General features: G+C 38.8%; 2 protein-coding genes and 2 long non-coding RNA genes across 4 annotated transcripts; 1 reads left to right on the top strand and 3 right to left on the bottom strand.

Annotated features, from left to right (window-relative positions):
- Positions 1–29,911: 29,911 nt before the first annotated feature.
- On the bottom strand, positions 29,912–30,968 carry LOC101088142 (centromere protein V-like protein 3). Its single transcript, XM_023249273.2, has one exon. The coding sequence runs from the start codon at positions 30,835–30,837 to the stop codon at positions 30,049–30,051; it is 789 nt and encodes a 262-aa protein (XP_023105041.1). The 5' UTR covers positions 30,838–30,968; the 3' UTR covers positions 29,912–30,048.
- A 41,083-nt stretch (positions 30,969–72,051) lies between these two features.
- LOC123383462 lies at positions 72,052–118,537 on the bottom strand. The gene is made up of 3 exons (XR_006593210.1): positions 117,905–118,537; positions 74,669–74,794; positions 72,052–73,335 (listed from the first exon to the last, which is right to left on the bottom strand). It is a non-coding gene; the product is annotated as an uncharacterized LOC123383462 (long non-coding RNA).
- LOC123383463 lies at positions 91,460–111,831 on the bottom strand. Its single transcript, XR_006593211.1, has 3 exons — positions 111,719–111,831; positions 95,088–95,232; positions 91,460–91,997 (listed from the first exon to the last, which is right to left on the bottom strand). It is a non-coding gene; the product is annotated as an uncharacterized LOC123383463 (long non-coding RNA).
- Positions 118,538–141,810: 23,273 nt separating the features above from the next.
- LOC123383472 (centromere protein V-like protein 3) lies at positions 141,811–142,874 on the top strand. The gene has a single exon (XM_045051074.1). The coding sequence runs from the start codon at positions 141,936–141,938 to the stop codon at positions 142,722–142,724; it is 789 nt and encodes a 262-aa protein (XP_044907009.1). The 5' UTR covers positions 141,811–141,935; the 3' UTR covers positions 142,725–142,874.
- Positions 142,875–144,179: the final 1,305 nt, after the last annotated feature.

Below are 144,179 nucleotides of genomic sequence, written 5' to 3'. Positions count from 1 at the left end.
ATATTAGGTGACATGTTTCTGTAGGCTAAAAACCAACAAATGGAATAACCAAGTTACATTATAAAAATGTTTTAAATTTTGATATGTGTTGCTCAGTCACACTCCAGAACAGTTTTCCCAGTAAGTAAGAATGCACATTTTTCCATAACTTCACCCAAATGATATATTATCAATCTTTTATAGTATTTTCTACTCTTGTGGACATTAGAAAATGATATTTCATTATTGGGTTAATTTGGATTTCCCTTCTAATTAGTGAGGTTAATTCTTTACTCAGATATTTGTTGGATTTTCTCTTCATATTGTTTACCTACATGTCTATAGGATTGTTTCTTTTTTTATTGTACAAGTATTTTATTTAATTTTTATGTTAATCCTGAGTCATATATGTTGCAGATATTTTCTTCTGGTCTGTCAGTTATCTTTTTTAAATTTTATTTCAACTTTTTTTTAATTTATTTTTGGGACAGAGAGAGACAGAGCATGAACAGGGGAGGGGCAGAGAGAGAGGGAGACACAGAATCAGAAACAGGCTCCAGGCTCCGAGCCATCAGCCCAGAGCCTGACGCGGGGCTCGAACTCACGGACCGCGAGATCGTGACCTGGGCTGAAGTCGGACGCTTAACCGACTGTGCCACCCAGGCGCCCTTGTTATATTTTTTAAAAAGCACTATTGAAATATAGTTTGCATACCTTACAATTCATCAATTTAAAGTATAAAGTTCAGTGGCTTTTAGTATATTCACAGAGTTGTACGGAAATCACTACAATCTATTTTAGAATATTTTTATTACTCAACAGAAAACCCTTCATCAATTAGACATCACTGCCCAACACCCAATCCTCGCTAGAATTCAGTAATTCTACTTTCAGATAGTAATCTACCCTCTGTTTCCATAGATTTGTCAATTTTAGACATTTAATAAAATGGAACTATACAATAAATGTCCTTTGTGATTGACTTATTTCACTTAGAATGTTTATGTTCATTCATGTTATAGCATCTCTGACTACTTCAATTTTTATTGCCAAAAATATCCGTTTGTATTGATATATCACATTTTATTCATCCCCTCATTAGTTGATTGATGTCTGTGATGTTTCCACTTTTTGGCTTTTGTGAATAGTGCTGTTCTGAACATTCCTCACATATGAATATTTATGTACAAGTTTTTTGCATACATATACTTTCATTAGTTTTGAGTATATACATAGGGGTGAAATTGTTAGATCATATGCTAACTTTATATTTAACACTCTGAGGGACTAAGATACCACTTTTCAAAGCAACTGCATCATTTTATATTTTCACCATTATTTTATGATGGTTTACATTTTTCCACATTTCCAACATTGTTATTATTTTTCTTATTATAGTCATCCTCATGGGTGTGAAATGGTATCTCATTGTGGTTGTGATTCACATTTTCCTGATGGCTAATGATGTTGAGCATTTTTTCATGTGGTTAGTGTCAATATTTTCTTTGAAGAACAACTTATCCAGATTCTTGCCTATTTTTATATTGGATTATTTGACTTTTTTTGTTTAATTGTAATAGTTCTTTATGTATTTTTTTATTAAAAATTTTTTAACATTTATTCATTTTTGAAAGACAGAGAGAGACAGAGTGTGAATGGGGGAGTGGCAGAGAGAGAGGAAGACACAGAAACAGAAGGAGGCTCCAGACTCTGAGCTATCAGCACAGAGCCCGACACAGGGCTCGAACTCATGGACCACGAGATCATGACCTGAGATGAAGTCGGCCACTTAACTGACTGAGCCACCCAGGCGCCCCTAGTTCTTTATATTTTTTGATACAAGTCTTTATCAGAAATGTGATTTTCAAGTATTTTTTCTATTCTGTGCATTATCTTTGTACATCCTTTCTTGATGCTATCTTTTGATGCACAAAACTTGTTAATTTTAATGATATCAAATTTATTTTTTCTTCAGTTGTGCTTTTGATGTCATGTCCAAGAAACCATTGCCTAATCTAAGATCAAGGAAATTTGTACCATTGTTTTCTTCTGAGAGTTTTATAGTTTAGCTCTTACATTTAGGTCTTTAATCCTTTTGCGGGTCAAATTTTTGTATGTGATGTGAAGTAGGAGTCCAGCACATTATTGTGCATGCATGTGAATGTCCAGTTATCCCAGAACCATTTGTTGACAAGACTCTTCTTTCTCTATTTGTGTTGTCACCCTTATCAAAAGTCAATTGACTGTAAATATCAGGGTTTATTTCTGAACTCTCAATTCTATTTCCCTGATATGTATATCTATACTATTGTCAGTATCACATTGCCCTGATAACTGTAGTTTTGTAGTAAGTTTTGGCATTGGGAAATATATGTCCATCAACTTTGTTATATTTTTTCAAGATTTTATTCTTTTCTAGGGTCCACTGGATTTCCATATGAGTTTTAAGATCATATTATAAATTTCTGCATAGAATCAGCTGATAGATATTGCATTGAATATATAGATCAATTTGGGAAGTATTATAATCTTAATAATATTGTTTTCTTATCTTTGACCATGAGTTGTCTTTCCTTTATGGCGGACTTCTTTAATTTATTATTATTTTTAAAATGTTTATTTATTTTTGAGAGAGAGAGAAAGAGCGGGGAAGGGGCAGAGAGAGAGGGAGACACAGAATCTGAAGCAGGATCCAGGCTCCACCCTGTTGGCACAGAGCCCGACACCCGGCTGGAAACCATGAACCCTGAAATCATGACCTGAGCTGAAGTTGAATGCTTAACCAACTGAGCCACCCAGGCGCCCCTGGAGGACTTATTTAATTTCATTCAACAATGTTTTGTAGCTTTCATAGTATAACTTTTGTACTTTTTTGCTTAAATTTGCTTCTAAGTTTGTTTGAATTTTTTAAGATACTATTTTAAATGGAGTTGTCTTTTAAATTTCATTTTTGGTTTCCTTTTGCTAGAGTATAGAAATAAAATTGATCTGATTTTGTATTTTATAACTTTAATGTACTCTTATATTAGTACTAATAGTTTTTTATTGACCACAATATTATGTCACCTATGAATAGAGATATTTTTGCTTCTTCCTTTCCTGTGTGGATAGCTTTTCTTTCTTTTTTGTTTTTTTACATTTTGTTTTGTTTTGTTTTGTTTTAAGTTTTTATTTAAATTATAGTTAGTTGGGGCACCTGGGTGGCTCAGTTGGTTAAGCGTCCGACTGGGCTCAGGTCATGATCTCACCACTTGTGAGTTTGAGCCCTGCGTCAGGCTCAGTGCTGACATCCCAGAGCCTGTAGCCTGCTTCGGATTCTGTCTCCATCTCTCTCTGCCCTTCCCCTGCTTGCACTTTGTCTCTCTCTTTCTCAAAAATAAACAAACATTAAAAAAATAAGAAATAATATTTAAAAAATAAATACTAGTTAGTTAACATATAGTGTAATATTGCTTTCAGGAGAATTTAGTGATTCATCACTTACATGTAACACTCAAAGCTTATCACAAGTGCCTTCCTTAATACCCATCACCTATTTAGCCCATATCCCACCCACCTCCCTTCCATCAACCCTCAGTTTGTTCTCTATTGTTAAAACTTTTATGGATTGCTTCCCTCTCTTTTTTCCCCTCTTCCCTGATGTTCATGTGTTTTGTTTCTTAAATTCCACATATGAGTGAAATCTGATTGTATTTGTCTTTCTCTGGCTGACTTGTATCACTTACCAAAATACAAACTAGCTCCATCCACGTTGTTGCAAATGGCAAGATTTTATTCTTTTTGATGGCTGAGTAATATTCCATTATATATATATATATATATATATATATATATATATATATACCACCTCTTCTTTATCCGTTCATCAGTCCATGGACATTTGGGCTCTTTTCATAAGTTGGCTATTGTTGATAATGCTGCTATAAACATCATGGTGCGTGTGTCCCTTCAAATCAGTGTTTTTTGTATCCTCTGGGTAAATACCTAACTATAATTCCTGGGTCATAGAGTCATTCTACTTTTAACTTTTTGAGGAAAAAAGTTGTTAATTTTAGCCATTCTAAAATTAGGTGATATCTCATTGTGGTTTGACTTGTATTTTCCTGATGTTTAGTGATGTTGAGTATCTTATCATGTGTCTGTTAGCCATCTGTATGTCCTCTTTGGTAAAATGTTCATTTATGTCTTTCTGTCTTTTTTTTTGCTTAATTTAACTGACTAGAACTGTTAGTACAATTTTAAACAGAATTGGTGACAAGAGATATATTTTCCTTAATCATGACCTTACAGAGATACGTTTCAGTCTTTCTCCATTAAGTGTAATGTTAGCTCTGGGTCTTTCTTAGATATCCTTTTTCAGTTTCAAGAAGTCATTTTCCATTCCTAGTTTGTTGACTGCTTTTATTATAAAGCAGTGTTGAATTTTGTCATATACACTCTCCATCTATTGAGGTGATAATGTGGTTTTTGTCCATAACCTACTGATGTGGTTATACATTGATTTTTGGATGTTTAACCGACTTTGCAAACTTGGGATTGTCAACATAAAATGAACAAACCACTTAGAAATTCTTTTTTTAAAAAGGAAGAGTTTTATTCTAGTTCAAGTGAGGACAGCTGCCCAAGATACACAACCTTCACAAAGAACACAGTGCTCCAGAGAAGGAATGTTTTGCTTTTGCTTTTGTTTTTTGAGGAAGAATGTTTAATACAAGGTTTTACTTGTTTTTGTTACATCAAGAGTTACAAATCATCATGATGAAGGACATTTCAGAAAATTGCAGACTATCTTATGCTTAGGATGCACAATGTTGCAGGCTTTGAAGTTATGGGAATGGAAATTAGGGAGATTTTTACTCTTTAGTGTGAAATGTTTCTTTTAGGTTATTTGCTAATGAAGCAGATGTACAATGTGTGGTCAGGGCAGAAATAGAGCCCATGCTTTGAAGTCATTCTCACCTTGGTAAAAGTTAAAGTGTAACTTTCCTGGGGGCCCAGGAGCAGGGTCTGCAAATATTAAAGTTGAAAATTGCCTTATTGTTTCCCCATTTTGATCAATAATCTTTCCCCAGAAAGCACTGATGATCAGTCTTATTCTATGTCCCTCAGTGCCAGCATGACTGGCTTGTGTGACCTGGGTATGTCATGTCCCTCATTGCTAGGTATGAATATATATACATTTTTTAACCTAGGGTTCCTTGTTGGGGGGAATTTATCGTAACATAAATGGTAGGAAGCTTAAAAGTGATATATGTTCTCTACTGAGTCCAATTGATGAGAAAATATAGTATGTGTGTTTGGCTTAGATTGTATAGTTTTACATTTGATATAATATTTATAATAAAGATATATGGACAGTAAAAGAAGTCCAATAAATACAATTTGAAGGAACCAATGTGATGTTGGAATAGACTCAGAAGGAAAAAATCCAAATAATCTTTTACATACATCTTGATAAAAGGGTAGGGAAATTCATGATTATTTATGAGGAAAGGTGGAGCATGTGCATTGGGCAAACATAATGTATATTCCCATGTTTCTTTAGGGTGGAAACTTACATCGGAAGGGGGCAAAATTCAGTCTCTGACATTAGGAGGTTTTCTTAGGATAAGGAGAAGAAGGAGTTATGAGTATGCTCCGATAACTAGTATAACCTGGATTAGGCTTGTCGTGTCTGGCAAGGATTGCGGGGCCTTGCTTGTTCATAGGTTGGAACCTTTGAGTTCAGGCATCTGCGAAGATAGCTAGTGAGTTTGTTAGTGGGGTCTGAAAAGACACAATAGCTGATTAGGGGGAAACAATTGCCCGAAATAAACGTTTTTAACTTTTTCTTAGTTTTAATTTCATTAACTCTAAGGGGCATGGTTTCAATTTGCCCCTGAGTTATGATCATTTCTCAATATTTAAGAATTGAAATGATGTTGGGTTCTGCACTGACAGCGTTGAGCCTGCTTGGGATTGTCTCTCTCCTCTCTCTCTGCTCCTAACCCACTTGAACTCTCTATCTCAAAATAAATAAATAAATAAATAAACTTAAAAAATTTAAGAAAGAGGTGCTTAAGTGGCTCAGTAGGCCGAGCATCTGACTCTTGATTTCAGCTTAGGTCATGATCTCACAGTTTGCGAGATCAAGCCCCACATTGGGCTCTGTGCTGACAACATGGAGCCTGCTTGGGGTTCTCTCTTCTCTGTCTCTGCTCCTAACCCATTTTAACTTTCTCTCTCAATCTCTCTCTCTCTCTGTCAGAATAAATGAATAAACGTAAAAAATTAAAAAAAAAAGAATTGTAATGATGACCATTCTGGTTACTTCTTTATCTTGTCAGGGAAGGTAGGTTTTGTATAAAGAGCATTTTTGCAAATATTAGCTGTGACATGCCTACATGCAGGGCTAAAAAGAAGTTTTTAATTTATAGGTCACAGCAGCAAGGGAAATAGAAACAACATGGATTAAGACACGCTAAGTTTTTTTCTGTTATAATTTCTCATTGTCATTTCCTCATTCCATTTCTATGGAACATGGGTGGAGGTCCGTCTTTTGTAACTGCTTCAAATTGAATTAGGGTACAGTAGTGGCTTTGGAATGGAAGGATTTGACATGGTGCAGGACACAACATTTAGTTTATTCTGCTAATGGAGGGGAACTATCAGGGATAGTTCCTTATCTGAGAACTTTGATATATTCCTACATAGTTGGGTAGTACATGAAATTATGAATTTCACCCCCAAGTATATTTTAAGGAAAAGTGACAGTAGAGTTAAATCCACCATTCCCTCTAAAATTGATCTGATATTGATGCATATCCAAGAGAATACATCAGTAAACCAGTCCCAGCCACCTTGGAAAGGGGGTTACGGTGGTCAAGGCCTTCTTGTAGCCAAGTGGCTTGCTGCCTGATTTTATCTATATAGATTCTTATTCTCCAGGAGGAATTAATATAAGTGCAGCAAGTGGCATTAGCCATCATATAGACTCTGTCTTAGTTGGAAAGCAATCAGGTAATCAATAAGAGGCATTTTTATGGAAACAAAAGAAAAACACAGGTTGGAGCAAATTATTAACCCAGTGCCTGAGTCCCTAGTGCTCAAGATTTTAGATGTCAGGGTTGAAGCATCTTCAGATAGAGTGGGTGCAGGTAGCAGCATCTATCTGATGGATTTTTCTGGTTTGTAGTTCAAATATCGCTGGTGATCCTTTTGAGTGGCCTATAGAGCAATAGACACAGACATTGTTTGTATATGAGCTATTGTGACAATTTCTCTGAAGTTTACCTCAGGTTGTCTAGCTTCAGTCTGCAGGGATGGTAAGGCTTCTGGGAACTGTGTAAGCAGGGTATCAGGCTTACATTTCCAAGGGACTCTATTGGTTCCATAAAGTCAACCTTAGTTCCTGAAGGCTGTCTGGTCATATCTGAGTCTATGCATGTCTTTCTCAAATATGAAATTCCAGTCAAAGCCTGGGTCATATAACCAATGTTTCCAAGAGTGTCCTGTTATAAGAAGAACAGATTTTTATTGAACTTATGTAAATAATTACAATCACCATGAAAGAAAGAATACTCACTGACAGTTTCTAATTTCTGGAGGGTTTGGGTAGGGAGAAAAGATAAATGCTTCAATTTCTTCATAAAGAAATATTTTATCACATTTCTATAAGTTATAGATACCTAAGGAGAAAAAGTTTCCTTCAATCTGGAAGAACAAACATCAGAGAAACAGCAATATTTTCAAACAAGTGTCATAAAATCTACAATCATCTTCCTTAATTCATTTAGTCCCATGTTATTAATTTTTGTTCTGTTTGAACCTAGTTTTCAGTTCACTTGAGAAATCCTTACTCAGTTTAGTTTTATGACCTTAAGGGTATCAGAAATCTGTATTTGTCAAAAGTCTGTTTCTTGAATCTCCTTGAAGCTGAAACATATTTTTCGAGAGTATCAGAACAATAACTATAAATGACAAAAGGTTAAAAAACAGACATGATTTGATAAGATTCTGATGAGAGTTAATTACAATACAGTTGATAAGGAAATTAGGTTATTTTTGTGACACACATTTTAATAATTAGAATTTTAAGTGATGACATTATAATACGACATATTAAAACCTTAAGAATTTTATATGGCTTTAGAGTAGTTATAGCATTTACCCACAATGATAACCTAGGAAACTTTGTTACTTAACATGTTAAATATTAACATATTAAATAAACAAGACTAGTAAAAAATACTTCATTTAGGATTTGAATTTCTGGAAAGTTTGTTTAAAAAAAACCACTCCAATTCCACAGTAAGATGATGAAAGAGTAGGGGGACCCTAAACTTGCCTCCTCCCTCAAACACAGCTAGATAAATACTAAATCATTCTAAACACCCAAGAAATTGATCTGAGGACTTAAAGAACAAACTGCACAACTAGAAGTAGAAGAACAGTCACGTAGTGGAAGGTTGGAGCTATGGAGAATCGATTTGGGGGAGAAAAGAACTGGGGTTGCTGCAGAGGGGAGGGAGCTCTGATTATGGAGAGTGGAGAGAGAAGATAGGAGAGAGAGAGAGAGAGAGAGAGAGAGAGAGAGAGAGAGAGAGAGAAGGCATGTGCAGGGAATTGCACAAGAAAAACTCTCCCCCAAAACCACTGACTGGGAAAAGGAGAGGGGCTGACTGCCACAAGTTATTATAATCAGTGCAAAGTCTGAAGTGCAAAGTCTGAAGTTTTACAAGTTCTTCACATCACCAGGGTTGTGCCTGGCAGGCTTGGCGATGCTCCTGAAGGGAAGGAGGGCAGAGACCTGGGAGAGGGCAGCCTGGCCTGAGATCCCCTGGGTTACATAAACATGCCCCTTCTTGGAATGCATTTGGGGGTGGTGACAGGGCCTCTCTGGGGACAAAAGGACTGGTGGTACCTGTGTACTGCCCTGTTCCCTAGCAGAGGAACAAAGACACCAGCTGAGGGCAGCAAACCTTGGCACTGGCATTTTGTTGCACTTTACCATAAACTCCGAACTGATGCACAGTCATATGCCCATTTTCTGGGACAAACCAGTACCAGCCAGTATGGCAAGACCCACCCCCAGAGGATCAGCTTGGGTCTGTGTGACACAGGTCCCTAAAATTTGGAGTTTTGAAACCTAGCCCCATGCCTGAGATAAAACACAGTAGTATTTTGACACCTAACACCCAGGCAGCTCAGAGATAAGACAGGATGAAGTCAGGGCTCTGAAAGAAACTGGAGACACAAAAGGGGTGAATGTTTGCTTCTCTGTGAGGGCTTCCTGAAAAGTGACAAGCACTAACTTTCCACTCTGGGGACCAGAGAGAAGGGCAACACCATTATCCCCCTGCCCATCAGTACTGATGGACTTCAGTGTGCCCAACAGCTCCATCCAGTGGAGACCACACCAGGCTCAGCCCTTCTGCACCCTGCAGGTGCATTTCCACTGGAGGGAGTCTCCTGAGAATAAGTGCAGTAGGCCCCATGCCCAGAAGACCAGCACAAATCCCTACACACAAAATCTGATAATGGCCAAAACCAGACAAAAAGGACAAAACCCACTAAAAAGGGGAATTACAGGGCAATATCCCTGATGAACGTGGACGCAAAAATTCTCTACAAGATACTAGCAAATCAAATCCAACAGTACGTTAAAAGAATTATTCACCATGATCAAGTGGGATTTATTCCTGGGCTGCAGGGCTGGTTCAATATTCACAAATCAGTCAATGTGATACACCACATTAACAAAAAAAAAGGATAAGACCCATATGATCCTCTCAATAGATGCATAAAAAGCATATGACGAAATTCAGCATCTTTCTTGATAAAAAGCCTCAAGAAAGTAGGGATAGATGGAACATAACATCATAAAGGCCATATATGAAGGACACACAGGTAAATAATCCTCAATGGGGAAAGCCTGAGATCTTTTCCTCTAAGGTCAGGAACAAGACAGGGATGTCCACTCTCATCATTACTAATTAATACAGTACTGGAAGCCCTAGCCTCAGCAATCAGACAACAAAAAGAAATAAAAGGCATCCAAACTGGCAAAGATGAAGTCTAATTTTCACTATTTTCAGATGACATGATGCTCTATGTACAAAGGAGCGCCTGGGTGGCTCAGTTAAGTCTGACTCTTAGTTTCAGCTCAGGTCCTGATCTCATGGTTTCGTAAGTTCAAGCCTGGCATTGGGCTCTGTGCTGACAGTGCGGAACCTGCTTGGGATTCTCTCTATCCCTCTCTCTCTCTGCCCTTCCCCTGCTTATGCTGTCTCTGTTTCTTTCAAAAATAAATAAACTTAGAAAAATTTAAAAACAAAATTAAAAAAACCCTCAGAATGTTTTTGTAAAGCATGTGCCTATGTAGGATCATAGATTATTATATAACTTGATATTTAATTATTTGTTTAACCAAGGTTTCCATAAAAGATTTTATAGAAGGTTGTATACTTATTAGCAAAACTTAGCTCCTTTAATATTGAGAAAATATAGTTTTTTTTAAAGTTAATCAAAGATGTAATTAAAACAAATATAGAGGCGCCTGTGTGGCTCAGTTGGTTAAGCCTCCAACTTTGGCTCAGGTCATGATCTCACAGTTTGCGTGTTCAAGCCCTGCATTGAGCTCTGAGCTGACAGCCCAGAGCGTGGAGCCTGCTTGGGATTCTGTGTCTCCCTCTCTCTCTGCCCCTCCCCTGCTCTTGCTCTCTCTCTCTATCACTCCAAATAAATAAATAAACATGTAAAAAAGCAAATATAGAAACCTTGTTTTTCTGGGCAAATAGGGGGAAAAAACCCCTGTATATAATTTCTTCTCAAGAGCAGGCAAATAATCCAAGAAATCCTCATCTTTTTAAACAGACAGAAAAGCCTAATTTTAATTTTGTACCAGTATACTTTTAAAACTCATTTATTACACTCTTAGTCCTGACTACACATAAAAATCTTTTCCAATGATTCCCCTTCACAAACCGTCTATAACTTTCTTTTACATTTAGATTTTGTCCTGAATTTTTCCTCCCAAAATAACCAGTCTCATTTCAGGAAAAAGTTATTTTCTTCTCCATTAACAAAAATATATTCTCATTACTTATACCCTTCTTACATATATCCTACTTTCCTACATACAGAGTTGTTTTCTTTATCATTTTCCAGCAGTCTCAGTCCTATTTATCAAAATCTTAATTCTTAGGAACCTTAGTTCCTGATGAAAAATAACTAGCAACAAATTGTGTATTATACACTAGAATGTTTTATATTGGCAACTTTATGAATATATTTCATAGTATCTAGAAACATGTTTTTTAATAGAACAATCTTGCAATAAAGCACAAAACATGTTTATCAAGTGACCCAAGTATCTTTAGTTTCTCTGAATAAGCCAAAAGCTAAACAAGTCAGAGAAAGACAAATACCATATGACTTCACTGATACATTGAATTTAAGAAACAAGACAAAGGAGCAAAGGGAAAAAAAGAGAGAGGCAAATCAAGAAACACTCTTAACTATAGAGAACAAACTAATGGTTACCAAAGGGGATGTGGGCAGGGGGATGGGTTAAAGAGGTGATGGGAATTAAGGAGGGCACTTGTGGTGATGAGTACCAGGTGTTGTATGAAAGTGTTGAATCACTATATTGTACACCTGAAACTGACATTATACCATATGTTAACCTACTAGGATTTAAATAAAAAATTTATTATTTTATTTTATTGTAAAAGACTTAGGGGTTGAATGAATTTAACTTTTAAGTTTTAGATTACCAATGGTTTTTGGAGGCTATTTAAACGTTGATCTATAAACCTTTTTATTTACTTAACTCATGTGTTCTTAACAATTACCCATGAAAACTTCATGAGACAGACATTATTAACCATTATTTTAAGTCTCCACTGCTGACATGTTGCAACAGAGATAACATGAACTTAACTGATAAATTCAGGTAGAACAAAAATTGGTTATCTGTATCATATTTGATGTTGATAACTGTAAATACATGTTTATTTTAATTAAACCAACAACCTTAAATTAGCTTTAATATTGAATATTTTGCACCTGTGTTCACTAAAAAGTCAATCGGTTTGTTCTCCACTTGTCGATTTTATTTGGGGCTCCTGTGGGGAAATCTGAAGGGAGTGGATTAAGTCCAGGGGAACCCTTGGACTCCTTCATGTTGATTTGGGAGGTGTGTCAGTTTGAACCACATAAGGAGGTTGGCCTACAGCTGGGGGTACTTTTTGCTCCTTCATAGTAAGGGTAGGAGAAGGGGCTTATGGCACTTGAGGCTCCAAAAATGGTATATGAGCTGCCTGTGTGAGCAGCCCGGGTGGTGGTGCAGGAATAGGAAGAGGCAGAGGCAAAGACAGCAGGGGTGGCCCTGGCATGGCTGGAGGCAGATTTACAATTTTGGAGTAAAATCATTTTGTAATTTCTGTCTCCTGTCTGGTTGCCTTTCAGCTCTCTGGAAGAGGCAGAGGAGAAGGCAGTGGATTGGGCATTGGTTCTGGTGGTTGTGCCTGGAGAGCAGGGGTGAATTAGGATTTCTAGTGTCTGCCTGCCTTCCTCCTCCTCTTCCCCACTCTGACTATTGGTAAGGAGGTCAAGTGTGTTAAACTTTGTTCATCTTTGTCTCTTTGGGCCATCAGTCAGGTCCTTCCTGTGATGCATCTTTATTATGGAGTAAATAAGTCTTGATGTAGGGAATTTTATCTCTGATCATGTGAACTTGAAAATCATTTGGATTAGTTATTATCATTTTGAGTTTTAGAATACCCAATTTTTATAAGCACTTGTCTTTAAACCAATTAAATAGAGCTCTTTTACGAATTAATTTTAACAATACCATGTGGAGGTAGAGATAATACCTCACGTTTATAACACATAGACACATATACACAGACAGGATGCAAACTTTAGTCTAAGTTTCATTAATATTTGTGGAGAGGACACTAAAGAGCCAATTTCCAAATATCCCACTTTTGTTAACACAAATCTAATTGTAAGACAGCATTATAATTTATGGATCCATTAATTGTTATTTTCCATTTCCAATTAAAACATGGCCAGTTTTGTGCAAAAATACCAAAGGGTGCAGCTACAAACAAACCAAATGAAGCCAGAGTATCTCTGTGATTATTGGTTTCTCCCCAAAAGCCAGGGGCTTCATTGACTTCACCAAATAGCTTTCTAGTTTCTGGTTACTTAGTCTTATAGCTGGCTGTCTCTAATAGTATGCACAAGAAACTAATTCAGACATGTCAAAAGAACCCCATTTGGGCCATCTGAGACTCAGGTTATCCTTAAATCTTCCCATTTAAGTAAGCACTTGCAAGGATAGGCTCATATGTACCATACATACAGCCACCCAGAGTTTCCTGTGAATGGTTATTGGTTTTCCAGGGGTCATTCCATTGTTTGAAGCATGGTTCTCCATTCCTTTTAGTTTATTTTTAGAGTAAGGCTTGAATAAGATCTAAGGACATTAAATGTGATTGATCAAGAGGGTTCTGGTTGTGAGTGCCACTTCCAAATGGCCATGATACACCCTGTTATGTGTTTTGGTTTCTACCAGTGGGGTCTGAGACCATGTAGGGGGAACTGGATGATGAATCTTTATGTGTGTGTCCCTGGACGAGCCAATTGTTAGTTAGCTTATGAAATGGGAATTTCCTATGGGACTGCTACATGTCTTGAGGAATATTATCAGACACTTCCCCTAGGCTTTCAGTCACCTGTAGGAGCAAGTGTCCCTTCTCTTGGGAGCTGAGAGATTCAGTCTCTCATATTTCTAGTCAAAAAATGTATTGAAGCCTTATATTAATAGCATCAGTATAATGCTGTATTAAAACAACCAATCCATCAACCACCCTGCCCCTAGTTTATTTCCACCTAGAAAATATTACCAGTAGCCTTTAACAGCCAGAATAAAAGTCATGACCATAAACTCCAATTGAGAAGGTCCAGATATCAGGAGAACTCATCAGATCCATCTGTGAAGTGCTGAGAAGTCAGAAGGGCACAAGAGACCAATTTTGGTACCAAGCACCAAGTTTTAGAGGACCCCCAGGTGTTCTCAGACAAGTTGTCCCAATATCCTGCCAACTATGTCAAGAACTGTCAACACAAAATGAACAAACCTTTTAGAATATTTTGGGGTACCTGGGTGCCTCAGTTGGTTAAGTGTCTGACTCTTGGTTTCAGCTCAGGTCATGATCTCAGGGTCTGTGAGTTCAAGCCCTGTGTCAGTCTCTGCACTGACAGTGTGGAGCCTGCTTGGGATTCTCGCTCTCCCTCTCTCTCTCTCTGCCCCTTCCCTGCTCTCTCTCTCAAAATGAATATGTAAACTTAAAACAACAACAACAACAACAAAGCAGCCCATTGAGAGGCAATATAAAAACAGCAGTTTACACAATACCAGGGGAAAACAGGATACAGATATGTTCATACAGTTTTTGGAGCATGTTTAGGGACTCCTTTGAAAATAAGGGAGCTGGCAGGTGCTATTTTCCTCCCCTAATCCCCAGCATAAACACAGAGCCACCTGTGGGAGGCAAGACTTCAAAGACACTTTTAGCCTCAGCCCAGGGCTCAGGACAAATTTTGTTAAAGCTGAGCACAGGCCATACCCAGCTGCCAGGTTGCGAAAGGAAATTTTCAACTTTTAATGTTTGTGGGCACTGCTTCTGGGCTCTTGCTCAGGTGCCCCATGGGCTTCTATGTTTTTAAGGGCTATCACTCACCCTCTTGGCTTGCCCAGTGCTGAATTATCTGGCTTTTAAAGCTCCAGGTTCCAAGTACCACTGGTTTTACAATCTTACTGAATTTAGCTGCTCTGGTTTTCAAAGCCACATGTTATGGGGATTAGTCTTCCTTGTGTGAGCTCTCTTGTGTGAGTGCCTATTTCTCTCCCTCTCCTTGCACACAGTTCCCTCCTTCCTGTGGCCAGCCTCCCCTCACCTTTCTAACCTTCCTCACCTTTCAGATGTAGCTTCTTCTCTGTATTTACTTGTGGAGTTTGTTCTGCCAGTTTTCTGATCACTCTGGTTTATTGACTTGGATATAGATGATATGTAGTTGTAAACATGGGATGGGTGAGCTCAGGGTCCTCCTACTCTGCCATCTTCTCAAACTCCTCCCAAACATGCTCAGCAAAAGCAGTTCTAAGAGGGAAGGTTATAGCAATAAATGTCTACATAAGAAAAAGGAAAGATCTCAAGTAAACAACAACTTTACACCTCAAGGAATTAGAGATGAATAAACTAAATCCAAAGTTAGCAGAAGGAAGGGAAAAAAGATTTGAGCAGAAATAAGTGAAATAAATACTAGAAAGAAAATAGGAAGAAAACCCCACAAGAGGTGGTTTTTGAAAAAAAAAAGACAAACTCTTAGCTAGACTAACCAGAGAGAGAGAGAGAGAGAGAGAGAGAGAGAGAGAGAGAGAATTCAAATAAACAAAATTATAAGTTAAATTAGAACCACAGAAATACAAAGGATGATAAAGGACTACTATGAACAATTATACACCAACAAATTGGATAGTCTTGAAGCCATGGGTAAATTCCTAGAAAACCACAATATGCCAAGAATGATGAAGAAATAAAAAACCTCAACAAATCAATGCCTAAAGAAATTGAAGCAAAAATCTAAACTGTTTCAACAAAGAAAATCCCACGACCAGATGGTTTCACTGGTGAATTCAACCAAACATTTTAAAGAAGAATTAATGCCAACCCTTCTCAAACTTTTTCAGAAAATTAAGATAGAACACTCCCGAATTCATTTTACAAGGCCAGTATTACCCTCACACCAAAGCCAGATACAAATCCTACAAAAGAAAGAAGAAAGAAAGAAAGAAAGAAAGAAAGAAAGAAAGAAAGAAAGAAAAGAAAACCTCAATTGAGTATCATTGATGAATATAGACGCAAAAATTCTCCAGAAAATTCTAGCAAACCTAATTCAACAGTATACTAAAGGATCATACACTATGGTCAATTCGGATTTATCTCTTGAATGGAGGGATGGTTCAATAAATCAATAAGTGTGATATACCATATTAATAGAATTAAAGATAAAAATCATATGATCCTCTTGGGGGTGCCTGGGTGGCTCAGTCGGCTAAGCTTCCAACTTCGGCTCAGGTCTGATCTTGCAGTTCATAAGTTTGATCCCTGCTTTGGGCTCTGTGCTGACAGCTTAGAGCCTGGAGCCTGCTTCAGATTCTGTATCTTCCTCTCTCTCTGCACCTCCCCTACTCAATTCTCTCTCTCTCATTAATAAACGTTAAAGAATTAAAACAAATCATATGATCCCCTCATTAGATGTAGAAAAAAATATTTGATTTCATGATAAAAGTTCTCAACACATTGAGTATAGAAGGAATATACCTCAGTATAATGAAGGCCAAATGTGACAATCTCACAGCTAACATCATACTCAACAGTGAAAAGCTAAAAGCTTTTTCTCTAAAATCAGGAATAAGACAAGGGTGCACACTCTTATAACTTCTATTCAACACAACACTGAAAATCCTAGCCAGAGCAATTAGGCAAGAGAATGAAATGAAAGACATCCAAATCAGAAAGGAAGATGTAAAATTGTCTGTTTGCAGATAACATAATCTTATATATAGAAAATCCTAAATACTCCATGGGAGTATTACAACTAATAAATGAATTCAGTTAATTCTCGGGATACAAAATCAACATACAAAACTCAGTTGCATATCTATGCACTGACAACAAAATAGCTGAAATAAAAATAAAGAAAATAATCCCAGGTTGTGATCTCACAAATCGTGGGCTTGAGCTCCATATTGGGATCTGTGCTAACAGCATGAGCCCTGCTTGGGATTCTCTCTCCCTCTCTCTCTGCCCCTTCTCCACTCATGCTCTCTATCTCAAAATAAATAAATTAATTAAAAAATAAACAATCCCATTTACAATAAACATCAAAACCAGCAAAATACTTAGGAATAAATTTAACCAAGGAAGTGAAAGATCTCCACACTAAAAAGTATAAGATATTGATGAAAAAAACTGAAGAATGCACAAATAAATGGAAATATATAATATTTGTGGGTCATAAATATTAATATCATTAAAATGTCCATACTACCCAAAGCCATCTATAGATTGAATGCAATCTCTATCAAAATTCCAATGTCATTTTACAAAGAAATGGAAAAAACAATCCTAAAATTCATATGGAACAAACCATAAAAGACCTTAAATAACCAAACAATTTTGAGAAAGAACAAAGCCAGAAGCATAATATTTCCTCATTTCAAACTATACTGCAAAGCCATAGCAATCAAAACAGTATGGTAATGGCATAAAAACAGATGCATAGATCAATGGAATAAAATCAAGACCCCAGAAATAACCCATGCATATATGGTCAACTTGTATTTGAAAAGAGAGCCAAGAATTCACAATGGGGAAAAGATAGCCTTTTCAATAAATGGTGTTAGGAAAACTGAATGTTCACATGCCAAGAAATTAAATTAGACCCCTATCTTACACTAGTCACAAAAACTGACTTGAGATGGATTAAAAACTTAAATGTAAGACCTGAAACTGTAAAATAACTGGAAGACAACATAGGTAAAGCGGTCTTTGACATTGGCCTTGGCAATAATATTTTTGATATAACACCAAAATCAGAAGCAACAAAAGCAAAAAATAAACACATGGGATTACATCATACTAAAAAAGTTTTGCACATCAGAAGAAACCATCAACAAAATTAAAAGTCAGCATACAGTATGGGAAAAAATTTTGCAAGCCATATATCAGATAATGGGTTAATATCCAAAATATATGAAGAATTCACACAACTCAATAGCAAAAAGAAAAACAAATAATCAAAAGTTAAAATGGGCTGAATAGACATGTTTCCAAAGACGACATAGAAGTGGTCAAAAATTACATAAAAAGATGCTCAACATCACCAATTATCAGGGAAATGCAAGTCAAAACCACAATGAGAGACCATCTCACACCTGTTGGAATGGCTAGTATCAAAAACACAAGAGATAACAAGTATTGGTGAGGATGTGGAGAAAAGAGAACACTTGTGCACTGTTGGTGGCAATGTAAATTGGTATAACCACCATGGAAAACAGGACTGTATTTCCTCAAGAAATTAGAAATAGAGCCACCATATGATTCAGCAATCCCACTTCTTGATATATCTCTAAAGGAAATAAAATCACTATCTCAAAGAGATATTTGTACCCCCATGTTCATTACAGCATTACTCAAAATTGCCAAGACATGAAAATTTGTGTGTGTGTACATATGCATATGAATATCACTCAACTATAAAAAAGAAGTCTTGCCATTAGCAACAACATGTATGGACCTTGAGGGCATTATACGAAGTGAAATAAATCAGACAGGTAAAGACAAATACTATACGATCTCACTTATATGTGGAATCTAAAAAACAAACAAACAAACAAACAAACAAACAAACCCATATTTATAGAAACAGACAGTAGAATGGTAGTTACCGGGGGCAGGAGGTGGGGGAAGTGGGGACATGTTGGTCAAAGGGTACAACCTTCCAGTTATTAGATAACAGTTATTACATCTGAGGATGTAATATTCAGTGTGATGACTATAGTTAACAATACTGTATTATATACTTCAAAGTTGCGAAGACGGTAGACCTTAAATTTTCTCACCATGCACAAAAATGTAATTATGTGGTGTGATGGATATGTCAACTAACCTTATCATGGTAATCATTTTGTAATATATGTGTGTGTCCAATCATCACATTATACAGCCTAAATTTACGCCATGTTATGTGTCTATTATATCTCAATAAAGCTGGAAAAAATAAAATAGGAGAAACCAGAAACAAAAAGAGTAAATAATGAAAATAATAAGTTATAATTAATTGAATAAAATAAGAATCCATAAGTCGAATCTGTGCTATAAAAGTAAATGAAAAGGCATACTAAAATTACTCCATGAAAGTTTTATGATCAATGCGATATTCACATATTCTCAAAATTTCCCTCAGAATAATTAATAATTACAATGGAAAGTAGTAAATTTACATTGGAGTAACTTGATGGACACCATTTTAACCAAGTGATCAGGTTGGTTGATGCAGATTAATATTAGGGCAAACCCATTTCACATGCCTGCCTTTATCATGTAATGTGAAAGACATGCTATCACTTTTGTGACGTTTCTGTCAAATACGCCCAACCTCAACTGAATCATGAGAAAACAATCAAACAATCCCAACATGAGTGGCATTCTGCAAAATTAGCCCGAGTTTTGAAAAATGTTAAGGTGGAGGGGTGCCTGGGTGGCGCAGTCGGTTAAGCATCCGACTTCAGCCAGGTCACGATCTCGCGGTCCGTGAGTTCGAGCCCCGCGTCAGGCTCTGGGCCGATGGCTCGGAGCCTGGAGCCTGTTTCCGATTCTGTGTCTCCCTCTCTCTCTCTGCCCCTCCCCTGTTCATGCTCTCTCTCTGTCCCAAAAATAAATAAAAAACGTTGAAAAAAAATTTTTTTAAAAAGAAAAATGTTAAGGTGGAGAAGACAAGGAAAGCCTAAGAAACTGGTCCAGGGGTGCCTGGATGGCTCAGTCAGTTAAGCGTCCGACTTTGGCTCAGGACATGATCTCGTGGTTCACGAGTTCAAGCCTCACATTGGGCATTGTGCTGACACCTTGGAGCCTGGAGCCTTTTTTGGATTCTGTCTCCCTCTCTCTCTGCCCTCCCTGCTGACACACACACTCTCTCTGTTTCTCAAAAATAAATAAACATTAAAAAATGTTTTTAAAAAAGAAACTGGTGCAGAGTGAAGGAGTCTAAAGTGACATGACAATTAAGTACCATTCATTATCTTGAAATGGATCTTTGATCAGGAAAAAAAACATGATATAAAAAGTACAGGGAAACTTGGTGACAATTATATAAAATCTGTAGATTAAATAATACTTTCATCAATGTGAATGTCCTTGTTTTGATAATTATACTTTTTCTTAGGAACCATGATGAATATTTAGGCATAAAAGGACATGAAATATGCAACTTATGATCAGAAAAAAAATAGTTTGTGTGTGTGTGAGAGAGAGAGAGAGAGGAAGAGAGAATGAACGATAAAGCAAACATGGTAAAATGTTAACAATTGAGAAATTTGAGTAAAGGGATAGAGGGTAAATGGGGATCCCTCTACTATTTTTACAGCATTTCTATAAATTTGAAATTACCTCAACATAAAAAAAAATCCAAAAGTTGTGTCTGATCTTGCACCATAAGCTGCCTGGATGGGAAAATATGTGTACATGACCCCATGATACATACACTCTAGAAAGAGTTTCATACAATGTTAATGCTAGAACTATGTGTTCCAACTTGGAGGTGAATGCCAGATAAGCAATGATGTCTGAAAGTTTTGGCCACAGATTTCAAATCAATTAGCTGCATATTCAGCTACACATAAATAATAATATGATCAATTTTGAGTCCTTAGAATGTACTAGGCACTGTTTTAAGTGCCTTAATTATTAATTAAATCCTCACAGCAACATTATGACTTCTTTGAGTGAAATAGGTGATATAGTTTTACTAATTCCACAATAGAGGAAGTAGAGGTACTTGCTGAGGCATTCAGGTTACTTGCTGAAGGTCACACTGTTAATAAAGGGTGGGGATGGGATTTAAACCCAGATGGCCTGGACTTATGCCCATGATCTTTAACATATTCACATTAATCAGATGAAACTCTCATAGTTTTTCAGGGGAATGAGCTGGGTAAACCAATATTTTCTATGAACTGCTATCAAGGTCAGGGATGAAGTCTGTTCTTTGAATCCTCCATGCTTTCTGGTCCCAAGGACAACATGCATACTGTTCTTCTGCTTTAACAACTCTTCATACTTCCCAATGGCCTAACTCCTACTCATCCTTCACATCTGAATATACTGGTAACTTGAGGATACTATACTCCCTAAACATCCCACTGTTCCAGAGTCAAGGAGAATTTTGCCTATCACACAGCATGCTTGTCAAAGTCGATGATTCTTTATTGCCTGCAGGTGACTGAATTCCCTAAAAGCAAGGTCCACGTCTACCTTGCTCAATCATTGAGCCCCAAATCCCCACTGCACAGCAATTAAAGATCTGCAAAGTTGTGAGGTGAAATTGTGGTAGTTAGGATGGGAATACTAAGATATATAGGGAAAATTCATCAACATCCTTGTCCTACTCATCTAGGTCAGGTTAAAACATGGATGAAAAGGTTTAGCAAAAGAACTTACTTTTTCCTGGAATGGAAAACTATGGAGGATAAAATTTGTTATCCTGAATGAATCAAGATCACATTCAGGATTAGGGAAGGATAAGTGTAATCTGAATTTGGGGGCAAGTTTATGGAAAATGTCACCTAAATATCCAAAACACATGCCCAGGGAAAACACCCTTTCTTTTTTCTGTTGGATTATGTTGTGCCTGGATGTGATGCCTGAAACTGTTACTACTGATGAAAGTATCATAACTGAGAAGTCAGCCAGATGCCAAGGAATTTCTCCCTGCACCATATGAAGACAAGAATTAGCTGTCTCTGACTTATGATGTTCCCAGAAATTGTCTTCTGTGCCTTTTACTGCCTACAAAAGATTCATTAATTACAGAACAAAGTTCACTAGAGGGCACAATCTCATCGCTGTTGCCAGCTACTAGAAAATGAATTGTTATGGCTAATATGAATAATTTATAGCTATTTTTAATTTTTTTAATATTTTATTTTTGTGGAGAGCACAAGTCGGGAAGGGGTGGGGGGGCAGACAGAGGATCCAAAGCGGGCTCTGTGCTGACAGGCTGACAGCAGCGAGCCCGGATGCAGGGCTCCAACTCACCAACTGAGAGATCACGTCCTGACCCAAAGTCGGATTCTCAACCGAATGAGCCACCTAGGTGCCCCTATAGCTAATTTTTATAGACAACCTAAGAAAGAAACCATTTTTGTGCCTTAGATGGGAGGAGAAAAAAGAAATGATAAAATGACAATCTTACTCCCTCTACCCACCCCCCAGGGGTTTGGCTTGCTTCTTCTCCATATTAATGAGGGTTTATACAAAAAAAAAAAAAAAAAAAGGAAAAAAAAAGAAAAGAAAAAATTCCACAACATTAAAGCTTCTGCTAAACTGCAGCAGGTCTATTTGGGTCCCCATGTATTCCTTCCTAGGGAAAGTATGAGGAGTAGGGTTGGGTTATAGTGCCTCATTCTGACAGGGTGTTAGTCTGTAACCAGAATTCATAATCATTAAAAGATGCTAAATATAGTACAGTAGCCAACCAGGAGACAACTTCCAGGAAAACACAACTGCAAGTCTGTTTGGTATTTCACAGGTCTTCACCACTGGAGAACCCTTAGAGGTGAAAGCTTTGAAGCAGGCTTCCCCCACCTTTCCCAGAGAACTATTGTATCTGAAGAACTCTTTTATTACCATACCCCATGTAGTATGCGGGGACAAAAAGGGCAGATGCAACTTTCTAGCCCTTCACACTGAGTAAGGCATCCCAATGTATGGGCCTCTGATGCAACTGTTCCTTTCCAGTATGTCTGATATGATTACACACAGACATCATTCTACTTTACAATAGGCAATATAATACTGTATGCGTTCTTTTTCTTCACTTTGACCTGGGGAAGTCACTCAATCTCTTTGAATTAGTTTTTTCATGTGTTTACTGGATAGAAATGTCACATAACTTACACTGACACTTTATGTCGATTTGACACAATATATACACATTTATATTATTATTCTTTCTTTTAACACTATCTTTCAAGTGCCAACTATGTGCAAGGTATTGTTTTATGCACTTGAGATAGAGCAGAAAACAAGCAAGACCCATGATTTTGGCTTACATAGCATACATTCTAAGGGACAGGGAGAATGATGTTACACAGTAAATAAATATTTCTAGGATTGATACGTGTTACGCAGAAAATGAAGTCAGATAAAGGATGCAATGTGAGAAGGCATGGAAGGTGCTGCTTGAGGTAAGATATTCTTGAAAGACTTGCCAAAGGGAGTGACACTGAATGATAAAGATCCAGCTTTGTGAAAACCCTGGGAAATCTGTTGCAGCAGGTGCAATGGCCCTGAAGTGATTTGATTGATATTTTTTTTAGTATAAAAGGGTTTCAGGATGGCTAGAGAATGTTGTATGAGAGGAAGAGTTGTAGGAGATGAAGTTGGAAAGGCAACGGGTGGCAAATTCACATAATGGTGTCAAAGGAATTTGAACTTTATTTTCAGTGCATTGGGAAATCATTGGAGGATTTTAAACAACAGAGGGACATCATGTGATTTTTATTCTAAGAATCCCATGAGTTCATGAAGATGAAGAGGTCTATCTAGTCAAAACTATTTTCTTAAAAAACAAATTACTGGCCATTTCCACTGTGTTGCCATTTGCACTGATGGTAGAAAAGTAATGGTGGGTAAAACTGCTGATGTCTTAGCATGAATCAAGGCAGTGGCACCAAACTATACTATACTATTATACTAGTTGTCATATTCTTTTTGTGTGTATGTGTGGTTGAATCTATTTTTATTTACTTTTAATTTTTTATTTGAGTATAGTTGACACATACTGTTACATTTGTTTCAGGTGTACAATATAGTGATTCCACAAGTGTAGCTACCGACTGTCACCATGCAATGCTATTACAATATCATTGACATAATTCCTTATACTGTGCCTTTTATTCTTGTAACATTCATTTCATAACTGAAAGCCTGTATCTCTCACTTCTCTGCACCCTTTTTGCCCATCCCTCAACTCCAGCCCTCTGGGAACCATGAGTTTGTTTTCTGTATTTATATGTCTGATTCTGCTTTTTATTTTATTCATTTGGTTTTATAGATTCCACATATAAGTGAAATCATATGGTCTTTGTATTTCTCAGTCTGACTTATTTTGCTTAGCATAATACACTCTAGGTACTTGCATGTTATTGCAAATGGCACGATACCATCTTTTTTCTGGCTGTCTGATATTCCAGTCTGTGTGTGGTTTTGTGTGTGTGTGTGTTTGCACAACATATTCCTTATCCATTCGTCTATTGATAGAACTTAGGTCGCTTCAATATTTTGGCTATTGTAAATGATGCTGCAATAAGCATAGGGGTGCATATTATCTTTTGAATTATTTTTTGTATTCTTTGGGTAAATACCCAGTAGTGGAATTATTGGATCATATGGTATTTCTATTTTTAATCTTTTTACAGTTTAAACTGTTCATTTAATTTCCAGTTAACATATAGTGTAATATTAGTTTCAGTAGTAGTATTTAGTGATTCATAACTTACATATAACACCCAATGCTCATCACAACAAGTGCCCTCCTTAACACCTATCACACATTTAGCCAATCCCCCTGCACACCTACCTTCCAGCAACCCTCAGTTTGTTCTCTATAGTTAAGTCTCTTTTATGGTTTGCAACTCTCTTTTTTCTTTCTCTATGTTCATCTGGTTTGTCTCTTAAATTCCACATGTGAGTGAAATCATATGGTAGTTGTCTTTCTCTGACTGACTTATTTTGCTTACCATAATGTGTGTGTGTATGTGTGTGTGTGTGTGTGTGTGTGTGTGTGTGTGTTTGTGTGTGTGTGTCACTTCTTCTTTATCCATTCATCAGTCGATGGACATTTGGGCTCTATCCATAATTTGGCTATTGTTGGTAATGCTGGTATAAACATTGGGGGCATGTATCACTTCAATTCATTTTCATATCCTTTGGGTAAATACCTAGTAGTGCAACTGCTGAGTATAGGATAGTTCTATTTTTGACTTTTTGAGGAAACTCCATACTGTTTTCCACAGTGGCTGCACCAGTTTGCATTCCCACCAACAGTGTAAGAGAGTTCCCCTTTCTTTGCATCCCCACCAATATATGTTGTTTCCTGTGTTGTTAAATGTAGCCATTCTGACAGGTTTTGAGGTGTTATGTCATTGTAGTTTTGATTTGCATTTCCCTGATGATGAGTGATGTTGAACATCTTTCATTGTGTTAGCTATCAGGATATCTTCTTTGGAAAAATGTCTATTTGTGTCTTTTGCCCATTTCTTAACTGGATTATTTGGTTTTAGGGTGTTGAGTTTGATAAGTTCTTTATAGATTTTGGATATTAACCCTTTATCCGATATGTCATTTGCAAATATCTTCTCCCATTTTGTAGTCTATCTTTTAGTTTTGTTGATTGTTTCCTTTGCTGTGCAGAAGCTTTCTATCTTGATGAGGTCCCAATAGTTCATTTTTGCTTTTATTTCTCTTGCCTTCTGGGACATGTCAAGTAAGAAGTTGGTTGCTGCCTGTTTTCTCCTGCAGGATTTCGATGGTTTCCTGTCTCACATAGTGTCTATTTTCTCTGATATTAATATAGCCTCTCCTGCTCTCTTTTATTTATTATTTTCATGGAATATCTTTTTCAATAGTTTCATTTTATACCTGTGGATGTCCTTAGATCTGAAGTGAGTCTCTTGTAGACAGCATATAGTTGAATCCCATTTTTTTAATCCATTCTACCAGTCTGTATCTTTTGACCGGCATACTTGATCCATTAACATTTTAAGAATTAATGATAGGGGACTTAGAATTGTCATTTTGTTAATTGCTTTTTGAATGTATTTTAGCAATTTTGGTCTCTCATTTCCACTATTACTGCCATTATGTTTAATTCACTTTTTCTTGGTGACACACTTTGATTTCTTTCCCATTTCCTTTTGTGTATGTTGTATAAATACTTTTCTTTGTGGAAAAAGAGGAACGAATCTTCTAAGCTAGAAGACTCTGTTTCATATCTACCGTAAGCATTGGCACTTGAACATCTTTATCCATCTTTTTCCCCATAGCCTTAAGTCCTTCCAACTTACTGTCTAGCACATGGTAAACACTCAGTAAATATCTGTGGAATGAAAGTTTAGAAAGGACAGAGGAAAAGACATTCAGTTACATTGTGTCAGAGAAGTCAAATATGTCCAAGTAGCAATAGGTTAAACTTTTCCAGTGGGATCAGAAATAGTTATGATCTTCTGGACTTCATTGGACTTGGACTGTGCTTGGATGGACATTTCCAAGTTTTGCTCTGGGAGTAAACAACCAGCCTCCTCCTGGCTGTCACAGTCTCTCTTGTCTCTATTCCTCCAGTAGTGCATTTAGCTTGGTTTTGAGCTTGCTCCAAGATAGGAGTCAGAATCATCCTTTTGTATATTGTGAATTAAATCATACGCTAATTGAACATAAACAATACTTGAACTATTAAATAAATATAAACATCTGAATGAAGCATAAACAGCTACCTAAAAGCTCACTGTGGAAAGACTCTATTTTCCCAAAGGATACAAAAATACCTATTTGAAGGTACCCACGCACCCCAATATTTATAGCAGTATTATCAATATTATAAATAATACCCAAATACCCAAATTATGGAGAGAGTCCAAGTGTCCAGATGTGATAGATGGATAAGGTATACACACACATACACACACACACACACACAGGGATATTATTCAGCCATAAAAAAGAATGAAACCTTACCATTTGCAATGATGTAGATGGAGCTAGAGTGTATTATGATAAGCAAAATACATCAGTTAGAGAGAGATAAATACTATATTATTTCACTCATGTATGGAATTTAAGGAACAGATGAACATAGGGGAAGGAAAAAAAAGAGAGGGAGGTAAACCATAAGAGATTCTTAACTATAGAGAACAAACTGAGGGCTGCTAGAGGGGTGTTGGGTGGGAGATGGACTAAATGAGTGATGGGTATTAAGGAGGGCACTTGTGATGAGCACTGGGTATTACATGTAAGTGAATTCTACTTTTGAAACCAATATTACATTATATGTTAAATAACCAGAATTTTTTAATATGAAATTTATTGTCAAATTGGTTTCCATACAACACCCAGTGCTCATCCCAACAGGTGCCCTCCTCAATGCCCATCACCCACTTTCCCCTCCCTCCCACCCCCCATCAACCCTCAGCTTGTTCTCAGTTATTAAGAGTCTCTTATGGTTTGCCTCCTTCCTTCTCTGTAACTTTTTTCCCCTTCCCCTCCCCCATGGTCTTCTGTTAAGTTTCTCAGGATCCACATAAGAGTAAAAGCAGATGGTATCTGTCTTTCTCTGTATGGCTTATTTCACTTAGCATCACACTCTCCAGTTCCATCCACGTTGCTACAAAAGGCCATATTTCATTCTTTCTCATTGCCAAGTAGTATTCCATTGTGTATATAAACCACAATTTCTTTATGCATTCATCAGTTGATGGGCATTTAGTCTCTTTACATAGTTTGGCTATTGTTGAAAGTGCTGCTATAAACATTGGGATACAAGTGCCCCTATGCATCAGTACTCCTGTATCCCTTGGGTAAATTCCTAGCAGTGCTATTGCTGGGTCATAGGGTAGGTCTATTTTTAATTTTTTGAGGAACCTCCACACTGTTTTCCAGAGCAGCTGCACCAGTTTGCATTCCCACCAACAGTGCAAGAGGGTTCCCATTTCTCCACATCCTCTCCAACATCTATAGTCTCCTGATTTGTTCATTTTAGCCATTCTGACTGGCATGAGGTGGTATCTGAGTGTGGTTTTGATTTGTATTTCCCTGATGAGGAGCGACATTGAGCATCTTTTCATGTGCCTGTTGGCCATCTGGATGTCTTCTTTACAGAAGTGTCTATTCATGTTTTATGCAAGGGAATTAAAAGAAAAAATGAACTATTGGGACCTCATGAAGACCAGAATTAAAAAAAAAAAAACTTGAAACATGAAAAAAAAGAGAAAGACTGTATTTACCAAAGATGACCACAACAATATCTCCCATCTCTCATGCTTTTATAAAAGTTGCTATCTTCCCCAATATGAAATGAAGTCTATGCCCTTAGTTGACTCTGGAAGGGCTTGTGACTCACTTATAATTAACAGACCATTACAGAAGTAATGTGACATAACTTCTGAGCCTTGGTCATAAAAAGTGATACCACTACCATGTTGCTTACAGAAACACTCTTGTTTGGAACCTGAGTCATGAGGTATGAAGCCTGAGTACTGCGAGGCCTGCCATGTTGTGAGGAAACCAAATTACACAGTGAGGTAACATGTAGGCACTCTACTTGTCAATTTTAGTCTTCCAGACTTCTCAATACCTGTGCCAGTCATGCAAATAATTGAGTCTTCAGATGGCTCCAGCCCCCAGCCATTCAGTTTTTTTTTCATACTGAGGCGACAGACATCATGTGAAACAAGTCATATCCACTGTGTGCTTTTTCAGAATTTCTTACTCTGATACTCCATGCATATAATAAAATGGTTATTATTTTATGGACTAAGTCTGGAGCAGTTTGTTTTATACCAAAGTAACAGGAACACATAACATGTTTCCCACTTAAATCACAAAGCCATCCCTCCTCTGTAGAATTAAGGCCTAATCTGATCCTTGCTTAATTATTTCCTTGCATTCCTTTATAGTTTTCTTCCACCGTATATAGACCCTAAAAATATAGTTTACTATCACCTGTCTTTTTAAATCATTTTATACATGCAATTACACTGTATATATCAGTCTTATTCCTTCAGTAAAATTTGTATATCTCTGATTTGATTTTGTGTCTCACACTTAGAGAAAATCCTTATTTCCTCTGTTTTTCTGAGTACCTCACTGTTGCCCTCCACTTTATCTCCTGTTGATTTCTTTCTGGGTGTATGATTTTCATATATTTCATTACTAATTACTTTCCCTAGTATCATACTGTCTTCTGATCTTAAACATTAAGCCAGTGTGAGATGGTATACCTATCATGGCTAAATCTCAGCTATCTGAAGATGCTCCTATATTATGGATGACTTGATAGGAGGATATTTTGAGATTTAAAGTCAATGGAAAAGAGAAAACAAGCATTCACTGACTTAATAAGCACCAAGTACTATGCTAACCCTGAAAATGACATATCTGTTAGCTGTTAACGTTAATTACAGAAGATAAAATTCAGGAATAGAGACCTTAAGCAACTCCACATGTTATTTATGTAGTAGGTAGCAGTGGATTCAAACATAGTCTTTCCAGGAGGTTGAATCTGTAACACTCTACTATTTTCCTTCTCAAAAATTTAGGGGATCTGGAGAATTTTTGGCCACTACAGAAACACAAGGCACCACCATCTTCTCAAAAAATAAGACCAAATACCTTCAACAGCCAACGCTTCTCCTAGACAAGCCCTGCTGCAAATATAAATCAAACAACATAATCTCATTTTAAAAAGTATTTACTAAATTCTCAATACTTAACACACGTACAAGACAGGAATTTCAAAACATCAAAGAAGGCATACATAGTGTCTCCCCATCCCCCTTCCCAGAGGCAGTTTCTAAAACAAAACCAAGCAAAATGGCAACATCATTTGAAAACATAGGTGCAATGAGGTATGTAACACTAATGAACCTTAAACCTACTATATACAAATACATTAAATAAACACTGTGACCGAAAATAACGCACATCTCTAAGTAGCGAAAACGTGAGTGCGTACCTAACACACACACACACGCACACAGATAATCAACAGAAAACGTCCTCGTAAAGGTCTACAAAAGTGTTTAGATATAGTGAGTGGTCTTACATGCCAGATGCGACCATTAAAAACAATCTTGCTCACAATAGCACCATAACGGTACAGTACATATGAATAATCTGAAAATGATCTGTGAAAACTGTAGGAAGAATAATACAACTGAGTGTTATGCAAGGCGACCTGCAAAGGTAGACACTGCCTGCTGACGGGATTGGAAGACTAGGGCTGTTCACAGACACATGTGTGCTCAGTTTTTTTGATTATAAGCAAGTCCGTTGAAACACACTGAGAGGGAAGGGGTGGAAGCTTGGCGCGACATCACGGGTTCCCCAGTCCAGAAACCGACCTCTTTCATACAGTAATTCCTTCACAAGCACTGAGGTGGCCCCCTCGAAGGCCACCGGGCACGTTTCAGGCGGGTGGCGGCCCCAGTCACTGCTCCTCTTCAGGAGAGGCAGGGGCTCACTCGGGAGACGCGTTCTGGATGGCCTTGAGCTCCTTCGTGGCCTCCTCCCCCCAGTTGCCACCGTCGACCTCCTCGATGACCACACTGCGCACGGTGCCCGCGTCCAGGCAGTGCGGGGCGACGCCGTAAACCCCGGGGTCAGAGACAGACGCGTGGAAACTCTGCACCCCGCACCTGCTGCAGAAGCTGTGCAGCGCCGGGTGCGTGTGGGATCGGTACGTGACGATGCTCTCGGCGCCCAGCAGGAGAGTGAAGCGCGAGGCCGGGACGAGGAAGTGCCGGTGCTGCTTCTTCCTGCACAGCCTGCAGCTGCAATCCACCACGCGCAGGTCTGCGGGGGCCCAGACGGCGAAGCGGACCGCGCCGCAGTGGCAGCCGCCGGTGTGGTACACCAGGCCCGGGTACTCGAAGGTGTCCAGCAGGAACTTGGCGGCGCCCTCGCAGCTGAGGCCCCGCCGCTTCCTGAACGTCTCCCAGCGCTCCCGCTGAGCGCCCAGGTCCATCTCGCCCGGGGACGCGGCGGGCGCCGGCGGCTTCGGGGCTGGTAGCGGGCCTCTGGAGGCTGCCTCCCGGGTTCGCCGCCACCAGCGCTTCCGCCGCAACCTTGCGGAATCCCGCCGGGCGGCCGCCGGCTTCCTCCCCGCCGCGTGGCTCCCCACGCGGACTTGGAAAGGGGGGCGCCGCGCGCCCATGACCGCGATGGCTGCGCAGGCTGCGGCGGGATCCCCGGGCCGTTTTTGCCCCTGCAGCTGCTGGGTGTTTGCGCCGTTTCTCACTCTGCCCATGGCGCCTGCAGCCTTTCAAGCGCGTGCCCACTGCCCCTCGTTTCCTAGTAAGTTACCGAGGAGCCTCATTGCATCAGCCTGATTGGCCACTTGTTGAATATGATGTAGAGACCCTTCCTTTGACCCTATCAAAACAGCCTTTACTGGCCTGAATTTCAGTCAAAGGCAATTATTGACTGAGCACCTGCTGGGCACCAGGTACTCTACTGGACTCTGAGGATATAGAGATGCATTAGGCTGTCTAAAGCACCTACAATCTTTTAGGGTCAGTTATACAAAAATATAAAAACCAAAATAGTGTGGTGCTTGCTCTGGCAGAGGTAGGAACAGAGGTCTCTGGAAGGCAGAGAAAGATCCATACTTACAGGAGGGGTGGATTGGAGGGATCAAAAAAGACTCCTCCTGGAGGATTGATTCTTTTATTGTTATGTATGCTTTATTTTGATCTCTGCTAACTTTCTCTGTGATGAAGTCTACTTTATGTAATTAAAACAGCTACAACTGGTTTTTAATTAATGTTTGCATGATATGACATTTTCCGTTCCTTTTACATTTAATTTACCTATATTATCGAAATTGAAGTGATTTTCATATAAACGTTGTATGCTTAGTTGTGTGTCTTCCAGATACTGCTAATCTATTTTAATTAACATAGTCAATTTAAATTTTGGTAAGTATTGATATGCTAGTGTTTATGTCTACCAATTTATTATTTTTCTTTTGTTTTCTGTGTATCTCATTCAACTTTTCCTCCTTTCTTACCTTTCTATGCCTTACTTTAAACACTACAGGATTACATCTTGATTTTTTTATAGTATTTTTGAGTGTTTTGCTTTGTAAAGTTTTCTCATTGGCTGATCTGGGATTTACAATATACATATGTGACTTACCACAGTCTACTGATAGAAGCTTCATCATTTCCACTGAAATGTGGAAACCTTACTCCAATTTAGGTCCCTTTACTTTTCCTACTGTTAAACAAAATTGCCTAGATTATCAGATGCTTTTATGATTTTTTGTTTTAATCATGTGATGTGATTTCTCCAACTCATGAGCTTATTATATGTCGCATATGTATGTTCTTTCTACTATACTTTCTTTCTGATGCCCCCAGAAGTCTTCCTTTATAATTTCTTTTCTGCTTTAAGCACCTACTCTAAGTATTCTCTCAGCATACCTCTGCTAGTAACAAATTCTCTTCGTTTTCCTTTGCCTTAGAATGACTTGTTTTCTGCTTCATCCATTAAAGATAGTATTAGTGGATACAAAACTCATGGTTCACAGCACTATTTTGAACAGTTAAAAAATATCAGGACATTTCTTAATACCCCTCATTATTCAGATGAGAAATTTACTATCAGGAATATTGGTGTTTATCTATAATCAACGTTTATTTATTTTTTGGGACAGAGAAAGACAGAGCATGAATGGGGGAGGGGCAGAGAGAGAGGGAGACACAGAATCGGAAACAGGGTCCAGGTTCTGAGCCATCAGCCCAGAGCCTGACGCGGGGCTCGAACTCACGGACTGCGAGATCGTGACCTGGCTGAAGTCGGACGCTTAACCGACTGCGCCACCCAGGCGCCCCTGTTTATCTATAATCGATGTGTCATTGTAACTGCTTTCTGTGTTGTTGTCTTTAGTTATAAAAGATTGCCTCTGATGTATTTTGGCATAGATTTAATTGGGTTATGCTGTTCGCTTATTTTTAGACTCTCTGGGATTATATTTTTCACCATATTTTTGACATTTTAAGTTATCATTTCATATTATAATTTTTCAATTCCACTTTCTTTTTCTGGAACTCTGACCATATGGAATTTTAGAACTTTTGTTATTATCCTAAAATTCTCTGAGAAAGGATCCACTTGCTCTCTCTCTCTTTAATCTATTACTTCTCTCTTGCTCAAATTGGGTCAATTCTATTAATCAATGCTCGAGCAATGCTAATTTCTATAATTTCCACTCTAATCTTTTGAGCCCATCCAGCAGTATTGCAAAATTCCTGCTGCTGTTCTTTTTTATTTTTTTTTAGTTCTACAGTTGCCTTTTTTAAAATATAACTTCTATTTATCTCTGAGATTTCTATTTTTTTCCATCTGGTTTAGTACGAATTATAATTGCTTATTGAAACATTTTTGTGATGGTTGCTCTAAAATATTTGTCAGTTAATTACAACGTTAATTACAACATCTTAATCATCTCTCTGTTGGTGCTACTTGATTATCTTTTCTCATTCAAGTTACAATTTTCATAGTTCTTGCTATTGTCAACGCAAAATGAACAAATATTTTAGAAGTTCTAAAAGAATAGGAAGACAGTTTTATGTGAGCCCAAGTGAGGACAGTTGCCCGGGATACACAATCTTCACAAAGCAGAGAAAGCTCCGGAGGAGAAACGTTTAATACAGGGTTATATATGTTTTTGGTTACATTGAGTTAAAATCATCATGAGGAACGACATTCCAGAAAATTACATATGTTATCTTATACTTTTTAAAAAAAATTTTTTTAATGTTTACTCATTTTTGAGAGAGAGAAACTGAGCACAAGTGGAGGAGGGGCAGAGAGAGAGAGGAAGACACAGAATCCAAAGCAGGCTCCAGGCTCCAGAGCTGTCAACACAGAGCCCTACATGGGGCTCGAACTCATGGATCACAAGATAGTGACCTGAGCCGAAGTCGGACACTTAACCAACTGAGCCACTCAGGCACCCCTATCTTATATTTTTTGTATGTGCGCATTTGCAGGCTTCAGAGGTATGGGAACTTAGGGTAATTTTTACTCTTTAGTTTGAAATGTTTCTTTTAGGTTATTTGCTAATGAAGCAGATGCACAGTATGTGCTCAGGGCAGAAATAGAGCCCATGCTTTGAAGGCATTCTGACCTTGGTAAAAGTTAAAATATAGCTTTCCTGGGGGCCCAGAAGCAGGGTCCACAAACATTAAAATTGAAAATATCCTTATTTTTCCCCATTTTGATCAATAATATTTCCTCAGAAAGCACTGATGATTAGCCTTTTTTTATGTCCCTCAGTGCCAGTGTGACTGGCTTGTCTGCCCTGGGTCTGTCAAGTCCCTCATTGCTAGCTATGGATATATGTACATTTTTTAACCTAGTGTTCCTCATTGACGGGGGTGGGGGGAGCGGGATTTATTGTATCATAAATGGTGGGAAGCTTTAAAGTAATATATGTTTTCTATTGAGTCCAAGTGATGAGTAAACAGTATGCATGCTTAGCTTAGATTGTCTAGTTTTATGTGTGTTATAACATTTATAACAAAGGTATATGGATAGTATAAGAATTCCAATAAGTACAATTTGAAGGAACCAATGTGATGTTGGAATATACTCAAAAGAAAAAATGCAAAGAAACCTTCACATACATCTTGATAAAGGGGTGGGGAAATTTACAATTAGTTATGAGGAAAGATGGAGCATGTGCATTGAGAAAACGTATATGTAACATATATTCCCATGTTTTGGTATGGAGACTTAACAATAGAAGGAGGCAAAATTCAGCCCCTGACAGGAGGTTATCTTAGGACAAGGAGAAGGAGATAAGTGCATGCTCTGAGAGCTGGTACCTGGATGGGGTCTTTGCTTGTTATCTCTGGGCAAGGAATGTAGGGCCTTGCTTTTCCCTAGAATGGAACCATATAAGTTGATGATTCCAGCCTTCTCCAAAGATGGCTAGTGAGTTTGTGAGTGGGGTCTGAAAAGACACAATAGGTTAATAGAGGGAAACAGTTATCTGAAAAACAAGTTTTTAACTTTCCCTTAGTTTGAATTTCATTAACTCTATGGGGTACTATTTCAAATCCCTGCTGAGTTTTTTTTTATTCAATTTTTAAATTTTAATTTTTTTTTTTATTTTTCAGAGAGAGAATGAGCAGGAGAGGGGCAGAGAGAGTAGGAGACACAGAATCTGAAGCAGGCTCCAGGGTCTGAGCTGTCAGCACATAGCCCAAGATGGGGCTCGAACTCATGAACTGTGAGATCATAACCTGAGCCAAAGTTGGAGGCTTAACCGACTGAGCCACTCAGGCACCCCTCAAATCCCCTGTGAGTTTTGACCATTCCTCAATCTTGAAGAATTGGGATGATGACCACCCTAACTACTTATTTATTTCCTGAGGTGAGGTGGATTTGGGGTAAAAAACAGTTTTTTGCAAATCTTAGCTGTGACATGCCTACAGGCAGGGCTAAAAAGAAGTTTTTAATTTATAGATCACAGCAGTAAGGGAAATAGAAGCAACATGGAGTCAGACATGCTGTTTTTTTCTATTATAATTGTCCCATTGTCAATCCTTAATTCCATTTCTATAGAACATGGGTGGAGGTCCATCTTTTGTAACTACTTCAAAGTGAATTAGGGTACAGTAAGGGCTTTGGAATGGAAGGATTTGACATGGTACAGGACACAATATTTACTCCATTCTGCTAATGGAGGGGAACTATCAGAGATAGTTCCTTATCTGAGAACTTGGATATTTTCCTACATAGTTTGGTACTACATGAAATCATTAATTGTATCCCCAAGTATATTTTAAGGAAAAGTAACAGTATAATTATACACATCATTCCCTTTAAAATTGATCTGATATCAATGATATCCAAAAGCACAGATCAGTGAATCAGTCCCAGCCACCTTAGAAAGCGGGTGTGGTGGTGAGGGTCTTCTTGTAGCCAAGTGGCTTGTTACCCTATTTTATCTATATAGATTCTTATTCCCCAGAAGGAGTTAATTAGGTGCAGCAAGTGGTATTAGCCATCATATAGATTCTGCTTAGTTGGCAAGCAAACAGGTAATCAATAAGAAGCATTTTTATGGAAACAAAAGAAGAACACAGGTTGGAGCAAATTATAAACCCAGTGCCTGAGTCCCTAGTGCTGCCAGTGAGAAGATTTTAGATGTCAGGCTTGAAGCATCCTCAGATGCAGTGGGAGCAGGTAGCCGCAATCTATCTGATGGACTTTTCTGGTTTGTAGTTCAAATGTCTCTGGTGGAAGATGGTGGAACAGCATGGAAGCTTTTTGTGTGTCTTGCGTCCATGAAATACAGGCAGACCAACACTAAACCATCCTACACACCTAGAAAACTGATTGGAGGATTAACACAACAATTTGCACAACCTGAAACACAGAATTCAGCAGGTATGCAGTGCGGAGAGCTGAACTTGGGGAGCGAGAAGCCACCAAAGGTAGGGAGCCCCTTTTGCAGGTGGAGAGAGGACAGAGACTGGGGAGGGGGGAGCATACAGGAATAGCACCCCTCCCCAAAAGTAGCTGAAGAGAAAGTGGAAAATTGGAAACAGCCGCAGGTATTAAACTAAGAAAGGAGAAAGGAGAGGGTTTAAATTCCATTAAGACTGTAAACAAGGGGAGCTGTGCAACCCTGCAGCTCGATACCTGGTGGTGCTCTGGTGGGAAAGGTGAATCCCCAGGAACAGAGTGGGGTCCAGGAGGTTCTTGGGCCACACGGGGAAAAGTGGTTCCACTGCTAGAAGGACATTTGGTAGAGACTGTTGAAGCTACCTGGTCCGAGCAGACCCTGAAAGGCAGCCACATTCGCTGATGCTGGGGTAAGGTTGAGGGTAAAGCCTGGTGCCAGGTGTGTTGCGATTTTTCATAATCCTTGAAACGCTGATGCTACACAATCTTGAGATCTTTTTTGGGGGCGGGCTGGCACCTGGCCGCAGTCTCGGGGCACTGGCAACAGCAGGGTCCAGTGGGCATTCCTGGGTGCAGCCGACATTCAGCCATTGCTCATTCAGCCATTGCTCAGTGAGACCCTCCCACAGAGGGGAAGAACAGGTCAAAGCCGCAGTCCTTTGGAAGTAAGGGGCCAGGGAAAACAGCCTCATCTGAGACAAAACTTGGGAGAGAGGTACTGCCTGGGGCCTGGTCATGGAGAGTGGAAAAGCGGGTAGTGGACGAGAGCTGAAGACGGAGGACAGGTGCACGAATGCTGATCTGGGAGAACAGACTCAGTAGCTGGGTGGTGCCATTTTCACTGCTCCCGTGCATGCGCACCTACAAACACCACCACAATTCACCCCAGAGGGCTTGCAGCGCCATCTATTGGAGAGCGGAGCTGTTACACCGAGCCCCACCCAACTGGGCCAACTTCGCTCTTCAAGAACACAAACCTCACCACTGGCTTAATTTATGGACTAGAAAGAACTACGTGGACTGACCTCTAGGGGAAAACGAAATAATTTCAGTTCTATTTCAATCTGTTAGCAGGTTCATCTATTCAATTTTTTTCTTTTTTTTTCTTTTTCCTTTTTCCTTTTTCTCTTCTAGATTCTTTTCTTTTTCGTGAATAGAGAAAGAGAAAAAACTCATTTTTATTTTCAATTTTTATTAAAAATATGTCTTTAAATTTTATTACTATATTTTTTACTTTTGTGTAAAGTTTTTCAAATTCTACTTTACTTCCATCATTTTATTTTAGTCTACTTCAGTGTACTCACCTTTTCAAATTTTCAAACAATTTCCTTTTTTTTCTTTCATTTTATTTTTTCTCTTTTTCATTTCTTTTCTTTTTCTTGAATGCAGAAACAGAAAAACTTCATTTTTACTTTCAATTTCTTTTAAAAATATTTTATTTAATTTTTATTACTGTATTTTTTGCTTTTATGCAAATGTTTCCAAATTCTATCTAACTACCATCATTTTATTTCAGGATACTACAGTGTATTCACTTTCAAATTTTCAAATGATTTCTTTTTTCTTTTTTATTTTCTTTTTTCTTTTTTTATCTTTTTTCTCTTTTTCATTTCTTATCTTTTTTATTAAATACAGAAAACGAAAAAAATAATTTCTTTTTAATTTTTATTAAAAATATTTTTCTTTAATTTTTTCTACTATATTCTCTACTTTTGTGTATATTTTTTTCAAATTCTCTTTTACCCACATCATCTCATTTTAGTCCACTTTAGTGTATTCATTTTTTCAACTTCTCAAATGATTTCCTTTTTTTTTTTACCTCCCCCCCCTTTTTTTTGGTTTCTCTCATCTGTCAAACCACTTTCAACACCCAGACCAAAACAAACCTAGGATATAGCATCATCTATTCGATTTGTGTGTGTGCATTTTTAATTTTTAATTTTAATATTTTTTTTAATTTCAATTTTTTTAATTTCAATTTTTCTACCTCATTAATTCCTTTTCTCCCTTCAAAATGACAAAACGAAGGAATTCACCCCAAAAGAAAGAGCACGGAGAAACAACAGCCACGGGTTTAACCAACACAGATACAAGCAAGATGTCTGAAACAGAATTTAGAATCACTATAATAAGAATACTAGCTGGAGTTGAAAATATATTAAAATCCCTTTCTTCAGAGATAAAAGAAGTAAAAAATAGCCAGAATGAAATTAAAAATGCTATACCTGAGCTGCAATCACGGATGGATGCAGCAGTGGCAAGGATGGGCGAGGCAGAACAGAGAATTAGTGCTATAGAGGACAAACTCATAGAGAATAATGAAGCAGAAAAAAAGAGGGAGATTAAGGCAAAAGAGCACGATTTAAGAATTAGAGAAATCAGTTACTCATTAAAAAGGAACAACATCAGAATCTTAGGGGTCCCAGAGGAGGAAGAGAGAGAAATAGAGATAGAAGGGTTATGTGAGCAAATGATAGCGGAAAACTTTCCTAACCTGGGGAAAGACACAAACATCAAAATTCAGGAAGCACAGAGGACTCCCATTAGATTCAACAAAAACCGACCATCAACAAGGCACATCATAGTCAAATTCACAAAATACTCAGGCAAGGAGAGAATCATGAAAGCAGCAAGGGAAAAAAAAGTCCCTAACCTACAAGGGAAGACAGATCAGGTTTGCAGCAGACCTATTCACAATTTGGCAGGCCAGAAAGGAGTGGCAGGATATATTCAGTGTGCTGAATCAGAAAAATATGCAGCCAAGAATGCTTTATCCAGCAAGGCTCTCATTCAAAATAGGATAGATAAAAAGTTTCCCAGACAAACAAAAATTAAAGGAGTTTGTGACCACTAAACCAGCCCTGTGTGGGAGGCTGGACCCCGGTGCCAGGCTGAGACTGGGTCGAGCAATGGCTCCCTGTTGACTCAGCCAACCCGGTGGTTCCCCCTCCCATTCCCCCACTTGCAAGGGCATACGAAAGCCTTGTCAAGGCTGGGAAAGTTAATTCCTGAAGCCTGTGGTCTGTGGGTGTTGGCAGTAATGTTACCCCCCTTTTTCTACCCCGAGTCAAATAGAAACAAACATGGGAACTGTGTTTTGCTAGCAATCTATCAACAAGGTCTTGCTGTGACCCGTTTAGAAAGTTCACAAGGTACACAGAACTAAATGTTTTGGTTGGCAGAGATCATGTGAAACCTGTTTATTCTTAGAATGACCTGATCCATAAGAGTCTTGATATAAAAGACTGTGTACAGCAACAATAAAGCCATCACTTGGGCCATCAGCCCAGGGGACCCTCCTGTTCCCAAACTGGTTTCTCTTTTTTTTTTTTCTTGCATTCCCCTACCCTCAGAACCCTGATCTCGGTGTTTGTTGCACTGGTTGCAACAGCCCTGCAAGAAATTTTAAGGGGGACTCTCTGAGGAGAGAAAAGATGAAATATATATATATATATATATATATATATATATATATATAATATAAATATAAAATATAACAAATAAATACCAAAAGCAACAAAAGATTTGAAAGGACCAGAGAACATCACCAGAAACTCCAACTCTACAAGCATCATAATGGCAATAAATTCATCTTTCAGGACTTACTCTAAACGTCAATGGACTCAATGCTCCAATCAAAAGACATAGGATAACAGAATGGATAAGAAAACAAGATTCATCTTTATGCTGTTTACAAGAGACCCACTTTAGACCTAAAGACACCTACAGATTGAAAATAAGGGGATGGAGAACCATCTATCATGCTAATGGCCAACAAAAGAAATCCAGAGTAGCCTACTTATATCAGACAATCTAGACTTTAAAATAAAGACTGTATCAAGAGATGCAGAAGGGCATTATATCATAATCAAGGAGTCTATCCACGAAGAAGACTTAACAATTGTAAATATTTATGCGCCAAATGTGAGCGCACCCAAATATATAAATCAATTAAACATAAACATAAAGAAACTCATCTATAGTAATACCATAATAGTAGGAGACTTCAACACCCCACTCACAGCAATGGACAGATCATCTAATCAAAAAATCAACAAGGAAACAATGGTTTTGAATGACACATTGGACCAGATGGACTGGTCCATTCAGAACATTTCATCCTAAAGCAGCAGAATACACATTCTTCTCCAGTGCACATGGAACGTTCTCCAGAATAGACCATATACTGGGACAAAAATCAGCCCTAAGTAAGTAAAAAAGATAGAGATCATACCATGCATATTTTCAGACCACAATGCTATGAAACTCAAAATCAACCACAAGAAAAAATTTGGAAAGGTAATAAATACTTGGAGACTGAAGAACATCCTACTAAAGAATGAATGGGCTAACCAAGCAGTTAAAGAGGAAATAAAAAAGTAAATGGAAGTCAATGAAAATGATAGCACTACAACCCAAAACCTCTGGGACACAGCAAAGGCAGTCATAAGAGGAAAGTATCTAACAATCCAGGCCTTCCTAAAGAAGGAAGAAAGATCTCAGATACACAACCCAACCTTACGCCTTAAGGAGGTGGAAAAAAAACAGCAAATAAAACCCAAAAACAGCAGAAGACAGGAAATAATAAAGATTAGAGCAGAAATTAATGCTATCGAAACAACAACAACAAAAAAAACCCAAACAGTAGAACGGATCAATGAAACCAGAAGCTGGTTCTTTGAAAGAATTAACAAAATTGATAAACCACTAGCCAGCTTGATCGAGAAGAAAAAGGAAAGGACCCAAATAAGTAAAATCAAGAATGAAAGAGGAGAGATCACAACCAACACAGCAGAAATAAAAACAATAATAAGAGAATATTATGAGCAATTATATGCCAATAAAATGGGCAATCTGGAAGAAATGGACAAATTCCTAGAAACATATCCACTACCAAAACTGAAACAGGAAGAAATAGAAAATTGGAACAGACCCATAACCAGTAAGGAAATCGAAGTAGTAATCAAAAATCTGCCAAAAAACAAGAGTCCATGACAAGATGGCTTTCCAGAGGAATTCTACCAAACATTTAAGGAAGAGTTAATACCTATTCTCTTGAAACTGTTCCCAAAAATAGGAATGGAAGGAAACTTCCAAACGCTTTCTATGAAGCCAGCATTACCTTGATTCCAAAACCAGACAGAGACCCTCTAAAAAGGAGAACTATAGACCAATTTCCCTGATGAACATGGATGCAAAAATCCTCAACGAGATATTAGCCAACCGGATCCAACAATACATGAAAAAAATTATTCATTACAACCAAGTGGGATTTATACCTGGGATGCAAGGCTGGTTCAGTATCCGCAAAACAACGCGATTCATCACATCAATCAAAGAAAGGACAGGAACCATATGATCCTCTTGATAGATACAGAGAAAACATTTGACAAAATACAGCAACGTTTCTTGATAAAAACCCTCAAGAAAGTAGGGATAGAAGGAGCATACCTCGAGATCATAAACGGAGAGATTTCCCCTAAGGTCAGGAACAAGACAGGGATGTCCATTCTTGCTACTGTAATTCAACATACTATTGGAAGTCTTAGGCTCTGCAATCAGACAACACAAAGAAATAAAAGGCATCCAAATTGGCCAGGACGAGGTCAAACTTTCAATCTTCGCAGATGACTTGATACTCTATATGGAAAATCCAAATGATTCCACCAAAAAACTGCTAGAATTGACTCATGAATTCAGTACAGTTGCAGGATATAAAATGAATGCACAGAAATCGGTTGCATTCCTATACACCAACAATGAAGCGACAGAAAGAGAAATCAAGGAATCGATCCCATTTACAGTTGCACAAAAAAACATAAAATACCTAGGAATAAGTCTAACCAAAGAGGTGAAAAACCTATACACTGAAAACTCTAGAAAGCTTACGAAAGAAATTGAAGAACACACACCAAAAAAAGAAAAATATTCCATGCTTCTGGATAGGAAGAACACATATTGTTAAAATGTCGATACTACCCAAAGCAATCTACATATTCAATGCAATCCCTATCAAAATAACATCAAAATTCTTCACAGAGCTACAATAAACAATCCTATAATTTGTATGGAACCAGAAAAGACCCCTAATTGCCAAAGCAATCTTGAAAAAGAAAACCAAAGCAGGAGGCATCACAATCCCAGACTTCAAGCTATACTACACAGCTGTAATCAACGACGGTATGGTACTGGCACAAGAAGAGACACTCAGATAAATATAATAGAATAGAGAACCCAGAAATGGACCCACAAACATAGGCCACTAATCTTTGACAAAGCAGGAAACAATATCCAATGGAATAAAGACAGTCTCTTCAGCAAGTGGTGCTGGGAAAACTGGACAACGACATGCAGGAGAATGAACCTGGACCACTTTCTTACACCATACACAAAAATAAACTCAAAACGGATGAAAGATCTCAATGTAAGACAGGCAGCCATAAAAATCCTCGAGGAGAAAGCAGGCAAAAACCTCTTTGATCTTGCCTGTAGCAACTTCTTACTCAACACGTCTCCAGAGGCAAGGGAAACAAAACCAAAAATGAACTATTGAGACCTCATCAAAATAAAAACCTTCTGCACAGCGAAGGAAACAATCATCAAAACTAAAAGGCAACCGACAGAATGGGAGAAGATATTGCAAATGACATATCAGATAAAGGGTTAGTATCCAAAATCTACAAAGAACTTATAAAACTCAACACCCAAAAAACAAATAATCCAGTGAAGAAATAGGCAAAAGACATGAATAGACACTTCTCCAAAGAACACATCCAGATGGCCAACCGACACATGAAACAATGCTCCACATCACTCATCATCAGGGAAATACAAATCAAAACCACAATGAGACACCACCTTACACCTGTCAGAATGGCTAACATTAACAACTCAGGCAACAACAGATGTTGGCGAGGATGGGGAGAAAGAGGATCTCTTTTGCATTGTTGGTGGGAATTCCAGCTGGTGCAGCTACTCTATAAAACAGCATGGAGGTTCCTTAAAAAACTAAAAATAGAACTACCCTATGACCCAGGAATTGCACTACTAGGCATTTATCCAAGGGATACAGGTGTGCTGTTTCGAAGGGACACATGCACCCCCATGCTTATAGCAGCACTATCAACAATAGCCAAAGTATGGAAAGAGACCAAATGTCCATCGATGGATACATGGATAAAGAAAATATGGTATATATATACAATGGAGTATTACTCGGCACTCAAAAAGAATGAAATCTTGCCATTTGCAACTACGTGGATGGCACTGGAGGGTATTATGCTAAGTGAAATTAGTCAGAGAAAGACAAAAATCATATGATTTCACTCATATGAGGACTTTAAGAGACAAAGCAGATGAACATAAGGGAGGGGAAACAAAAATAATATAAAAACAGTGAGGGGGACAAAACATAAGAGACTCTTAAATATGGAGAGCAAACAGGGTTACTAGAGGGGTTGTGGGACGAGGGATGGGTTAAAATGGGTAAGGGGCATTAAGGAATCTACTCCTGAAATCATTGTTACACTATATGCTAACTAATTTGGATAAAAAATTAAAAAAAAAGAAAAAATAAAGTTAAAAAAAAAGAAAAAATATAACTAATTAAACTAAAATTAGTAAAAAAAAATGTTTCTGGTGATCCTATAGATCAATAGGCCTATAGAGCAATAGGCATAGACATTATCTGTATATGAGCTACTGTGACAATTTCTCTGAAGTTTACCTCAAGTTGACTAGCTTCAGTCTGCAGGGATGGTAAGGCTGGGGAACTCTGTAAGCAGGGTATCAGGCTTAAATTCCCAAGGGGCTTTATTGGCTCCATAAAGTCAATCTTCATTTCTTAAAGCTGTCTGGTCATATCTGAGTCTATGTATGTCTCTCTCAAATATGACATTCCAGTCAAAGCCTGGGTCATATAACCAATGTTTCCAAGAGTGTCCTGTTATAAGAAGAACAGATTTTTATTGAACTTATGTAAGTAATTACAATTGCCATGAAAGAATACTCAGCGACAGTTTCTAAGTTCTGGAGGGTTTGGGTAGGGAGAAAAGATAAATGCTTCAATTTCTTCATAAACAAATATTTTATCACATTTCTATAAGTTATAGATACCTAAGGAGAAAAAGTTTCCTTCAATCTGGAAGAACAAACATCAGAGAAACAGCAATATTTTCAAACAAGTGTCATAAAAACTACAAACATCTTCCTTAATTCATTTAGTCCCATGTTATTAATTTTTGTTCTGTTAGAATGTAGTTTTCAGTTCATTTCAGAAATCCTTACTCAGTTTAGTTTTATGACCTTAAGGGTATCAGAAATCTGTATTTGTCAAAAGTCCTTTTTGGGAATCTCCTTGAAGCTGAAACGCATTTTGCAAGGGCATCTTAACAGTAGCTATAAATGACAAAAGACTCAAAAATGGGCGTGGTTTGATGAGACTGATGAGAGTTCATTACAATGCAGTTGACAAGGAAATTTGGTTATTTTTATAACACACATTTTAATAATCAGAATTTTAGGTGATGACATTATAACAGGACATATTAAAACTTTAGGAATTTCATAGAATTTTATAACAGTTATAGCATTTACCCACAATGATAACCTAAGAAAATTTGTCATCATTTGATTGACAATGCTTCCCATGTGACTTAACATACCAAATAACAAACCCAATTAGTCAAAAATGCTTCATTTAGGATTTGAATTTCTGGGAATTTTGTTTGAAAAAAAAACTAACTCAGAATGTTTTAAAGCATGTGCCTACATAGAATCATAGATTATTATGCAACCTAATGTATAAGTATCTGTTCAATCAAGATTGCCATAAGGCATTTTATGGAAGGTTGTATGGGTGTTAGCAAAACTTAACTCCATTAATATTGAAAAGTTTTAGTTTTCTTAAGTAATTAAAGACTTCATAAAAATAAGTACAGAAACCTAGGTTTTGGGGTAGATAGGTAAAAAAAACACTTTGTTTATAATTTCTTCTCAAGAGCAGACCAACAATCCAAGGCAGCCCTGTCTTTTTAACAGAAAAAAGGCAAATTTTAATTTTCTATCAGTATACTTTTAAAGCTCACATATTCCAATATTAGTCACTCCTGACCACACATAAAATTCTTTTCCAAAGATGCTCCTTCATAAACCTCCTACAACTTTCTTTTTCATTTAATTTTGTCCTAAATTTCCCCTCTCTAAATAAGCAGTCTTCGTTTCAGGACAAAATTATTTTCTTTACCATCAACAAAACTGTATTCTCATTCCTTATACCTTCTTATATATCTCCTAATTTCCTACATATAGAGTTGCTGTCTTTATCATTTTTCAACAGTCTCAGTATTATTTCTCAAAATTTTACTTAGAAACTTTAGTCTCCACTAAAAACTAACTGGTAACAAATTGTGAGTTATTACACCAGAATTCTTTAGACTGACAAATTTATGAATATATTTCATAATTTTTAGCTATGTCTTTTTTTCATAGTACAGTCCTTAATAAGGCACAAAGCATGTTAACCAACAGATCAAAGTATCTTTAGTTTCTCAGCAATAAGAAGCCAAAAGCAGACAAACCTATGTTCAGTAACTGTTGGTTTAGTATTCTATCCTATTTGAAAAAGACTGGTCAGTCTGGGTTTTCATACTGACCCATCATGCTGCTATTAGCCTGGCTGGCCTTGGCTATTGGCCTTTGCTTTACACATTCTGGTGCCCTGTTATGAAGTGCATGTATGTTTAAAAAAAATGAAGTGCGTATATGTTTATAATGTTTATAAATTCCCTGTAATGGACTTTTTAAATTATAAAAATTTCCCTTTATTTGTAGTAATATTTTTTTGCTTTATAGTCTTTTGTACTGATACTGGCATTGACAACATAGCCTTTTATAATTGCTGCTTGCATAATACATGTTTTTCTATCCTTTTTCTTTTAACCTGTAGGTAAATTCAAATCTAACATGTGTCTCTTGTAGACGGTATATGGTTGGATCTCCACTTTTTTTAATTTATTTATTTTTATTTTTTTAATATATGAAATTTATTGTCAAATTGGTTTCCATACAACACCCAGTGCTCATCCCAAAAGGTGCCCTCCTCAATACCCATCACCCACCCAACCCTCCCTCCCACCCCACATCAACCCTCAGTTTGTTCTCAGTTTTTAACAGTCTCTTATGCTTTGGCTTTCTCCCACTGTAAACTCTTTTTTTTTTCCTTCCCCTCCCCCATGGGTTTCTGTTAAGTTTCTCAGGATCCACATAAGAGTGAAACCATATGGTATCTGTCTTTCTCTGTATGGCTTATTTCACTTAGCATCACACTCTCCAGTTCCATCCACGTTGCTACAAAAGGCCATATTTCATTTTTTCTCATTGCCACGTAGTATTCCATTGTGTATATAAACCACAATTTCTTTATCCATTCATCAGTTGATGGACATTTAGGCTCTTTCCATAATTTGGCTATTGTTGAGAGTGCTGCTATAAACATTGGGGTACAAGTGCCCCTATGCATCAGTACTCCTATATCCCTTGGATAAATTCCTAGCAGTGCTATTGCTGGGTCATAGGGTAGGTCTATTTTTAATTTTCTGAGGAACCTCCACACTGCTTTCCAGAGCGGCTGCACCAATTTGCATTCCCACCAACAGTGCAAGAGGGTTCCCGTTTCTCCACATCCTCTCCAGCATATAAAGTCTCCTGATTTGTTCATTTTAGCCACTCTGACTGGTGTGAGGTGATATCTGAGTGTGGTTTTGATTTGCATTTCTCTGATAAGGAGCGACGTTGAACATCTTTTCATGTGCCTGTTGGCCATCAGGATGTCTTCTTTAGAGAAGTGTCTATTCATGTTTTCTGCCCATTTCTTCCCTGGGTTATTTGTTTTTCGGGTGTGGAGTTTGGTGAGCTCTTTATAGATTTTGGATACTAGCCCTTTGTCTGATATGTCATTTGCAAATATCTTTTCCCATTCCGTTGGTTGCCTTTTAGTTTTGTTGGTTGTTTCCTTTGCTGTACAGAAGCTTTTTATCTTCATAAGGTCCCAGTAGTTCATTTTTGCTTTTAATTCCCTTGCCTTTGGGGACGTGTCGAGTAAGAGATTGCTACGGCTGAGGTCAGAGAGGTCTTTTCCTGCTTTCTCCTCTAAGGTTTGGATGGGTTCCTGTCTCACATTCAGGTCCTTTATCCATTTTGAGTTTATTTTTGTGAATGGTGTGAGAAAGTGGTCTAGTTTCAACCTTCTGCATGTTGCTGTCCAGTTCTCCCAGCACCATTTGTTAAAGAGACTGTCTTTTTTCCATTGGATGTTCTTTCCTCCTTTGTCAAAGATGAGTTGGCCATACGTTTGTGGGTCTAGTTCTGGGGTTTCTATTCTATTCCTTTGGTCTATGTGTCTTTGTTTGTGCCAATACCATGCTGTCTTGATGATGACAGCTTTGTAGTAGAGGCTAAAGTCTGGGATTGTGCTGCCTCCTGCTTTGGTCTTCTTCTTCAAAATTACTTTGGCTATTCGGGGCCTTTGGTGGTTCCATATGAATTTTAGGATTGCTTGTTCTAGTTTCGAGAAGAATGCTGGTGCAATTTTGATTGGGATTGCATTGAATGTGTAGATAGCTTTGGGTAGTATTGGCATTTTGACAATATTTATTCTTCCAATCCATGAGTAGGGAATGTCTTTCCATTTCTTTAAATCTTCTTCAATTACCTTCATAAGCTTTCTATAGTTTTCAGCATACTGATCCTTTACATCTTTGGTTAGATTTATTCCTAGGTATTTTCTGCTTCTTGGTGCAATTGTGAATGGGATCAGTTTCTTTATTTGTCTTTCTGTTGCTTCATTGTTAGTGTATAAGAATGCAACTGATTTCTGTACATTGATTTTGTATCCTGCCACTTTGCTGAATTCATGTATCAGTTCTAGCAGACTTTTGGTGGAGTCTATCGGATTTTCCATGTATAATATCATGTCATCTGCAAAAAGTGAAAGGTTGACTTCATCTTTGCCAATTTTGATGCCTTTGATGTCCTTTTGTTGTCTGATTGCTGATGCTAGAACTTCCAGCACTATGTTAAACAGCAGCGGTGAGAGTGGGCATCCCTGTCACGTTCCTGATCTCAGGGAAAAAGCGCTAAGTTTTCCCCGTTGAGGATGATGTTAGCTGTGGGCTTTTCATAAATGGCTTTTATGATCTTTAAGTATGTTCCTTCTATCCCGACTTTCTCAAGGGTTTTTATTAAGAAAGGGTGCTGGATTTTGTCAAAGGCCTTTTCTGCATCGATTGACAGGATCATATGGTTCTTCTCTTTTTTTTTTGTTAATGTGATGTATCACGTTGATTGATTTGCGAATGTTGAACCAGCCCTGCATCCCAGGAATGAATCCCACTTGATCATGGTGAATAATTCTTTTTATATGCCATTGAATTCAATTTGCTAGTATCTTATTGAGAAATTTTGCATCCATATTCATCAGGGATATTGGCCTGTCATTCTCTTTTTTTACTGGGTCTCTGTCTGGTTTAGGAATCAAAGTAATACTGGCTTCATTGAATGAGTCTGGAAGTTTTCCTTCCCCTTCTATTTCTTGGAAAAGCTTGAGAAGGATAGGTATTATCTCTGCTTTAAATGTCTGGTAGAACTCCCCTGGGAAGCCTTCTGGTCGTGGACTCTTATTTGTTGGGAGATTTTTGATAACCAATTCAATTTCTTCGCTGGTTATGGGTCTGTTCAAGATTTCTATTTCCTCCTGATTGAGTTTTGGAAGAGTGTGGGTGTTCAGGAATTTGTCCATTTCTTCCAGGTTGTCCAATTTGTTGGCATATAATTTTTCATTGTATTCCCTGATAATTGTTTGTATCTCTGAGGGATTGGTTGTAATAATTCCATTTTCATTCATGATTTTATCTATTTGGGTCATCTCCCTTTTCTTTTTGAGAAGCCTGGCTAGAGGTTTGTCAATTTTGTTTATTTTTTCAAAAAACCAACTCTTGGTTTCCTTGATCTGCTCTACCATTTTTTTTAGATTCTATATAGTGTATTTCTGCTCTGATTTTTATTATTTCTCTTCCTCTGCTGGGTTTAGGCTGCCTTTGCTGTTCTGCTTCTATTTTCTTTAGGTGTGCTGTTAGATTTTGTATTTGGGATTTTTCTTGTTTCTTGAGATAGGCCTGGATTGCAATGTATTTTCCTCTCAGGACTGCCTTCGCTGCGTCCCAAAGCGTTTGGATTGTTGTATTTTCATTTTCGTTTGTTTCCATATATTTTTTAATTTCTTCTCTAATTGCCTGGTTGACCCACTCATTCTTTAGTAGGGTGTTCTTTAACCTCCATGCTTTTGTAGGTTTTCCAGACTTTTTCCTGTGGTTGATTTCAAGCTTCATAGCATTGTGGTCTGAAAGTATGCATGGTATAATTTCAATTCTTGTAAACTTATGAAGGGCTGTTTTGTGACCCAGTATATGATCTATCTTGGAGAAGGTTCCATGTGCACTTGAGAAGAAAGTATATTCTGTTGCTTTGGCATGCAGAGTTCTAAATAGATCTGTCAAGTCCATCTGATCCAATGTATCATTCAGGGCCCTTGTTTCTTTATTGTCCGTGTGTCTAGATGATCTATCCATTTCTGTAAGTGGGTGTTAAAGTCCCCTGCAATTACCACATTCTTATCAATAAGGTTGCTTGTGTTTATGAGTAATTGTTTTATATATTTGGGGGCTCCGGTATTCGGCGCATAGACATTTATAACTGTTAGCTCTTCCTGATGGATAGACCCTGTGATTATTATATAATGCCCTTCTTTATCTCTTGTTACAGCCTTTAATTGAAAGTCTAGTTTGTCTGATATAATATGGCTACTCCAGGTTTCTTTTGGCTTCCAGTAGCATGATAAATAGATCTCCAACCCCTCACTCTCAATCTAAAGGTGTCCTCAGGTCTAAATTGAGTCTCTTGTAGACAGCAAATAGATGGGACTTGTTTTTTTATCCATTCTGATACCCTATGTCTTTTGGTTGGCGCATTTAATCCATTTACATTCAGTGTTATTATAGACAGACACTGGTTTAGAGTCATTGTGATGTCTGGATGTTTTCTGCTTGTAGTGATGTCTCTGGTACTTTGTCTCACAGGATCCCCCTTAGGATCTCTTGTAGGGCTGGTTTAGTGGTGACAAATTCCTTCAGTTTTTGTTTGTTTGGGAAGACCTTTATCTCTCCTTCTATTCTAAATGACAGACTTGCTGGATAAAGGATTCTCGGCTGCATATTTTTTTCTGTTTAGCACAGTGAAGATATTGTGCCAATCCTTTCTGGCCTGTCATGTTTCAAAAGAGAGATCAGTCACAAGTCTTATAGGTCTCCCTTTATATGTGAGGGCACTTTTACCCCTTGCTGCTTTCAGAATTTTCTCTTTATCCTTGTATTTTGCCAGTTTCACTATGATATGTCATGTAGAAGATCGATTCAAGTTACGTCTGAAGGGAGTTCTCTGTGCCTCTTGGATTTCAATGCCTTTTTCCTTCCCCAGTTCAGGGAAGTTCTCAGCTATTATTTCTTCAAGTACCCCTTCAGCACCTTTCCCTCTCTCTTCCTCCTCTGGGATACCAATTATACGTATATTATTTCTTTTTAGTGTATCACTTAGTTCTCTAATTTTCCCCTCATACTCCTGGATTTTTTTATCTCTCTTTCTCTCAGCTTCCTCTTTTTCCATAACTTTATCTTCTAGTTCACCTCTTCTCTCCTCTGCCTCTTCAATCCGAGCCGTGGTGGTTTCCATTTTGTTTTGCATTTCGTTTAAAGCGCTTTTCAGCTCCTCGTGACTGTTCCTTAGTCCCTTGATCTCTGTAGCAAGAGATTCTCTGCTGTCCTCTATACTGTTTTCAAGCCCAGCGATTAATTTTATGTCTATTATTCTAAATTCATTTTCTGTTATATTATATAAATCCTTTTTGATCAGTTCATTAGCTGTTGTTATTTCCTGGAGATTCTTCTGAGGGGAATTCTTCCGCTTGGTCATTTTGGATAGTCCCTGGAGTGGTGAGGACCTGCAGGGCACTTCCCCTGTGCTGTGGTGTGTAACTGGAGTTGGTGGGCGGGGCCGCAGTCCGACCTGATGTGTGCCCCCAGCCCATTGCTGGGGCCACAGTCAGACTGGTGTGTGCCTTCTCTTCCCCTCTCCTAGGGGCGGGATTCTCTGTGGGGTGGCGTGGCCCATCTGGGCTACTTCCACACTGCCAGGCTTGTGATGCTGGGGATCTGGCGTATAATTGAGGTGGGTAGGCAAGGTGCATGGGGGCAGGAGGGGCAGGCTTAGCTCGCTTCTCCTTAGGTGATCCACTTCAGGAGGGGCCCTTCTTCCGTGGGCCTCTTGTCTGCGCTTGGCTCTGGAGACTCCATTCTGCTAATCTTCTGGCGGCTTTCTGGGTTATTTACACAGGTGTAGGGGGAATCTAAGTGATCAGCAGGACGTGGGGTGAGCCCAGCATCCTCCTATGCCGCCATCTTCCCTTTCTCCTTGGCAAAATAATTTCTAAAAGAAAATACGAACTGAGCTTTGGAACATTTCAGTCCTGGCATGGAATGCAGTTTTTACACAAGTGTCTTGTGGTTTAGAAATGCGATTTCACAGCTTATCTTCCATTACATGAAAGTGTTTACGGTGTGTCTGGAGCTGGAGTAAGTTCCTGCGGGTGCCCAAGAGCAGGGGTCTCCTCTCTCCTCTCATTGATTTGCTGATGCCTAACTGCACTGACACAGAGGTGAGATACCAGGTAGAGAGAGCTCCCTTTTTTATTCCAATCTGACAATCTCTGATTCTTGATTGGATTGTCTAGTTCACTCACATTTGATGTTATTATTGATAAAGTTAGATTAATGCCTGCATTTTACCTTTTCTTTTCTATAGGTCTCAAATAATTTTGTTTCTTTTTTCCTGCTTCAATGCTTTCTTTTTTTATTAAGCAAATATTTTCTAGTGTTGTTTTATTATTTTTAAAGTTATTTATTAGTGCTCTCTCTAGGCCTTTCCATAACATTTCAAATTATGAGAATCTCTTCCAGGTTTATATTAATTCCAGGGATACATTGAAATGTTTTTAATGGCGCTCTATACACTGTTCCACATTTTTTGTGATAATATAGTTTTTTTTTATTTACTTATTTTTGGGAGAGAGGGAGAGAGAGAGAGAGAGAGAGAGAGAGAGAGAGAGAGAGAGCGCTAGCAGGGGAGGGAAGAGACAGAGAGAGAGAGAGAGAGAGAGAGAGAGAGAGAATCCTAAGCAAGCTCTGCACCAGCAGTGCTGAGCCCAATGTGAGGCTCAAACCCAAGAACCATGAGATCATGACCCGAGCCAAAACCAAGAGTCAGACGCTTAACCGACTGAGTCACCCAGGCACCCCTGTTGTAATATTGTTATAGATATTAAATTCATGCTTATTACAGACCCAACCATTTTTGTTATGAGAATTTATATAAGTAATGTTTGGATGTATGTCTACTAAAGAAGTTGAGAGAAGAGAAAAGAGCAAGTACATAATTATAGAGTTTGTTATTAAACCAAGGTAGTTCTATTCGTTTCTTCCTGTGGGTTTGAATTACCATCTTGTGTCATTTCCTTAGTCAAATACAACTCTGCTCCCACCTACCTCCTTTGTGCTATTATTGTCAAATATATTTACATTTCAAAAATTAGATGCCCAACCAGCCAATTATATCCATATTAATTTATAAAACTGCTTTTTAAAACAGAGGATAGAGAAGAAAATTTATGCATTTTATACTTTATTTTATAATTGTAGAATTGCCTTTGCCAGTGTTCTTTGTTTTTTTTTTTTAATGCATATTTAATTTTACATCTAGGCTTGCATGCTTTTAGTCTGAAGAAATTCTTTTACTATTCCTTGCAAATAAGTCTGCCAGGAATTGAATTCTCTCAGTGTTTGTTTATCTGGGAGTTTTTCTTCTGCTTTTGCTTTTGAAAGACAATTTTGCAGGATAGAAGAGTTTTAGTTGACAGGGTGTTTTTTGTTTGTTTGTTTTGTTTTGTTTTCTTCGTTCAGCACTTTGAATATGTCATCCCGCTGTTTCTGGACTCCATTTTAACTTGTTTTCCTAATAAGACATCGCCTGTTAATCTTAATGGGTTTACCTTGTAAGTGATGAGTTAACATTTCTCTTGATGCTCTCAAGACTTTCTCTTTGACTTTGGCCCTCAGCATTTTTACTATGATGTGTCTGGACATGGATCTCTTCATATTTATACTACTTGGAATTGTTTGTTCTTCCTGGATGTGTAGATTAATATACTTAGACACTTTTAGTCATTATTTCGTTGGATATTTTTTGCACTACCTCTTGTGGCCTCTCCTTTTGGTAATCTTATTACTTGTAGGTTGGTGCTTTTAAAGGTATCTCACGTGTTTCTGACACGATGCTCATTTTACTGCATTCTTTTTTTCTCTCTGATTTTAGGATTGCATAACTCTATTTTCAATTTTGCGTTATTTCTTCTGCCAACACCAATATATTATTGAGTCCCTGTAGTAAACTCTTTGGTTAATGAAATTTTTAACTCCAAACTATCCATCTGGTTCTTTTTATAATCTGTATCTCTTTATGGGTAGTCTCTGTTTAATGAGAAATGTCATCATAGTTTACTTCTTTAAGCATGATTTCCTTCAATTCTTAGAACATATTAATATTGGCTGGGTTGAAGACTTTTTCTGTTAAATCCAACATACCAGCCCTTTCACAGGCAGTTTCCATTGCTTGTTTTTGTTCCTGCTTCTTTGGATATCCCATCATTGTTTTCTTAATTGAGCAGTGAGGTTAATATATTTTAGCACTCTGGATGCAGGTTCCGTCCCCCCCCCCCTCCCTGGGGCTTGTTTTTGCTGCTATTTGCTTGTTTAATTACCTAGTGACTTGGCTAGACTCTTTTAGTTATGTCTGTTTACCCCAAAGTATGAAGTCTTTGTCGCAGCTCCTCAGTCCCTGCAGACTTGGGTGTACACAGGGCCACTCTGGAATGACAGGAATGTTCGCAGGGCTCTTTTTGTCTCCTTCTCTGATCCCTCTGCTAAGCTGTCTACTTCATTTCTTATTACACTCACCTGTTAGGCTCCACTAATCGCCAATTTCGTTGTTAATTGTTTTCAACAGTGCCCTGGTGCATAAATAGTGCCACAACCTGATCTGATTAAATTCAGGTGGGAATATTCTTTAGCAGCTTCTCTGAGGTTTGTTCAGACCCCAGGAGGCCTCTTCTTGGCTGTCTTTCTCCCTGGTTCTCCCTGGTGAACCTATAGCTGGCCTAAGGTTTTGCTTATTGTTCTTAATTTAGAGGAGCTATTATTTTCAAGAGCTCTCTTAGGCTTGAATTCTCCCACTCTGTTTCAGATAAAGTCTGTTCCTTTGGGGGAGAGCTTAGGAGCTCTCTTTCTTGTGGAATGCTTCTCCTTGGGAAAAAAATTTTGAGCCACTATTCTGGACTCTGGGTTGGGCAGTAGCCTCTGGTCTTCTAGGCTCACTGCTTATATTTGGAACCTGTGTCTTGTGATCAAACTGGGGCAAGAGCCATCAGGACTGCAGTATTCTCAGCCTGCTGTGGCCAGTGTAGCCCCTCAATCCTCTGAGTGGGGACTGGCTGGAGAAAAGAAGCCCCTGACCTCTTGGCCTCACTCACTAAGACTTTAGCCTCTTCAATTTGGAATTGGAGGATGAGAAATACTGGTGTCCTGCCCTTACTGGTAAGGTATGGGTAACCAATAATTGGGAGCTGAGGGGAGAAGGAGCCACATCTTCCTGGTGATACCTACCTGGAGTGGACTAACATCAAAAGGAGCTGGAGAGGTAGGTGGGAGGGAGCAGATCATGGTTCCAATGTCAGACTCTCTCTGTTCTCACCAGTTTAGTAGAGATTTTTTGAATAAATGTTTCTTCATTTGCTGTACATTCTTAGGACAATTTCCAGAGACATTTAATAGTTATTTTTAAAATAGCTGTGTGTGTGTGTTGTTTCTGTTTTTGTTTTTACCAAATTTGCTTGTTTCTCTGGGGACTGTGTCTGTGGAGTTTCTTCAGCTGTCCTCTAGTAGGTGGAACTCTGTTATCTTTTACCTTTGATGATGGTTTCTTTCATCATACAGATAGTCCAGCCTGAGTATTTTTACGTGTTCCACATTTGGTATTATTTAAAGAAGCCCATTCCTACCCAATATTATAAAAACAATCTGAAGTTTCCTTCTGATGCTCTTAAGGTTTGCTTTCTCAAGGTAAGCACATTTAGTCAACTGGGATGCTTTTGTATGTGTGTGAATGCTTTATTACAAGAATGTGTATACTATTCTAAATGGATATGGGGCACCTGGGTGGCTCAGTCAGTTAAGTGTCCGACTTCGGCTCAGGTCATGATCTCACGGTTCAGTTCGTGAGTTCGAGCCCCGTGTCAGGCTCTGTGCTGACAGCTCGGAGCCTAGAGCCTGCTTTGGATTCTGTGTCTCCCTCTCTCTGACCCTCCCCTGTTCATGCTCTGTCTCAAAAATAAATAAGTGTTGAAAAATTTAAAAAAATAAATATTAAAAAGTAAATAAATGCATAGCCACAACTGTCTCAATTGCGACTTCTCTCCATAGACTTGAAATGACAGCTTATCGTAAATTAAGTTCTCATATATGCGTGGAAGATTCTGTTACATTGATCGATTTGTCTATTTCTGCATCAGAATCGCACTGTTTTAATGACTGGCATCCATTTTCTAAACTGAGGTGAATTCTTGTCAGGTTTTGGCATCAGAGTTATGCTAAACTAGAAAAATAATTTAGGTGGCCTTCACTTTTTTTTTTTTTTTAGTGCAATGAAACAACATATATAATGTGCTAGTTATCTGCATAATGATCAGCTGTACTATAATCATCTGCAGTATTATCGATTATAGTTTCATTTTAGGAGTCTTTTTACTAGTTTCAGTCTCTATTAATTATTGCTGTATTCATGTTTCTTTTCCTTAGGCCAATTGTAATAATTATGTTATTAGAATTCACTGGAATCAATTTGTGCAAACATTCTTAAAGTTTTTAAAATGCCTTCAAAACCTCCTAATTCCTGGTACTGTTCTCTGTTCTTACTTTTAATCACATCTGGCAAATGTGTCTCTATTTGGTTGTCTTTACAAAGAACCAGATATCGGTTGGATGGGTTACTATTTTACGTTTAGTTCTTACTTGACAAATGTCTGTTTTATGTTTATTAATACTCTTTGTAGTTATTTTGTGGGTGTCTTTCTAGCTTCTCAAGTTGAGTAATTTTTTTCCATGAATATTCAGTTTTTTCCCCTGTAGTAAATGTGTTTAAGGCTACAAACTTTGAGTACTCTTGGCATTAATGCACAAGACTTGTTGGTTGTGTTTTACTATGATTTAGTTATTTTTATACTTAAAAAAATGGAGTGTAGTTGACCCACAATATTACATTAGTTTCAGGTGTACAACATAGCGATTCAACAAGTTTAAACATCATACTGTGCTCATCACAAGTGTAGCCACCATCTGTCACCATACATTTGCCAGAGGAAAAAAAAAATCAAACTGGTGAAAGTTACACATATAAAATATCACTTAAAGCCTCTAGAAATTGTTCAAGGAGTATATAGCAAATGAAGAAACATTAATTCATGCAAATCTACTAAGTATCAATGAGAACAATGAGAGACTGTGGCATCTGAGCCACAATTTACTCTTCTGCTCTTCTCCCTCCTGGCTCAGTATGATGGAAACTCTGGCTAGCTATAGCCAAGAAGCTGGAGCGCCTTCTCCTGCCCTCCCACTTTGGAGCTACTATGTCTCCATGGGAGAGGCAGGCTGCCAGACTCTCTTCCCCTCATTCTCAGTGCCGCATTTCAGAAATTCTATTTCACTCAAGTGCAGGTGAGAGAACTGCTGCTCCCTTACCTCACCTGGCCCCCATTCATAGGACAAAGAAATACTCCAGGTGTGACAAGCTGAGAATACGGGGCCCTAATCACCCTTGCCCCAGCTCGCTTATAAGATAGAATTTCCACACCAGGGGAGTAAAGCTGACTAGATTGAGAGCTACCAGCCTGACCTAGAGTGCCGTTTGTAGAGCAGGGGTATCACCCTGAGGGAAGAGAGCCACTGTCCTCACTACAAGTTCTGGAGCAGCAGGAGTGCTGCCCAAGGGGAGAGGCTATAACTAAAGCGAACTCTGTAGCTCTTTCTAAGGGAGACTGTCTTAATGCGACTGAATTTATTTGGAACAGCATGGGGAAGTTCAGGCCTAAGGGTACGGTTGACAAGAATGGAGATCTCAGTAGTCTTTAGGAGGGGTCTGGTAGCTCTGTGAGGGGACCAAGCCAAACGGTAGGCCATTTGGAAGTTTAACAGAAGGAGAGAAAGAGATCCCTAAGAAGAAACCTCCTAGAGTTGGAGGGGGCATCAAAGAGTGACCTGAAAGACTCTCCCCTGCAAAGGGTCCCAAAGTTAATAGGATCTGACTGTGGATCCATTTATTGCCCAGGGCATTGTTGATAAGAAGAAAGCAAGCAGCTGAAAATTAATGGAGGCTAACAGATGGATGTGAAACCACTAGAGTCAGTCTATCCAGAAGTTTAACAAAACTACCAGGAAAAGAGACCATGAAAAACATCCTGGCCCAAACAACAGTTACCCATGGGGGAGAGGGGAGTCAGGGGGACCATGTGCATGCCCAAGGCTGTGCCCTTTTGGTGGTGGTGACATCAGAAGCTGCACATTGCAGCGAAATAGACTTCACTGATCTTGTCCAGCCACATGACTAAACAAATAGGCAAACAACAACCCAGGGAGATCAATACCAGACTTGCTACAATATACTACCTAAACTCCCCAGTTTTCAACAAAAATCATGAGGTCTAGAAAGAAATAGGAAGGTGTGACCTATGCACAGTGTAAAAAAATCAGGCAACACAAACTGCCTGTGAGAGCGCCCAGAATTGGATATAGCAGAAAAAGACATCAAAGCACCTATTATACCTGTGTTCAAATAAGTAAAGGAAACTACGTTTAAAGAAAGGAAGGTATGATGACAAGGTCTCAAAACAGAGACGATCTGGAAAGAAAAATTATAAACTGAAGCCAAATGGAACTTCTGGATATGAAAAGTAGAATAACTGAAATGAAAAATTCACAAGAGAGCCTCAAGAATAAATTTGTTTTGGCAGAAGAAAGTGAACTTAAAGAGAGATTGGTAGAGATGAGGCAATCCTAAAATCAGAGAGAAAAAAAGTATAAAGACAAATTAATAGAGGCTTAGAGAAATGTGCATTAAGCATTTAGAGCGCTGGGCTCTATGCTGACATCTCAGAGCCTGGAGCCTGCTTCAGATTCTGTATCTGCCTCTCCCCTGCTCACACTTGGTGTCTCTCTCTCTCTCTCTCTCTCTCTCTCTCTCTCTCTCTCTCTCTCTCTCTGTCTCTCTCTCTCTCAAAAATAAACAGTAAATAAAATAATCTAGATCCAAAAATGAAAAAAATATATACAATAAAATAAATGAAAACAATAAAAAACAATAAAATAAAAAATAAAGGTATATGTATATATAAAAATAAAAATAAGAGTGACAAAAAAGGAATTTGAAAAATAGGAAAAATAATGAAAAAAAATAATAAAAGTAAAACAGACCTTAGATCCTATCAGTAGATTTGGTACAAGCAAGTTGTGCTGGTCTTCTGGGAGAGGTGCCTGCTGCACTGATTCTCAGGCTGAAGCATTGCAGTGGAAATGCACCTCCAGGGTGCGGGGGGGGGGGGGGGGGGGGCGGAGCTTGGTGTAAATGACACTGGCCTCCACTAGGTGGCGCTATTATGCTCCCTGAGGGCTTTCCGCTCGGAAGGGTGGAATACGTTTGGCGGCGCCCCGCTTTACAGCCCTGGAGCTGAAAGTTTGCGCCCTCACTCTTCAGGGAAACCTCACAAAAGCGCAATTACTCACCCCTCTTTTGTCCCCGGTTTTGGACTGAACCCCGTGTTCATCCTGCCTGTGTCCAAGCTTTTTTTTCTTTTCTTTTTTTTTTCTTTTTCTTCCTTTTTCTTTCTCTTTTTCTTTTTTCTTCTTTCCTCTCAGGCACGCAACACAGCTTCAAAACTCCAAGTTTTAGGGACTGCCATGGTGCTAACCCACACTGTTCCTCCGGGGGAGTGTCTCGCCTCCCTTTTGCCCGCCCATGCGGAGAAATGCAGTGGCGCCACTGCGCAGCTGTTCACAGAGTTTATGTCAAAACAGAGCAGAAAGCCGGCACCCCTGCATGCTCGCTGCCCTCAACTAGAGGAAGTCCCCTCTCTTAAACCTGGAAACAGCATAGCATGTTGGCACATCCAGGTCCAGTCTTTTTTGTGACCCAAGGTTTCCTCAGACCACGCTGTCAATCCTGGGATTTTGCGCAGCTACACCACTTGAGCACCTTTAAGCCAGGCACTTCCCCCATGGTAGTGGACTGGTAAAAGTTCAGATTTTGCACTCCGATGCTTATACTACTTTGAGGAAGCCTGCCAAAGCAGGCTCCGTCCCCGTGGCTGTACCCAGGGCAGTATCTCCCCCAGTAAACTCTCCGCACCTCCTACCTTCCAGACGGTGGTTCCTTTTCTACTTGTAGTCTTGCAGTTTTTGTTCTCTTCAGATCTCTGATCGATTTCTTCCGTGTTCGGAAAGGTTTGAGAACTATCTAGCTGTGTTCAGGGGACAACACAAGCTTAGGGTCTCTCTACTCCTCTACCATCTTATCTTCTCCCCTCCCTCTCTCAGCTTTTAAAAATACATTTGTTTGTTGTTTGTTTGTTTAAGTCTATTGAAATATATTTCACGTATAACATTATGTAAGTTTAAGGTGTACTACGTGTGGATCTCACACATTTACTTATAGCAATATGATTGCCATTGTAGTGTTAGCTAATGTCTCCATCATGTCACATAATCTCTCAGTTTTTTTTAAAAGATCTAAAATTATATAAGTAATAAGTATACATGGGCACAAAGGCACTCCCAGTGACTGTTCCCTCTGACTCAGCAGAGTGAGTAGGCACAAACACCCAGCTCTCAGTTTTTCCATGATAAAGGCTGGATTGTGTACCTAATGCCCTGACTTTCTCAGCTGCATCCTGAAGGTCAAGTCTTCCAATTAGCCTGCATTAGGCATCTGAAGAGACCAAAAAAAAAAAAAAAAAAAAAGTTAGACCTAATAAATTCAGTAAAGCTGTAGAGTACAAAATCAATATAGAAAACATCAGTTACGTATCTATACACTAACAAGGAACTATCTGAGATAGCAATTAGAGAAATTAACAAAACAATCCCCTTTACAATATCATCAAAAGCAATACAATGGCTAGGAATAAATGTAACCAAGGAGGTGAGAGATCTGTATACTGAAAAGCATAAAACATTGATGAAAAAATTGTGAAGAACACATAAATGAGTGGAAAGATGTGTTTGTTTTGTGCGGTCCTGGTGAATTTGTGACTGCCAATAAAAATCCCCAACCTCTACTCTTGACCTGTTAAATAGAAGTTCTGCTGATGGGCCCAGTAAACTGTTTTTACAGGTTCCACATGACTCTTAATGCAGCCAGTCCAAGGGCTTGCATTTGAGAACCACTGGAGTTTTTTCTCTTTTTTGCCAGTCTGTATCTTGTCTCTGGCTTATATTATAGGACTTAAAACACTGGATTATATTTGTTTACTACTTTACATTTCCAGTACTATTATAAAAAGCCTTTTAGTCAGAACCCAAACATTCTTTCATGGTCTCTGTCTTTCCTTTGTTCGTCCTCTTTGAATATTTCCTCTTCTTCCTATCTTGTTTCTGCTTACCCATTAGCTGGGACTGATCTCTGGCACTACTTTGTTCCCAGCCTAAGCAACTATATATTTTCTTTCTCCCTGAGCAGGATTTCCCACTTCTAAACCTAAGTTGATCTGTCTGCAAGGAACAAGGAAAATGCCAGGGCTTCCAGAATTAAGGGAAATCCAGGATAAGAAAGACTAAAACACTTGACCAAGTGAGTGAAGAAATTATGAAGTAGTACGTTTTCCAGAGTATGTTTTGGTGTGGATTCCTTTTTATTAACGCTGGTGCTTACCTGGTGGGCTCTTTTTATACAAAAGCTGAAATATTTCTTCAGTTTTGGAAATATTGCTTATATCATAAATGTCTCCTCTTCGTTGTTTCTCTCCTGTTCTTCTGAACCACCTTAAAATTTCTTGTTTTCTATATGTCTCATTTTATTTTCTTCTTCACTTGTATGTTGTGCGAATCGTCAGTCCAACATCATGACCTTCAGCTATTTCCTGACTGCTATCCATTCCATCTCCTGAGGCTTTTTTCTCTGGAGAAAACAAAAACAAAAACAAAAACAAAAACAAAAACAAAAGGAGGATGGATGATTTAATTGGAGAAGAGAGAGAGAGATGAACAAAGGTTATTTAGGGAACACCAATTGTTGTGTCAAATGCTATCACCAAGGCTTGGAATGTCAAGGAAAGGCATAGGAAGGTGGCAGGTGCTATATCAAGAAATGGCTTAAAGCTTAAAGGAATGTGGTATTGTAAGTGGGTCTTAGGGATGAGTAGGATTTATGCAGATGGAAGTGAGAGAGGAAGGGCATGGCACATTACAGCAACAGCATAAGCTGTGGCCCTGTGACAAAACAGTGGGGCATGGGGGTGTGAGAAGGCTGAGCCAGGGGGATATGTGCGGTGTTAACTAGGTCTGTGACTGGGAGAACTGTTCCAGGTCAAGTCATAGCTCGGGCCAAGTAGGAATTTGGGGGCTGATACTTCAAAGATGCTACCAAACTGAAGGGATTTCTTGGAATATGTTAGTCAAAAATCTCCATTTATCTTCCATTTCCTTTCTTTTTCGGACCCTTTTTGTGTTTGGGCTTCCTTCCTTGTGAGGCAGGGCATGAAAAGCATATTCTGGGATGGAAGTGAGTTTTATGTCACTGTGACACACAATTCAGTATTTTTTTAGTTAACAAACTTTTTTAGAGTAGTTTTAAATTTACAGAAATGTTGAGCAGCGTACAAGAGTGTCCTATTATAGTCCACCATCCCAGTTTCCCCTGTTATTAAGATCTTGCATTAGTGTGATACATTTGTTACAATTAATAAACCCATACTAACACATTATTGTTATCTAAGTCCATAGTTTACACGACAGTCAGCCTCTATGCTGTACAGTTCAATGGGTTTTGAAAATGCATCAAGTCATGTGTCCACCATTACAGTATCAAACAGAATAGTCTCATTACTTGAAAACTCCCCTGTGCTTCACCCATTCATCCCTCAGCTACCAACTACCACTACATTGAACCACTGATAGTCTGATGATAGTTTTGCCTGTTCTAGAATATCATATAGGTGGAATCAGGCAGTTGTAGCCTTTACAGACTGGCTTCTTTTGTTCACCAAAATGCATGAAATTTTTCTTCATGTCTTTTCATGGCTTGATAGCTCATTACTTTTTATCACTGAATGATGTTCCATTGTATGGGTGTAGCACACTTTGTTTATCCATTTATCTATCAAAGGGCATCTTGATTGCTTACCAGTTTTGACCATTAGAAAGCTGCACATTTGTGCACAGGTTTTTGTGCTGACATAAGTTTTCAATCAGTTTGGCATACATATCCCTAGGAACGTGATTTCTGTATTGTATGATAAAACTATGTTTAAATTTGTTAGGAACTGCCAAAATGTCTTCCAGAATGGCTGTGCCATTTTTCATTTCCTCCAGCAATGAATCAGAGTTCCTGTTGTTCCGCATCTCTATCAGAATTTAGTATATCAGTTTTTTTTCTTTTAATTATAGCCACTCTAGTCGATGTATAGGGGTATATCATTGTGGTTTTAAATTTCATTTGCCTTATGACATAGATGCTATTGCATATTTATTTACCATATCTATATTTCCTTTGGTGAGGTCTATTTTCAGAGCTTTTCCCCATTTTTAAATTGCATTCTTCGTTTTCTTAATGTTTATTTTGAAAATGTCTTCGTGTATTTGAAGATAAGTCCTTTGTCAGATACATTTTGTAAACGTTGTTTACCACTCTGTGGTTTGTCTTTACATTGTCTTAACAGGGTCCTTCACAAAACCAAAGTTTTGCATTTTCCTAAAGCTCAACTTCTCGATTTGTTATTTCATGGTGTTGTCTCTAAAGAGTCATCACCAAACCCAAGGTTATCTAGATTTTCTCCTGTGTTATCATTTATAAGTTTTCAAGTTTTCGTTTTGCATTTAGGTTTATGATCCACTTTGGGTTAATTTTGTGAAAGATGAAAGGTCTGTCTAGATCTATTTTTTAATATGGGCATCCAATTACTAAAGCATTATTTGTTGAAGCCTATTCTTTTTCCATAGAATTGTCTTTGCTCCTTTGTTGACAGTTATTTGACTATATATGGATGGGTCCATGTCTGGGGTCTTTATTACGTTCCATTGATCAGTTTGTCTCTTCTTTTGCTGAAACCATGGTCTTGATTGGTGTAGCTTTATAGTAAATCCTGAAGTCAGGTAGTGTCAGCCCTCGACTTTGTTCTTTTTATTATTATGGTGGCTATTATGGATCTTTTACCTTTCATTATAAACTTTAGAATCAGTTTTTGAATATCCATAAAATAATTTTCTGGGATTTTGGTTGGGATTGCATTGAATCTGTAGATCAAGCTGGGAAGAATTGACCTCTTAGCAACATCAAGTCTTCCAATCCATGAACATGGAATATCTCTCAATAAAGATTTACTTAGATCTTTATTTTTCTTTGTCAGACCTTTGTAGTTTTCCCTATATATCCCATCCATACTATATTAGATTAGATAAGTATTTCTTGGGGGGGGGGCTGCTAATGTAAATGCTATTGTGTTTTTTATTCCAATTCCAATTGTTCATTGGTGGCGTATAGGAAATAAATTGGGTTTTGTGTACTAACCTTACATTCTACAACCTTACTATAATTGCTGATTCGTTCCAGGAGTTCATTTTTTTGGTCAATTCTTTGGAATTTTCTCCTTTTTTTGGAATTAGAGTTGACACACAATGTTACATTAGATTCAGGTGTCCCACATAGTGATTGGACAACCCTATATGTTATGCTATGCTTCCCATGAGTGATAACACTATTACAATACCATTGACTACATTCCCTATGCTGTACCTTTCATCCCTGTGGCTTATTCATCCCATAACTGGATGCCTGTATTTTCCACACCCTGGTACCCATTTTGTCCATCCTCCCCCTCACTCCATGGCAACCATCAGTTTTTTCTCTGTATTTATGGGTATGTTTCTGCTTTTTTGTTCATTTGTTTTGTTTTTTAGATTCCACATACAAGTGAAATACCATGACACTTGTCTTTGTCTGACTTATTTCACTTAGCATAATACCCTCTAGGTCCATCCATATTGTCACAAATGGCAAGATGTCATTCATTTTTGTAGCTGAATAATACTCCATTGTGTGTGTATTTCTGTCTGTCTATCTGTCTACACACACCACATCTCCTTTATCCATTTATATATCAGTGAACACTTAGGTTACTCTCATATATTAGTTATTGTAAATAGTGCTGCAGTAAATATAGGGGTGCTTATATCTTTTCATTCAGTGTTTTTGTTTGCATTAAGAAAATAGCCAGTAGTGGCATTATTGGATCATGTGGCCTTTCTTTCTTTCTTTCTTTCTTTCTTTCTTTCTTTCTTTCTGTCAACACACAGTGTTACATTAGTTTTAAGTGTACTATATAGTGAGTCAGCAAGTGTATACATTATGCTGTACTCACGTGTGTAGCTACCAACTGTTAACATACAACGCTATTTCAATATCACTGACTAAATTCCTTATGCTGTGCCTTTTATTCCCCTGACTTATTCATTCCATAACTGGAAGCCTGTATCTGCCACTCCCCTTTACAAAATTTGGCCTTTCCACAGCCACCTCCACTCTGGCTCTATTTTTCATTTTTTGTGAAAGCTTCATCCTGTTTTCCACAGCGGCTGCACCAATTTACGTTCTCACCAGCAGTGCACTAGGGTCCCTTCCTTTCCACAGCCTCACCAGCACTTGATATCTCTTGTCTTTTTGATTCTAGTCATTCTGACAGGTCTAAGGTGATATCTCATTGTGGTTTTGATTTGCATTTCCCTGATGTTTAGTGATACTGAGCATCTTTCCACGTGTCAGTTGGCCATTTCAGTGTCTTCTTTGGAAAAATGTTTATCCAGGTCCTCTGCCCCTTTTTAAATTGGGTTATTTAGGGCATTTATTTTTCATGTTGAGTTGTAGAAATCCTTTATAGATGTGGATGTTAACCCCTTGTCGCATATATCATTTGCAAATATCTTCTCCCACTTAGTAGGTTGCCTTTTCCTTGTATTGATGATTTTCTTTGTTGTGCAAAAGCTTTTAATTTTATTATAGTGCCAATTTTTAGTCTTCAAATTTTCATCAATATTTTACAGTTTTCAGGGTATAGGTCTTTCTCATCCCTGGTTGAGTTTATTCCTACGTATTTTATATTTGGTGCAGTTGTAAATAGGATCATTTGCTTAATTTCTCTTCCTGCTCTTTCATTACTAGTGCATAGAAATGTGACAGATTTCCGTATATTAATTTTGTATCCTGCGACTTTACTGAATCCATTTGTTACTTCTAATAGTTTGTGTGTGTGTGTGTGTGTGTGTGTGTGTGTGTGTGTGTGTGTAGTCTTTAGAGTTTTCTTAGTATCGTGTCATCTGCAAATAGTTTCAGCTTTACTTCTTCATTACCAGTTTTTCATTTCATTTCTTTTTTTAAATCTGATTGCTGTGGCCAGGACTTCCAGTATTATGTTGAATAAAAGTGGTGAGAGTGGACATCCTTGTCTTGTTCCTGATCTTAGAGGAAAAGCTCTCAGTGTTTCACCATTGAGTATGATGTTAGTTATGGGCTTGTCATACATGGCCTTTATTATGTTGTGGTATGTTCCCTCTAAACCTACTTTGTTGAGGGTTTTTATCATGAACAGATTTTCAATTTTGCCAAATGCTTTTTCTGCATCTATTTAGATGCTCATATGATTTTTAGCCTTCATTTTGTTAGTGTGGTGCATCATACAGATTGATTTGTGAATATTGAGCTACTCTTGCATCTCTGGAATACATTCCACTTGATTGCGGTGAATTATCATTTTAATGTATTGTTGAATGCAGTTTGCTGTTTATTATTGTTATTGTTGTTGTTGTTGTTGTTATTATTATTATTATTATTATTATTATTAAGGATTTTGCATCTATGTTCATCAAGGATGTTGGCTGGTAGTTTTCTTATTTTGTAGTGTCTTTGTCTGGTTTTAGTCTGAGTGTAGTACTGGCCTTGTAGAATGTATTTGGAAGCTTTCCTTCCTCTCCTGATTTTTTGGAATAGTATAAGAAAAATAGGTATCCACTCTTCTTTCAATGGTTGACAGAACTCACCTGTGAATCCATCTGGTTCTGGACTTTTGTTTATTGAGAGTATTTTGATTACCAATTCAATTTCTTTACTTGCAGTTGGTCTGTTCAGATTTTCTATTTCTTATCCATTCAGTTTTGGAAGATTATACATTTCTAGGAATTTATCCATTTCTTTTAGGTTGTCCAATTTGTTGGCATGTAAGTTTTCATAGTAGTCTGTTAAAATCCCTTGTATTTCTGTGCTGTATCTGTTGTTACTTCTCTTTCATTTCTGGTTTTATTTACATGGGTCCTGTCTTTTTCCTTGATGAGTCTGGATAAAGGTTTATCAATTTTGTTTATCTCTTCAAAGAACCAACTCTTAGTTTCTTTGATCTCTTTATTTATTTATTTTTTAAGTCCCTATTTCAGGTATTTCTCCCCTATCTCATTATTTCCTTCCTTCTACTAACTCTGGGCTGTGTTTATTCTTCTTTTTGTAGTTTCCTTAGGTGTAAGTTTAGATGGTTTATTTGAGATTTCTCTGGTTTCTTGGGGCAGGCCTATCGCACTATAAATGTCCCTCTTAGAACTGCTGTCGCTGTGTCCCAAAGACTGTGTTTTCATGTTCACTGGCATTCTTGTATTTTTTTTAACTTCCTCTTTGATTTCTTTGTTGACCCATTGGTTGTTTAGTAGCATGTTGCTTAGCCTCCATGTGTTTGTGTTTTTCCCGGTTTTTCTTGTAATTGATTTTTAGTTTCATACTGTTGTGCTTAGAAAAGATGCATGATATGATTTCAGTCTTCTTAGATTTAGTGAGACTTGTTTTGTGACCTGACATGTGATCTGTTCTGGAAAATGTTCCATGTGCACTCAAAAAGAATGTGTATTCTGTTGTTTTGGGTTGAAATGTTCTGTATAAATCTGTTGAGACAATCTGGTCTAATGTGTCGTTCAAAGACACTGTTTCCGTATTGACTTTATGCCTGGATGATCTATCCGATGATGTAAGTAGGGTGTTAAAGTACCCTATGAGTATTGTATTACTGCCAATTTCTCCCTTCATATATGTTCATTTTTTTATACCTGTTAATATTTGTTTTACGTATTTAGGTGCTCCAATGTTGGTTGCGTAGACACTTACAAGTGTTCTATCCTCTTGTTGGATTGTTCCCTTTATCATTATGGAACGCTCTTCTTTATCTCTTGTTATAGTCTTAGTTTTATAGCCTACTTTGCCTGTGTAAGTATTGCTACCCTGGCTGTGTGTGTTTTGTTTTTCACTTCCCTTTGTATAGAGTATCTTTTTCTATCCCTTCACATTCAGTCTACAGACATACATGTGTCTTTAGGTCTGAAGTGAGTCTCTTGTAGGCAGCATATAGAGGGTCTTGTTATTTTTTTATCTATTCCTTCACCCTATGTCTTTTGATTGCTGCATTTAGACCATTTGCATTTAAAGTAATTATTGACAGGTATGTACATATTGCCATTTTGTTAATTGTTTTCTGGTTTTCATAGCTCTTCTCTGTTCATTTCTTCTTCTCTGGCTCACTTTCATTGGATTGATGACTTTCTTTACTGTTATGCTTGCCTTTCTTTCTCTTTATGTTTTGTGTATCTATTATAGGTTTCTGGTGTTTGGTTATCATGAGGTTCCTATAGAACATTCTAAGTATATGGCGGTCTGTATTAAGTTGATGGTCACATAAGTTTGAACACATTCTAGAAGAACTTCATTTTTACTGTCCCTTCTACATTTTATGTATATATTGTCAGTTTGTGCATCTCTTTATCATGTGAGTCCCTTTAAATAATTTTTTAGATATAATTTATTTTACTACTTTGTCTTTTAACCTTCACACTAGCTTTCTAAGTGAGAGCTCTACTGCCTTTACCGTATCTTTATTTTTACTCACGTAATTTATTCTTTTGATAGTTTTCTTCCTTCTAATTGTGGCCCTTTCTCTTCCACTTGAAGAACTCCCTTCAATATTTCTTCCTTACTTGGCGCTTGAATTGCCACCTCCTTCCTTTCTAAAAACAAGCTCCTCATTAACTCATTTTAACAACCTAACATGCATCCTTCCATATTTTTCTACATTCCTATAATCCATTACAATAAACACATCCATGTATGTATAAACACATACAGGTTTTTTTCTTTGTCGTGGCTACCAAAATGGTATCCTATTAATCACATTTTTCTGCATCTTGTGTATTTCATGTAATGATAAACTTGTGTGAATGTCTCCAAGTCCACTTGTACAGTTCTAACACATCCCTTTATTTTATTTTATTTTTTAAAGTTTGTTTGTTTGTTTGTTTATTTATTGAATATGAAATTTATTGTCAAATTGGTTTCCATACAACACCCAGTGCTCATTCCAACAGGTGCCCTCCTCAGTACCCATCACCCACTTTCCCCTCCCTTCCACCCCGCATCAATCCTCAGTTTATTCCCAGTTGTTAAGAGTCTCTGATGGTTTGGCTCCTTTCCTCTCTAATCTCTCTTTTTTTTTTTCTTCTCCTCCCCCATCGTCTTCTGTTAAGTTTCTCAGGATCCACATAGGAGTGAAAACATATGTTATCTGTCTTTCTCTGTATGACTTATTTCACTTAGCATAACACTCTCCAGTTCCATCCACGTTGCTACAAAAGGCCATATTTCATTCTTTCTCATTGCCATGTAGTATTCCATTGTGTATATAAACCACAACTTCTTTATCCATTCATCAGTTGATGGACATTTAGGCTCTTTCCATAATTTGGCTATTGTTGAGAGTGCTGCTATAAACATTGGGGTACAAGTGCCCGTTGGCATCAGCACTCCTGCATCCCTTGGGTAAATTCCTAGTAGTGCTATTGCTGGGTCATAGGGTAGATCTATTTTTAAATTTTTGAGGAACCTCCACACTGTTTTCCAGAGCAGCTGCACCAGTTTGCATTCCCACCAACAGTGCAAGACGGTTCCCGTTTCTCCACATCCTCGCCAGCATCTATAGTCTCCTGATTTGTTCATTTTAGCCACTCTGACTGGTGTGAGGTGGTATCTGAGTGTGGATTTGATTTGTATTTCCCTGATGAGGAGCGACGTTGAGCATCTTTTCATGTGCCTGTTGGCCATCCGGAGGTCTTCTTTAGAGAAGTGTCTATTCATGTCTTCTGCCCATTTCTTCACTGGATTATTTGTTTCTCGGGTGTGGAGTTTGGTGAGCTCTTTATAGATTTTGGAGACTAGCCCTTTGTCCGATATGTCATTTGCAAATATCTTTTTCCATTCCGTTGGTTGCCTTTTAGTTTTGTTGATTGTTTCCTTTGCAGTGCAGAAGCTTTTAATCTTGATGAGGTCCCAATAGTTCACTTTTGCTTTGAATTCCCTTGCCTTTGGGGATGTGTCAAGTAAGAAATTGCTGTGGCTGAGGTTAGAGAGGTTTTTTCCTGCTTTCTCCTCTAGAGTTTTCATGGTTTCCTGTCTCATATTCAGGTCCTTCATCCGTTTTGAGTTTATTTTTGTGAATGGTGTGAGAAAGTGGTCTAGTTTCATCCTTCTGCATGTTGCTGTCCAGTTCTCTCAGCACCATTTGTTAAAGAGACTGTCTTTTTTCCATTGGCTATTCTTTCCTGGTTTGTCAGAGACTAGTTGGCCATACGTTTGTGGGTCTAGTTCTGGGGATTCTCTTCTATTCCTTTGGTCTATGTGTCTGTTTTTGTGCCAGTACCATGCTGTCTTGATGATTACAACTTTGTAGTAGAGGCTAAAGTCTGGGATTGTGATGCCTCCCGCTGTGGTCTTCTTCTTCAAAATTACTTTGGCTATTCAGGGTCTTCTGTGGTTCCATACAAATTTTAGGATTGCTTGTTCTAGCTTCGAGAAGAATGCTGGTGCGATTTTGATTGGGATTGCATTGAATGTGTAGATAGCTTTGGGTAGTATTGACATTTTAACAATATTTATCCTTCCAATCCATGAGCACAGAATGTTTTTCCATTTCTTTGTATCTTCTTCAATTTCCTCCATAAGCTTTCTATAGTTTTCAGCATACAGATCTTTTACATCTTTGTTAGGTTTATTCCTAGGTATTTTATGCTTCTTGGTACAATTGTGAATGGGATCAGTTTCTTTATTTCTCTTTCTGTTGCTTCATTGTTACTGTATAAGAATGCAACTGATTTCTGTACATTGATTTTGTATCCTGCGACTTTGCTGAATTCAGGTATCAGTTCTAGCAGACTTTTGGTGGAGTCTATTGGGTTTTCCATGTATAATAACATGTCATCTGCAAAAAGTGAAAGCTTGACTTCATCTTTGCCAATTTTGATGCCTTGGATTTCCTTTTGTTGTCTGATGGCTGATGCTAGCACTTCCAACACTATGTGAAACAACAGTGGTGAGAGTGGACATCCCTGTCGTGTTCCTGATCTTGGTGTGGGTGTGGGTGTGCATTTCAAGTGAGGGGACTGGGACAGCGATGTTCTCTGTATAAACACTTTGAGTCACCCCCAAATTAGTGTAGCCTGTCAGCGCCACTCTAGTAGTGAAACTTTCAAGCAGTGGCTTGAAAGAAACACCACACTGGCCAACAGGAGATACCCCTGAGCCGGGCGTCCTCCTGGACTCTGTCAGGACACTGGGTCCATGTGTGACTCCAGAAGCAGCAGTCCCGCAACTCCTCCAGGCATCTGAATGACCCCCCCCCCCGCCCTGCCCTCGTTCCCCAGGGCTCTAGTGGGCTGTAGGGTTGGAGAGCAGGCTGAAGGCAAGGAAAGTGATAGAACCCACACAGTGCCTGGGCTCGGGGTGTTCAGCACTGCTGCCACACACCAGAGGGGGATTTAGAATTTTCCAGTAGGATGCGTCTCCTGGCCTTGTCCCCTGAACACAGACTGGGGTTGCCTGGGATTAAGGACGAAAGTGTCCTGGGGGTGCCTGGGTGGCTTGGCTCATCGATTGAATGTCGGACTGTTTTTTTTTTTTTTAAGAAAGTGTATGTATTTTTGAGAACGCGTGAGCGAGCGAGTGCGGGAGAAGAGCAGAGGGAGGGAGAGAGACTCCTAACCAACTCTGCACTGACAGTGCGGAGGGATCAAACTCACCAACTGGGAGATCATGACCTGCGATGCAACCAAGCGCCAGGTGCTTAACGGAGTGTGCCACCCAGGTGCTACAAGTGTCCACTCTGGATTTCGGCTCAAATAATAATCCAGAGTGGTGTGGAGCCTGCTTGAGGTTCTCTCTCTCCCTCTGCCCCCCCTCCCCTGCTGGTGCGCTCATGCTCTCTCGCTGTCTCTAAAGTAAAATAAAATGAAATTTAAAAACAATACGACTGTCTTTAAATATGCATCAACATTTGTATGGGCTGCATAGTAATTCACTGATGAACGTACATTAATTTGTCCTACTTTCTAGTTTCTCTTAATATAAATATGTCCTGAGGCACAGGCTTGAAATCCAATATTTAGACCCAGAGTCTTAGTCATTATTACAGAAGGGCTGCAAATTCAGTACACAAAACACAAAGGCAAATGTAAGAAAGCCAGCACCTAAATTCTGATGCACCCATAAACAAGTACATATTTCATGATTGATTTTATTTGATGAGATGGAATCACTTATCCATAGATACTGCTTGGTAACCTGCTATTTGGGGTCCAGAAAACACTCATTCCCTGTCAATGAGTAAACTTCCACAAGGCCATTTTGAAGTACAAACTATTCCATTTATACAAGAGGCTTACATCTTCAAATATTCCAATCTCAACCAACATTCACATCATTTCCAACTTCTCACTCTCTGTAACACATCACTGAGAGGCACATCCTTCTTACTAAAAATTGTTCATATCCTCAATCGTGTCCTTGCTATGGATAAACTCCCAGATGAGGAAGTTCTTGGCACAGGCCGTACACATTTGTAATTCTTTGATTAAAATATTAGCAAGATATTCTCCTGAAAGTCACTGTTATAACAATTTCGGCCCAATGGAATGGGATGCTTGCTTACTGGGCTGGATGAGCAACTGGAGTGAAACACAATGCAAAACAGAATGGAATGGTATTTGGAGTGTTAAATAATATGGAATGGAAAATGGATTTGAAATAGAATGTAGAACGGGATGAAGTGGAGACTACTTGCAGTGGAAACTGGAATGAAATGGGGGATGGAATACAGACTTGAACAGGATATGGAATGGAAAATTGAACAGGATGTAAATTGAATGGAATATAAAGGGAAAATGGAAAGGGGAATGGAAATAAATATCTGATGGCATGTGGAATAAAAAATATACAAGTACTGTTATGTGAAAAAAGGAATGGAGTGGAATATACAGTGAAATAAAATATTAAATAGGAGGAAACCTATGGAATAGAATATGCAATGTCATGAAATCAATGGACTATGAAATTTGCACTATATAGATTTAAAAGTACCAGGATGGAATAGAAACAAATGGAATTGAAACTTGGAATGAAATATAGAATACAGAGTTAGGAAGGATGGAATAGACAGCGACTAAAAATAAAAATGGAATGGAATATGGAAAGTGAAGTACTGGTGAAATAGAGGATGTGCTTAGATGAAGAATAAGTGAACAGAATGCGTTCTGGTCCTCTACCACTCCATAACTCAGCGTCCTGGAACAATGACCATTTGATCACGCTCAGGCATCCTGTTGTAGAGTTAGAATTCAGACAGGGCAGAGGGCGGATGGCTCCTCTCTGATCTACGATGTCATCGTCTGAGGCCTCAGCTGGGAAAACTTGAATGACCGTGAGATCATGAGGGAAGGACAGCAATCAGTGATGGCTCTATAGATTTTGCCCATAGTATCTGGTTGGACGGTGGTGCTGCTTCCTGGAATTGGGGACACAGTGGGTTTCAGTGATTCTCACGGGGGAAATAATTCTGGAAGAATAAGTTTTGTTTGCCTCCTACTTTTATATTCTGGATGTTTTCAATGAGCATAGATTACCACTGCATTCAGAAAAATACAGATATTTGCATTTTGGAAAGCAACTAATTTTTAGTGTTTAATTATGACTTAAGCTGTTGTAAGAAACCAGGCTCTCTCGTATGCAACCGGATGGGGTTTTACATTCAGAACACCTTGCCAGATGGAAATTTGACTAGACATATGTAAACATGAAATCCATTTGATGCTACAATTCCTCTTCTAGGCATTGATTCTGAAGAAATATGCATATATAAAACCACAATGTTATTTGATCAGAAGTGGTTATTTTGTATGTATGTGTGTATGTATGTTTGTATGTATGTATGTATGTATGTATGTATGTATTTGAAACCATGTAAATTTCTGGCAGGATACTGAATGTCCATAGAATAAACTTACATAGAGTTTATGGGATGGTTTTTAAAGAACTTTTAATGCTATTGGAAATGGCTATGTTTGGCCAAATAAAAATTATGCACTGAATATACTGGTATATGTTTACATCTAACTACCTAGCTCCCTTTATATATACCTGGAATTCTATGTATATTAAAGTCTCATTTACTATAGAGTAATGGTGCTCATCCAGGGGGCACTTGACAACGTTTGGGGACATTTTTGTTTGTGATACCAGGGGGCAAGGGGAGATGCTACTGCTTTCCAGTGGATCAAAGCTAGGGATGCTGCTTAAAATCCCTGAATGCACGAGGCAGCCTCTTACAACAAACAATTATCTGGTCTAAATGTCAGTAAGTGTGCAGGTTGGCAGACCCTGTGGTGGGGTATTTAGAGAATTTGGAAAAGTTTAAAACAAAATTTAAATCACAGTCTATCCTGTCAGTGATCAATAACTATTGTTAAAAGTTTGGTATGTGTATGTGTTAAATTTTCTATGATAATTCTGTACCCTGTAATCACCAGAAGGGTATATATGAAGTAAACCACTTCATTTTAGGAGTTAATTCTTCCTTCACAATGGACAAAATGGTTTTTTGAATATTAACCATATTAGTCTTTGCTTAAGAAAAGATGTACCTTAAGAAATGTAATTTCAGCTCATTTATGGGGGAGGGATAGTCCACCAATATCAATCCATCATCGTTAATCCCCTGATTTTCACCTTCCTGATCAAAGGTTTCATTTCCAAGTATTTACATATGTGGTTAAAATACAGAAAAACTGTGCCCCACAACACAGTGTATCTGATTATACAGGGGAGTGTGCTGGACTGACCTGGTCACAGTAAATCTCATTACCCTTCCAGTGACTGGTTTAGGAATGGGCATTCCCCAGTCGATATTCCCCATATCAATGAGATGCATGTCCACTTGGCATCTCTGGGGTAAGTTTTCTCAGCTCCTAAAGAAAAGGGACACAACAGAAGGTTTACATTAAAAAATCTCAAAAAAAGTGTATATATCTGATATTATAATTAATAAATGATTTAGCATGATTGCTGGATAGATGGTCAATATTACAAAATTCAATTGGATTTCTATATACACTAGCATTAGAATTACAAGGAGAAAACATTTTAAATGCCATCTATTATGGCATCAGAAAAGAACACACACCTAGGAACAAATATAACAAAGGAGTCCCAAGACCTCTGCCCACACATAGCATTTCCGAGAGCAATTAAAGATGGCTGGCTTACATAAATCAGAGATATGTCATGTCTACTTATCAGAAGACAATAGTATGAAAGTGAATTGAAGAGAGAATTTTTGTGAAAATGATCGAGGGATTCAACATGATCCTAATTAAATTTCCAGCAGTTTTTTTTTTCTTTTTTGAAAATGGAAATTGGCAAGCTGCTTCTAAATTGTATATGGATAACAAAGATCCAAGAACAGCCAAGGCCACCCAAAACAAGACTTTTCAGGACTTTTACAGCCAGATAGCAAGAGCAGCTATGACACTATATGTTGCAGACTTTGAGTCTGAGTTCTCTCTTGTCCAGCAAGAAAGTGAAATGCCCAGAGTCTAAGAGACCCCCAAAAATGAACCACCAGAGTCCAGAGTCAAAGCTAAGCAGCAAGGGTCATTTATTGCAGGTTCAAACCTGGACCTCTGCGCACCCGTTGCCGGTGACGCCAAGAGGCCCTGAGAGAGGTTTTTACATCCCTTTTATAGACAGGTACAAACAAGTCATGGGGAAATCAGGAATTTTCCACAGTTACAGAGCTGCGATTGGTTGGTGTTTAAAGTTGGACACTTAGCAGTATTCGATTGGTTCCTGCCTTTAGGTCAGACCACAACCGGGGGTACGGGTATCACAATGATTGATCAGGAATACACGGATGTGCCAAGCAACAATGATGGATCAGGAATACACGGGCGCGCCAAGCAATTGTACAGAAGTGGAACAAGCTGGTTAGGCTTGGTTAGGTTTCAGTTTCCTGTAACTTAAGCTTTTAAGTTTCAGTTTTCTCAGGCCTCTCAAAAGCAGACACAGAATTGAATACGAGAGAGGCCAATGTCTGGGAGGAGACAAGAGCCCCCCTGAACAGGGGTTTTGTCTCATCTATTTATTGAGCTCTCAAGGTTTTACACACGTGGTGAATGTGCAGAAGAAAACAATAAGATAGCAAGCATTAATTGGTGTGTGTAAGAAGCAAAGGGTTTGGGGGGTGAGTGGCATTAGAAGTTGACATTAAAGCACAATGATCTATTGGTGCCAGATGCCAGATGGATAGTGTTTCTCTGTGGACGATACAGCCAAGTAGCTGTTATCTCCAAAGTTCAAGATTACTGGAGCATGCTGCCTCAAGGCTAACAAGGCACCCTTTTCACTAGCTAACCTTGGGAACTTTCACCCTGTAGCAGCTTTTCATCTCTAACTGTTCTGGGACGCTTTCATCTGTGGAGGTGGCTTTCCACCCTAAGACTTGTTAGCCCATTGGTGCAAGCGTACAGAATTCATCAACTTATTTCCCACAGCTATAATAACTAAGAGTGTGTGGTATAAGCACAAGAATAGACAAACAGGCCAAAGGAACAAAGAGAAGGGTCCATGAACAGACTCACGAAGCACAGTCACCACATTGACAGCAGTTGTGCCACTACAGTGCTCTGAGGGGAGGACAGTCTTTTAAAAACAAAACAAAACAAAACAAAACAAAACAAAAGTGGAGCTAGACTAATTGGATAACCACCCATTGGGGGAGAAATATTAACTTTGTCCCCTAACTTATGCCATACACAAAAATTAATTTCAGAAGTTTAAACTTATTGAAAATCACATATGAACAAAATCTTTATGACTCTGAGATAGGCAAAGATCTTGGAAACACACACACAAAGCACTAACGATAAAGGGAAACATCGATACTTTGGACTTCATCAGAATAAGGACTTCCGTTCATCAAAAGACACATTTAGAGAGTCAAAAGATAAACCTCAGAATGGGAGAAAGGGGTCTGCAACACACATATCCCACGGATGTCTCATGTACAGAATATAATACTGTACCTCCTAAAATCCAGAAGGAAAAAAAAGACAATGCAATGAAAACTTGGCACAATATTTGAACAGGACCTTTGCAAAACAGGACATCCAACTAACTGACCGATGAGCAAATAAAAAGCCATTCATCCTCGGTCACCAGGGATATGCACATTAAAAGCCCAGTGAGGTATCAGGAAACACCTACCAGAATAGCCAAGATAACTAACAATATCAAGGGTTGGTGAGGATATGAAGGAACTCTCCAATGCTGGTGGAAATGTAAATTGGTACCACCTGTTTGGAAGACCATTTGGCACTATCTATTAAAGCTTAACGTGTACGTTCTCTATAACCCAGCAATACCATCTGTATTAATGGTCTATTCCTAACAAAGTATGCATAAACTCAACAACTTAAAAACAATGTCTATTTATTAGCTCACAGTCCTGTAGGTCAGCAGTCCATGTGTGGCCTGCCTTTGTTTTCTCCTCAGTGTACCACAGGGTGAAATCAGGTGTTGGGCAGGCTGTGTTTCTTTGTGGAGGCTCTGAGGAATCCACTTCAAAGCTCATTTGGGTTATTGGCAGAATTCAGTCCCACTCCCAGCCCCTAGAGGCTGCCGGCAGTTCCTTTCAGGGTTCCATGGACCTCTCCATTACCCTCTCATGCTTGAGCCTCTCAGGAGGGGCCCCATTCAAGGGTTCACCTGATTAGGCCTGGCCCACCCAGGGTGACCTCCTTACTTGAAGGCCCACTGATTTGGGACCTCAATACATCTGAAAATCTCTTTTCCCATGTAACATAATCACAGGAGTGGTAGCAGATCGTATGCCGCAGACTATGAATCTGGTGTTCTCTCCTGTCCAGCAAGAGAGTGGACACAGAATCAAATACAAGAGAGGCTAATGTCCGGGAGGAGACAAGAGCTCTGAACAGGGGTTTCATATCCGTATTTATTAGGCTCGCAAGATATTACCCATGTGGTGAACATGAAGAAAACATTCAGATAGCAATCATTAACTTGTGTAAGAAACAAAGGGTCTGGAAGGCAAGTGGTGTTTGTGATCAGGGTACATTAGCATATTGGTGCCAGTTGGAAAGTAATTTCCTGCAGGTGATATAACAAGATACTCATGATCCGATTACAGTATCTCGGTAGCTAACCTCGGGTGATTTCGCCCTGTGGTGGCGGCTTTCTGCCCCAAGTTTTTTTCTAACCCATTTATGTAAGTAGAACCTATTTCCCCACAATGATATTCGTGGGCTCCTCTTACACTGAACGGGAGGGGATTATACAAGGTTGAGGTCATTAGGAGTCATCTTAGAATTTTCCCTACCACAGTATGCCCTCTGGCCGCTAGTGATCCTGTCTGTCCTACATACAAAATGCATTCACTCCATCCTACTAAGTCTCCAAATTTCTCATGGATTATGGCAACAGCTCAAGTCCAAGAGCTCATCAGAATTGCACAGCTCAGAGTCCAGAATCTCATCATCCTACTCATCTAAATCAGGTATGGATGAGGTTCCTGGGTGTAACCCATGCAGTACAAGTCCTGGGGAACCATCACTCTCCAACTGGGGACTGATGGCACTAAAGTGACAAGCTATCTTCCCCAACACACAATGGTGGGATGGGGAATAGGGTAACAGCTAGAACATTCTGGTCTGAAAAGTTGGGGTGGGGTACAGGAAGGCAGAAAGGAGTTAGAGTCCCAAAGCAGTTTGGAAATCCAGCTGCGAGAACAAGAGCCAGAATTCTTTGATAAAGCTTCAAAGCCTGGAATAATCCTTGGTTTTTAATTTCCAGATCTGCACTAACACTCCGCACAAGGCAATCTACGTTTTTTGTTTTTATTTTTGTTTTTGTTTTTTTCTATTATGCTACCGAAATCCTGCTGCCTCCAACCTCTCCTTAGCCATATGTCCAAGATTGTCATTTATATTTTCTTCTTTCCACATAACCACAGGCAACAATCGTGTTAAGCTTTCTGCCACTACATAGCAGGGATCCCCCTTCTTCCAGTTTCCAATAACATGTCCCTCACTTCCTTCTGATATAGCCCTCACCAGCCATGTCCTTAAAGTTCAGATTTCTACTAACAGTCTGTCTGAGGCAATCAGGGCTTTGTCTAAGGCGACTTAGGCTTTCCCTGGCATGCACCTCAAAACTCCCCCAGCCGTTGCCCACTGCCCAGTTCCAAAGCCACGCCTGCATTTTTAGCTGTTTGCAATGGCAGCACTCTGCATTCAGGTACCAAAATCTATATTAGCTTTCTCTTGGTGTGGAAAAAAAATAAATAAATAAACTGCCTTCTTAACAGCTTAAAACCACCCCTGTTTATTAGCTCACAGTTGTGCAGGTCAGAAGTCTGTGCCCAGTGTGACTGGCTCCCTTCCTCAGGGTCTCACAGCGTGTGATGGTGGTGGACTTGCTGTGTCCCTTTCTGGAGGCTCTCCAGAAGAGTCTCTTCCAAACACATCCATGTTGTCAGCCAAATTTAGTAACAGGCTGCTGGAGGACTGAGGCCCCGTTCCCTCGCTGGCTGTCACCTGGGGACAGCACTCCTCTCCTAGAGGCTGCCTGCAGTGCCTCGCCAAGTGGCCCCCTGCAAGTACTCTCTCAGGCCTCGAATCTCTGTTTTCGGAGGGGCTTAGGCCCTTGTTAGTGTTCCCCTGATTAGGTCTGGCCCACCCCGAACAATCTCCTATCTTAAGGGCAACTGATCTGTGACCTTAATTGTATCTGCACAATCCATTTTGCTATATAATTTAACATAATCATGAGAGTAAGATCTCATTGTGTCCATAGGTTCCATCCTTGTGCAAAGACAAGGGTCACTGGGCACCATCATGGAATTCTGGCTACTGCACAATCCATGTATATATCAAACCGAAATGCAAACATGTTCTCTAAAACACATGAATGAAAACATCCGCAGCATCATTATTTTGAGGATAGTCATGAAGTGGAAACAATCTGAGCATCCTATCAACAGCTGAATGAACAAATACAGTGTGGTACATTTATAGCATAGGATACTATACAGACATGAAACTAGCAAATATCCCTACGTGCAACATGAGGAGATCTCAATATCAGAACACTGAGCACAGGAAGCCAGGAATAAAAAGGCACATGACTGATATTTGCATTTGTAGAAAGTTTAAAAACAGACCACCACGGCCACCACCACCACCACCCTTATGGTGGCATAGGTCGGGAGAGTGGTTAAACTGCTAGGTGTAATGACTAAATAAGGACGTAGTATAGATTTCTGAGGCACCAGTAATGTTGTAGAGATTGTTGTAGAGATCTTGATCTTGGTGGTGGTTCCATGTATGTACTCACTTCATGAAACGTCATCAAATTGCTGTGATGTATGATTTGTGTTCTTTTCTCTTTGTATGTTCAATAAAAGAAAATCTACCAGAAACAGAGGCCGGGGGGGGGGGGGGATACATGTATAAAATGCAAAAAGAATGGATGGAAACACGCTTCTGAATCAAAATCCCTTATTGAAAGTCTAAAATCTCAAAGGCTATGAAAGACAGAGTTATTTTTCCTGTCTCATATGCACATGAAACATGACCTGAACTGACAGGAGGCTGTTTTTAGTCTTTATTTATCCTTCTTGGCATGAATATTTGTGTTTCTCTGCAGAAATATTGTTTTGTTAGATTCACCGGTGCTATTCTGGACCCCACTATCGTTCTTATGTAAAGTATGGCATATGAATTCCGAAACATCTGGTCCCAAGGGTTTCAGTTACGGGATTGTGGATGGGCAGTAGTAAAGGTTTTTAACGTAATTTTCACAGCTGAAGACAGATCAAGTAAACAAGACCTAAGAGAGACCATAGACGGTCAGAGATGGACTGAATTTCTTGAGTTCCCCCCCCCCCCCAGCATTTTAGATGATAGGTGTTTTTCTCCTTTGGCCTGTTGATGTGATAGATTATCAAAATACTAAAATATTTCTCAATATTACACCAGCATCTCCTCACAAGGGAAACTACCAGGATGTGATAGATTTTCTATATACAAATAAAATCTACATACTTGAAATTGATGGATAAAAACATTAAATCTATGCTCCTAACTGAAATGCATCCACATTTGTGTGTGTACGTCCATGCTTGTGTGTGTACATGGGCCTGTGGGCTTGTGTACATGTACCGTCTTTTCCAGGTTTGGGAGTCAGGGTTTAGGCTCTCTTCATTAAATACATTTGGAAGATTTCTATCTTTGTTTCTAGCTTCTAAACCAATTTAGTAAGGCTTAGGAATTTGTGATTTCTGAAGAGAACTGGATGATGGTATTCATATCTCCTTGTACTTGTCTCAGGAAAATTTGGCTCCCAAACCTAGCTGAAAACAATAGCACCATTTTTCTGATAAAGCCGTGACTCTTCCAAAATGTGCATCTGGGATAGGCAGAGAAGTATTCCACACAGGACATCATTGCTGATATCAGACAGACTTGGGACACTGTGGTCCAAGATCCATGACTTACTTAGTGTACGAGTTTTCAGCAAGTTACTTAATCTCTTCTAGCCTTAGTTTCTTTGTTTGTGAAATGAGACTATAGTCCCCCCTCTTTCATTGCTTCCCCACGAGTTAGGACAGGGCAATTTTCACATTATTACCCCAGCCAATTAGTGTGCAAACGTGTTGTGATCAGGAGTAATACATGCATATTAGTTAACAAATAGTGACCGCTGCCATCAACTAGCGAGGGATGTGGTTTTAAGAATTATACATATTTGGAGGTGTCTATTTATTCAAACTTCTTGAAATCATGCCATATAAATACAAGAATTTCCTTGTGTTCTTCTAATGCAAAATTTCTATAGACTATTTCTACATAAAATGCATCACCTATTTTGTAATTTTCTCAAAACACAAGTGCACACGAGCGCGTGTGTGTACACAGAGAGATTTGAAAGGTTAAATTAATACTAGTATCGAGTGAAAGCAGAAATCACTTGATTCTAAATCCAACCCCTCCACGCCTCCCTCACCCTGTTCCCCATCATTCTTCCCACCACAAATACCGCACTTTTCCTACTGGCTCTCTAAGACCACTACTTTCAACTTGCATCTGCTTCTCTTGGTACTTACCATGATATTTGCAAGTCAGAGGCTTATAATGACTGTGCTATGTTTCAAAAATGGCCACAAATGAGACTTCTGGTTTCAGCTCCAACATACAAAACAGGGTAGAAATCACTAATCCCTCCTTAAAACAAGTAAACACTGGAAAAGCTGAATCAACCTAATTTTTCAACTCATCTGAGAACTGAGGTGGCAGGGCAAACCACCACATCAAATCTTGAGAGAGTGTTGAATTCAGAGTGTCAACACTGATATCTGCTTTCCTGGATCAGAATCCTCTGCAGTCATGAACTGGTAAGGGTGCTTAAATGGTAAATAAGTTGAATTGCTTGAAGTGGAGTATGGACTAGCAGGAGAGTGAGAATCTGCTTCCCCTACCACAACTCTACCCTGCCCCCACCCCCACTCCAGCCCCTGAAGTCTTAGGGGCCAGCCACATGTTCATGGTCTTTCACTCTAGGGAATGGATTTTCACGGTGAAGTTCCAAGAAAGGTGCCCTAGTGTGTCTGGCTGGGAGACAGGAAGAGTAATCATTGCCAAAATACCCCCAGGGTCTTCTCCATGACAAAGGCCTACTCTCCAGGGAAAAGACTTTGCTAGAGCTTCATCCTAGGCAGAGGATGGATATCCCTCACACAGACCCCCTCTCCTTGCTTCCTGTCTCACCTAAGGGAAACAGAACAGCTAATAGGGGGTCAAGCCTTCCAGGAACTAACTTGAGAATCCGGCAGCCAGGGAAAGGCTAGAGGGCATGAGAGAAGGCAATACCACTGGAGAAACACCTGTGAAGGCTGCAGCCCAGAGACACAGCCCCACTAAAAGACAAGAGATTTAATCATGAAGCTATAGACTCACCTCTCTCTCCCCGCACCTTACTACCACATCAGTGGGGTTCCCGAGAAATAACCATGGATTATAGCTTGAAAGCACTGCAAAACCACAGATTCTCTGTGAGCAGGAGTGATCTGGGAAGCCCAAATTCAGGAGAGGAGACCAACAGAAGGACACTAGAGGAACTGGAAGCTTCTAGCACTTATAGCTACAGCAAATATAAAACACAGCCTTGTTCCTAGCCAGATTAACACAAATATTCACACTAAATGCCTACTGACATCAGGTCCTATTACCCAGAAGAACATGTCTGGCTTTCAACAAAAAATCGCAAAGCATGACAAAATTTAAGAGAATGAAGAGACAAAGCAAGCATCAGAGCCAGTCTCTGATATGACACACATGTTGGAATTGTCAAACGGGGAATTTAAAATAACTAGGATTTAATTTGTCAAGGGCTCTGATGGAAAAATAGGCAACATGCAAAAGCCGATGGGTAATATAAGCAGAGAGATGGAAATTCTGAGAAAGAATTAAGAGGGAATACTAGAAAATAAAAACACAGTGACAGAAATGAGGGCTTGTCAGTAGACTCAGCACGATGGGGAAAAGAATCAGTGAGCTTGAAGGTAGGTCATAGGTCAATAAAACTTTTTCCAAATGGAAATGCTAAGATGTAAAAACAGAAAAAGAAAAAAAACCCATAACTGAACATCCTGCCATGTGAAATTGGAAAGAGTCTGACACATTTTTTTAAAGTTCATTTATTTATTTTGAAAGAGAGAGTGTGTGTGAGAGAGCAAGCAAGGGAGGGGCAGAGAGAGAATACCAAGCAGGCTCCGCACTGTCAGCCCAGAGCCAGCTGTGGGGCTGGAACTCAAAGAGAGTGGGATCATGAGATCATGACCTGAGCCAAAACCCAGAGCTGGATGCTTAACCGACTGAGCTAGCCAGGCACCCCTAAGAGTTTGACATATTAATCCAAATTCCAATAAAGGGGAAAAGATAGAGGTGACAGAGAAGAAGGAAAATTGGAAGTAATAAGGCCCAAGAACTGCCCAAAGAAATGACAGGCACCAAACCATAGATTCAGGAATCTCAGTAAATACCAAGCAGCATATGTGCTAAGTACACACAGGCACACGCATCTAGACTTGTCAGGTTCAAACTGTATAAAACAAAGAACAAAGAAAATGTTGAAAGAACAAACTAGAGGAGGAAAGCCGCTTACCTACAGAGGCATGTGAATAAGAATTACAGCTGACTTCTCATCAAAACCCATGCAAAGAATGGGTAGAGTGAAATGAAATATTTCAGGTGTTGAATGAAAAGGAAAACCACCTACCTAGAAATCTATTTCCAGTAAAATATGAACAAAAGGCAAAGACTTTCTTATACAAACAAACAAACAAAAAGTTGAGCAACTCCGTCTCCAGGAAACCTGCCTCACAAGGTTAAGAGATGTTCTTCAGGCAGAAGGAGAATAATATGGGTCGGAATCGTGGGTCTACCTAACGAAAGGAAGAGGCTCATGAAGTAAACTGGAGATAAAATAACGTCTTTTATGCTTATTCTTGTGTCATCTAAAAGATGACTGTTCTCTGAAACAGGATAGCACAATGTACTGAGTGATCATGGTGCATGGATAGGAGTATTGCAAGCAATGGGAGGGAGGAATTAGGAATACTCTGTTAGAAGGTACCTGCCACTACTAATGCATAGCGTTATTTGAAGGTGCACTTAGCTTAGTAAAAGTGTATACTGTAAACTCTAGGGCAACCACTGAAAATGATTTGAAAAGCAGTATCAGCAATATGCTAAAAGAGGGGATAACAGAACCCTATAAAAAGCACTGGTAAATCTAAACAAGGCAGAAACAGAGGGGCACAGAGAAACAAAGTACAAATGCAGTGATTAGAAAACAGGTACAAATACCAATCCGATTATATCAGTAATCACTCTAAATGAGAATGGCCTAAGTACACCCATTAAAGACAGACTTTCAGAGTGGACAAAAGAAAAGACCCAACAATAAGTTGCCTACAAGAACCTCACACTCAACACAAAGACTCAGATAACTTAACAGTAAAGGCATGGGAAAATAGTGTTTACCCTGCTAACACTAATCCAAAGCAAGATGCAGGAGCTACATTAATTTCAGACAAAGCAGACATCAGAACAAGGAAAACTGCCAGGGAGAAAGAGGAGTATTCCAAAATGATCAAGGAGTCATTTCTCCTAGAGGACATAACAATCCTAAGTGCGTAAGCCCCTAACAACAACGTTAAACAGCGTCAAAACATAGGAGGCAAAACCTGATAAAAGTTCAAGGAGAAATACACAAATCCTTGATCGCAGTGGGAGATTTCAACACCCCTCTGTCATTAATTGACAAATCAAGCAGGCAGTCAAGCAGATGTTCAAAAGATATCGATAACCCAAATGGCATTATCCGTCAACACAATCTACCTGACTTGTATAGAACACTCCATTCAACAACACTGGAATCCATAGCCTCTCAAGCTCATGGGGAACATTCACAAAGATAGACCATATGTGGGGACAGAAAACACACCTTTACAAACATAAAGTAATAGGAGTCACACAAAGTAGGTTCTCAATCCACAATGGAATTAAGCTAGAAATCAACAACAAAAAAGTACATGGATAAGCAGCCTATGTTTTGAAAGAAAACAAAAAAACTTGGAATCGACACATGGATGAAAGGAGGTGACTCTGGAGAAACTTCAAGACATTCTGAACTAAATTAAAATGAAAATAAAACTTACCAAATTATTGTGATACAGCAATAGCATTCCTTAGAGGGAAATGAAATTTAGAGCATCCACGCACATACTGGAGAAGAACAACAATCTAAAATCAATAACCTTAGGAAGGTCGGAAAAGAGACCTACTTAAGCCTAAAGTAAACAGAAGGAAATACATCATAAAAATCAAAGCAGAAAACAATGAAATTGAAAGCAGGAAAAACAATGTGAAAATCAGTGACACCAAACGCTTGTTCTTTGAAAAGACTAATAAAAGAGGACAAGGAGAGAGAGAGAGAGAGAGAGAGAGAGAGAAGACAACAACTTACCGATATCTGAATGTAAAGAATGGACATCACTGCTGATCTTGTGGGCACTGAAAGGATAATAAAGGAAGACCATTGGCAATTCTGTGCCTGCAAATTTGACCCATTAGAGGAAATGGCCAGATTCCTTGAAAGACAATAACTACCAAATCTCACGCAGAAAAACAGATAACCTGAACAGTTCTATATTTGTGGCCTGGGCCCGCACTTTTTCCTTGGTGAATTCAAAACAAACATTTAAAGAAAAAATGATTCCAATTTGCCACTATCTCTTCCAGAAAATAGAAGCAGAAGCATGCTTCCTAACTCATTCTCTGAGGTCAGCATTTCCCCCGAGAGCAAGACAGACAAAGACATTGCAAGAAAGGAAAACTACAGACCATGATCCCTCATGAACGCTGTCATAAAATTCTTCAACAACATATTAGCAAATTGAATCCAAAAATGCATAAAAAGAATTGTACGCCACAACCAAATGCGATATGTTTCAGGCACACAAGACCAGTTCAACATCTGAAAATCAATGGATGTAGTTTACCACATCAACAGGCTAAAGAACAAAAATCATATGATCATATCAATCAATGCAGAGAGCATTTGATATAATTCAATAGCATTCATGTTAAAAACTCTCAGTAAACTAGGAATAGAGGGGAATGTTCCCAATCTGATGAAAAGATCTATGAAAAACCTACAGGTAACATCATACTTAAGGGTGACAGACGCTCCCCCCACTAAGACCGCTCTGCTGTCATCACTCCTATTCAACATGTAATGGAACCCCAGCTTCTTACCTAAGAAAGGAAAGAGAAATTAAAAGGTGTACAGATTGGAAATGTTGCAATCAAACAATTTTTATTCACAGAGGACATGATTATTTATGCAGAAAATGCCAAAGAATCTACAAAAATCTGTTGAATTAATAAGGGAGTTTAATAAGGCCCCACAACACAACGTACGATATCCACATGGCAAATGCTTATGTATGTAGGAACACTGAACAATAAGAATTTGATATTTTTTAACAAGTACCTTTTAAAAAAGTAAATGATTAACTCTCATCAGATCTTTAACCATGTCCATTTCTGAGTCTTTTCTCCTTTACAGTCATTCATTTTCGTTTTTTGTTGTTTTTTTTTTGTTTGTTTGTTTGTTTTTAGTCCCAGTGTAGAGAACATATCAGTGTTATATTAGTTTCAGGTGTACAAGGTAGTGATTCAACAATTCCATGTATTACTCAGTGCTCATCAAAATAAGTGTACTCTTAATCCCCTTCACGTATTTCACCCATCCCCCCACCCACCTCCCTTCTGGCAACCATCTGTTTGTTTTCTCTAGTTAAGAGTCTGTTTCTTGGTTTGTCTTTTTTTGCCTTTGTTCATTTGTTTTGTTTCTTAGATTCCACATATGAGTGAAATCATATGGTATTTGTCTTTCTCTGACAAACTTATTGTGCTTAGTGTTATGCTCTCTAGATCCATCCATGTTATTGCAAATGGAAAGATTTCATTCTTTTTTATGGCTGAACATTATTCCAGTGTGTGTGTGTGTGTGTGTGTGTGTGTGTGTGTGTGTGTGTGTATGCATACACACACACACACACACCACATCTTCTTTGTCCATTTATGTATCGATGAACATTTGGGCTGCTTCCATAATTTGGCTTTTGTAAATAGTGTTGCAATAAACATAGAGGTGCATATATCCCTTCAAACTAGTGTTTTGGTGTTCTTTGGGTAAATACCCGGTAGTGCAATTACTGGACTGGGTAGTTCCAGTTTTAACTTGTTGGGGACCCTCCATACTGTCATCGACAGTGGCTGCATCAGTCTGCATTCCCACCAACAGTGCACAGGGGTTCCTTTTTCTCGACATCCTCACCAACACTTGTTGTTTCTTATGTTTTGGAGTTTAGCCATTCTGACAGGTGTCAGGGGATAGCTCATTGTGGTTTTGATTTGCATTTCCCTGATGATAAGTGATGTTGAACATCTTTTTGTGTGTCTGTTGGTCATCTGGATGTCTTCTTTGCAGAAATATCTGTTCATGTCTTCTGCCAATTTTTTTTAATTGGATAGAGAGTACGTTTTCAAAATACATAAAGAACTTCTACAATTCAACACCAATTTTTTTTTTACCTTTCATAGTAGCAACCCTACATATGAAGCACTTATGTATAAACATGACAAATATATACAGGATCTTTTTGTGGAAAACCCACAAACAATGATGTAGAAATCAAATAAAATCTAACTAAAAGGGAAGATATTTCATATACATGGACTGGAAGACTCATACTCATTAAAATTTCAATTCTTCCCAGACTTATCTATAGAAACAACAGAATACCCATCAAAATTGCAGCAGGCTCTCTAAGATATTGACATAGTGACTCTAAAACTTATATTGAAAACCGAAGGCTGTAGAATCGATAACACACTCCCGAAAAAGAAGAATAAAGGTACAGGACTCCTATTATTTCAAGACTTACTACAAAGGTTCAGTAATCAGGACAGTATGGTATGGACAAAGAATAGACACAGAGTTCAGTGAATCAGAACAGCAAGCCCAGAAACAGACCTGTAGTAATATGACTCAGTTGAACTTGACAAAGGTACAAACACAATATGATGGAGAAAGGATAGCCTTTTCAATAAATTGTGCTGGAACAATTTGGACTCCACAGTAAAAAGAAAGTTTAACCTAGCTCCAGACCCGACACTTTTGCAAACATTAACTTAAAATGGACCAAGGGCCTACATTTAAAATTCAAAATATAACACCTCAGGAAGCAAGTCTAGGAGAAAATCAACATGGCTTTGTGTTTCCTGCTGAGCTTTTATACACAACACCAGAAGTAGAATCAATAAGAAAGAAAGAAAGAAAGAAAGAAAGAAAGAAAGAAAGAAAGAAAGAAAGAAAAAAGAACAGAAGGAAGTTAGGTAGGATTTTATTTAAAAAAAAAAAAAGGAAAAAGAAAAAGAAAAAAAAAACTTGCACTCTGCAAGAGATGCTATTAGGAAGTGAAAGGCAAGCCAGAGACTGGAAGAAAAAATATTTGCAAACCTCATGTCTGATAAAGCATTTGTATCCAGATATACAAAGAACTGATATAACTCAACAACTAATAAGCAAATAACTCAATTAAAAATGGGCAAAAGACACCTCACCAATTAAAATATACAAATGACAAGTGAGCATATGAAAAAATGATCAAGACCATTTGGCATTTTGGAAATGCAAATTAAACTAATAATGACATAACGCTACACATTATTTGGATAGCTAATAACCAGAAAACTGGCAAAACCAACTAGTGGTGAGCATGCAGAGCAACAGGAACAGTCATTCATTTAAGGCTGGAGTACTAAATCATACAGCAACTTTGGAAGACAGTTTGATGGTTCTTGCCAAAGTCAAACACAGTCTTACAATAATAGGAGCCAGGAATCCTGCTATCAAGTATTTGCCCAACTGATTTAAAAACTTTTCTCCTGTCAAATAAAATACAAATCCAGAATTAGTAAGGAGAAGCTTTATTCAAAGGATTATTGTAAGGAAAAGGGGTGGGGGAGGCACTATTGTAATAGGGAAAATAAGAGCAGAAGCATCTCCAGAGTTAGGCCAAAAGGCTTGCTCTTTTGTAAAGAGGACACAGAGAACCCAGCATAGGGGAAGGGAATGAAAGGGTGGTGTGAACAGACAGTGAATCAAGGAATGCTTGTCCCTGGGGCCAGCCTGCCCTCAGAAGGGGCTGTATGCTGGCTCAGACTGAAGGGGGGGATCAAAGATTTTGCTCCAGTTGTTCAGGAAACATGAGTAGTTCATAATCATTCATGGGTTGTGGAATGGGAATGTGGAGATACCATGTCCAGTTTTGTCATAGCACACAAGGGGGCACCTGTGGACCCTGTGTCATAGGGGGAAGGAAGACTCCTTTCAGTAAGCAGTTTCCTGGAACATAACATGAGGAGATCGCTCAACTTTCATTGTTTTCCAGGATCACAGGGCATCAGCAAAGTCCAATATTGTCAGTCCAGGCAAAATCCTACATACCAATGTTTGTAGCTCTGTTACTCATAACTACAAAACGGGTGGCAACCAAGATGTGCATCAATAGGGGAATCAATCAACGATCTCGGTGCACCCATATGATGGAATACTATTTGGCAAAAGAAAGGAATGATCTTTCAAGCCACAGAGAGATATGAAGCCTAAATTCCTATTGCTATGTGAAATAAGCCAGTCTCAAATGGCTAAATATGTGGTGTGCATGTATTGGTGTGCATGTGGTTTGCATATATGTGTGTGTGTGTGTGTGTGTATACGCACGTGTATATATATGTGTGTGTGTGTGTGCATATATATGTGTGTGTGTGTGTGTGTGCGTGTGTGTGTATATATGTGTGTGTGTGTGTGTGATCCAATTATAAGAAATTGTGGAACAGGCAAAACTAGAGATAGTGAAGTGGTCAGTGCTTGGCAGGAGTTGTAGGATGAGAATACAAATAGGTAAAGGAAAGGGAACATTTTGGGGAATTGAAACTATTATATGTGTGTTATGAATGGAATGTGTGTGCCTCTGGCCCTCAGAGTTGATATGTGAATTCTAACCCCCCAATGTGATATTTGGAGGTGGCCCTTAATTGGGTTTGGATGAGAGTATGGCCCTCATGATGGGAGCAGTGTCTTTGTAAGAAAAGGAAGTGCCCAAAGCTCTCTCTCACTTTAGTCAAGTGACGACACAACTAGAAGGAAGCCATCTTGAGGCCAGAAAGAATGTACTCACGGAGAAATGAACCATACTAGCATCCTAATCTTTGCCTTCTCAGGCCCCAGAACTGTGAAAAACAAATATCTGTTGTTTGAGCGACCCAGTCTATGGTATTTTGTTATAGGAACCTGAGCAGACTAAGGCTGTGTGACATTTTATTGGTGTTTACATGACACTGTGCAGTTGTTAAAATCCATAGAGACTTACAGCACACAAAGTGAAATTTAATGTTAAATCCAAAATTTTAGAACATCATTAGGGAAGTCAGGAATATCAGGATGGAATGCAGGATGTGACAAACAATTCTAACTGTATTTCAAATGCATGAAAAATAATTCACTGAAGATTGTGAGGGAAAACAGTGTTAACCTAAGTAACTTTGGAAATGAAAGGAATTGTTAAAATGATGACGTGATAACCTATATCCTTAGAGAAAATATTTTCAAACCACATATCTTAAAAAGGATTAGTACTAGAATATACAAAAACTCTCTAAAATCAACAATAGCAATAGCATCAAAAGAGGAAAATATTTGTGAACAAACTTAACCTAGGAGGTGAAAGTTTTATACATTGAGGCGTGCCTGGGTGGCTCAGTCAGTTAAGCGGCCAACTCCGGTTCAGGTCATGATCTCACGGTTTGTGAGTTCGAGCCCCATGTCGGGCTCTGTGCTGACAGCCTGGAGCCTGCTTTGGATTCTGTGTCTCCCTCTCTCTCTGACCTCCACCCCCACCCCCCGCTCACACTCTGTCTCTCTCTCTCTCTCTCTCTTCCTCAAAAATAAACATTAAAAAATTAAAAAGAAAGTTTTATGCATTGAAAACTACAAAAAAATGCCAGAAGAAATTTTAAAAGGACATAAATTAACGGAAAGACATACCGTGTTCATGTATTGGGAGACTTAGTAGTGTTAAGATGTCACAGTACCCAAAGCGTTCTATAGATTTAATGTAATATCTGTCAGGATCCTTAACGACATTTTTTTCAGATATAGGAAAAATGAATCCTACACGTCATAGGGACTCTCAAAGGACCCCAAATACTCAAAACAGTTCTGAAAAGAATGAGCAATGTTGGAGGCTTCAAACTTCCTAATTTCAAAACTTACTAACAGTAATCAGAAACAGTGTGGTTCTGGCATAAAGACAGACATATAGACCAATGGAATAGGAGAGTAGGCATAAATAAAGCTTTGTGTATGTGGTCAATTGATTTTGAACAAGGGTTCCAAGGTCGTTCAATGGGAAAAGGACAGTCTCTTCAACAGATGGTGTTGGAACACCTAAAAGTCCACCTGCAAAGGAATAAAGGTAGACCATGAAGGTAGGCCATGTGTTGTATACATACAGGAGAGTAATTTGCAGCCTTAAAAACGAAGCAAATTCTGCAATATATGACAATATGCATGAATCTTGAGAATATCATGCTAAGTGAAATAAGCCAGACCAAAAAAGACAAATATTGCATGATGCCACTTATATGAGGTATCTAAAATAATGAAATTAATAAAATCAAATTGGAATGGTAGTTAACGGGGACTCAGGTGGAGGGGAAAATAGTCAGTTATTAATCCACAAGCATAACGTTTCAGTTAAGTAAAATGAATAAACTGTAGAGATCTTCCATACAACGTGGCGCTTAAGGTAACAGTAATGTACACTTAAAATGTGTTAAGAGAATGGATCTCATGTTAAGTGTTCTTATCACAATAAAAGTTTTTTCTAAAAATTGCATTTCATCAAACAGCTCCACTCGTATTGGCAATAAATGCTGAATAAGCATTTATTCAGCACCTGCTATGTGCTAGGCACCATGAATTTCAAAATCCAGTCCCCTCAAGGAGCTCAGAGCGATGGAGGAGATAGCTGAGTAAACAGATTATTCCAAGACAACATTGAGAGCATTAGGATAGCAATAAAACACTTTGAGCACTACGAAAGCACAGAGGTGGAGCATTTAACCCAGCCAGTGCATGAGGAGGCTACAGAACGCTTCTTGAGTAGATGGCATCTGAACCATATGGAAAGAAAAATAGAAATTAGTACACTGAAGATCATTTCAGGTATTGGGAAGAGCATTCCAAGCACCCAGAAATGAGGGAAAGTATGATGCTTTCAGACAACCGAGATATTCCGTATGATTCATGGATCATAGGGTGCAAAGACTGGGAAGCGTAGGGGTTGAAGACAGATAATGCTGAAATAGCAGGAAGGGATTATATCCTAAGATACTTCATATTCATGCTAAGAAGTTTGGGCCAACCTGACAGCCAATGGGAGTCATGGACTATTATGGAGCAAAGGAATGCTTTTGTCCAGTTCTAGGATGATAAAAAGTGGTTTAATATTCATTTATTCCACTTTTAGATGTCCCCATAATGTGAATTTTTGTGGTCGTGGGATGAGAGAATTTGGGATATCCTTCTTTGCTCCACTTGAACATCTACATACTATGTTTGCCGTACATTATATTGGAAATTTTTCACAGGCGGGATCCTATCTAATCTTCCCAACATTGACAGGTGTTGTTATTCCCGCTTAGAGATCAGAAAACTGATGTTCAGAGAGGTCAGCAGATGTATCCACAGTTTTAGAGGTGGTCATTGAAAGATACGTAATGGAGGCCATCATTCCAGGTGATGTGCTCTGTCTTTCCTTAAACTTTTGCCTCTGCTCTCTTCTAGTTCTTCACAACTCTTGTATTCACAAGAGAGGAAATTAGGCGGGAAGCCATGAGAAATGAGGTTGAGGGATACTTTGGTATAATGTAATAGCTCTGACACCAATTCAGGAACTAGTAGCTTCAAATCCCAGTTCTGCCGCTTAGGCACTGTGTCATCTCAGAGAAGTTACTTCACCTCTCTGAACCTCAGTAGTCTCTTTTTTAAATGAGAACTAATTTACACAAACGTACTTATGGGAAGCAAATAAAATAATTTCTGTAAAGAATCTACTACCCTGCCTGGCTTGCAATAAGCCCTCAAGAAATGACAACACTCTTTATTACAATACCAACTGTGTAACTGTGCGTAAATAACCCTCCCTGAGCCTCAGTTTTTCTCAATGTTGTGAAAATCCAATGTGATTCATGTGTGTATTATTTGCACAGTGCTGGGGACACGATAGGCACTCAATAAAATAAATGGCTACCAGTGTAGTATAATATAAATACCACAGGCCTGGTGATGGTCAAAACTGTGTTCAAATGCTGGCCCCAAACACTTGAGAACGTTATTTAGAACTCTTGGAGCCTCAGTATTTTTATTGGTCAAATGGAGAGAATATCCCTCACTTGCCTAAGAGGTAGAGTTGTGAGAGCTGCAGGTAATTTATGTCAACTGCCTGGCACATAGGAGATACTCTGTATAGGAAGGATGAATCCAGATTGCAGAGCCCTGAATCCCAGTCTCTTTAAAGCTGCTATAAAGCCCACTTCTGGATACATTCTGTCTTCTTGAGTGAGAACGAGATATATGGAAGTCACTAGTCTCAGTGGGAGCTAGAATCAATTTCACAGCTATAAAGGATTTATTCTAAAGGAGAGAGACTCACAGTAGAGAATGGCAATAGGTGTCATTTATTAGGTGCCTACTGTGTGCCAAGTATTCTATATACAGTAATTCTAATCATCCTTCCAATTCTGCAAGACAGTTATTACTATCACCATTTTTTTACCATTAAGAACTGTAAAGCTCAGAGAGATTGAGTATCTTGCCAAGGTCACTGAACTAGCAACTAGCAGGGATGCCTGACTGCATAAGCCCAGACTCTCTACTGTACAAAGATGTCTAAAAGTAAGCACTCCCATAATAAAGATAAAGAAAACAGACCGTGCTGGTTCCAATGGAACTGGAGTGGCAAGCACAAATCCGAGAAGTGGGAGAATTAGTAATAATTTGTGGCACGTCTACTATGTGCCACACATTATACCAGAAATTTTTCATATACAGAATCTCATCTAACCTTCCCAATGTTGATAAGTGTTGTTATTCCTGGTTTACAGATAAGGAAGCTGATGCTCAGAGAGGTCAGCAGATATAGCCATGGTAAGTGAAAGATATGTGATGGGGGCCATGCTACCTCCAATTAAGGGAAAATCAAAACTGCATTGGAATTGTTAACCGATACATAAATCAGCTTATTACAATTTTACAGTCTGTTACGGGCCTGGCTCAGCTTTGGCTTACCTGAAACCTGACAAACCTGTAAATCAGACTTAGGTTTTTTTCTCCATTTTTCTATACTTGAACACTAAATAAGGAATGCTATTTATAGTCTTGTAGTCTTGTCTTCATTATGATCAGTGGTAGTTAAGTACCGATTTTCATCTGTAGTTTTCTAATTCTACCCACAGCAACATGCTTCATACATCAGTAATTGCTTACCCCACAAAACTTGGGTTCTCATGGGACCCTATTCCATGCCACATTCAGAGAATTTTTTCCATGGTGGATTTTCGGATGTCACACAAGATGAGATTTCCAACTGAAGGCCTTTTCACACTCACTGCATTCATAGGGGTTTTCTTCACTGTGAATTTGATGATGGTAAATACGGTGAGATATCCCCACAAGGGCTTTATCACGTTTGTTGCCACCACACTACCTTACACACACACACACACACACACACACACACACACACACACACACTAGGTATGTTGTTTTAAAACTCTCCAAATACTATCATATGTTATACAGTGGGTCAGGAAGAATGATTCCATTTCATAAATCAGGAAACAGAGGCTACAAGAGAATACATGTCACACTCACAAAGGCTGGTAATAAGAAATCTTAGAATAGATACCATATTTGAGAACTGGTATTTTTTTCCCAAGATGCACACCAATTTGTATTTGAATTTGTATAGAATTTCCAACTATATATATATATATATATATATATATATATATATATATATAATACTTGGAAAACTACATAAAACATTTGAAACTTGTGAGAATTTTAAAAAGGGAGAGAGAGGGAGAAGACAATAAAGCAAGAGTATTTGTTTTGGGGGGTTGTTTTTGCAATGCAGCAAGAATAAAGAAGCAAAATTGAATCCTATGCAGCCTTGGGAGTGCATTCCAGTTTGTTAGAGAGAAAGTAGTTAATACTGTAGGTGAAAGAAATGACGAGCCTGGGCAGAATGTCCTGTACAGTCTAGACAATAGAATTTTCCTGGGCATATTTATGGCCTTACAGTCTTGCTTTAGAAAGAAGATTTAGACAAACATATCATGTGTCATATGTTCCCTCTTAGACATCTCAAACTATGTATTTAAGTTAACCCCAAAGCTTTTACTCATCTAGTGCATCTAAGGTACTCTGAGTCTCCAGATTTAAACTGTACCAGGAGGATGGAGGAAATAATAAATGGAGCTACAAGCATGTATTAGTCAGGGTCACAGCAGGAAACAGAAAACGGTCAAATTGGGTGATTTCAGGAGAGTCTAATAAAGGAACCAATGAGATGGGGGCAGGGGTATAAGAAAAACAAAAAGGATAATCAGCATTCCTGGGCTAGTAACTGATGGGTGTGTTAGCAATTCTAGGCCTGAAGGAGGGAGGGGAAAGCACTTTACTGTATATCCCAAGATCAAGAGAGCTGAGGATAGAGGGACACTCTACAGAAGCTGAGAGCTTCATTTGAGAGATGTAGCCAGCCAGTGATGAACCTACAGAGAGGGAGCTCAGTGGCATAAATACCACAACATCACTCCCCTATCCTTTGATCTGGCAGGCCTTCTCACTGGACAAGCTCAATCAGAAGCCAGAGGGCAAAGGCATCTGGGGCAGACAGCAGGATGCAAACGAATGGGAAATGCACCTGGAGATTCAAATGAAAGACACACAGCAGAGGATGTTTAGATAGTTGGATAAATTTACCTAGTTTCCTCCAGGTAAGAATCGGACCATATAATCGAGTCACTTAACCTTTTTCACCATCTCCAAAAGCAATCAATAATCCACTTCTGTGAACCTTGGACGATATTTACAACAAGACTCTCAGAGTAAAGCTTAAATACAAAAAGTTAAGGAGGAAGGAAGTAGGAACTGGAAAAACATTCCATTTATTATAGTGAAATAATATAAAATATTTAGAAATAAATTTGACAAGAAAAGCAGAATTATATGAAGAATAAAATCTTATGGCAACACAGAAAACAAAATCTGAGCAAACAGAGTGATGGATGCTCTTTGATGAGAAGATTTAATTACTACCACAAAGAAATCAAGCCTCCCCAAATTAGAATATAGCTAATTCAATAGTAACTAGAATGCACAGGTTTTCTTATTTTGGAATTGTATAAAATAATATAAACTTTATTTGAAAAAACAAATGACAAAAAATAGGCAAGGTTGTTATGAGAAAGAATAGTGAGGAGACTTACTGAAGGTTAAAAAAATATTAACATTTGACTATATACAAATTAAAATTTTTGAATGACAAAAGAGACCATTAATATACAAAAACACAAGACAGGAAATACATTTTAATAAATATGACAAAGGTTTAATATCCAAATTATATAGAAGGTAGTCGGACAAATTGACTAGAAAAAAGACAAACACGTAATTAAAAAAAATAGGAAAAAATATGAATCAGGAATTCACAGAGTAGAAAATCTAAGTTGCCAATGAATTAATAAATATGGGCAGAGGGAGATAAAATTCTATGGTAGTATGATAAATGCAAACTAGAGAAATAATGAAATTATTAGTTTACTTACAAGAGAGTGATAAACATTAAGAGTTGTAATTCCAATTATTGGTAAGGATGCGGGAAAAGGTTATTCATGTATGCTGGTGGGAAAAATCTGAAGAGTGAAGACTTTTGGATTTTAAAAGGCAAAACTTGTTAAAGCCATGTAGTAAAACTACACGCAGACATGCACGTGCACACACACAGACACACACACACACACACACAGACACACACACACACACAACTTTTACTCAGTAATCCAACTCCTGGATATCTATTCCAAAGAAGTACAAGCACAAGTATATAAAGTCCTATGTTTGAGGATGCGTATAGTAGTACTGAAGACAAAACTGAGGCTCACCAAAAGAAGAAGAGCGAAATAAATTCTAATATACCTACACCGTAAATGTTACATCACCATGTAAAAGAAGAGTTAGAGGGGATCCTCGGTGGCTCAGTCGATTAAGCGTCCAACTCTTGATTTCTGGTCAGGTCGTGATCTCACAGTTGATGGGATCAAGCCCCGCATCAGTACAGAGGCTGCTTGGGATTCTCTCTTTCCCTCTCTGCCCCTTCCCCATGCTCACTCACTCAGTCTCAAAATAAATAAATAGGAATGAGAGAAGATGGAGGCGTAGGAGGATGCTGAGGTCACCGCGTCCTGCTGATCACTTAGATTCCACCCACATCTGCCTAAATAACCCAGAAAACTGCCAGAGGACTAGCAGAACGGACTCTCCACAGCCAAGCATAGACAAGAGGCCCAGGGATGAGGGTAGGAAGGGCGGAGAGGTGGTTCGCGCTACACGGACTGGCGGGAGGGAGCCGGAGCAGTGGAGGGGCAGCCTGCCCGGCAAGGCAGGGCCCCTGAGTCTGACTTGCAAAAGCGGAGGGGCTGGACTGCGTGAGTTCTGCCACCAGCAGGACTTAACATCCGGAATGTCATAAGTCAACAGCTCTGTTCAGAGAGCGGGAGGGCAAGAGGACAACGGGAGGGAGAGTTGTTGAGCCCTGGAAGACAGAGCTCAGCTCGGCAGGGAACAAAGGCGCTGGCCAGCGCCATCTCCCTTGCCCATCCCCCAGCCAAAATCCCAAAGGGAACCAGCTCCCGTCACGGAACTTGCTTGCACCATGCAAACACCCAACGCTGTGCTTCTCTGGATCTATCACTCTGATGGGTCTGCCTCCCTCCCGGTGCCACAGGGCCCCTCCCGCAGTGGACCACCAACTGCAAAGTGAACTGAGCCTACCCCTCCTGCCACTGTGCACCTTGCAGATCCACCCCGGCTAATACACCAGATCCCATCGAAGCAGCACCACAAGCCTGGCAGGGTGCAAGTAGCCCAGACAGGGGCCACACCACTCCACAGTGAGTCCTGACCCTGGGAGAGGGGAAGATAAGGCACACACCAGTCTGACTGTGGCCCCAGCGGTGGGCTGGGGACAGACATTGGGTCTGACTGCGGCCCCACCCACCAACACAAGTTACTCCAGACAGCACAGGGGAAGTGCCCTGCAGTTTTGCGCCACTCCAGGGACTATCCAAAATGATGAAACGGAAGAATTCTCCTCAAAAGAAACTCCAGGAAGTAGTGACAGCTAAAGAATTGATCAAAAATGATTTAAGCAATATGCCAGAACATGAATTTAAAATAAGAGTCATAAAATTAATGGCTTGGCTTGAAAAAAGTATAGAGGACAGCAAAGATTCTATTGCTACAGAGATCAAGGGACTAAGAAAGAGTCAGGAGGAGCTAAAAAAATGCTATAAATGAGGTGAAAAATAAAATAGAGGTGACCACAGCTCAGATTGAAGAGGCAGAGGACAGAATAGGTGAGTTAGAAGATAAAATTATGGAAAAAGAGGAAGCTGAGAAAAAGAGAGATAAAAAAATCCAGGAGTATGAGGGGAGAATTAGAGAACTAAGTGATGCAATGAAACTTAACAATGTCCATACAATAGTGATTCGACAGGAGGAAGAGAGAGAGAAAGGGGCTGAAGGTGTACTTGAACAAATCATAGCTGAGAACTTCCCTGATCTGAGAAAGGAAAAAGGCATTGAAATCCAAGAGGCACAGAGAACTCCCTTCACACGTCACTTGAATCAATCTTCTGCATGACATATCATAGTGAAACTGGCAAAATACAAGGATAAAGAGAAAATTTTGAAAGCAGCTAGGGATAAACACGCTCTAACATATAAAGGGAGACTGATAAGACTAGTGACAGATCTATCTATTGACACTTGGCAGGCCAGGAAGGAACCGCAGGAAATCTTCAATATGATGAACAGAAAAAATATGCAGCCGAGAATCCTTTATCCAGCAAATCTGTCATTCAGAATAGAAGGAGAGATAAAGGTCTTCCCAAAACAACAAAAACTGAAGGGATTCATCACCACTAACCCAGCCCTACAAGAGATCCTAAGGGGGATTCTGTGAGTGAAATGTTACAAGGACCGCAAAGTACCAGAGATATCACTACAAGCATGAAACCTACAGACATCACAATGACTCTAAACCCATATCTTTCTATAATAACACTGAATGTAAATGGACTAAATGCGCCAACCAAAAGACATAGGCTGTCAGAATGGATACAAAAACAAGACCCATCTATTTGCTGTCTACAAGAGACTCATTTTAGACCTGAGGACACCTGCAGATTGAAAGTGAGGGGATGGAGAACTATCATACTACTGGAAGTCAAAAGAAAGCTGGAGTAGCCATACTTCTATCAGACAAACTAGACTTTCAATTAAAGGTTGTAACAAGAGATGAAGAAGGGCATTATATAATAATTACAGGGTCTATCCATCAGGAAGAGCTAACAGTTATAAATGTCTATGCACTGAATACGGGAGGCCCCAAATATATAAAACAAGTAATCACAAACATAAGCAACCTTATCGATAAGAATGTGATAATTTCAGGGGACTTTAATACTCCACTAACAGCAATGGATAGATCATCTAGATGCAGGATAAATAAAGAAACAAGGGCCCTGAATGATACATTGGATCAGATGGACTTGGCAGATATATTTAGAACTCTGCAACCCAAAGCAACAGAATATACTTTCTTCAAGTGCACATGGAACATTCTCCAAGATAGATCACATACTGGGTCACAAAACAGCCCTTCATAAGTATACAAGAATTGAGATCCTACCATGCATACTTTCAGACCACAATGCTATGAAGCTTGAAATCACCCACAGGAAAAAGTCTGGAAAACCTCCAAAAGCATGGAGGTTAAAGAACACCCTACTAACGAATGAGTGGGTCAACCAGGCAATTAGAGAAGAAATTAAAAATTACATGGAAATGAATGAAGATGAAAATACAATAATCCAAACGCTTGGGGATGGAGCGAAGGCAGTCCTGAGAGCAAAATACATTGCAATCCAGGCCTATCTCAAGAAACAAGAATAATCCCAGATACAAAATCAAACGGCACACCTAAAGGAAATAGAAGCAGAACAGCAAAGACACCCCAAACACAGCAGCAGAAGAGAAATAATAAAGATCAGGGCAGAAATAAACAACATAGAATCTAAAAACAAAACAAAACAAAACTGTAGAACAGATCAATGAATCCAAGAGTTGGTTTTTTGAGAAAATAAACAAAATTCATAAACCTCTAGCCAGGCTTCTCAAAAAGAAAAGGAGATGACCCAAATAGATAATATCATGAATGAAAATGGAATTATTACAACCAATCCCTCAGAAATACAAGCAATTATCAGGTGATACTATGAAAAATTACATGCCAACAAACTGGACAGCCTGGAAGAAATGGACAAATTCCTAAGCACCCACACACTCCCAAAACTCAAACAGGAACAAATAGAAAATTTGAACAGACCCATAACCAGCGGAGAAATTGAATCAGTTATCAAAAATCTCCCAACAAATAAGAGTCCAGGACCACATGGCTTCCCAGGAGAATTCCACCAGACATTTAAAGCAGAGATAATACCTATCCTTCTCAAGCTATTCAAAACAATAGAAAGGGAAGGAAAAATTCCAGACTCATTCTACGAAGCCAGCATTACTTTGATTCCTAAAGCAGACAGAGACCCAGCAAACAAGAGAACCAGAGGCCAATATCCCTGATGAATATGGATGCAAAAATTCTCAATAAGACACTAGCAAATCGAATTCAACAGCATATAAAAAGAATTATTCACCATGATCAAGTGGGATTCATTCCTGGGCTGCAGGGCTGGTTCAACATTCACAAATCAATCAATGTGGTATATCACATTGATAAAAGAAAAGAACCATATGATCCTGTCAATCGATGCAGAAAAAGCATTTGACAAAATTCAGCATCCTTTCTTAATAAAAACCCTCGAGAAAGTCGGGATAGAAGGAACATACGTAAACATCATCAAGGCCATTTATGAAAAGCCCACAGCTAATATCATCCTCAATGGGGAAAAACTGAGATCTTTCTCCCTGAGATCAGGAACACGACAGGGATGTCCACTCTCACCACTGTTGTTTCACATAGTGTTGGAAGTGCTAGCATCAGCCATCAGACAACAAAAGGAAATCCAAGGCATCAAAATTGGCAAAGATGAAGTCAAGCTTTCACTTTTTGCAGATGACATGTTATTATACATGGAAAACCCAATAGACTCCACCAAAAGTCTGCTAGAACTGATACCTGAATTCAGCAAAGTCGCAGGATACAAAATCAATGTACAGAAATCAGTTGCATTCTTATACAGTAACAATGAAGCAACAGAAAGAGAAATAAAGAAACTGATCCCATTCACACTTGTACCAAGAAGCATAAAATACCTAGGAATAAACCTAACAAAGATGTAAAAGATCTGTATGCTGAAAACTATAGAAAGCTTATGGAGGAAATTGAAGAAGATACAAAGAAATGGAAAAACATTCTGTGCTCATGGATTGGAAGGATAAATATTGTTAAAATGTCAATACTACCCAAAGCTATCTACACATTCAATGCAATCCCAATCAAAATCGCACCAGCATTCTTCTCGAAGCTAGAACAAGCAATCCTAAAATTTGTATGGAACCACAGAAGACCCTGAATAGCCAAAGTAATTTTGAAGAAGAAGACCACAGCGGGAGGCATCACAATCCCAGACTTTAGCCTCTACTACAAAGTTGTAATCATCAAGACAGCATGGTACTGGCACAAAAACAGACACATAGACCAAAGGAATAGAAGAGAATCCCCAGAACTAGACCCACAAACGTATGGCCAACTAGTCTCTGACAAACCAGGAAAGAATAGCCAATGGAAAAAAGACAGTCTCTTTAACAAATGGTGCTGAGAGAACTGGACAGCAACATGCAGAAGGATGAAACTAGACCACTTTCTCACACCATTCACAAAAATAAACTCAAAACGGATGAAGGACCTGAATATGAGACAGGAAACCATGAAAACTCTAGAGGAGAAAGCAGGAAAAAACCTCTCTAACCTCAGCCACAGCAATTTCTTACTTGACACATCCCCAAAGGCAAGGGAATTCAAAGCAAAAGTGAACTATTGGGACCTCATCAAGATTAAAAGCTTCTGCACTGCAAAGGAAACAATCAACAAAACTAAAAGGCAACCAACGGAATGGAAAAAGATATTTGCAAATGACATATCGGACAAAGGGCTAGTCTCCAAAATCTATAAAGAGCTCACCAAACTCCACACCCGAGAAACAAATAATCCAGTGAAGAAATGGGCAGAAGACATGAATAGACACTTCTCTAAAGAAGACCTCCGGATGGCCAACAGGCACATGAAAAGATGCTCAACGTCGCTCCTCATCAGGGAAATACAAATCAAATCCACACTCAGATACCACCTCACACCAGTCAGAGTGGCTAAAATGAACAAATCAGGAGACTATAGATGCTGGCGAGGATGTGGAGAAACGGGAACCGTCTTGCACTGTTGGTGGGAATGCAAACTGGTGCAGCTGCTCTGGAAAACAGTGTGGAGGTTCCTCAAAAATTTAAAAATAGATCTACCCTATGACCCAGCAATAGCACTACTAGGAATTTACCCAAGGGATGCAGGAGTGCTGATGCCAACGGGCACTTGTACCCCAATGTTTATAGCAGCACTCTCAACAATAGCCAAATTATGGAAAGAGCCTAAATGTCCATCAACTGATGAATGGATAAAGAAGTTGTGGTTTATATACACAATGGAATACTACATGGCAATGAGAAAGAATGAAATATGGCCTTTTGTAGCAACGTGGATGGAACTGGAGAGTGTTATGCTAAGTGAAATAAGTCATACAGAGAAAGACAGATAACATATGTTTTCACTCCTATGTGGATCCTGAGAAACTTAACAGAAGACGATGGGGGAGGAGAAGAAAAAAAAAAAGAGAGATTAGAGAGGAAAGGAGCCAAACCATCAGAGACTCTTAACAACTGGGAATAAACTGAGGATTGATGCGGGGTGGAAGGGAGGGGAAAGTGGGTGATGGGTACTGAGGAGGGCACCTGTTGGAATGAGCACTGGGTGTTGTATGGAAACCAATTTGACAATAAATTTCATATTCAATAAATAAACAAACAAACAAACAAACTTTAAAAAATAAAATAAAATAAAGGGATGTGTTAGAACTGTACAAGTGGACTTGGAGACATTCACACAAGTTTATCATTACATGAAATACACAAGATGCAGAAAAATGTGATTAATAGGATACCATTTTGGTAGCCACGACAAAGAAAAAAACCTGTATGTGTTTATACATACATGGATGTGTTTATTGTAATGGATTATAGGAATGTAGAAAAATATGGAAGGATGCATGTTAGGTTGTTAAAATGAGTTAATGAGGAGCTTGTTTTTAGAAAGGAAGGAGGTGGCAATTCAAGCGCCAAGTAAGGAAGAAATATTGAAGGGAGTTCTTCAAGTGGAAGAGAAAGGGCCACAATTAGAAGGAAGAAAACTATCAAAAGAATAAATTACGTGAGTAAAAATAAAGATACGGTAAAGGCAGTAGAGCTCTCACTTAGAAAGCTAGTGTGAAGGTTAAAAGACAAAGTAGTAAAATAAATTATATCTAAAAAATTATTTAAAGGGACTCACATGATAAAGAGATGCACAAACTGACAATATATACATAAAATGTAGAAGGGACAGTAAAAATGAAGTTCTTCTAGAATGTGTTCAAACTTATGTGACCATCAACTTAATACAGACCGCCATATACTTAGAATGTTCTATAGGAACCTCATGATAACCAAACACCAGAAACCTATAATAGATACACAAAACATAAAGAGAAAGAAAGGCAAGCATAACAGTAAAGAAAGTCATCAATCCAATGAAAGTGAGCCAGAGAAGAAGAAATGAACAGAGAAGAGCTATGAAAACCAGAAAACAATTAACAAAATGGCAATATGTACATACCTGTCAATAATTACTTTAAATGCAAATGGTCTAAATGCAGCAATCAAAAGACATAGGGTGAAGGAATAGATAAAAAAATAACAAGACCCTCTATATGCTGCCTACAAGAGACTCACTTCAGACCTAAAGACACATGTATGTCTGTAGACTGAATGTGAAGGGATAGAAAAAGATACTCTATACAAAGGGAAGTGAAAAACAAAACACACACAGCCAGGGTAGCAATACTTACACAGGCAAAGTAGGCTATAAAACTAAGACTATAACAAGAGATAAAGAAGAGCGTTCCATAATGATAAAGGGAACAATCCAACAAGAGGATAGAACACTTGTAAGTGTCTACGCAACCAACATTGGAGCACCTAAATACGTAAAACAAATATTAACAGGTATAAAAAAATGAACATATATGAAGGGAGAAATTGGCAGTAATACAATACTCATAGGGTACTTTAACACCCTACTTACATCATCGGATAGATCATCCAGGCATAAAGTCAATACGGAAACAGTGTCTTTGAACGACACATTAGACCAGATTGTCTCAACAGATTTATACAGAACATTTCAACCCAAAACAACAGAATACACATTCTTTTTGAGTGCACATGGAACATTTTCCAGAACAGATCACATGTCAGGTCACAAAACAAGTCTCACTAAATCTAAGAAGACTGAAATCATATCATGCATCTTTTCTAAGCACAACAGTATGAAACTAAAAATCAATTACAAGAAAAACCGGGAAAAACACAAACACATGGAGGCTAAGCAACATGCTACTAAACAACCAATGGGTCAACAAAGAAATCAAAGAGGAAGTTAAAAAAAATACAAGAATGCCAGTGAACATGAAAACACAGTCTTTGGGACACAGCGACAGCAGTTCTAAGAGGGACATTTATAGTGCGATAGGCCTGCCCCAAGAAACCAGAGAAATCTCAAATAAACCATCTAAACTTACACCTAAGGAAACTACAAAAAGAAGAATAAACACAGCCCAGAGTTAGTAGAAGGAAGGAAATAATGAGATAGGGGAGAAATACCTGAAATAGGGACTTAAAAAATAAATAAATAAAGAGATCAAAGAAACTAAGAGTTGGTTCTTTGAAGAGATAAACAAAATTGATAAACCTTTATCCAGACTCATCAAGGAAAAAGACAGGACCCATGTAAATAAAACCAGAAATGAAAGAGAAGTAACAACAGATACAGCACAGAAATACAAGGGATTTTAACAGACTACTATGAAAACTTACATGCCAACAAATTGGACAACCTAAAAGAAATGGATAAATTCCTAGAAATGTATAATCTTCCAAAACTGAATGGATAAGAAATAGAAAATCTGAACAGACCAACTGCAAGTAAAGAAATTGAATTGGTAATCAAAATACTCTCAATAAACAAAAGTCCAGAACCAGATGGATTCACAGGTGAGTTCTGTCAACCATTGAAAGAAGAGTGGATACCTATTTTTCTTATACTATTCCAAAAAATCAGGAGAGGAAGGAAAGCTTCCAAATACATTCTACAAGGCCAGTACTACACTCAGACTAAAACCAGACAAAGACACTACAAAATAAGAAAACTACCAGCCAACATCCTTGATGAACATAGATGCAAAATCCTTAATAATAATAATAATAATAATAATAATAACAACAACAACAACAACAATAACAATAATAAACAGCAAACTGCATTCAACAATACATTAAAATGATAATTCACCGCAATCAAGTGGAATGTATTCCAGAGATGCAAGAGTAGCTCAATATTCACAAATCAATCTGTATGATGCACCACACTAACAAAATGAAGGCTAAAAATCATATGAGCATCTAAATAGATGCAGAAAAAGCATTTGGCAAAATTGAAAATCTGTTCATGATAAAAACCCTCAACAAAGTAGGTTTAGAGGGAACATACCACAACATAATAAAGGCCATGTATGACAAGCCCATAACTAACATCATACTCAATGGTGAAACACTGAGAGCTTTTCCTCTAAGATCAGGAACAAGACAAGGATGTCCACTCTCACCACTTTTATTCAACATAATACTGGAAGTCCTGGCCACAGCAATCAGATTTAAAAAAAGAAATGAAATGAAAAACTGGTAATGAAGAAGTAAAGCTGAAACTATTTGCAGATGACACGATACTAAGAAAACTCTAAAGACTACACACACACACACACACACACACACACACACACACACACACAAACTATTAGAAGTAACAAATGGATTCAGTAAAGTCGCAGGATACAAAATTAATATACGGAAATCTGTCACATTTCTATGCACTAGTAATGAAAGAGCAGGAAGAGAAATTAAGCAAATGATCCTATTTACAACTGCACCAAATATAAAATACGTAGGAATAAACTCAACCAGGGATGAGAAAGACCTATACCCTGAAAACTGTAAAATATTGATGAAAATTTGAAGACTAAAAATTGGCACTATAATAAAATTAAAAGCTTTTGCACAACAAAGAAAATCATCAATACAAGGAAAAGGCAACCTACTAAGTGGGAGAAGATATTTGCAAATGATATATGCGACAAGGGGTTAACATCCACATCTATAAAGGATTTCTACAACTCAACATGAAAAATAAATGCCCTAAATAACCCAATTTAAAAAGGGGCAGAGGACCTGGATAAACATTTTTCCAAAGAAGACACTGAAATGGCCAACTGACACGTGGAAAGATGCTCAGTATCACTAAACATCAGGGAAATGCAAATCAAAACCACAATGAGATATCACCTTAGACCTGTCAGAATGACTAGAATCAAAAAGACAAGAGATATCAAGTGCTGGTGAGGCTGTGGAAAGGAAGGGACCCTAGTGCACTGCTGGTGAGAACGTAAATTGGTGCAGCCGCTGTGGAAAACAGGATGAAGCTTTCACAAAAAATGAAAAATAGAGCCAGAGTGGAGGTGGCTGTGGAAAGGCCAAATTTTGTAAAGGGGAGTGGCAGATACAGGCTTCCAGTTATGGAATGAATAAGTCAGGGGAATAAAAGGCACAGCATAAGGAATTTAGTCAGTGATATTGAAATAGCGTTGTATGTTAACAGTTGGTAGCTACACACGTGAGTACAGCATAATGTATACACTTGCTGACTCACTATATAGTACACTTAAAACTAATGTAACACTGTGTGTTGACAGAAAGAAAGAAAGAAAGAAAGAAAGAAAGAAAGAAAGAAAGGCCACATGATCCAATAATGCCACTACTGGCTATTTTCTTAATGCAAACAAAAACACTGAATGAAAAGATATAAGCACCCCTATATTTACTGCAGCACTATTTACAATAACTAATATATGAGAGTAACCTAAGTGTTCACTGATATATAAATGGATAAAGGAGATGTGGTGTGTGTAGACAGATAGACAGACAGAAATACACACACAATGGAGTATTATTCAGCTACAAAAATGAATGACATCTTGCCATTTGTGACAATATGGATGGACCTAGAGGGTATTATGCTAAGTGAAATAAGTCAGACAAAGACAAGTGTCATGGTATTTCACTTGTATGTGGAATCTAAAAAACAAAACAAATGAACAAAAAAGCAGAAACATACCCATAAATACAGAGAAAAAACTGATGGTTGCCATGGAGTGAGGGGGAGGATGGACAAAATGGGTACCAGGGTGTGGAAAATACAGGCATCCAGTTATGGGATGAATAAGCCACAGGGATGAAAGGTACAGCATAGGGAATGTAGTCAATGGTATTGTAATAGTGTTATCACTCATGGGAAGCATAGCATAACATATAGGGTTGTCCAATCACTATGTGGGACACCTGAATCTAATGTAACATTGTGTGTCAACTCTAATTCCAAAAAAAGGAGAAAATTCCAAAGAATTGACCAAAAAAATGAACTCCTGGAACGAATCAGCAATTATAGTAAGGTTGTAGAATGTAAGGTTAGTACACAAAACCCAATTTATTTCCTATACGCCACCAATGAACAATTGGAATTGGAATAAAAAACACAATAGCATTTACATTAGCAGCCCCCCCCCCAAGAAATACTTATCTAATCTAATATAGTATGGATGGGATATATAGGGAAAACTACAAAGGTCTGACAAAGAAAAATAAAGATCTAAGTAAATCTTTATTGAGAGATATTCCATGTTCATGGATTGGAAGACTTGATGTTGCTAAGAGGTCAATTCTTCCCAGCTTGATCTACAGATTCAATGCAATCCCAACCAAAATCCCAGAAAATTATTTTATGGATATTCAAAAACTGATTCTAAAGTTTATAATGAAAGGTAAAAGATCCATAATAGCCACCATAATAATAAAAAGAACAAAGTCGAGGGCTGACACTACCTGACTTCAGGATTTACTATAAAGCTACACCAATCAAGACCATGGTTTCAGCAAAAGAAGAGACAAACTGATCAATGGAACGTAATAAAGACCCCAGACATGGACCCATCCATATATAGTCAAATAACTGTCAACAAAGGAGCAAAGACAATTCTATGGAAAAAGAATAGGCTTCAACAAATAATGCTTTAGTAATTGGATGCCCATATTAAAAAATAGATCTAGACAGACCTTTCATCTTTCACAAAATTAACCCAAAGTGGATCATAAACCTAAATGCAAAACGAAAACTTGAAAACTTATAAATGATAACACAGGAGAAAATCTAGATAACCTTGGGTTTGGTGATGACTCTTTAGAGACAACACCATGAAATAACAAATCGAGAAGTTGAGCTTTAGGAAAATGCAAAACTTTGGTTTTGTGAAGGACCCTGTTAAGACAATGTAAAGACAAACCACAGAGTGGTAAACAACGTTTACAAAATGTATCTGACAAAGGACTTATCTTCAAATACACGAAGACATTTTCAAAATAAACATTAAGAAAACGAAGAATGCAATTTAAAAATGGGGAAAAGCTCTGAAAATAGACCTCACCAAAGGAAATATAGATATGGTAAATAAATATGCAATAGCATCTATGTCATAAGGCAAATGAAATTTAAAACCACAATGATATACCCCTATACATCGACTAGAGTGGCTATAATTAAAAGAAAAAAAACTGATATACTAAATTCTGATAGAGATGCGGAACAACAGGAACTCTGATTCATTGCTGGAGGAAATGAAAAATGGCACAGCCATTCTGGAAGACATTTTGGCAGTTCCTAACAAATTTAAACATAGTTTTATCATACAATACAGAAATCACGTTCCTAGGGATATGTATGCCAAACTGATTGAAAACTTATGTCAGCACAAAAACCTGTGCACAAATGTGCAGCTTTCTAATGGTCAAAACTGGTAAGCAATCAAGATGCCCTTTGATAGATAAATGGATAAACAAAGTGTGCTACACCCATACAATGGAACATCATTCAGTGATAAAAAGTAATGAGCTATCAAGCCATGAAAAGACATGAAGAAAAATTTCATGCATTTTGGTGAACAAAAGAAGCCAGTCTGTAAAGGCTACAACTGCCTGATTCCACCTATATGATATTCTAGAACAGGCAAAACTATCATCAGACTATCAGTGGTTCAATGTAGTGGTAGTTGGTAGCTGAGGGATGAATGGGTGAAGCACAGGGGAGTTTTCAAGTAATGAGACTATTCTGTTTGATACTGTAATGGTGGACACATGACTTGATGCATTTTCAAAACCCATTGAACTGTACAGCATAGAGGCTGACTGTCGTGTAAACTATGGACTTAGATAACAATAATGTGTTAGTATGGGTTTATTAATTGTAACAAATGTATCACACTAATGCAAGATCTTAATAACAGGGGAAACTGGGATGGTGGACTATAATAGGACACTCTTGTACGCTGCTCAACATTTCTGTAAATTTAAAACTACTCTAAAAAAGTTTGTTAACTAAAAAAATACTGAATTGTGTGTCACAGTGACATAAAACTCACTTCCATCCCAGAATATGCTTTTCATGCCCTGCCTCACAAGGAAGGAAGCCCAAACACAAAAAGGGTCCGAAAAAGAAAGGAAATGGAAGATAAATGGAGATTTTTGACTAACATATTCCAAGAAATCCCTTCAGTTTGGTAGCATCTTTGAAGTATCAGCCCCCAAATTCCTACTTGGCCCGAGCTATGACTTGACCTGGAACAGTTCTCCCAGTCACAGACCTAGTTAACACCGCACATATCCCCCTGGCTCAGCCTTCTCACACCCCCATGCCCCACTGTTTTGTCACAGGGCCACAGCTTATGCTGTTGCTGTAATGTGCCATGCCCTTCCTCTCTCACTTCCATCTGCATAAATCCTACTCATCCCTAAGACCCACTTACAATACCACATTCCTTTAAGCTTTAAGCCATTTCTTGATATAGCACCTGCCACCTTCCTATGCCTTTCCTTGACATTCCAAGCCTTGGTGATAGCATTTGACACAACAATTGGTGTTCCCTAAATAACCTTTGTTCATCTCTCTCTCTCTTCTCCAATTAAATCATCCATCCTCCTTTTGTTTTTGTTTTTGTTTTTGTTTTTGTTTTTGTTTTCTCCAGAGAAAAAAGCCTCAGGAGATGGAATGGATAGCAGTCAGGAAATAGCTGAAGGTCATGATGTTGGACTGACGATTCGCACAACATACAAGTGAAGAAGAAAATAAAATGAGACATATAGAAAACAAGAAATTTTAAGGTGGTTCAGAAGAACAGGAGAGAAACAACGAAGAGGAGACATTTATGATATAAGCAATATTTCCAAAACTGAAGAAATATTTCAGCTTTTGTATAAAAAGAGCCCACCAGGTAAGCACCAGCGTTAATAAAAAGGAATCCACACCAAAACATACTCTGGAAAACGTACTACTTCATAATTTCTTCACTCACTTGGTCAAGTGTTTTAGTCTTTCTTATCCTGGATTTCCCTTAATTCTGGAAGCCCTGGCATTTTCCTTGTTCCTTGCAGACAGATCAACTTAGGTTTAGAAGTGGGAAATCCTGCTCAGGGAGAAAGAAAATATATAGTTGCTTAGGCTGGGAACAAAGTAGTGCCAGAGATCAGTCCCAGCTAATGGGTAAGCAGAAACAAGATAGGAAGAAGAGGAAATATTCAAAGAGGACGAACAAAGGAAAGACAGAGACCATGAAAGAATGTTTGGGTTCTGACTAAAAGGCTTTTTATAATAGTACTGGAAATGTAAAGTAGTAAACAAATATAATCCAGTGTTTTAAGTCCTATAATATAAGCCAGAGACAAGATACAGACTGGCAAAAAAGAGAAAAAACTCCAGTGGTTCTCAAATGCAAGCCCTTGGACTGGCTGCATTAAGAGTCATGTGGAACCTGTAAAAACAGTTTACTGGGCCCATCAGCAGAACTTCTATTTAACAGGTCAAGAGTAGAGGTTGGGGATTTTTATTGGCAGTCACAAATTCACCAGGACCGCACAAAACAAACACATCTTTCCACTCATTTATGTGTTCTTCACAATTTTTTCATCAATGTTTTATGCTTTTCAGTATACAGATCTCTCACCTCCTTGGTTACATTTATTCCTAGCCATTGTATTGCTTTTGATGATATTGTAAAGGGGATTGTTTTGTTAATTTCTCTAATTGCTATCTCAGATAGTTCCTTGTTAGTGTATAGATACGTAACTGATGTTTTCTATATTGATTTTGTACTCTACAGCTTTACTGAATTTATTAGGTCTAACTTTTTTTTTTTTTTTTTTTTTGGTCTCTTCAGATGCCTAATGCAGGCTAATTGGAAGACTTGACCTTCAGGATGCAGCTGAGAAAGTCAGGGCATTAGGTACACAATCCAGCCTTTATCATGGAAAAACTGAGAGCTGGGTGTTTGTGCCTACTCACTCTGCTGAGTCAGAGGGAACAGTCACTGGGAGTGCCTTTGTGCCCATGTATACTTATTACTTATATAATTTTAGATCTTTTAAAAAAAACTGAGAGATTATGTGACATGATGGAGACATTAGCTAACACTACAATGGCAATCATATTGCTATAAGTAAATGTGTGAGATCCACACGTAGTACACCTTAAACTTACATAATGTTATACGTGAAATATATTTCAATAGACTTAAACAAACAAACAACAAACAAATGTATTTTTAAAAGCTGAGAGAGGGAGGGGAGAAGATAAGATGGTAGAGGAGTAGAGAGACCCTAAGCTTGTGTTGTCCCCTGAACACAGCTAGATAGTTCTCAAACCTTTCCGAACACGGAAGAAATCGATCAGAGATCTGAAGAGAACAAAAACTGCAAGACTACAAGTAGAAAAGGAACCACCGTCTGGAAGGTAGGAGGTGCGGAGAGTTTACTGGGGGAGATACTGCCCTGGGTACAGCCACGGGGACGGAGCCTGCTTTGGCAGGCTTCCTCAAAGTAGTATAAGCATCGGAGTGCAAAATCTGAACTTTTACCAGTCCACTACCATGGGGGAAGTGCCTGGCTTAAAGGTGCTCAAGTGGTGTAGCTGCGCAAAATCCCAGGATTGACAGCGTGGTCTGAGGAAACCTTGGGTCACAAAAAAGACTGGACCTGGATGTGCCAACATGCTATGCTGTTTCCAGGTTTAAGAGAGGGGACTTCCTCTAGTTGAGGGCAGCGAGCATGCAGGGGTGCCGGCTTTCTGCTCTGTTTTGACATAAACTCTGTGAACAGCTGCGCAGTGGCGCCACTGCATTTCTCCGCATGGGCGGGCAAAAGGGAGGCGAGACACTCCCCCGGAGGAACAGTGTGGGTTAGCACCATGGCAGTCCCTAAAACTTGGAGTTTTGAAGCTGTGTTGCGTGCCTGAGAGGAAAGAAGAAAAAAGAAAAAGAGAAAGAAAAAGGAAGAAAAAGAAAAAAAAAGAAAAGAAAAAAAAGCTTGGACACAGGCAGGATGAACACGGGGTTCAGTCCAAAACCGGGGACAAAAGAGGGGTGAGTAATTGCGCTTTTGTGAGGTTTCCCTGAAGAGTGAGGGCGCAAACTTTCAGCTCCAGGGCTGTAAAGCGGGGCGCCGCCAAACGTATTCCACCCTTCCGAGCGGAAAGCCCTCAGGGAGCATAATAGCGCCACCTAGTGGAGGCCAGTGTCATTTACACCAAGCTCCGCCCCCCCCCCCCCCCCCCCCCCCCGCACCCTGGAGGTGCATTTCCACTGCAATGCTTCAGCCTGAGAATCAGTGCAGCAGGCACCTCTCCCAGAAGACCAGCACAACTTGCTTGTACCAAATCTACTGATAGGATCTAAGGTCTGTTTTACTTTTATTATTTTTTTTCATTATTTTTCCTATTTTTCAAATTCCTTTTTTGTCACTCTTATTTTTATTTTTATATATACATATACCTTTATTTTTTATTTTATTGTTTTTTATTGTTTTCATTTATTTTATTGTATATATTTTTTTCATTTTTGGATCTAGATTATTTTATTTACTGTTTATTTTTGAGAGAGAGAGAGACAGAGAGAGAGAGAGAGAGAGAGAGAGAGAGAGAGAGAGACACCAAGTGTGAGCAGGGGAGAGGCAGATACAGAATCTGAAGCAGGCTCCAGGCTCTGAGATGTCAGCATAGAGCCCAGCGCTCTAAATGCTTAATGCACATTTCTCTAAGCCTCTATTAATTTGTCTTTATACTTTTTTTCTCTCTGATTTTAGGATTGCCTCATCTCTACCAATCTCTCTTTAAGTTCACTTTCTTCTGCCAAAACAAATTTATTCTTGAGGCTCTCTTGTGAATTTTTCATTTCAGTTATTCTACTTTTCATATCCAGAAGTTCCATTTGGCTTCAGTTTATAATTTTTCTTTCCAGATCGTCTCTGTTTTGAGACCTTGTCATCATACCTTCCTTTCTTTAAACGTAGTTTCCTTTACTTATTTGAACACAGGTATAATAGGTGCTTTGATGTCTTTTTCTGCTATATCCAATTCTGGGCGCTCTCACAGGCAGTTTGTGTTGCCTGATTTTTTTACACTGTGCATAGGTCACACCTTCCTATTTCTTTCTAGACCTCATGATTTTTGTTGAAAACTGGGGAGTTTAGGTAGTATATTGTAGCAAGTCTGGTATTGATCTCCCTGGGTTGTTGTTTGCCTATTTGTTTAGTCATGTGGCTGGACAAGATCAGTGAAGTCTATTTCGCTGCAATGTGCAGCTTCTGATGTCACCACCACCAAAAGGGCACAGCCTTGGGCATGCACATGGTCCCCCTGACTCCCCTCTCCCCCATGGGTAACTGTTGTTTGGGCCAGGATGTTTTTCATGGTCTCTTTTCCTGGTAGTTTTGTTAAACTTCTGGATAGACTGACTCTAGTGGTTTCACATCCATCTGTTAGCCTCCATTAATTTTCAGCTGCTTGCTTTCTTCTTATCAACAATGCCCTGGGCAATAAATGGATCCACAGTCAGATCCTATTAACTTTGGGACCCTTTGCAGGGGAGAGTCTTTCAGGTCACTCTTTGATGCCCCCTCCAACTCTAGGAGGTTTCTTCTTAGGGATCTCTTTCTCTCCTTCTGTTAAACTTCCAAATGGCCTACCGTTTGGCTTGGTCCCCTCACAGAGCTACCAGACCCCTCCTAAAGACTACTGAGATCTCCATTCTTGTCAACCGTACCCTTAGGCCTGAACTTCCCCATGCTGTTCCAAATAAATTCAGTCGCATTAAGACAGTCTCCCTTAGAAAGAGCTACAGAGTTCGCTTTAGTTATAGCCTCTCCCCTTGGGCAGCACTCCTGCTGCTCCAGAACTTGTAGTGAGGACAGTGGCTCTCTTCCCTCAGGGTGATACCCCTGCTCTACAAACGGCACTCTAGGTCAGGCTGGTAGCTCTCAATCTAGTCAGCTTTACTCCCCTGGTGTGGAAATTCTATCTTATAAGCGAGCTGGGGCAAGGGTGATTAGGGCCCCGTATTCTCAGCTTGTCACACCTGGAGTATTTCTTTGTCCTATGAATGGGGGCCAGGTGAGGTAAGGGAGCAGCAGTTCTCTCACCTGCACTTGAGTGAAATAGAATTTCTGAAATGCGGCACTGAGAATGAGGGGAAGAGAGTCTGGCAGCCTGCCTCTCCCATGGAGACATAGTAGCTCCAAAGTGGGAGGGCAGGAGAAGGCGCTCCAGCTTCTTGGCTATAGCTAGCCAGAGTTTCCATCATACTGAGCCAGGAGGGAGAAGAGCAGAAGAGTAAATTGTGGCTCAGATGCCACAGTCTCTCATTGTTCTCATTGATACTTAGTAGATTTGCATGAATTAATGTTTCTTCATTTGCTATATACTCCTTGAACAATTTCTAGAGGCTTTAAGTGATATTTTATATGTGTAACTTTCACCAGTTTGATTTTTTTTTTCCTCTGGCAAATGTATGGTGACAGATGGTGGCTACACTTGTGATGAGCACAGTATGATGTTTAAACTTGTTGAATCGCTATGTTGTACACCTGAAACTAATGTAATATTGTGGGTCAACTACACTCCATTTTTTTAAGTATAAAAATAACTAAATCATAGTAAAACACAACCAACAAATCTTGTGCATTAATGCCAAGAGTACTCAAAGTTTGTAGCCTTAAACACATTTACTACAGGGGAAAAAACTGAATATTCATGGAAAAAAATTACTCAACTTGAGAAGCTAGAAAGACACCCACAAAATAACTACAAAGAGTATTAATAAACATAAAACAGACATTTGTCAAGTAAGAACTAAACGTAAAATAGTAACCCATCCAACCGATATCTGGTTCTTTGTAAAGACAACCAAATAGAGACACATTTGCCAGATGTGATTAAAAGTAAGAACAGAGAACAGTACCAGGAATTAGGAGGTTTTGAAGGCATTTTAAAAACTTTAAGAATGTTTGCACAAATTGATTCCAGTGAATTCTAATAACATAATTATTACAATTGGCCTAAGGAAAAGAAACATGAATACAGCAATAATTAATAGAGACTGAAACTAGTAAAAAGACTCCTAAAATGAAACTATAATCGATAATACTGCAGATGATTATAGTACAGCTGATCATTATGCAGATAACTAGCACATTATATATGTTGTTTCATTGCACTAAAAAAAAAAAAAAAGTGAAGGCCACCTAAATTATTTTTCTAGTTTAGCATAACTCTGATGCCAAAACCTGACAAGAATTCACCTCAGTTTAGAAAATGGATGCCAGTCATTAAAACAGTGCGATTCTGATGCAGAAATAGACAAATCGATCAATGTAACAGAATCTTCCACGCATATATGAGAACTTAATTTACGATAAGCTGTCATTTCAAGTCTATGGAGAGAAGTCGCAATTGAGACAGTTGTGGCTATGCATTTATTTACTTTTTAATATTTATTTTTTTAAATTTTTCAACACTTATTTATTTTTGAGACAGAGCATGAACAGGGGAGGGTCAGAGAGAGGGAGACACAGAATCCAAAGCAGGCTCTAGGCTCCGAGCTGTCAGCACAGAGCCTGACACGGGGCTCGAACTCACGAACTGAACCGTGAGATCATGACCTGAGCCGAAGTCGGACACTTAACTGACTGAGCCACCCAGGTGCCCCATATCCATTTAGAATAGTATACACATTCTTGTAATAAAGCATTCACACACATACAAAAGCATCCCAGTTGACTAAATGTGCTTACCTTGAGAAAGCAAACCTTAAGAGCATCAGAAGGAAACTTCAGATTGTTTTTATAATATTGGGTAGGAATGGGCTTCTTTAAATAATACCAAATGTGGAACACGTAAAAATACTCAGGCTGGACTATCTGTATGATGAAAGAAACCATCATCAAAGGTAAAAGATAACAGAGTTCCACCTACTAGAGGACAGCTGAAGAAACTCCACAGACACAGTCCCCAGAGAAACAAGCAAATTTGGTAAAAACAAAAACAGAAACAACACACACACACAGCTATTTTAAAAATAACTATTAAATGTCTCTGGAAATTGTCCTAAGAATGTACAGCAAATGAAGAAACATTTATTCAAAAAATCTCTACTAAACTGGTGAGAACAGAGAGAGTCTGACATTGGAACCATGATCTGCTCCCTCCCACCTACCTCTCCAGCTCCTTTTGATGTTAGTCCACTCCAGGTAGGTATCACCAGGAAGATGTGGCTCCTTCTCCCCTCAGCTCCCAATTATTGGTTACCCATACCTTACCAGTAAGGGCAGGACACCAGTATTTCTCATCCTCCAATTCCAAATTGAAGAGGCTAAAGTCTTAGTGAGTGAGGCCAAGAGGTCAGGGGCTTCTTTTCTCCAGCCAGTCCCCACTCAGAGGATTGAGGGGCTACACTGGCCACAGCAGGCTGAGAATACTGCAGTCCTGATGGCTCTTGCCCCAGTTTGATCACAAGACACAGGTTCCAAATATAAGCAGTGAGCCTAGAAGACCAGAGGCTACTGCCCAACCCAGAGTCCAGAATAGTGGCTCAAAATTTTTTTCCCAAGGAGAAGCATTCCACAAGAAAGAGAGCTCCTAAGCTCTCCCCCAAAGGAACAGACTTTATCTGAAACAGAGTGGGAGAATTCAAGCCTAAGAGAGCTCTTGAAAATAATAGCTCCTCTAAATTAAGAACAATAAGCAAAACCTTAGGCCAGCTATAGGTTCACCAGGGAGAACCAGGGAGAAAGACAGCCAAGAAGAGGCCTCCTGGGGTCTGAACAAACCTCAGAGAAGCTGCTAAAGAATATTCCCACCTGAATTTAATCAGATCAGGTTGTGGCACTATTTATGCACCAGGGCACTGTTGAAAACAATTAACAACGAAATTGGCGATTAGTGGAGCCTAACAGGTGAGTGTAATAAGAAATGAAGTAGACAGCTTAGCAGAGGGATCAGAGAAGGAGACAAAAAGAGCCCTGCGAACATTCCTGTCATTCCAGAGTGGCCCTGTGTACACCCAAGTCTGCAGGGACTGAGGAGCTGCGACAAAGACTTCATACTTTGGGGTAAACAGACATAACTAAAAGAGTCTAGCCAAGTCACTAGGTAATTAAACAAGCAAATAGCAGCAAAAACAAGCCCCAGGGAGGGGGGGGGGGACGGAACCTGCATCCAGAGTGCTAAAATATATTAACCTCACTGCTCAATTAAGAAAACAATGATGGGATATCCAAAGAAGCAGGAACAAAAACAAGCAATGGAAACTGCCTGTGAAAGGGCTGGTATGTTGGATTTAACAGAAAAAGTCTTCAACCCAGCCAATATTAATATGTTCTAAGAATTGAAGGAAATCATGCTTAAAGAAGTAAACTATGATGACATTTCTCATTAAACAGAGACTACCCATAAAGAGATACAGATTATAAAAAGAACCAGATGGATAGTTTGGAGTTAAAAATTTCATTAACCAAAGAGTTTACTACAGGGACTCAATAATATATTGGTGTTGGCAGAAGAAATAACGCAAAATTGAAAATAGAGTTATGCAATCCTAAAATCAGAGAGAAAAAAAGAATGCAGTAAAATGAGCATCGTGTCAGAAACACGTGAGATACCTTTAAAAGCACCAACCTACAAGTAATAAGATTACCAAAAGGAGAGGCCACAAGAGGTAGTGCAAAAAATATCCAACGAAATAATGACTAAAAGTGTCTAAGTATATTAATCTACACATCCAGGAAGAACAAACAATTCCAAGTAGTATAAATATGAAGAGATCCATGTCCAGACACATCATAGTAAAAATGCTGAGGGCCAAAGTCAAAGAGAAAGTCTTGAGAGCATCAAGAGAAATGTTAACTCATCACTTACAAGGTAAACCCATTAAGATTAACAGGCGATGTCTTATTAGGAAAACAAGTTAAAATGGAGTCCAGAAACAGCGGGATGACATATTCAAAGTGCTGAACGAAGAAAACAAAACAAAACAAACAAACAAAAAACACCCTGTCAACTAAAACTCTTCTATCCTGCAAAATTGTCTTTCAAAAGCAAAAGCAGAAGAAAAACTCCCAGATAAACAAACACTGAGAGAATTCAATTCCTGGCAGACTTATTTGCAAGGAATAGTAAAAGAATTTCTTCAGACTAAAAGCATGCAAGCCTAGATGTAAAATTAAATATGCATTAAAAAAAAAAAACAAAGAACACTGGCAAAGGCAATTCTACAATTATAAAATAAAGTATAAAATGCATAAATTTTCTTCTCTATCCTCTGTTTTAAAAAGCAGTTTTATAAATTAATATGGATATAATTGGCTGGTTGGGCATCTAATTTTTGAAATGTAAATATATTTGACAATAATAGCACAAAGGAGGTAGGTGGGAGCAGAGTTGTATTTGACTAAGGAAATGACACAAGATGGTAATTCAAACCCACAGGAAGAAACGAATAGAACTACCTTGGTTTAATAACAAACTCTATAATTATGTACTTGCTCTTTTCTCTTCTCTCAACTTCTTTAGTAGACATACATCCAAACATTACTTATATAAATTCTCATAACAAAAATGGTTGGGTCTGTAATAAGCATGAATTTAATATCTATAACAATATTACAACAGGGGTGCCTGGGTGACTCAGTCGGTTAAGCGTCTGACTCTTGGTTTTGGCTCGGGTCATGATCTCATGGTTCTTGGGTTTGAGCCTCACATTGGGCTCAGCACTGCTGGTGCAGAGCTTGCTTAGGATTCTCTCTCTCTCTCTCTCTCTCTCTCTCTCTCTCTGTCTCTTCCCTCCCCTGCTAGCGCTCTCTCTCTCTCTCTCTCTCTCTCTCTCTCTCTCTCTCTCCCTCTCTCCCAAAAATAAGTAAATAAAAAAAAACTATATTATCACAAAAAATGTGGAACAGTGTATAGAGCGCCATTAAAAACATTTCAATGTATCCCTGGAATTAATATAAACCTGGAAGAGATTCTCATAATTTGAAATGTTATGGAAAGGCCTAGAGAGAGCACTAATAAATAACTTTAAAAATAATAAAACAACACTAGAAAATATTTGCTTAATAAAAAAAGAAAGCATTGAAGCAGGAAAAAAGAAACAAAATTATTTGAGACCTATAGAAAAGAAAAGGTAAAATGCAGGCATTAATCTAACTTTATCAATAATAACATCAAATGTGAGTGAACTAGACAATCCAATCAAGAATCAGAGATTGTCAGATTGGAATAAAAAAGGGAGCTCTCTCTACCTGGTATCTCACCTCTGTGTCAGTGCAGTTAGGCATCAGCAAATCAATGAGAGGAGAGAGGAGACCCCTGCTCTTGGGCACCCGCAGGAACTTACTCCAGCTCCAGACACACCGTAAACACTTTCATGTAATGGAAGATAAGCTGTGAAATCGCATTTCTAAACCACAAGACACTTGTGTAAAAACTGCATTCCATGCCAGGACTGAAATGTTCCAAAGCTCAGTTCGTATTTTCTTTTAGAAATTATTTTGCCAAGGAGAAAGGGAAGATGGCGGCATAGGAGGATGCTGGGCTCACCCCACGTCCTGCTGATCACTTAGATTCCCCCTACACCTGTGTAAATAACCCAGAAAGCCGCCAGAAGATTAGCAGAATGGAGTCTCCAGAGCCAAGCGCAGACAAGAGGCCCACGGAAGAAGGGCCCCTCCTGAAGTGGATCACCTAAGGAGAAGCGAGCTAAGCCTGCCCCTCCTGCCCCCATGCACCTTGCCTACCCACCTCAATTATACGCCAGATCCCCAGCATCACAAGCCTGGCAGTGTGGAAGTAGCCCAGATGGGCCACGCCACCCCACAGAGAATCCCGCCCCTAGGAGAGGGGAAGAGAAGGCACACACCAGTCTGACTGTGGCCCCAGCAATGGGCTGGGGGCACACATCAGGTCGGACTGCGGCCCCGCCCACCAACTCCAGTTACACACCACAGCACAGGGGAAGTGCCCTGCAGGTCCTCACCACTCCAGGGACTATCCAAAATGACCAAGCGGAAGAATTCCCCTCAGAAGAATCTCCAGGAAATAACAACAGCTAATGAACTGATCAAAAAGGATTTATATAATATAACAGAAAATGAATTTAGAATAATAGACATAAAATTAATCGCTGGGCTTGAAAACAGTATAGAGGACAGCAGAGAATCTCTTGCTACAGAGATCAAGGGACTAAGGAACAGTCACGAGGAGCTGAAAAGCGCTTTAAACGAAATGCAAAACAAAATGGAAACCACCACGGCTCGGATTGAAGAGGCAGAGGAGAGAAGAGGTGAACTAGAAGATAAAGTTATGGAAAAAGAGGAAGCTGAGAGAAAGAGAGATAAAAAAATCCAGGAGTATGAGGGGAAAATTAGAGAACTAAGTGATACACTAAAAAGAAATAATATACGTATAATTGGTATCCCAGAGGAGGAAGAGAGAGGGAAAGGTGCTGAAGGGGTACTTGAAGAAATAATAGCTGAGAACTTCCCTGAACTGGGGAAGGAAAAAGGCATTGAAATCCAAGAGGCACAGAGAACTCCCTTCAGACGTAACTTGAATCGATCTTCTACATGACATATCATAGTGAAACTGGCAAAATACAAGGATAAAGAGAAAATTCTGAAAGCAGCAAGGGGTAAAAGTGCCCTCACATATAAAGGGAGACCTATAAGACTTGTGACTGATCTCTCTTTTGAAACATGACAGGCCAGAAAGGATTGGCACAATATCTTCACTGTGCTAAACAGAAAAAAATATGCAGCCGAGAATCCTTTATCCAGCAAGTCTGTCATTTAGAATAGAAGGAGAGATAAAGGTCTTCCCAAACAAACAAAAACTGAAGGAATTTGTCACCACTAAACCAGCCCTACAAGAGATCCTAAGGGGGATCCTGTGAGACAAAGTACCAGAGACATCACTACAAGCAGAAAACATCCAGACATCACAATGACTCTAAACCAGTGTCTGTCTATAATAACACTGAATGTAAATGGATTAAATGCGCCAACCAAAAGACATAGGGTATCAGAATGGATAAAAAAACAAGTCCCATCTATTTGCTGTCTACAAGAGACTCAATTTAGACCTGAGGACACCTTTAGATTGAGAGTGAGGGGTTGGAGATCTATTTATCATGCTACTGGAAGCCAAAAGAAACCTGGAGTAGCCATATTATATCAGACAAACTAGACTTTCAATTAAAGGCTGTAACAAGAGATAAAGAAGGGCATTATATAATAATCACAGGGTCTATCCATCAGGAAGAGCTAACAGTTATAAATGTCTATGCGCCGAATACCGGAGCCCCCAAATATATAAAACAATTACTCATAAACACAAGCAACCTTATTGATAAGAATGTGGTAATTGCAGGGGACTTTAACACCCACTTACAGAAATGGATAGATCATCTAGACACACGGACAATAAAGAAACAAGGGCCCTGAATGATACATTGGATCAGATGGACTTGACAGATCTATTTAGAACTCTGCATGCCAAAGCAACAGAATATACTTTCTTCTCAAGTGCACATGGAACCTTCTCCAAGATAGATCATATACTGGGTCACAAAACAGCCCTTCATAAGTTTACAAGAATTGAAATTATACCATGCATACTTTCAGACCACAATGCTATGAAGCTTGAAATCAACCACAGGAAAAAGTCTGGAAAACCTACAAAAGCATGGAGGTTAAAGAACACCCTACTAAAGAATGAGTGGGTCAACCAGGCAATTAGAGAAGAAATTAAAAAATATATGGAAACAAACGAAAATGAAAATACAACAATCCAAACGCTTTGGGACGCAGCGAAGGCAGTCCTGAGAGGAAAATACATTGCAATCCAGGCCTATCTCAAGAAACAAGAAAAATCCCAAATACAAAATCTAACAGCACACCTAAAGAAAATAGAAGCAGAACAGCAAAGGCAGCCTAAACCCAGCAGAGGAAGAGAAATAATAAAAATCAGAGCAGAAATACACTATATAGAATCTAAAAAAAATGGTAGAGCAGATCAAGGAAACCAAGAGTTGGTTTTTTGAAAAAATAAACAAAATTGACAAACCTCTAGCCAGGCTTCTCAAAAAGAAAAGGGAGATGACCCAAATAGATAAAATCATGAATGAAAATGGAATTATTACAACCAATCCCTCAGAGATACAAACAATTATCAGGGAATACAATGAAAAATTATATGCCAACAAATTGGACAACCTGGAAGAAATGGACAAATTCCTGAACACCCACACTCTTCCAAAACTCAATCAGGAGGAAATAGAAATCTTGAACAGACCCATAACCAGCGAAGAAATTGAATTGGTTATCAAAAATCTCCCAACAAATAAGAGTCCACGACCAGAAGGCTTCCCAGGGGAGTTCTACCAGACATTTAAAGCAGAGATAATACCTATCCTTCTCAAGCTTTTCCAAGAAATAGAAGGGGAAGGAAAACTTCCAGACTCATTCAATGAAGCCAGTATTACTTTGATTCCTAAACCAGACAGAGACCCAGTAAAAAAAGAGAATGACAGGCCAATATCCCTGATGAATATGGATGCAAAATTTCTCAATAAGATACTAGCAAATTGAATTCAATGGCATATAAAAAGAATTATTCACCATGATCAAGTGGGATTCATTCCTGGGATGCAGGGCTGGTTCAACATTCGCAAATCAATCAACGTGATACATCACATTAACAAAAAAAAAAGAGAAGAACCATATGATCCTGTCAATCGATGCAGAAAAGGCCTTTGACAAAATCCAGCACCCTTTCTTAATAAAAACCCTTGAGAAAGTCGGGATAGAAGGAACATACTTAAAGATCATAAAAGCCATTTATGAAAAGCCCACAGCTAACATCATCCTCAACGGGGAAAACTTAGCGCTTTTTCCCTGAGATCAGGAACGTGACAGGGATGCCCACTCTCACCGCTGCTGTTTAACATAGTGCTGGAAGTTCTAGCATCAGCAATCAGACAACAAAAGGACATCAAAGGCATCAAAATTGGCAAAGATGAAGTCAACCTTTCACTTTTTGCAGATGACATGATATTATACATGGAAAATCCGATAGACTCCACCAAAAGTCTGCTAGAACTGATACATGAATTCAGCAAAGTGGCAGGATACAAAATCAATGTACAGAAATCAGTTGCATTCTTATACACTAACAATGAAGCAACAGAAAGACAAATAAAGAAACTGATCCCATTCACAATTGCACCAAGAAGCAGAAAATACCTAGGAATAAATCTAACCAAAGATGTAAAGGATCAGTATGCTGAAAACTATAGAAAGCTTATGAAGGTAATTGAAGAAGATTTAAAGAAATGGAAAGACATTCCCTACTCATGGATTGGAAGAATAAATATTGTCAAAATGCCAATACTACCCAAAGCTATCTACACATTCAATGCAATCCCAATCAAAATTGCACCAGCATTCTTCTCGAAACTAGAACAAGCAATCCTAAAATTCATATGGAACCACCAAAGGCCCCGAATAGCCAAAGTAATTTTGAAGAAGAAGACCAAAGCAGGAGGCAGCACAATCCCAGACTTTAGCCTCTACTACAAAGCTGTCATCATCAAGACAGCATGGTATTGGCACAAACAAAGACACATAGACCAAAGGAATAGAATAGAAACCCCAGAACTAGACCCACAAACGTATGGCCAACTCATCTTTGACAAAGGAGGAAAGAACATCCAATGGAAAAAAGACAGTCTCTTTAACAAATGGTGCTGGGAGAACTGGACAGCAACATGCAGAAGGTTGAAACTAGACCACTTTCTCACACCATTCACAAAAATAAACTCAAAATGGATAAAGGACCTGAATGTGAGACAGGAACCCATCCAAACCTTAGAGGAGAAAGCAGGAAAAGACCTCTCTGACCTCAGCCGTAGCAATCTCTTACTCGACACGTCCCCAAAGGCAAGGGAATTAAAAGCAAAAATGAACTACTGGGACCTTATGAAGATAAAAAGCTTCTGTACAGCAAAGGAAACAACCAACAAAACTAAAAGGCAACCAACGGAATGGGAAAAGATATTTGCAAATGACATATCAGACAAAGGGCTAGTATCCAAAATCTATAAAGAGCTCACCAAACTCCACACCCGAAAAACAAATAACCCAGGGAAGAAATGGGCAGAAAACATGAATAGACACTTCTCTAAAGAAGACATCCTGATGGCCAACAGGCACATGAAAAGATGTTCAACGTCGCTCCTTATCAGAGAAATGCAAATCAAAACCACACTCAGATATCACCTCACACCAGTCAGAGTGGCTAAAATGAACAAATCAGGAGACTTTATATGCTGGAGAGGATGTGGAGAAACGGGAACCCTCTTGCACTGTTGGTGGGAATGCAAATTGGTGCAGCCGCTCTGGAAAGCAGTGTGGAGGTTCCTCAGAAAATTAAAAATAGACCTACCCTATGACCCAGCAATAGCACTGCTAGGAATTTATCCAAGGGATATAGGAGTACTGATGCATAGGGGCACTTGTACCCCAATGTTTATAGCAGCACTCTCAACAATAGCCAAATTATGGAAAGAGCCTAAATGTCCATCAACTGATGAATGGATAAAGAAATTGTGGTTTATATACACAATGGAATACTACGTGGCAATGAGAAAAAATGAAATATGGCCTTTTGTAGCAACGTGGATGGAACTGGAGAGTGTGATGCTAAGTGAAATAAGCCATACAGAGAAAGACAGATACCATATGGTTTCACTCTTATGTGGATCCTGAGAAACTTAACAGAAACCCATGGGGGAGGGGAAGGAAAAAAAAAAGAGTTTACAGTGGGAGAAAGCCAAAGCATAAGAGACTGTTAAAAACTGAGAACAAACTGAGGGTTGATGTGGGGTGGGAGGGAGGGTTGGGTGGGTGATGGGTATTGAGGAGGGCACCTTTTGGGATGAGCACTGGGTGTTGTATGGAAACCAATTTGACAATAAATTTCATATATTAAAAAAATAAAAATAAATAAATTAAAAAAAGTGGAGATCCAACCATATACCGTCTACAAGAGACACATGTTAGATTTGAATTTACCTACAGGTTAAAAGAAAAAGGATAGAAAAACATGTATTATGCAAGCAGCAATTATAAAAGGCTATGTTGTCAATGCCAGTATCAGTACAAAAGACTATAAAGCAAAAAAATATTACTACAAATAAAGGGAAATTTTTATAATTTAAAAAGTCCATTACAGGGAATTTATAAACATTATAAACATATACGCACTTCATTTTTTTTAAACATACATGCACTTCATAACAGGGCACCAGAATGTGTAAAGCAAAGGCCAATAGCCAAGGCCAGCCAGGCTAATAGCAGCATGATGGGTCAGTATGAAAACCCAGACTGACCAGTCTTTTTCAAATAGGATAGAATACTAAACCAACAGTTACTGAACATAGGTTTGTCTGCTTTTGGCTTCTTATTGCTGAGAAACTAAAGATACTTTGATCTGTTGGTTAACATGCTTTGTGCCTTATTAAGGACTGTACTATGAAAAAAAGACATAGCTAAAAATTATGAAATATATTCATAAATTTGTCAGTCTAAAGAATTCTGGTGTAATAACTCACAATTTGTTACCAGTTAGTTTTTAGTGGAGACTAAAGTTTCTAAGTAAAATTTTGAGAAATAATACTGAGACTGTTGAAAAATGATAAAGACAGCAACTCTATATGTAGGAAATTAGGAGATATATAAGAAGGTATAAGGAATGAGAATACAGTTTTGTTGATGGTAAAGAAAATAATTTTGTCCTGAAACGAAGACTGCTTATTTAGAGAGGGGAAATTTAGGACAAAATTAAATGAAAAAGAAAGTTGTAGGAGGTTTATGAAGGAGCATCTTTGGAAAAGAATTTTATGTGTGGTCAGGAGTGACTAATATTGGAATATGTGAGCTTTAAAAGTATACTGATAGAAAATTAAAATTTGCCTTTTTTCTGTTAAAAAGACAGGGCTGCCTTGGATTGTTGGTCTGCTCTTGAGAAGAAATTATAAACAAAGTGTTTTTTTTACCTATCTACCCCAAAACCTAGGTTTCTGTACTTATTTTTATGAAGTCTTTAATTACTTAAGAAAACTAAAACTTTTCAATATTAATGGAGTTAAGTTTTGCTAACACCCATACAACCTTCCATAAAATGCCTTATGGCAATCTTGATTGAACAGATACTTATACATTAGGTTGCATAATAATCTATGATTCTATGTAGGCACATGCTTTAAAACATTCTGAGTTAGTTTTTTTTTCAAACAAAATTCCCAGAAATTCAAATCCTAAATGAAGCATTTTTGACTAATTGGGTTTGTTATTTGGTATGTTAAGTCACATGGGAAGCATTGTCAATCAAATGATGACAAATTTTCTTAGGTTATCATTGTGGGTAAATGCTATAACTGTTATAAAATTCTATGAAATTCCTAAAGTTTTAATATGTCCTGTTATAATGTCATCACCTAAAATTCTGATTATTAAAATGTGTGTTATAAAAATAACCAAATTTCCTTGTCAACTGCATTGTAATGAACTCTCATCAGTCTCATCAAACCACGCCCATTTTTGAGTCTTTTGTCATTTATAGCTACTGTTAAGATGCCCTTGCAAAATGCGTTTCAGCTTCAAGGAGATTCCCAAAAAGGACTTTTGACAAATACAGATTTCTGATACCCTTAAGGTCATAAAACTAAACTGAGTAAGGATTTCTGAAATGAACTGAAAACTACATTCTAACAGAACAAAAATTAATAACATGGGACTAAATGAATTAAGGAAGATGTTTGTAGTTTTTATGACACTTGTTTGAAAATATTGCTGTTTCTCTGATGTTTGTTCTTCCAGATTGAAGGAAACTTTTTCTCCTTAGGTATCTATAACTTATAGAAATGTGATAAAATATTTGTTTATGAAGAAATTGAAGCATTTATCTTTTCTCCCTACCCAAACCCTCCAGAACTTAGAAACTGTCGCTGAGTATTCTTTCATGGCAATTGTAATTACTTACATAAGTTCAATAAAAATCTGTTCTTCTTATAACAGGACACTCTTGGAAACATTGGTTATATGACCCAGGCTTTGACTGGAATGTCATATTTGAGAGAGACATACATAGACTCAGATATGACCAGACAGCTTTAAGAAATGAAGATTGACTTTATGGAGCCAATAAAGCCCCTTGGGAATTTAAGCCTGATACCCTGCTTACAGAGTTCCCCAGCCTTACCATCCCTGCAGACTGAAGCTAGTCAACTTGAGGTAAACTTCAGAGAAATTGTCACAGTAGCTCATATACAGATAATGTCTATGCCTATTGCTCTATAGGCCTATTGATCTATAGGATCACCAGAAACATTTTTTTTTACTAATTTTAGTTTAATTAGTTATATTTTTTCTTTTTTTTTAACTTTATTTTTTCTTTTTTTTTAATTTTTTATCCAAATTAGTTAGCATATAGTGTAACAATGATTTCAGGAGTAGATTCCTTAATGCCCCTTACCCATTTTAACCCATCCCTCGTCCCACAACCCCTCTAGTAACCCTGTTTGCTCTCCATATTTAAGAGTCTCTTATGTTTTGTCCCCCTCACTGTTTTTATATTATTTTTGTTTCCCCTCCCTTATGTTCATCTGCTTTGTCTCTTAAAGTCCTCATATGAGTGAAATCATATGATTTTTGTCTTTCTCTGACTAATTTCACTTAGCATAATACCCTCCAGTGCCATCCACGTAGTTGCAAATGGCAAGATTTCATTCTTTTTGAGTGCCGAGTAATACTCCATTGTATATATATACCATATTTTCTTTATCCATGTATCCATCGATGGACATTTGGTCTCTTTCCATACTTTGGCTATTGTTGATAGTGCTGCTATAAGCATGGGGGTGCATGTGTCCCTTCGAAACAGCACACCTGTATCCCTTGGATAAATGCCTAGTAGTGCAATTCCTGGGTCATAGGGTAGTTCTATTTTTAGTTTTTTAAGGAACCTCCATGCTGTTTTATAGAGTAGCTGCACCAGCTGGAATTCCCACCAACAATGCAAAAGAGATCCTCTTTCTCCCCATCCTCGCCAACATCTGTTGTTGCCTGAGTTGTTAATGTTAGCCATTCTGACAGGTGTAAGGTGGTGTCTCATTGTGGTTTTGATTTGTATTTCCCTGATGATGAGTGATGTGGAGCATTGTTTCATGTGTCGGTTGGCCATCTGGATGTGTTCTTTGGAGAAGTGTCTATTCATGTCTTTTGCCTATTTCTTCACTGGATTATTTGTTTTTTGGGTGTTGAGTTTTATAAGTTCTTTGTAGATTTTGGATACTAACCCTTTATCTGATATGTCATTTGCAATATCTTCTCCCATTCTGTCGGTTGCCTTTTAGTTTTGATGATTGTTTCCTTCGCTGTGCAGAAGGTTTTTATTTTGATGAGGTCTCAATAGTTCATTTTTGGTTTTGTTTCCCTTGCCTCTGGAGACGTGTTGAGTAAGAAGTTGCTACAGGCAAGATCAAAGAGGTTTTTGCCTGCTTTCTCCTCGAGGATTTTTATGGCTGCCTGTCTTACATTGAGATCTTTCATCCGTTTTGAGTTTATTTTTGTGTATGGTGTAAGAAAGTGGTCCAGGTTCATTCTCCTGCATGTCGTTGTCCAGTTTTCCCAGCACCACTTGCTGAAGAGACTGTCTTTATTCCATTGGATATTGTTTCCTGCTTTGTCAAAGATTAGTGGCCTATGTTTGTGGGTCCATTTCTGGGTTCTCTATTCTATTATATTTATCTGAGTGTCTCTTCTTGTGCCAGTACCATACCGTCGTTGATTACAGCTGTGTAGTATAGCTTGAAGTCTGGGATTGTGATGCCTCCTGCTTTGGTTTTCTTTTTCAAGATTGCTTTGGCAATTAGGGGTCTTTTCTGGTTCCATACAAATTATAGGATTGTTTATTGTAGCTCTGTGAAGAATTTTGATGTTATTTTGATAGGGATTGCATTGAATATGTAGATTGCTTTGGGTAGTATCGACATTTTAACAATATGTGTTCTTCCTATCCAGAAGCATGGAATATTTTTCTTTTTTTGGTGTGTGTTCTTCAATTTCTTTCGTAAGCTTTCTAGAGTTTTCAGTGTATAGGTTTTTCACCTCTTTGGTTAGACTTATTCCTAGGTATTTTATGTTTTTTTGTGCAACTGTAAATGGGATCGATTCCTTGATTTCTCTTTCTGTCGCTTCATTGTTGGTGTATAGGAATGCAACCGATTTCTGTGCATTCATTTTATATCCTGCAACTGTACTGAATTCATGAGTCAATTCTAGCAGTTTTTTGGTGGAATCATTTGGATTTTCCATATAGAGTATCAAGTCATCTGCGAAGATTGAAAGTTTGACCTCGTCCTGGCCAATTTGGATGCCTTTTATTTCTTTGTGTTGTCTGATTGCAGAGCCTAAGACTTCCAATAGTATGTTGAATTACAGTAGCAAGAATGGACATCCCTGTCTTGTTCCTGACCTTAGGGGAAATCTCTCCGTTTATGATCTCGAGGTATGCTCCTTCTATCCCTACTTTCTTGAGGGTTTTTATCAAGAAACGTTGCTGTATTTTGTCAAATGTTTTCTCTGTATCTATCAAGAGGATCATATGGTTCCTGTCCTTTCTTTGATTGATGTGATGAATCGCGTTGTTTTGCGGATACTGAACCAGCCTTGCATCCCAGGTATAAATCCCACTTGGTTGTAATGAATAATTTTTTTCATGTATTGTTGGATCCGGTTGGCTAATATCTCGTTGAGGATTTTTGCATCCATGTTCATCAGGGAAATTGGTCTATAGTTCTCCTTTTTAGAGGGTCTCTGTCTGGTTTTGGAATCAAGGTAATGCTGGCTTCATAGAAAGCGTTTGGAAGTTTCCTTCCATTCCTATTTTTGGGAACAGTTTCAAGAGAATAGGTATTAACTCTTCCTTAAATGTTTGGTAGAATTCCTCTGGAAAGCCATCTTGTCATGGACTCTTGTTTTTTGGCAGATTTTTGATTACTACTTCGATTTCCTTACTGGTTATGGGTCTGTTCCAATTTTCTATTTCTTCCTGTTTCAGTTTTGGTAGTGGATATGTTTCTAGGAATTTGTCCATTTCTTCCAGATTGCCCATTTTATTGGCATATAATTGCTCATAATATTCTCTTATTATTGTTTTTATTTCTGCTGTGTTGGTTGTGATCTCTCCTCTTTCATTCTTGATTTTACTTATTTGGGTCCTTTCCTTTTTCTTCTCGATCAAGCTGGCTAGTGGTTTATCAATTTTGTTAATTCTTTCAAAGAACCAGCTTCTGGTTTCATTGATCCGTTCTACTGTTTGGGTTTTTTTTGTTGTTGTTGTTTCGATAGCATTAATTTCTGCTCTAATCTTTATTATTTCCTGTCTTCTGCTGTTTTTGGGTTTTATTTGCTGTTTTTTTTCCACCTCCTTAAGGCGTAAGGTTGGGTTGTGTATCTGAGATCTTTCTTCCTTCTTTAGGAAGGCCTGGATTGTTAGATACTTTCCTCTTATGACTGCCTTTGCTGTGTCCCAGAGGTTTTGGGTTGTAGTGCTATCATTTTCATTGACTTCCATTTACTTTTTTATTTCCTCTTTAACTGCTTGGTTAGCCCATTCATTCTTTAGTAGGATGTTCTTCAGTCTCCAAGTATTTATTACCTTTCCAAATTTTTTCTTGTGGTTGATTTTGAGTTTCATAGCATTGTGGTCTGAAAATATGCATGGTATGATCTCTATCTTTTTTACTTACTTAGGGCTGATTTTTGTCCCAGTATATGGTCTATTCTGGAGAACGTTCCATGTGCACTGGAGAAGAATGTGTATTCTGCTGCTTTAGGATGAAATGTTCTGAATGGACCAGTCCATCTGGTCCAATGTGTCATTCAAAACCATTGTTTCCTTGTTGATTTTTTGATTAGATGATCTGTCCATTGCTGTGAGTGGGGTGTTGAAGTCTCCTACTATTATGGTATTACTATAGATGAGTTTCTTTATGTTTATGTTTAATTGATTTATATATTTGGGTGCGCTCACATTTGGCGCATAAATATTTACAATTGTTAAGTCTTCTTCGTGGATAGACTCCTTGATTATGATATAATGCCCTTCTGCATCTCTTGATACAGTCTTTATTTTAAAGTCTAGATTGTCTGATATAAGTAGGCTACTCTGGATTTCTTTTGTTGGCCATTAGCATGATAGATGGTTCTCCATCCCCTTATTTTCAATCTGTAGGTGTCTTTAGGTCTAAAGTGGGTCTCTTGTAAACAGCATAAAGATGAATCTTGTTTTCTTATCCATTCTGTTATCCTATGTCTTTTGATTGGAGCATTGAGTCCATTGACGTTTAGAGTAAGTCCTGAAAGATGAATTTATTGCCATTATGATGCTTGTAGAGTTGGAGTTTCTGGTGATGTTCTCTGGTCCTTTCAAATCTTTTGTTGCTTTTGGTATTTATTTGTTATATTTTATATTTATATTATATATATATATATATATATATATATATATATATATATTTCATCTTTTCTCTCCTCAGAGAGTCCCCCTTAAAATTTCTTGCAGGGCTGTTGCAACCAGTGCAACAAACACCGAGATCAGGGTTCTGAGGGTAGGGGAATGCAAGAAAAAAAAAAAAGAGAAACCAGTTTGGGAACAGGAGGGTCCCCTGGGCTGATGGCCCAAGTGATGGCTTTATTGTTGCTGTACACAGTCTTTTATATCAAGACTCTTATGGATCAGGTCATTCTAAGAATAAACAGGTTTCACATGATCTCTGCCAACCAAAACATTTAGTTCTGTGTACCTTGTGAACTTTCTAAACGGGTCACAGCAAGACCTTGTTGATAGATTGCTAGCAAAACACAGTTCCCATGTTTGTTTCTATTTGACTCGGGGTAGAAAAAGGGGGGTAACATTACTGCCAACACCCACAGACCACAGGCTTCAGGAATTAACTTTCCCAGCCTTGACAAGGCTTTCGTATGCCCTTGCAAGTGGGGGAATGGGAGGGGGAACCACCGGGTTGGCTGAGTCAACAGGGAGCCATTGCTCGACCCAGTCTCAGCCTGGCACCGGGGTCCAGCCTCCCACACAGGGCTGGTTTAGTGGTCACAAACTCCTTTAATTTTTGTTTGTCTGGGAAACTTTTTATCTATCCTATTTTGAATGAGAGCCTTGCTGGATAAAGCATTCTTGGCTGCATATTTTTCTGATTCAGCACACTGAATATATCCTGCCACTCCTTTCTGGCCTGCCAAATTGTGAATAGGTCTGCTGCAAACCTGATCTGTCTTCCCTTGTAGGTTAGGGACTTTTTTTTCCCTTGCTGCTTTCATGATTCTCTCCTTGCCTGAGTATTTTGTGAATTTGACTATGATGTGCCTTGTTGATGGTCGGTTTTTGTTGAATCTAATGGGAGTCCTCTGTGCTTCCTGAATTTTGATGTTTGTGTCTTTCCCCAGGTTAGGAAAGTTTTCCGCTATCATTTGCTCACATAACCCTTCTATCTCTATTTCTCTCTCTTCCTCCTCTGGGACCCCTAAGATTCTGATGTTGTTCCTTTTTAATGAGTAACTGATTTCTCTAATTCTTAAATCGTGCTCTTTTGCCTTAATCTCCCTCTTTTTTTCTGCTTCATTATTCTCTATGAGTTTGTCCTCTATAGCACTAATTCTCTGTTCTGCCTCGCCCATCCTTGCCACTGCTGCATCCATCCGTGATTGCAGCTCAGGTATAGCATTTTTAATTTCATTCTGGCTATTTTTTACTTCTTTTATCTCTGAAGAAAGGGATTTTAATATATTTTCAACTCCAGCTAGTATTCTTATTATAGTGATTCTAAATTCTGTTTCAGACATCTTGCTTGTATCTGTGTTGGTTAAACCCGTGGCTGTTGTTTCTCCGTGCTCTTTCTTTTGGGGTGAATTCCTTCGTTTTGTCATTTTGAAGGGAGAAAAGGAATTAATGAGGTAGAAAAATTGAAATTAAAAAAATTGAAATTAAAAAAAATATTAAAATTAAAAATTAAAAATGCACACACACAAATCGAATAGATGATGCTATATCCTAGGTTTGTTTTGGTCTGGGTGTTGAAAGTGGTTTGACAGATGAGAGAAACCAAAAAAAAGGGGGGGGAGGTAAAAAAAAAAAGGAAATCATTTGAGAAGTTGAAAAAATGAATACACTAAAGTGGACTAAAATGAGATGATGTGGGTAAAAGAGAATTTGAAAAAAATATACACAAAAGTAGAGAATATAGTAGAAAAAATTAAAGAAAAATATTTTTAATAAAAATTAAAAAGAAATTATTTTTTTCGTTTTCTGTATTTAATAAAAAAGATAAGAAATGAAAAAGAGAAAAAAGATAAAAAAAGAAAAAAGAAAATAAAAAAGAAAAAAGAAATCATTTGAAAATTTGAAAGTGAATACACTGTAGTATCCTGAAATAAAATGATGGTAGTTAGATAGAATTTGGAAACATTTGCATAAAAGCAAAAAATACAGTAATAAAAATTAAATAAAATATTTTTAAAAGAAATTGAAAGTAAAAATGAAGTTTTTCTGTTTCTGCATTCAAGAAAAAGAAAAGAAATGAAAAAGAGAAAAAATAAAATGAAAGAAAAAAAAGGAAATTGTTTGAAAATTTGAAAAGGTGAGTACACTGAAGTAGACTAAAATAAAATGATGGAAGTAAAGTAGAATTTGAAAAACTTTACACAAAAGTAAAAAATATAGTAATAAAATTTAAAGACATATTTTTAATAAAAATTGAAAATAAAAATGAGTTTTTTCTCTTTCTCTATTCACGAAAAAGAAAAGAATCTAGAAGAGAAAAAGGAAAAAGGAAAAAGAAAAAAAAAGAAAAAAATTGAATAGATGAACCTGCTAACAGATTGAAATAGAACTGAAATTATTTCGTTTTCCCCTAGAGGTCAGTCCACGTAGTTCTTTCTAGTCCATAAATTAAGCCAGTGGTGAGGTTTGTGTTCTTGAAGAGCGAAGTTGGCCCAGTTGGGTGGGGCTCGGTGTAACAGCTCCGCTCTCCAATAGATGGCGCTGCAAGCCCTCTGGGGTGAATTGTGGTGGTGTTTGTAGGTGCGCATGCACGGGAGCAGTGAAAATGGCACCACCCAGCTACTGAGTCTGTTCTCCCAGATCAGCATTCGTGCACCTGTCCTCCGTCTTCAGCTCTCGTCCACTACCCGCTTTTCCACTCTCCATGACCAGGCCCCAGGCAGTACCTCTCTCCCAAGTTTTGTCTCAGATGAGGCTGTTTTCCCTGGCCCCTTACTTCCAAAGGACTGCGGCTTTGACCTGTTCTTCCCCTCTGTGGGAGGGTCTCACTGAGCAATGGCTGAATGAGCAATGGCTGAATGTCGGCTGCACCCAGGAATGCCCACTGGACCCTGCTGTTGCCAGTGCCCCGAGACTGCGGCCAGGTGCCAGCCCGCCCCCAAAAAAGATCTCAAGATTGTGTAGCATCAGCGTTTCAAGGATTATGAAAAATCGCAACACACCTGGCACCAGGCTTTACCCTCAACCTTACCCCAGCATCAGCGAATGTGGCTGCCTTTCAGGGTCTGCTCGGACCAGGTAGCTTCAACAGTCTCTACCAAATGTCCTTCTAGCAGTGGAACCACTTTTCCCCGTGTGGCCCAAGAACCTCCTGGACCCCACTCTGTTCCTGGGGATTCACCTTTCCCACCAGAGCACCACCAGGTATCGAGCTGCAGGGTTGCACAGCTCCCCTTGTTTACAGTCTTAATGGAATTTAAACCCTCTCCTTTCTCCTTTCTTAGTTTAATACCTGCGGCTGTTTCCAATTTTCCACTTTCTCTTCAGCTACTTTTGGGGAGGGGTGCTATTCCTGTATGCTCCCCCCTCCCCAGTCTCTGTCCTCTCTCCACCTGCAAAAGGGGCTCCCTACCTTTGGTGGCTTCTCGCTCCCCAAGTTCAGCTCTCCGCACTGCATACCTGCTGAATTCTGTGTTTCAGGTTGTGCAAATTGTTGTGTTAATCCTCCAATCAGTTTTCTAGGTGTGTAGGATGGTTTAGTGTTGGTCTGCCTGTATTTCATGGACGCAAGACACACAAAAAGCTTCCATGCTGTTCCACCATCTTCCACCAGAGACATTTGAACTACAAACCAGAAAAGTCCATCAGATAGATTGCGGCTACCTGCTCCCACTGCATCTGAGGATGCTTCAAGCCTGACATCTAAAATCTTCTCACTGGCAGCACTAGGGACTCAGGCACTGGGTTTATAATTTGCTCCAACCTGTGTTCTTCTTTTGTTTCCATAAAAATGCTTCTTATTGATTACCTGTTTGCTTGCCAACTAAGCAGAATCTATATGATGGCTAATACCACTTGCTGCACCTAATTAACTCCTTCTGGGGAATAAGAATCTATATAGATAAAATAGGGTAACAAGCCACTTGGCTACAAGAAGACCCTCACCACCACACCCGCTTTCTAAGGTGGCTGGGACTGATTCACTGATCTGTGCTTTTGGATATCATTGATATCAGATCAATTTTAAAGGGAATGATGTGTATAATTATACTGTTACTTTTCCTTAAAATATACTTGGGGATACAATTAATGATTTCATGTAGTACCAAACTATGTAGGAAAATATCCAAGTTCTCAGATAAGGAACTATCTCTGATAGTTCCCCTCCATTAGCAGAATGGAGTAAATATTGTGTCCTGTACCATGTCAAATCCTTCCATTCCAAAGCCCTTACTGTACCCTAATTCACTTTGAAGTAGTTACAAAAGATGGACCTCCACCCATGTTCTATAGAAATGGAATTAAGGATTGACAATGGGACAATTATAATAGAAAAAAACAGCATGTCTGACTCCATGTTGCTTCTATTTCCCTTACTGCTGTGATCTATAAATTAAAAACTTCTTTTTAGCCCTGCCTGTAGGCATGTCACAGCTAAGATTTGCAAAAAACTGTTTTTTACCCCAAATCCACCTCACCTCAGGAAATAAATAAGTAGTTAGGGTGGTCATCATCCCAATTCTTCAAGATTGAGGAATGGTCAAAACTCACAGGGGATTTGAGGGGTGCCTGAGTGGCTCAGTCGGTTAAGCCTCCAACTTTGGCTCAGGTTATGATCTCACAGTTCATGAGTTCGAGCCCCATCTTGGGCTATGTGCTGACAGCTCAGACCCTGGAGCCTGCTTCAGATTCTGTGTCTCCTACTCTCTCTGCCCCTCTCCTGCTCATTCTCTCTCTGAAAAATAAAAAAAAAAATTAAAATTTAAAAATTGAATAAAAAAAAACTCAGCAGGGATTTGAAATAGTACCCCATAGAGTTAATGAAATTCAAACTAAGGGAAAGTTAAAAACTTGTTTTTCAGATAACTGTTTCCCTCTATTAACCTATTGTGTCTTTTCAGACCCCACTCACAAACTCACTAGCCATCTTTGGAGAAGGCTGGAATCATCAACTTATATGGTTCCATTCTAGGGAAAAGCAAGGCCCTACATTCCTTGCCCAGAGATAACAAGCAAAGACCCCATCCAGGTACCAGCTCTCAGAGCATGCACTTATCTCCTTCTCCTTGTCCTAAGATAACCTCCTGTCAGGGGCTGAATTTTGCCTCCTTCTATTGTTAAGTCTCCATACCAAAACATGGGAATATATGTTACATATACGTTTTCTCAATGCACATGCTCCATCTTTCCTCATAACTAATTGTAAATTTCCCCACCCCTTTATCAAGATGTATGTGAAGGTTTCTTTGCATTTTTTCTTTTGAGTATATTCCAACATCACATTGGTTCCTTCAAATTGTACTTATTGGAATTCTTATACTATCCATATACCTTTGTTATAAATGTTATAACACACATAAAACTAGACAATCTAAGCTAAGCATGCATACTGTTTACTCATCACTTGGACTCAATAGAAAACATATATTACTTTAAAGCTTCCCACCATTTATGATACAATAAATCCCGCTCCCCCCACCCCCGTCAATGAGGAACACTAGGTTAAAAAATGTACATATATCCATAGCTAGCAATGAGGGACTTGACAGACCCAGGGCAGACAAGCCAGTCACACTGGCACTGAGGGACATAAAAAAAGGCTAATCATCAGTGCTTTCTGAGGAAATATTATTGATCAAAATGGGGAAAAATAAGGATATTTTCAATTTTAATGTTTGTGGACCCTGCTTCTGGGCCCCCAGGAAAGCTATATTTTAACTTTTACCAAGGTCAGAATGCCTTCAAAGCATGGGCTCTATTTCTGCCCTGAGCACATACTGTGCATCTGCTTCATTAGCAAATAACCTAAAAGAAACATTTCAAACTAAAGAGTAAAAATTACCCTAAGTTCCCATACCTCTGAAGCCTGCAAATGCGCACATACAAAAAATATAAGATAGGGGTGCCTGAGTGGCTCAGTTGGTTAAGTGTCCGACTTCGGCTCAGGTCACTATCTTGTGATCCATGAGTTCGAGCCCCATGTAGGGCTCTGTGTTGACAGCTCTGGAGCCTGGAGCCTGCTTTGGATTCTGTGTCTTCCTCTCTCTCTCTGCCCCTCCTCCACTTGTGCTCAGTTTCTCTCTCTCAAAAATGAGTAAACATTAAAAAAATTTTTTTTAAAAAGTATAAGATAACATATGTAATTTTCTGGAATGTCGTTCCTCATGATGATTTTAACTCAATGTAACCAAAAACATATATAACCCTGTATTAAACGTTTCTCCTCCGGAGCTTTCTCTGCTTTGTGAAGATTGTGTATCCCGGGCAACTGTCCTCACTTGGGCTCACATAAAACTGTCTTCCTATTCTTTTAGAACTTCTAAAATATTTGTTCATTTTGCGTTGACAATAGCAAGAACTATGAAAATTGTAACTTGAATGAGAAAAGATAATCAAGTAGCACCAACAGAGAGATGATTAAGATGTTGTAATTAACGTTGTAATTAACTGACAAATATTTTAGAGCAACCATCACAAAAATGTTTCAATAAGCAATTATAATTCGTACTAAACCAGATGGAAAAAAATAGAAATCTCAGAGATAAATAGAAGTTATATTTTAAAAAAGGCAACTGTAGAACTAAAAAAAAATAAAAAAGAACAGCAGCAGGAATTTTGCAATACTGCTGGATGGGCTCAAAAGATTAGAGTGGAAATTATAGAAATTAGCATTGCTCGAGCATTGATTAATAGAATTGACCCAATTTGAGCAAGAGAGAAGTAATAGATTAAAGAGAGAGAGAGCAAGTGGATCCTTTCTCAGAGAATTTTAGGATAATAACAAAAGTTCTAAAATTCCATATGGTCAGAGTTCCAGAAAAAGAAAGTGGAATTGAAAAATTATAATATGAAATGATAACTTAAAATGTCAAAAATATGGTGAAAAATATAATCCCAGAGAGTCTAAAAATAAGCGAACAGCATAACCCAATTAAATCTATGCCAAAATACATCAGAGGCAATCTTTTATAACTAAAGACAACAACACAGAAAGCAGTTACAATGACACATCGATTATAGATAAACAGGGGCGCCTGGGTGGCGCAGTCGGTTAAGCGTCCGACTTCAGCCAGGTCACGATCTCGCAGTCCGTGAGTTCGAGCCCCGCGTCAGGCTCTGGGCTGATGGCTCAGAACCTGGACCCTGTTTCCGATTCTGTGTCTCCCTCTCTCTCTGCCCCTCCCCCATTCATGCTCTGTCTTTCTCTGTCCCAAAAAATAAATAAACGTTGATTATAGATAAACACCAATATTCCTGATAGTAAATTTCTCATCTGAATAATGAGGGGTATTAAGAAATGTCCTGATATTTTTTAACTGTTCAAAATAGTGCTGTGAACCATGAGTTTTGTATCCACTAATACTATCTTTAATGGATGAAGCAGAAAACAAGTCATTCTAAGGCAAAGGAAAACGAAGAGAATTTGTTACTAGCAGAGGTATGCTGAGAGAATACTTAGAGTAGGTGCTTAAAGCAGAAAAGAAATTATAAAGGAAGACTTCTGGGGGCATCAGAAAGAAAGTATAGTAGAAAGAACATACATATGCGACATATAATAAGCTCATGAGTTGGAGAAATCACATCACATGATTAAAACAAAAAATCATAAAAGCATCTGATAATCTAGGCAATTTTGTTTAACAGTAGGAAAAGTAAAGGGACCTAAATTGGAGTAAGGTTTCCACATTTCAGTGGAAATGATGAAGCTTCTATCAGTAGACTGTGGTAAGTCACATATGTATATTGTAAATCCCAGATCAGCCAATGAGAAAACTTTACAAAGCAAAACACTCAAAAATACTATAAAAAAATCAAGATGTAATCCTGTAGTGTTTAAAGTAAGGCATAGAAAGGTAAGAAAGGAGGAAAAGTTGAATGAGATACACAGAAAACAAAAGAAAAATAATAAATTGGTAGACATAAACACTAGCATATCAATACTTACCAAAATTTAAATTGACTATGTTAATTAAAATAGATTAGCAGTATCTGGAAGACACACAACTAAGCATACAACGTTTATATGAAAATCACTTCAATTTCGATAATATAGGTAAATTAAATGTAAAAGGAACGGAAAATGTCATATCATGCAAACATTAATTAAAAACCAGTTGTAGCTGTTTTAATTACATAAAGTAGACTTCATCACAGAGAAAGTTAGCAGAGATCAAAATAAAGCATACATAACAATAAAAGAATCAATCCTCCAGGAGGAGTCTTTTTTGATCCCTCCAATCCACCCCTCCTGTAAGTATGGATCTTTCTCTGCCTTCCAGAGACCTCTGTTCCTACCTCTGCCAGAGCAAGCACCACACTATTTTGGTTTTTATATTTTTGTATAACTGACCCTAAAAGATTGTAGGTGCTTTAGACAGCCTAATGCATCTCTATATCCTCAGAGTCCAGTAGAGTACCTGGTGCCCAGCAGGTGCTCAGTCAATAATTGCCTTTGACTGAAATTCAGGCCAGTAAAGGCTGTTTTGATAGGGTCAAAGGAAGGGTCTCTACATCATATTCAACAAGTGGCCAATCAGGCTGATGCAATGAGGCTCCTCGGTAACTTACTAGGAAACGAGGGGCAGTGGGCACGCGCTTGAAAGGCTGCAGGCGCCATGGGCAGAGTGAGAAACGGCGCAAACACCCAGCAGCTGCAGGGGCAAAAACGGCCCGGGGATCCCGCCGCAGCCTGCGCAGCCATCGCGGTCATGGGCGCGCGGCGCCCCCCTTTCCAAGTCCGCGTGGGGAGCCACGCGGCGGGGAGGAAGCCGGCGGCCGCCCGGCGGGATTCCGCAAGGTTGCGGCGGAAGCGCTGGTGGCGGCGAACCCGGGAGGCAGCCTCCAGAGGCCCGCTACCAGCCCCGAAGCCGCCGGCGCCCGCCGCGTCCCCGGGCGAGATGGACCTGGGCGCTCAGCGGGAGCGCTGGGAGACGTTCAGGAAGCGGCGGGGCCTCAGCTGCGAGGGCGCCGCCAAGTTCCTGCTGGACACCTTCGAGTACCCGGGCCTGGTGTACCACACCGGCGGCTGCCACTGCGGCGCGGTCCGCTTCGCCGTCTGGGCCCCCGCAGACCTGCGCGTGGTGGATTGCAGCTGCAGGCTGTGCAGGAAGAAGCAGCACCGGCACTTCCTCGTCCCGGCCTCGCGCTTCACTCTCCTGCTGGGCGCCGAGAGCATCGTCACGTACCGATCCCACACGCACCCGGCGCTGCACAGCTTCTGCAGCAGGTGCGGGGTGCAGAGTTTCCACGCGTCTGTCTCTGACCCCGGGGTTTACGGCGTCGCCCCGCACTGCCTGGACGCGGGCACCGTGCGCAGTGTGGTCATCGAGGAGGTCGACGGTGGCAACTGGGGGGAGGAGGCCACGAAGGAGCTCAAGGCCATCCAGAACGCGTCTCCCGAGTGAGCCCCTGCCTCTCCTGAAGAGGAGCAGTGACTGGGGCCGCCACCCGCCTGAAACGTGCCCGGTGGCCTTCGAGGGGGCCACCTCAGTGCTTGTGAAGGAATTACTGTATGAAAGAGGTCGGTTTCTGGACTGGGGAACCCGTGATGTCGCGCCAAGCTTCCACCCCTTCCCTCTCAGTGTGTTTCAACGGACTTGCTTATAATCAAAAAAACTGAGCACACATGTGTCTGTGAACAGCCCTAGTCTTCCAATCCCGTCAGCAGGCAGTGTCTACCTTTGCAGGTCGCCTTGCATAACACTCAGTTGTATTATTCTTCCTACAGTTTTCACAGATCATTTTCAGATTATTCATATGTACTGTACCGTTATGGTGCTATTGTGAGCAAGATTGTTTTTAATGGTCGCATCTGGCATGTAAGACCACTCACTATATCTAAACACTTTTGTAGACCTTTACGAGGACGTTTTCTGTTGATTATCTGTGTGCGTGTGTGTGTGTGTTAGGTACGCACTCACGTTTTCGCTACTTAGAGATGTGCGTTATTTTCGGTCACAGTGTTTATTTAATGTATTTGTATATAGTAGGTTTAAGGTTCATTAGTGTTACATACCTCATTGCACCTATGTTTTCAAATGATGTTGCCATTTTGCTTGGTTTTGTTTTAGAAACTGCCTCTGGGAAGGGGGATGGGGAGACACTATGTATGCCTTCTTTGATGTTTTGAAATTCCTGTCTTGTACGTGTGTTAAGTATTGAGAATTTAGTAAATACTTTTTAAAATGAGATTATGTTGTTTGATTTATATTTGCAGCAGGGCTTGTCTAGGAGAAGCGTTGGCTGTTGAAGGTATTTGGTCTTATTTTTTGAGAAGATGGTGGTGCCTTGTGTTTCTGTAGTGGCCAAAAATTCTCCAGATCCCCTAAATTTTTGAGAAGGAAAATAGTAGAGTGTTACAGATTCAACCTCCTGGAAAGACTATGTTTGAATCCACTGCTACCTACTACATAAATAACATGTGGAGTTGCTTAAGGTCTCTATTCCTGAATTTTATCTTCTGTAATTAACGTTAACAGCTAACAGATATGTCATTTTCAGGGTTAGCATAGTACTTGGTGCTTATTAAGTCAGTGAATGCTTGTTTTCTCTTTTCCATTGACTTTAAATCTCAAAATATCCTCCTATCAAGTCATCCATAATATAGGAGCATCTTCAGATAGCTGAGATTTAGCCATGATAGGTATACCATCTCACACTGGCTTAATGTTTAAGATCAGAAGACAGTATGATACTAGGGAAAGTAATTAGTAATGAAATATATGAAAATCATACACCCAGAAAGAAATCAACAGGAGATAAAGTGGAGGGCAACAGTGAGGTACTCAGAAAAACAGAGGAAATAAGGATTTTCTCTAAGTGTGAGACACAAAATCAAATCAGAGATATACAAATTTTAC

The sequence above is a fragment of the Felis catus genome, chromosome X (genome assembly GCF_018350175.1).
Source record: "Felis catus isolate Fca126 chromosome X, F.catus_Fca126_mat1.0, whole genome shotgun sequence".
NCBI lineage: Eukaryota > Metazoa > Chordata > Mammalia > Carnivora > Felidae > Felis > Felis catus.
The sequence above is the reverse complement of the archived record's forward strand: the minus strand, read 5'-3'. Positions and strand labels throughout refer to the sequence as shown.

What these genes read in the sequence shown, in the direction of transcription:
- LOC101088142 (XM_023249273.2), bottom strand. Translation starts at nt 30,837, where the DNA reads ATGGGCAGAGTGAGAAACGGCGCAAACACCCAGCAGCTGCAGGGGCAA.
- LOC123383472 (XM_045051074.1), top strand. Translation starts at nt 141,936, where the DNA reads ATGGGCAGAGTGAGAAACGGCGCAAACACCCAGCAGCTGCAGGGGCAA.